This window comes from Vitis riparia, chromosome 18, assembly GCF_004353265.1.
Source record: "Vitis riparia cultivar Riparia Gloire de Montpellier isolate 1030 chromosome 18, EGFV_Vit.rip_1.0, whole genome shotgun sequence".
NCBI lineage: Eukaryota > Viridiplantae > Streptophyta > Magnoliopsida > Vitales > Vitaceae > Vitis > Vitis riparia.
This window is the reverse complement of record NC_048448.1, coordinates 2,642,466-2,786,644: the sequence shown is the minus strand read 5'-3', so window position 1 is coordinate 2,786,644 and position 144,179 is coordinate 2,642,466. Positions and strand designations below refer to the sequence as shown.

At 35.8% G+C, this 144,179-nt stretch overlaps 8 protein-coding genes and 1 pseudogene across 16 annotated transcripts; 5 read left to right on the top strand and 4 right to left on the bottom strand.

Moving 5' to 3' along the window:
- Positions 1 to 3,933: 3,933 nt before the first annotated feature.
- On the top strand, positions 3,934 to 13,567 carry LOC117907091 (annotated as a pseudogene).
- A 1,170-nt stretch (positions 13,568 to 14,737) lies between these two features.
- Positions 14,738 to 15,517, top strand: LOC117907083 (BTB/POZ domain-containing protein At3g56230-like). The gene has a single exon (XM_034820452.1). The coding sequence runs from the start codon at positions 14,738 to 14,740 to the stop codon at positions 15,515 to 15,517; it is 780 nt and encodes a 259-aa protein (XP_034676343.1).
- A 1,965-nt stretch (positions 15,518 to 17,482) lies between these two features.
- LOC117907511 (protein ALTERED PHOSPHATE STARVATION RESPONSE 1-like) lies at positions 17,483 to 25,195 on the bottom strand. The gene is made up of 4 exons (XM_034821059.1): positions 23,267 to 25,195; positions 21,759 to 21,973; positions 19,795 to 20,018; positions 17,483 to 18,825 (listed from the first exon to the last, which is right to left on the bottom strand). Exons 1-4 carry the CDS (start codon positions 24,576 to 24,578, stop codon positions 18,021 to 18,023), a joined length of 2,556 nt encoding a protein of 851 aa, XP_034676950.1. The 5' UTR covers positions 24,579 to 25,195; the 3' UTR covers positions 17,483 to 18,020.
- Positions 25,196 to 30,068: 4,873 nt separating this feature from the next.
- On the bottom strand, positions 30,069 to 47,912 carry LOC117906785 (probable L-ascorbate peroxidase 6, chloroplastic/mitochondrial). Of its 3 annotated transcripts, none has more exons than XM_034819980.1 (12): positions 47,595 to 47,912; positions 47,354 to 47,503; positions 35,273 to 35,393; positions 35,103 to 35,203; positions 34,924 to 35,010; positions 33,986 to 34,054; positions 33,811 to 33,897; positions 32,571 to 32,645; positions 32,379 to 32,456; positions 32,166 to 32,270; positions 30,650 to 30,724; positions 30,069 to 30,359 (listed from the first exon to the last, which is right to left on the bottom strand). In XM_034819980.1, exons 1-12 carry the CDS (start codon positions 47,796 to 47,798, stop codon positions 30,207 to 30,209), a joined length of 1,305 nt encoding a protein of 434 aa, XP_034675871.1. In that variant the 5' UTR covers positions 47,799 to 47,912; the 3' UTR covers positions 30,069 to 30,206. The 3 variants fall into 3 exon arrangements, with proteins under 3 accessions (XP_034675871.1, XP_034675870.1, XP_034675872.1); XM_034819979.1 differs by having other exon boundaries at positions 33,986 to 34,047; positions 34,917 to 35,010; positions 47,595 to 47,908; XM_034819981.1 differs by lacking the exon at positions 30,069 to 30,359 and adding an exon at positions 30,405 to 30,510 and having other exon boundaries at positions 33,986 to 34,047; positions 34,917 to 35,010; positions 47,595 to 47,902.
- A 7,130-nt stretch (positions 47,913 to 55,042) lies between these two features.
- LOC117907850 (aldehyde dehydrogenase family 3 member H1-like) lies at positions 55,043 to 63,729 on the top strand. Of its 3 annotated transcripts, none has more exons than XM_034821511.1 (11): positions 55,043 to 55,141; positions 55,287 to 55,536; positions 57,440 to 57,508; positions 57,613 to 57,709; positions 58,787 to 58,993; positions 60,350 to 60,465; positions 60,598 to 60,702; positions 60,792 to 60,964; positions 61,066 to 61,156; positions 62,080 to 62,229; positions 63,357 to 63,729. In XM_034821511.1, exons 2-11 carry the CDS (start codon positions 55,312 to 55,314, stop codon positions 63,588 to 63,590), a joined length of 1,467 nt encoding a protein of 488 aa, XP_034677402.1. In that variant the 5' UTR covers positions 55,043 to 55,141; positions 55,287 to 55,311; the 3' UTR covers positions 63,591 to 63,729. The 3 variants fall into 3 exon arrangements, with proteins under 3 accessions (XP_034677402.1, XP_034677401.1, XP_034677403.1); XM_034821510.1 differs by having other exon boundaries at positions 55,049 to 55,141; positions 55,290 to 55,536; XM_034821512.1 differs by lacking the exon at positions 55,043 to 55,141 and adding an exon at positions 55,176 to 55,196 and having other exon boundaries at positions 55,290 to 55,536.
- Positions 63,730 to 71,717: 7,988 nt separating this feature from the next.
- Positions 71,718 to 74,753, top strand: LOC117906496 (aspartic proteinase Asp1-like). Of its 2 annotated transcripts, none has more exons than XM_034819524.1 (9): positions 71,718 to 71,982; positions 72,544 to 72,661; positions 72,861 to 73,087; positions 73,228 to 73,461; positions 73,567 to 73,705; positions 73,791 to 73,979; positions 74,059 to 74,131; positions 74,236 to 74,323; positions 74,422 to 74,753. In XM_034819524.1, exons 1-9 carry the CDS (start codon positions 71,786 to 71,788, stop codon positions 74,516 to 74,518), a joined length of 1,362 nt encoding a protein of 453 aa, XP_034675415.1. In that variant the 5' UTR covers positions 71,718 to 71,785; the 3' UTR covers positions 74,519 to 74,753. The 2 variants fall into 2 exon arrangements, with proteins under 2 accessions (XP_034675415.1, XP_034675416.1); XM_034819525.1 differs by having other exon boundaries at positions 74,236 to 74,345; positions 74,422 to 74,510.
- On the bottom strand, positions 74,557 to 115,382 carry LOC117906495 (kinesin-like protein KIN-7C, mitochondrial). Of its 3 annotated transcripts, XM_034819520.1 has the most exons (26): positions 115,025 to 115,381; positions 114,795 to 114,892; positions 112,935 to 113,024; positions 104,770 to 104,822; positions 102,535 to 102,600; positions 102,398 to 102,451; positions 94,672 to 94,731; positions 93,905 to 93,983; positions 93,502 to 93,569; positions 90,817 to 90,879; positions 90,579 to 90,683; positions 90,020 to 90,124; positions 89,697 to 89,804; positions 89,462 to 89,611; positions 88,627 to 88,809; positions 88,313 to 88,480; positions 87,891 to 88,130; positions 81,446 to 81,586; positions 81,231 to 81,353; positions 80,110 to 80,160; positions 79,960 to 80,007; positions 79,595 to 79,882; positions 78,691 to 79,434; positions 77,920 to 78,009; positions 76,101 to 76,179; positions 74,557 to 74,880 (listed from the first exon to the last, which is right to left on the bottom strand). In XM_034819520.1, exons 1-25 carry the CDS (start codon positions 115,276 to 115,278, stop codon positions 76,159 to 76,161), a joined length of 3,450 nt encoding a protein of 1,149 aa, XP_034675411.1. In that variant the 5' UTR covers positions 115,279 to 115,381; the 3' UTR covers positions 74,557 to 74,880; positions 76,101 to 76,158. The 3 variants fall into 3 exon arrangements, with proteins under 3 accessions (XP_034675411.1, XP_034675412.1, XP_034675414.1); XM_034819521.1 differs by lacking the exon at positions 79,595 to 79,882 and having other exon boundaries at positions 115,025 to 115,382; XM_034819523.1 differs by lacking the exons at positions 102,398 to 102,451; positions 102,535 to 102,600; positions 104,770 to 104,822; ... (1 more) ...; positions 114,795 to 114,892; positions 115,025 to 115,381 and adding an exon at positions 102,081 to 102,139.
- Positions 115,383 to 119,476: 4,094 nt separating this feature from the next.
- LOC117905892 (replication factor C subunit 3) lies at positions 119,477 to 127,246 on the top strand. The gene is made up of 9 exons (XM_034818759.1): positions 119,477 to 119,703; positions 119,953 to 120,169; positions 121,711 to 121,790; positions 121,859 to 122,018; positions 122,782 to 122,863; positions 123,927 to 124,056; positions 124,158 to 124,221; positions 124,302 to 124,370; positions 126,851 to 127,246. Exons 1-9 carry the CDS (start codon positions 119,523 to 119,525, stop codon positions 126,948 to 126,950), a joined length of 1,083 nt encoding a protein of 360 aa, XP_034674650.1. The 5' UTR covers positions 119,477 to 119,522; the 3' UTR covers positions 126,951 to 127,246.
- A 795-nt stretch (positions 127,247 to 128,041) lies between these two features.
- Positions 128,042 to 141,186, bottom strand: LOC117905958 (protein CELLULOSE SYNTHASE INTERACTIVE 3). 2 transcript variants are annotated; one of them, XM_034818853.1, is made up of 8 exons: positions 141,009 to 141,186; positions 140,565 to 140,754; positions 139,950 to 140,049; positions 136,529 to 139,598; positions 132,888 to 135,435; positions 130,022 to 130,476; positions 129,281 to 129,397; positions 128,042 to 129,013 (listed from the first exon to the last, which is right to left on the bottom strand). In XM_034818853.1, exons 3-8 carry the CDS (start codon positions 140,015 to 140,017, stop codon positions 128,852 to 128,854), a joined length of 6,420 nt encoding a protein of 2,139 aa, XP_034674744.1. In that variant the 5' UTR covers positions 140,018 to 140,049; positions 140,565 to 140,754; positions 141,009 to 141,186; the 3' UTR covers positions 128,042 to 128,851. The 2 variants fall into 2 exon arrangements, with proteins under 2 accessions (XP_034674744.1, XP_034674746.1); XM_034818855.1 differs by having other exon boundaries at positions 141,055 to 141,186.
- Positions 141,187 to 144,179: the final 2,993 nt, after the last annotated feature.

Here is a 144,179-nt window from a genome sequence, read left to right as displayed (position 1 = left end):
AGCATGTTTTCTCCCTAGGGCTTTCGTTCTCATTTCTTGGCTCGACACACCTCTTCACTTTGTTGTCACTCACTCGATACTTTGGGATATGTTCATGATCATCTGTTTACACTGTACACCTATCACGGGCTTAGTGCTTCATTCTTTGTTTGATCCTTGGTTCGATTTTCGACTCGATGCTCATATTTTCATTACCAGAAAGGTGAAAGGCATATTTTCATATTCACACATTTTTCGAGGGATTCGCCTTGATCACCTTATCGTTTTTTTTCTTTATGGAGCTCGAGTTGAAGATTGAATCAAAGGATATTTTGGTCTATATTGAGTATCGATCTCGTGATAGTGTTGTTCTTCACACCCCATTCACTTTCTTCACACCTCGATCATTTTCTGGATCATCAATAGAAATTCTTTAGTCATATTTGTAGTCGTCTCATGTTGGACACTCCTATGACTTTAGAGTTTCTATCATACATCCAAATTTTGATTGTCACCATATGTTTGTGTATCACACCTTGTCATGTATTGGGTTGTATTGTATCATGCATTGGTCATTGTTCGTTGCATCCCGTGTCGTTGCATGAGTCGTGTTTGAGTCGTTTTGTTTGGGTTTTTTGTAGGGGTCTATTTGTAGTCCCAGTCTTAGTTCAGTGCCCTGGGTTGAGTGGGAGAGAGGTTGATTCATATCACTGAGCTGCTATAGACGGATTCACAGTCAGTTTCGATTGATTAGTTTATTGCTTCTGTGGTTCCGATTCAGGAGGCATTGACCAGTTTGAGTTAGAGGATGGATACTCAGCAGAGTAGACATGTAGTGCTCGAGGACACGCCATTTGATTTAGTGACACCACCTATTCTACCTGTTCAGATGCCAGCTACACCGACTTTGCATACTACTTCATATGATCAGGCTGTTATCGTTCCACCCATTGTCACACTTGTTACCATTATTGAGGATCCTCGTTCTCGTATGGACAGACTCGAGCGGAGGATTGGACAGATGAGAGATCTTGATGAGGTGATTTCGTGGGATGACACTGACGATGTGCCAGTGGCCACTTTGCCAGTCGGTTTCAGGATGCCTGATATAGAGAGATATGCGGGAGTTGGATGTCCTCGTATTCATCTCAGACTTTATAGCACAGTTATGAGGGCACTTGGTTTAGATGAGGCACAGTTGCTCACTTTGTTCCCATTGTCATTGAGCGGCATGACACAGAGATGGTACGCTTCATTAGAGTCATATCGTCGGAGGACTTGGGAGGACTTAGCACGGGAGTTTCTAAGACAGTATTCATTCAGTGGTGATACGAGCGTTACACGTAGAGAGCTTGAGTTCCTTAGACAGGGATCGGATGAGTCTGTTTCTTCTTTTATCTCCCGCTGGAGGGAGAAGGCCGTGGGGATGATTGAGCGACCTACCGAGAGAGATCAGATGAGCATGTTTTTGAGGAGTTTACATCCTAGGTTTGCTCGGCATCTGACAGGAGTCCCATTCCAGGATTTCAGATCATTGGTTCAGGCTTTGTTCGATGTAGAGGATGGCATATCTAGAGGATTATGGTCAGATATTATTCCTTCCCCAGATACTGAGGGGAAGGGAGTTGTTGGATCATCTGAGAGCTATGGAGGCGTATGTTCTGCAGACTTTCAGCATCGTCAACCTGGTTATCATCCCTATACGAGATCACTGCAGATACCTAGGAGTGATTTCACACCTTTACAGCATCATCATCCTCATTCAGTTCAGCAGTACCCTTTTATGCATCCTCATACTGTCACAGTGCGACCTCCATTTCAGTTTCAGCATCCACAGACTAGTATCCCACGACATGAGCAGTCTCGTCCCCATCGGCGACGTCAGAGGACTTATTCTGATTTAGGGATGCCTTTGGATAGAGCTTTTGAGCAACTCAGAGCTACTGGTTTTTTAGCACCATTGGCCCCTAGGCCACTCCCGAGTACCTTGCCTCCACGTTTTCGTGCTCATGAGTTCTGTGCATTTCACCAGATGGCAGGCCACCGTACTGATTACTGTGCTTCTCTACGTCATACCATACAGGATCTTATTGACAGTGGTGCGGTTAGCTTTCCCATATCGACTACGGATACTGATCTTGGTCCAAATATGATTGTTGATTTCTCTCTAGCCTAGGCCACACATGCAGTTCCTCCTTCGGGCTTATACCATCATGTTTGAGATACCCAGGGCACTGATATTCACCAGACACTTTGATGTCGCATACCTTGTTGGTGTATTTTGGGACTACATTGTTAGTTGGTCGTTTGAGTTTTTGTTCTCTTTTACTTTGTATTTGAGTTTTGTTTTATAGATAGTGAGTCGAGTTCGTACCCTATGTTTTGAGAGTAGACTTTATTGTCTTATTATTTTGCATGATGTACTCTCATTTCACTTAGTGATATTGTTGCTTTCTTGGGTATGTGTTTCCATTTTCTTTTTATTATTATCATTGTTTCGTATCATGTGTTTTATGTGTTGTTATTTTGAGTAGCATCGTATGTTGCTTTGTTTTGTCTCTTGCATGTGTCTGTTTTAGAGTCTTGGACAGTTTTATTGTCGTGACTGGTCCTCGAGCAGAGATTGATGGCATGATGGTTATGATATTTACAGAGCACATTGAGATTAGACTTCTTCAGTTGAGGTTCACCATGTCGGACGAGATCGCACCCATTACTCTTACTACTCTTTACGGGATGATGGTGGATTTGACACGGAGAGTTGAGAGGATTGAGCTTATTCTGTCAGAGTATCCATCGTCATCGAGAGGAGTTCCAGGAGTAGCGACGCCTTCATTGCCATACTCGACTTCACCGGCACCTGTTGCTTTGGGTGCCTCACATCCACGACCTCGCCCACATTCAGTGCTCCAGCAGCATTCCTCATCCATTTCATTGGCTACGTCGACACGACCTCCATCCCGGGTTCGCGGCCCTCTGGTCGTTACAGTTCCTCAGGGCGACCTCACCCTCATCGACGATGTCGGAGACACTTTTCAGATCTGAGTATACCCCTGAGTAGAGCTTTTGAGACGTTCCAGGCCATGGGATTTTGGCTCCTTTAGCTCCTAGGGCACTTCCGGATCCTGTGCCTTCGCAGTTTCGGCTTGATTTATATTGTATGTACCATCAGTCAGTAGGACATCACACTGATCGTTGCACTGCCCTACGACATGCCATACAGGACATTATTGATTCTGGGACGTTTGGGCATCCTCAGTCTGACATGTTTCCTATTCTTACCTCAGCTCAGGCTATGCATGCAGACACCCCTTCACCAACAGTCCCTGATCTTATTGATTTGGGCGATTGACTCATGATTGGCTTACCTTGGTACAGTGGTGCTCAGATTTTGTTCCTTCTATGGCCAGAGATGTGACGACAGGACCAGTCACTGTTTTTGTTTTTGTTTTCGTTTTTTTTAGTCTTGTTTTGTTTACACTTTTAGAGACTATAACTCGATTCTTGAGTATTGTCTTTATTATCCTTCTTTTGCATGATGTACTCATCGGATTATCCCATTGGATGCATTCTCCTTTATGGACATGTGTTTGTGTTTTGTGATATGTGTTGTACTTTTGACTTGAGACATCTCTTCACTTGCACATTATGGTCTTGAGGCTTGACCTATCATGGAGGATATTGAGCCTATTAGCCTAGGATCAGAGATTTGACCTAGAGAGTTCGAGATTGTGGTCCATCTTCTTATGATCAGAGCAGTACCTTGCTCACTTCCCACACCTTGACTTTGCTTTGACCTACATCCATCCATTGTGAGCTTTGCACAACATCACCCTTGATACCATTATATGACCTTTCCATCCTCAGCTTTTCTAGCTTTGCACATCCCTTCTATGATCCGACCAGGTAGAGTGCGAGGAGTTTGAGCCTAGGGTTGATCTCGAGTGACGATGGATGGCTTATGATCTTTCGGTGGCTTACGATGTGAGGATTGGTCGATTGCTTGATGAGACTGTCACTTATTTTGCTGTGAGTATAGAGATTGATCTTGTATGATGAGAGTTGGCTTGTGATGGGCGGTTGTGCCTGATGAGATCGTCGTTTACTTTGCTTTGAGAGGATTGTCTTTGAGATTATTATGGAGCATTTGGAGTACGATTGGTGCATGATTCTAGAGGGTTGACGTGGTTATATCAGATGGACATCGATCTCTAGTATTAATCATTTGAGGGCTTGAGAGCACGATGTTTGAGACCGTGGTCGCAGGATGGGTGGCTTTCATTTCGGTTAGCTCACACCCTATTACCTTCATTGACATCTAGACCATTGCTAGCCCTTTGAGCCTCGCATGAGCATCATATCCTTTTATTTCTTATAGCCTTGCTCACCTTCTACACCGGGATAGGGGCCCTTCAGTGTACACATGCATTGTTTAGGGGTTTCATGAGCCTTGGACCTAGGGGCGCATTCTTCTCATTATCTGTTCTCATCACTGCATCATTGGATTTCATCTCATCTTACTGTTCGTGTTATTCATTTCATCCTCCTCATTCTATCCACTATTCATTTCACATCATCTTCTTTCATCCCGAGGGGTGATCATCTTCAGTTCATTACATGAGGGGTAGTCATGTCATTTCCACTATTTATCCCACGGACACTGATCCAGGGATCCTTAGCTTGAGAGGGTCACCTCATCAGAGAGAGTTTATGGTACATTGACATTTGAGAGTATGTTTATTCGTTTTGATCCCATATTTGGGTCTTCTTTGTATGCGTTCAGAGCATGTACAGTTTATATATATGTAAAAAAAAAAAAAAAGCAAGCCAGGTGTGTATTGTTATCCATCACTGAGTGTATGTATTGATATTCGAGGGTCACTTGATCGAGTATGTTTGTTGACGGGAGTTCGTATGTGAGCTTCCCGGGATCCCTCTGGCTTTGTATTCATTTTGTCGTATATCTTGTGAGCGAGATGAGTGACTTTCTCTTAGGAGCTCTGGGTCATTGTCCATTCCATCATCATGTTCGTAGTTGATGTGACTTCACTCCATGTCTGATCTGAGTCGATCATTACTCCTTTTGGTATTATTTGCTTCATTATTATCATCCTCATTTTCACTTCTGATTCATCATTTTTATCTCACCTCTTATTTCGTTCTTTCAGTGACCTCATTTTCAGGTTTGATACCCTTTTCGCACCATCATTATACATCTTGTCATCAGTTCGGTTTTTCTTCATTGCATCATCATTGTTACCATGTTCACATAGGCATCTTCAGGTCCATGGCTCACGATATTTTCTATACATGTTGCATTTTATACATGAGGGCATGGGTTTTGATCATTGGGTATTTGGGCCTAGTTTCCCTTCATTTCTATCACCCTATCACCCTAGCCTTCGTTACGTCCTGCGTCTTAAGACCACCCTGAGGCCATGACATCACACATTGTGTTTGATAGCTCTTATGTGAGCGATACTTGGGATTGATTCGAGAGCATTCTGATTGTGATGGATCGGGAGTTATGGTATGACCCTACACTGGGGCATAGCCATCTCAGAGAGTTTTATTATCGGATGACCATTATGTCGAGGCATACTCTTCTCAGTCGATGACAGATTTTTGAGCCATGTTCATTCCTCGGAGGATATCAGATGTCCTTTTTCACATTGGAGCATGAGACAGGATTGACGCATTTCATCTGGTGTACTCTACACAGGGGCATACCCCTTTTCGGTCCATGATGGTTTTTAGGCATAGTTGTTCCTTGGAGGCGATTAGATTCATTTCACATTGGAGTACGAGATATGATTGGATGATTTCTTTGATGTGATCACGAGAGCATAACCTTCTCATCATTGTTGGCAGATTTCTCAGATGATTGGATCAGGACACAGACACTTATGAGAGCATGCAGCGGAGTTTAGTCATTTCAGGGTTTGCCCTATACTGGGGCATAACCCTTTCATTGGAGGTTGATCTTAGAGACACCAGTTCACATTGGGACATGCTCTTTCTTTAGAGGAGGTCAGATACGCTCTTCACATGACCATGATGACTTTGAGGAGCAGAGGTTCATTTTGATCAGATGATGTATGATTGGTTGCACTCCTCTCATCGACATTTGATTTGGAGATGTTTGCACTGGGGCATAGTCCACTCATCGATGATGATTTTGTGAGATGACAGTTTATGCCAGATGCATACTTCCCAGAGTTTATCTTGCACTGAGGGCTTACCCATTTTGAGATGATGCATTCATACTGGGGCATACCCACCTTGCTGATTTTGACTTTGAGATTCCAACTCCTGTTTACGATTGCTGCTTTTCGATGGATCATAGGGTCATTGACACCCTGGGCTCAGTCTTCTCAGCATACCTAGTTTGATTTGGATATTCACTTATCTTTGTTACACACCCATACATCCTACATTGGACCCTGTTATACCTGCACCCATCTTATCAGAGTCTTACATCTTTTGAGCCCATATATTTCATCGTCTGGCATGACCTTATCCCTTTCTCTTGTGATCAGAGGAGGATGCAGACCAGTCTCGGGTTTTCTGGTCGAGTTTTCACATGTTTTGGGCATCAGGTTTGACATTTTCCATGATGGTAGGGCTTGTTAGATTGTTGATGCATTTGGGATGATGTACTCATTATTGATAGTTGACATGCCGTGACTTGTTTTGCTTACATTTCAGACCTAGAGTTTTGGTCAACATTTGTTTGATCCATTATTTTAGCTTTGCTTTGTCAGCATAGTTTCGATGATGTTGGGACTTGTTTTAGCATTTGTTCATTGAGGCTCTGTATATGTTTTTTCATTGCATCATCATCGAGCATATCCCGGAGTGTCTTGTATGGTGAGATTCCGTGTCTTATGCTGAGTTACTATCTTACACTGGGGCATACCCCCATCTTTGAGTTCATCGGATGTTTTGCAGATTTTTTCTCACTACTTGATCTATTTCTTGATCTTTATGGGTCGTCACACTGGGGCATCCCCCCATCCTTGAGTTTATCAGATCTTTTGTGTGCTTTCTCACTACTAGATCTATTTCTTGATCTTTGCGAGTCGTCACACTGGGGCATACCCCCTTTAGCGCTTTTCTACTAGGGCATACCCCCATCTTTGAGTTCATCGGATGTTTTGCAGATTTTTTCTCACTACTTGATCTATTTCTTGATCTTTATGGGTCGTCACACTGGGGCATCTCCCCATCCTTGAGTTTATCAGATCTTTTGTGTGCTTTCTCACTACTAGATCTATTTCTTGATCTTTGCGAGTCGTCACACTGGGGCATACCCCCTTTAGCGCCTTTCTACTGGGGCATACCCCCTCTCTTTGGGTTTGCCATGTCTCGTGTTGATTTCATGATTGTCAGACCCATTTGCCGATCTTTGTGAGTTATCACCTAGGGCATCCCCCTACCATCAGCTTGTTTAGGGCATCCCCCTACCGTCAGTTTATTTAGGGCATCCCCTCTGTTTCAGATTCACCATCATAGATTTTCATCTATGAGCATTTGTTTCAGATTCACCACCATGGATTTTCATCCTTGGGCTTTGTTTCATATTTCACCACCATAGATCGGACATCTATGGGCTTTGATAAGTTTTTCACCATCATAGATTTTCATCTATGAGCATTTGCTTCAGATTCACCACCATAGATCGGACATCTATGGGCTTTGATCAGTTTTTCACCATCATAGATTTTCATCTATGAGCATTTGTTTCAGTTTTCACCACCATAGATCGGACATCTATGGGCATTTCAGATTCACCACCATGGATTTTCATCCTTGGGTTTTCGAGATTATCACCACCATGGATTTTCGTCCTTGGGCTTTCGAGATTATCACCACCATGGATTTTCATCCTTGGGCTTTTGAGATTATCACCACCATAGATCGGGCATCTATGGGCATTTCAGTTTTATCACCACCAGGGATTTTCATCCTTGGGCTTTCGAGATTATCACCACCATAGATCGGGCATCTATGGGCATTTCAGTTATTTCACCACCATGGATTTTCATCCTTGGGCTTTCGAGATTATCACCACCATAGATTTTTATCTGTGGGCATTTGAGAGTTTCACCACCATAGATCAGGCATCTATGGGCATTTTTATTGTATCACCACCGTAGGTCTTCACCTATGGGCCTTCTCAGTTTAGTGTTTAGGTTTAGTTTTTTTGGTTTGGCTTCCAGAGCCATTATTTTTCTTAGTTTAGCGTTTAGAGTCCGTCTTGTCATTCAGAGTCACAGCTCCTGACGTTCATATTCACTGGGATTGCACATCTCACCTTCACGGTTTTGCATTCGTCCTCAGTTTTCTTCACTTCGTTACCCTGTGCTTATCGCATATTCATCTCGTAGTCCACATAGGACAATCTCCTTTAGACGCGTTCTTGTCCGTACTCCAGGGTGGTTCGACCGTTACTCATCTTTGACATCGATTTTCGAGTCACTTTTTGGAGACATCTTAGAGGGAGCTTGGATCCTTAGTGTGACTTCAGAGACATTTTGTGACATCCTTCTCTTTTAGGATTAGAGCCTTTGTCTTCGTCTGCTAGCCTGAGCGAGTTCGTGTTTTGCTAGTGTCCCTATGGGGGTCTCTTTGGTTCTTCGGTAGAGTTCACTTCGTTCCACTCACTATTCACACTTGTTTTTCACTCCAGTGTTCATATTCCTTACACTCATGAACTCTACCAAAGAGGGGCATATTTGTAGACCCCCATGAGGGGCACGGTTTTTTTCTCTCATTTTGTGCAGCTCACTTGCCAGCTGGAGGGCTCCTTGAAAGCCAAGTGCTGCCTCCTGGTTGGTGGCTATGGAATCAGCTTAGTGGAATTGATGGACCAATCAGAGATTGACACCTGGAGGGGAGCTGCAGAAGAGGTACGTTTCTGTTATGAGGAGCGTATGAGAGAGAGAGAGGTAGCTGGCAGCTGCAGGATCCGTGGTTGCTTTTGGAGGTGCTTTTGGAGGCTGCCGTGGGAGATTTTTAGGGAGGATGAGAGAGCTGCAAGAGGAGGTTCCAGAGGAGCCTTGTGGGGGGTGGACTTTGGAGAGAGATATTTTGAGAGAGGGAGAGAGTGAGGGGAGGCGAGGGGTAATGTGTTTTTCTGGTTGCTGAGAGGAGCTTTTTGGGAATACCTTGAGAAGCAAGACAGAGAGCAAGGGCTTAAAAAAAAGAGATAACAGAGGAAGAGAGGAGCTGCAGAGTAAGTTTTCCATTATGTTTTTTTTGCTTCTTTCTTTTTCTCTTCATATATTATTATCGAGATGCATTGATGTTGATTTTTGGACCATTTATGCTCTGTTCTTCATGGTTGACTGCTCCTCTTTTGCTCCTGTTTATGACTGAAAATTGATTTAACTTTGTTTTACCTCCTCTGTGACATTTTAAAGAAAAAAAAGACCTTTTAATTCACTCATTTGCAAGCCCACTAACTAAGAGGTGAAGCATTGTTCTTAATGATTCATTTCATTCTTCCCCTCCATTGCTCTGTTTTTGCTACTTTTTGTCTTTGCTCTGCGTGTTTGGACTTTCTTGAATATGAAGCCGTAATGGGGAGTGGGCTATGGGATGACGAGACTGTGAGGGATTGGGACTCCTTGAATCTGCTTATCCTGAAGAGGTTACTAAGATCTTGGTAGATCAGTGTTTGAGCATATGAACAGAGAGCGGTCCGCACTGTGGATACCATTGTTGTCAGCGATCTGTATGGCAGAGGTGACTATTCTACCAATACTCCTATGGTTTTATGGGGATGTATTAGGCTTGCAGAATTGGTTCTTTGAAGGCTGGTGGTTTGCCTAGTATGCGGGAGAGTTTAAAGCTATAGAATACGCAATTGCCTCGGATACATGGTCGGCAGGCTGCCTTGTGGTTGGATAGCTACTGTTTCTGGTGAAAAATGGTGTTGATCAGTTGGTGGAAATCATTAATTTCTGGGTACACCCACCATGGAAGAAACTAAGTGCATGAATCCAGATGCGTTGCACTATCGCTTCAGGATACAAATGGGTATGAAGGTGGAGCCCTTTAAGCAAAGTTTCTGCATGCAAGAAGTCAGGGACGAGAGTGAGAAGGATGCTAAATAGTTGATCCGCAAGCCCATGATTACAACACTGACGTTAAGGAATCAGCATTTGGATCAAGAACCAATGTGTCTGACTCTGTAGATTCTGTTGTTGAAGTTGAGAAATTGAAGTTGGAGATGAAGATGCTGGAAACTGCACTCCAGGGGGCTGCAAGGCAAGCTCAGGCAATAGTAAATGAAGGAATGAGCCAAAGAGCAGTCCACCAGGCTATGTTCGAATCTGTAGCATTAATGGGAGCTAATCTCCTCCAAATCTCCTCCACACGCACCAGAAAATTTATCACCTCCAGTGGGTAGTGTCTCATCTGGGAGAGTTTGACAAGGCCTAAACTGTTAGAAACAATGACTTGGGTCTGTTTTGGTGAATTTGTTGAAATTCAATTTGGCAGAGAAGGGCAGAGTGTGTGTGACAAGTGCAGGTGGGTATATTGCTTCATGGGTCGTTGAGTTTTCTTCTATCCAAGGGCTACATTGTCCGTGGAATTGTTAGAGATCCCAGTGATGGAAATGATGCTCATTTGAAGAAACTTGAGAAAGCATCTGAGAACCTGAAACTCTTTTAAGGCAGACTTGCTGTAGAACAGAACTCTTTATCCTGCCTTTGAAGGATCTGATGGAGTGTTCCATACTGCCAGTCCCGTCCCTCCTACAACTGTAGCGAACCCAAGGTGGAATTAACGAAGCCTCTTGCAGCAATCCTGATGTGATACATCTGGTGGTGTTCTGGAAGCTTATAATGAGCAAATATGAGATTTGCTAGTTACATGAATTTAACTTGGGGTTATCAGAAGTGAACTTGAAATAAGGCAAGTGGGTGAAGAGACACGTCATGAGCTTGGTCAGGTTGAGGCATATGTGAACCATATGAGTGGGGTCAGAGAGGTTTTACAATCTGGCAGTAATGTAAGGGTTGTCATCTCACCGGATGTTAGTGGGCATGGCATCACATACCCAAATACACCTACCCGCATGCATGGATACCACGTATACAAGGTCCTTCTCCATATCTCTATGCAGTCACTCTTCTCTAATACCTGATTCACCCATTTTTCTTGCTACCCACGACTCCATTCATCACCTTTCGTCACCCAATCTGTCACCTCAACCTTTACACGCATCAAACTCATCCCCATGCTCTTCATTTTCATCCCATATACACCACCTCACCCGACATCATCATTATCTTCAAGTGTTGGACGAAGAATCTTGAGTTTGTTTCAATGGAACATCATTTTCGGGTTTGGCCATGGGAGGAGTACAAGAATAAACCTTAGCTTTTGGAGGATGAAACAGGTCAATATCAGTATCATGGTCAGCTTAAGGGTTTACAATCAGCAACTTACTACCTACTAATGATGCAAGGAAAGGAATTTGTTGCAATTCCAGCTGGATCTTGGTACGACTTTGACAAAGTTGCTCAATATAAATAAAAACCTCACCTTGGAGGAAGCAGAAAAGAAGGTGAAGAATAGGAGAAGGATTGCAGATAAATACCAAGGACGAGATGATGAAATTCGGCGTTGCATCCAGATATTATCTAGGAGAACAAAGAACAACCATGTCATTATTGGTGAGCCTGGTGTGGGAAAGACTGCAGTTGCTGAAGGCTTAGCTCAAAGGATTGTGCGCGGGGGGCGTTCCTGAACCTTTGATGAACAGAAAGTGGGTGCAGGGGCTGTGAGTGGGGCAATGGAGTGCTGGGGCATTGACAACAACAAAGAACTGCTACGGTGAGACTGCACCAATGCGTGGAATGACTTATTCAGGAGCAATCATAATTTAACAAGAAGCAGTGTGTCACTTACATGAACACATGCCTCAAATTGTTGACATTTGAGCTCAGTGGAGAGGTTGGGGTCGACTAGCTGGCTGCAATCAACAAGGTTTTGGGCATTTCAACAAGAGAGGAGATGAAATGCATGGAACCCATCTATACAGGATTGTTCGGGTTTTCTGAAAGTGGCAGTGATGAACATGGAAGACCCGCATGAATGATTCCTGAATTCTTAGAAAGTGTGAACAGGCTTGGGTTATTCACATCGGACGATCTCCAGCGAGTATTTGGATGTATGAGGATGCAGATATGTCGCCATTCCCAGTTTGGTCAGTATGTTATGAGAAGGAAAGATCCATTACTGCCGTTACTTCAATTAATATCCAAGCGCCAAAAGCTGTGGCCTATGATGCTGCTATACAGGCCGCGATCTTGAGCGGTGGGGGCGATAATGCCTTCAACACCTTTTTCAGCGAAACTGGTGCTGGAAAGCATATCCTTCGTGCTGTGTTTGTTGACCTTGAGCCCATTGTCCCAGCTTTTCCATCCAGAAGCACTTGAAGCGGTTGAATGAGCCTGCTGTCAAAACCATTAAGAGCTCAGATGGGGATTTAATAGACTGTGTTCACATTTCTCATCAACCAGCCTTTGATCATCCATTCCTGAAAAATCACACAATTCAGATGAAGCCCAATTACCACCTGGAAGGGCTTTATAATGAAAGCAAAGTGTCTACAAAGCCTAAACAGAGGACAAATCCAATCACTTAGCTGTGGCATGTGAATGGTAAATGCCCTGAAGGCACCATACCCATCAGAAGAACAAAACAGGATGATATTCTTAGAGCAAGTTCAATGAAAAGATATGGAAGAAAGAAGCACAGAACCATTCCTCTGCCAAGGTCTGCAGATCCTGATCTCATCAATGAGAGCGGCCATCAGCATGCAATTGCTTATGTTGAAGGAGATATATACTATGGAGTTAAAGCCACCATTAATGTCTGGGAACCCAGAACACAGCAGCCAAACGAGTTCAGTTTGTCTCAGCTTTGGATATTGGGAGGTTCCTTTGGTGAAGACCTTAACAGCGTTGAAGCTGGTTGGCAGGTCAGTCCAGATCTATATGGTGACAACAACACAAGACTGTTCATTTACTAGACTAGTGATGCATATCAGGCCACAGGATGCTACAATCTTCTCTGTTCAGGCTTTATCCAAATCAACAGTGAAATAGCAATGGGTGCAAGCATCTCTCCTGTTTCTGCATTTAGAAATTCACCATATGATATTAGTGTACTTGTCTGGAAGGATCCAAAGGAGGGAAACTGGTGGATGCAATTTGGAAATGACTATGTATTGGGTTATTGGCCAGCTTTCCTATTCTCATACTTGGGTGACAGTGCCTCTATGATTGAGTGGGGAGGTGAGGTGGTGAATTCAGAACCAGATGGTCAGCACACCTCAACTCAAATGGGCAGTGGGCGTTTCCCCGAAGAAGGGTTTAGCAAGTCAAGCTACTTCAGGAATATTCAGATAGTTGATTCCTTCAATAACCTCAAGGCCCCTAAGGGCATTGGCACCTTCACTGAGCAGTCAAATTGCTATGATGTTCAGACAGGCAGTAATGGGGACTGGGGCCATTACTTTTACTATGGAGGCCCTGGTGGAAATGCCGATTGCCCATGAAGATAAAAACCACCTTTTCTCTCCCCATATCACCAGTCCGTGCCATATGCATCCATGGCTGCCACCCCATTAAAATCTGCTAGTGTTAGATCAGATGCATAGGCGTGAAACTGGGATTCACCAAAGGCTGCACCTGAGCCATCCTTTGAGAGAGAGGAAATCGTTTTTATGGACTCATGATCAGCAAGGATCCCACATGAAACTGATGCCTATCATACATCAAGTGATGTTAGTTGGTTTTCAAGCTCGTTACCCGTTCTGCCACATGAAAAGTTGCACTTTAATGATTCAGAAGCATCCTAAGGACATCTAAAAAATAAGCATCAATCTGGAATAGAAGAGATTAGTGGCAGTGTGCTAGAAATCAAGCAAGAAAGAGGAGCTATGGGTGTGTCCCAGGGGGAGGATGCCAAGGTTTCGAAGAGGACACAAGCATCTTGGAATCATGGTCATGATGTAGAGGAAAATATAATTCTTCTGTCAGAGTCTATGATGATATGACTGATAAATGTGGTGGCCTAGAATCTGGAAGAAAATTGGTTCAAATGCAGGCAGCTGACATTGTCATTGAATCCTCCAAAATGTGTCATGACAGGAATATTACAACTTTGAACAAATCATTAGGTCCCAAATTCAACAAGCTGGCTAATCCTCCGGAAAATGGATCCTGCTCATTGCAACACATGGGAGAATATAAAGGGCCTCTATGTGAAGATGAAGCATCATGCCGTTTAACTAATCCAAGTCTGGAAGATGAGCAGGGGATGTTTTGTCTGCGTGAAGGGTCCTTGGCTGATATGGATTTGGCACTGGGGCAACTGAAGAAGAATGGAGGAAAGTTATGCATGATCATGGAAACTTCTTGTGTCTTCGATCAGATATACAAAGAGCATCTCAATGGCATGCGCCCCGGTGGTGATAAAATTTACCATGTCTTTGATAACCAACTTCCTGCTGTTCTGAAAAGGTTGCAATTTGATGAAGCAATCATTCTTTCTGATACAATTCAATTGCTCTGGGACTTGACAGCTCAAGTTGAGAAACTGAAAGCTGAAAAGGCATCACTGAATGAAGAATCCCGTGAATTAACTCAGGAGAAGAATGATCTCAGATAAGAGAAGGACACGCCTTATAGCAATAAATATGATATGCCACTCAGCTTGATCCACGTTCCAGCTGATGAGCCTGGTGTTGGTAGTCTTGCATCAAAACAGACAATCTCTTCGCCCAATTCTGCCAGTGCTGGTTCTCAAGGATTCTTTGACTCGTGAACCAGGAATTAAGGTTCATCATACCAATATCCAAGCGTCAAAAGTTGTGGCCTATGGTGCTGCTGTGCAGGCTGCAATCTTGAGCGGTGAGGACAATGAAAAGGTCCAAGACCTATTGTTGTTGGATGTCACCCCTCTCTTCCTTGGTTCGGAGACTGCTGGTGGTGTTATGACTGTCTTGATTCCAAGGAATACAATATGTGCAGCTTGCTATGAGAATGCTAGAAGCATAGTTGCATTCATCAACAAGTTTGAAAATGATAAGGGATTCGATAAATCCAATAACTCCACGGTCTTTCCTGCAAATTCCTCCAAGGGATTTTCAAATGCTTTGAAATGGGTGCAGGAAATGAAAGAGATAGAAGAGGAACTTAACGAGAAATTGAGCTTTCTTGGAGGATTTGCTGCCGCTTTCGAAGACCAAATTCACACTCATGTTGAAGTCAAGCCAGGCCACAATGGACCTTCTCTATGTGCACATAGAACATTATTGGCAACAAGGTCAGAGATCTTCAAGAACATGCTGGACTCAGATGGATGCAAAGCTGCACTCAGTAACACCATAACGCTCCCGGAATTGAACCATGAAGAGCTTGATTCTCTCCTTGAGTTCCTCTATAGTGGAGCCATGACTGCAGGGCAAGATTATGAAGCAGTGAACAATGCTGGGCACATGGATTCTACATGATTGTTATCCTTAACGACCACAGGCGGGTTTCATTACTCACTGCTACTCTAGATGGGCCCATACCACCTGTAGGAGCTTTGAGCAGTGCTCTTAATAGGTTACAATCAAACAGACCTCTTAGAGAATTATGAGAGGTTACCAAGGGCGTTACGAACAGATTGGCGGATCGATGCATGAATTGGCTGCAAAAGTTGATGAATATGCTCGTGGGATGGTCAGTGGTTCTGGATCAACACTTTTTGAAGAGCTTGGACTCTACTATATGGGTCCTGTTGATGGCCATAACATAGATGACCTCGTCACCATTCTCAAGGAGGTTAAGAGTACCAAGACAACAGGTCCAGTTTTGATCCATGTTGTCATAGAGAAAGGCCGCGGATATCCATATGCTGAGAAAGCTGCAGATCAACAACTTCAAAGTAGGGTACCATTCGCACCTCAGGTCCACGTGCATGGCCATCTTTGGGCTATAATGCCATTTCCCATTTCACCATCTCTAATTTGGAAAAATATTCTTTTAAATCACTTTCTTTAAATAATTTTCTAGGTCTTAGTTTGTTTCAAAATAATTTCAAACTCATCCGTTTTTCATCCTTAGTTTTTTTCTTAGATTCCAAAAATCCATTTTTCCAAATAAAATTTTGCTGCCACTCTTCTTCTTGGCAAGCCATTTTCACATCTCTTTTGATTTTTTAAAATGTTTTTAAAATAAGCAAGAATCAAATTTTGTAATTCCTAATGATGGAATTTACGGATTTGGTTCATGCAAAATAAACGGGCTTTGGTGGGGGCCCTACATCAAATAAATTTTCTTCAAAATAAAACCGAAATTGAATGAAATGTCATGCATGATATTGGTGCTTCCTTATTTGGTTTAGTGGCATGTGCGACATATCTCGTGATTGTTATTATGCACTAATCCCATTTTGTGATAGCGCGTTGCCGTTTGCTGATCAGGTACGCATCCACTCTCACTTCAGTTATCCTTTGTTGCATATTCGGATATTCATATGTGCATGATCGATTCGAGTATTCATTGATGTTCTCATTGGTTGCCATGTTAGCTTCATTTTATTAGTAGAGACCCGACTTTAGGGACTTAGAGGGGTGCTACGGTCTTTACCGTACCTTCCCGATAAGTAACCTGACCCCCGAACCCGATCCGGTTTTTTTCGTAGATCACCTTTTCCAAAACAAGGAGTCACACTTAGGGTTTTTCTTTCTTATTTTGTTTACCCTTTTAAAAATAAAACAAAAATAAGTGGCGACTCCAAGTCATTTTCAAAGAATCAATAAAAATCAATTCTTCAAATAAAAATCGAGCTCGCCATCGAGTGGGAAACGCATTGAGCCGAAATGCGGGGTCCACAATAAGTTATCTCATTATTTATATTCAATTAATATGAAAAATAAATCTATCATCTTTTTATCTCGGATATATTAATCCTAAATTAAGGTCGAAAATATATATATCTCATATATTATAAATTTATTTATTCAATCATTTTTTTATATTATAAAATTAAATCTTTGGTTAAAAAAGAATCAAAAAATATTTATAAAATGTATTGTCAAATAATATTAATATATGTATTATTTTTATATATTAAATAATATAATATAAAAAGATTTATAAAGTTTAAATACTTTAATCATAAATATTGTTAAATTATAAGAGAAATTTCAAAATTTTTTATATAAAAAATATTATATTATAATATAATTTTTTATATATATTATTTATTTTATATAAATAAGCAAACGTTAGCTGGCAACCACCAAACGTATCTTAAAGATGTCAATAAAATGTTTAACGCATGAATTCAATTAATTTGGAGGAATTAAAATTCCTTGGAGCAAATGGAGTAATGACCAAAAATAACTTATTTTAGGTAATATTAAGTTTATAAATATTGGAGTAAAAACCGACAATAATTGGGAATAAAATTAAAAGATTTAAAGGGGTGATGAATATGAGGTGATTAATCTAAACCCATAATCCAGTGGGTTGTTACGATGTTCATATGTCAATGGAAACCAACCAAACAGCTTGTAGTTGGAAACTGATGCTACACCAAAATTCAAGGGGGGCATTTTCTATACTACAAGGGTTTGAAATGGAAATCCTGTTTCCATTTTCTGAGGGTTACAGTAACAACCAATACATCCTCCTGAGTCCTGAGCAACCAATCAACCAATCAAAGAATTGCTGTACATTGTCCTACTCCTGCCTACTTTCAGGTTTATTACACAACCACTGTTCAACACAAAAGCCCCTCTTCTTCATTCTCCAAATATCCTTCCCCCATCCCCCATGACGGATCAGCTTCCAGTAATCATTCTGTTCTACAGTACTGATTCTACAACATCAGCTCCAAGTCACTTTCTATAATGCCTAAAATTCTTTCATCTGTGTAATCTTCTTCTTTCCCCTTCTTTTTTTCCTCCAACCATTCTATAAGGGCGTGATTCCACACATTGGTTTCATGCCAAAATTCAAACATTAGTTTCCCTGAGCCTCCCCGGTGTTTTGAAGCCTCACTTGCTCATGAGCTTTCAGTGCCTCTGAAGTGAAATTCTCCAAAGCCTCAAAAATAGGGATCAGACCTGCTTGCAAACTGGCAGAGGCTGCGGCGGGCACCAGTTTAATGGCCCCCTTATGCTCGGTTCTCTCTTCAGCTATTCTCTTTCTCATTGAATCCAAATCCACTCTCAGATCATCCAGTGGTGAAATTCCGCTTTCAGAGGCAACAATTGAGACCGCTGTTTTCTCTGACAATGCATCTTGCTCATGGTCAATTCTCTTCATCTCCATGCGAAGTGTTTTTAGCCTCTTCTGAAAATCCTTTGAAAGGTAATCTACTTTGAGCCTTTGAACTTGCTCCCCGTCCTGCCTGTCCCATAACTGGTGCAATTTCATAGCAAAATCTTGCAAGGCATCTGCTACTGCAGCTTCTGAAATTCTTTCCATGGATTGGTACCAATCATGACACATTACGAAGATTGCTGGAGCTCCAATCCGGCCTGGAGAGAAGGGGAAAATTCCATCATCCGTTTCTTCAGGTACATGAAGAAGGCACCTCAATAGCCACCCATTCAAGGACTCAACATAGCTCTTTTGGATGTTAACCCAATTGTTAAAACGGGTGCACCAATTCAGGAGCTCCATTTCGAGTTCTACAGTTGCTCTCAAGCTCAAATCTCTTCTAAAACCTGTTCGTGCTTTCAGAGTGCGAGTTTTACTCTCTAATATGGCTTGGAACTGCTTTTGATGACACTTGAGCATGGACTTCCACATTCTGATCAATCTACAAAATATAATGTGATTTGTCACTTAAATGTGCTTTCAGAGTACATTTGCTAGTTTAGATCAACGTAGAACAACAATTCTTTTTTCTTGTTTGCCAATCAAAAAGAAACAAAAAAAGAAGGAAAAAACATCAATGTACAACAACAATAATCACTTGTGAGAAAATCAGGGCTTTCAGACTTGGAAAACAACAAAATTTGGGGGCCCAAGGGTCATTCAATTATGAATATGTATTTGCAATCAAATGACTCATTGGTATTAGCAGAAATCCCACATGCTCTTTTCTCCCCTCTCTAAAGAAGCTTTGTGATTCTAATAAATGTTTGGCCTGGCATTTTATGCAAACTATGGTTTCCTTTTAGCACTCTATTATTGATGTTTCCACTAAAATTTTATTCAATTACCACAGAACTTAAGATTCAAACTTTTTCTAGTTATTCACACACAATATGACTAACTATTGTATGGCAGACAGATAATCTTTCATGGAAAGATTACAATTAAGACAGCAGATCACACCCCAAATTGAATACAATTACAAAAGAGAGCCTAAATTTGGCAAGATGACACCAACAGGTATTTTGTAACCAAGAGTTCAATGAAGTCAAATCACAGCACTGCAGCAGTGGGCACACAAATTTCAGTAGTGAAGTTCAGTGAAAAAGAAATCAATCCTCACATTCTTGGCAATGACTGTGAAAGCCACATTTATGCTGATTTGGAAGCAAACTTCAAGGGTGAAACCCATCATAATTTTAATAATTTAAATTTAACTATTAAAATGAAATTTAAAAAAAAAAAACAACAATAAGGGAGGAGAGAGAGAGAGCACAATGGAAAAACATGTCTGGGATTACATCCTATATGGGTTCTAGCACATATATGGATCCATACAATGAAGGCCCATAAACCATGAGAATAACAAATGTAAACTAAACAGAGAAGAGATGAAATTTAGTTACTGTACCCATGAATCAATTCGGTGAGTAGGGGCTGCAATTCTTCATCCCTCAACTTGTGTATCCTGCCTGAGATTGCATCAACAGATCTGATACAAACATTAATTTTTGTCAGCAACTTTCTTATTGAAGCCTGGGTAGCATCAATTTTACTGGACTCAGCTCCTCCGTTATCCAAAGCTCTAAGCCTCCTGCACTTCTTTTCATAGATAATCCGAAGCCTTTCCTCATCCTAAAATCACCAGAACGCATAACAAGTAAAGCAAGATTGCACCAGAACTGCAATAATATTAGCACCTTAATCCAGAAAGCAGAGCAATGTAAACAGAAAAAGATAAAAGAGAACTAACAGATCCACAATTCGTATCACAATACAAGAAGTAACATTGAATTCAAATCTGAGATTACTTTTCTAATTTTTCCCAGCAAACTTTATAACATCATTAGGTTCATTTATGTCAGAACTTCTAAAATTGACACATCATAAGCCCAACAATAAGTTGATTCTAATCACAGAATCACAACTTTGAGCATTGGAATTTTCAAAGATTTATTAAAAGAACCCCTCAAATAAGTACATACTGAACACACAGTGACCAGCTACAGGAGTTTTTATTGTGAGAGTGGAGAAAATAAACAAGGGAAAAGAAGAGAAGATAAAGCTGGAGCACTTTCTTCAGTTATTTTTGTGAGAGTGGAGACTTAGTGAGGAGAAATGGTTGGCCTGATCCAAGTCCTTTGGTAAAACACTTGCACCTTGGCAGAACTGTTGTACACACCTTCCATTCAAAGTTTTATCTCCTAATATCACCCTAACTCACCCCCTTTATGGGCAAACCAAACAGGAAAAAATTGAGAGGTTTATAAATTTTCTCCTCTCTTCACCCCTCTTCACTTCCCTTCTCCTCTCTTTACTATAGGAATGGTCAAGGACAAGTAACCACTGATAGCACCTTTCCTGGCCCTTCCTCTCTAACAGAATTAAAGAGTTATCCAATCGACAGGTGACAACATGGAGATTTATTTTTCTAGGAAGTGCGGTACACCAATGGTGATCCATCACAGAGTGAAGGACCATGATACCATAAGATCATAATGATCCTAAAGCAGCAGACTATCCCCTAAAAAGCCACTGTCGAAGCAACTTAAGGACTGCATACAATTTGGTCAAGAAAGTAACCTGACAACTAGCAATCAATTGGAGGTTGATAACACTAAGAAGAAATTGGTCTTCAGAAGCTTCCAGCTCCCCAGTGTTCACATAAGCTAATCAAAGTTAACTGCACTAACAATTCCTTTGCTGGAAAAGCAATATGTATACATGTATGTGTGTGTATCAAATTCACATAAGCTAATCAAAGTTACTGCATGAAAAATTCCTTTGCAGGAAAAGCAATATGCATACATGCATGCGTGTGCATCAAATTCAAATTTTCCAAATATCTGATTATTTCAGGACATGATTTGAGTTGGATTGGGTCGTAAATCAATTCCAATTACAGAAATCGACAATCGCTTGTTTACTAGAAAGATATGGGCTTCATCCTGTCCTTGATAATCAGAGCCCAAAGAAGATAAACAATTTTTTTCTCTTTTTGAACCATGCACTCATTTTGGAAATGACAATTAGTCTCACCTACTTCTTTCCTATATTTCCCTCCTCTAATTAACTATGTTACTCATGTCCATGCATTTGTAGCAGTGTCCTTAAATTCCTAGTCATATTCATACATTGTAAATACATGCCTGCCATAGGAAAAGACATCACAAACATGATAATAGACGGAGTACCATCCTTAGAAGAGTTTGAATTTGGCAAAATATCAAGAGAAAAAACTGAAATAAATAAATAAATAAATAATGTGTCATCTGAAGGGCCAAGTATTTGAATAAAAAATGTGTCGCTTTTATACAATTTTTTTTTCTCTTTTTTTCCCCCTTTTTTGGTAGGTTCATGTCCACACACACATACCTTAACTTCCTTATATAGTTTCTTCTCCCATGCATACAACTTGTCCAAAGTTGATGAAAGTTTGTTTGGCTTCGTATAGATATCCTTCCAGGAATCCCCATAGTAGGCTTTTGCCATTTTCATTGTGCTGTAAGCCATTTGTACAGACTGACTGGATGGAAGGTGTGAAGATGAGGTTGAAGGGGCTATAAGATACAAGATCCTGGACAAGATCACTGCATGAAAACATGCAAACTCCAGTAAGCACCCAGCCAAATGCCTGTTTGTGGGATATAATCTTCATTTCTTCAATGAAGTAAATCTATCAGCTCAAAGAAAAATTCTTCATGAAACATTAAAGGAAAATATAACAGAGATTATTGGGGATGGACTAACATTCAACTTAAGAAGGTCATGTTTTACTTCCAACTCTTGTTTGTATCTCCATGAAGTAATCATGGATATTCCACTTTACAACTTCTTGTAAATGAGTAATTTTATATGATGCGCTTAAAAGATGAGTAATTTTGTAAATATAGGCTCAAGCAGGAGGGAATATCTTATAGTGTTAATTTTAAATATTTTACCCTAGTATATGTTTCTGTACATCAACACATCATAACTTCCAGAGAACAGACTAGAGCAGGAAATAGTATGGAAAACAGTTCACTGCACCGGGCGGGGGGGAAGAAAAAGAAAGAAAGAAACTTCCAGAGATCAGAATTGAATAAAAGAAGCAAATAACATCAGAAAAGAAGGTAGAAAAGAAAGTAAGGAATACTCATTAAAATGTTAATATTTAACACTCAAGCTGCTGATGTGTTTCCCCATCATTTTTGTGAGAATCTTCATGTGTTTTATTATGCATCCCCATTTGCAATCTCTTCTATGAAAAAAAAATACATTGTTCCTGTTTCCTCTGGAAAAATGTTGAACTCTTCAATGATAACCATTCATACAACTACAATCTCTAGGAGACATTAAAGATGTATTGGTTAGTATATCAGAGCTGTCCAATAAAAGACAATAATCAACGCAATTGATAGGAAGCATAAAAATAAAATTGAACTCAAAGCTATATCTAGGATTACAGATGGCAATAGCAAAACCTTAAGCAATAGAATAACAAAAAAGAGATGCAAGAAATACAGAGGCAGCTGCTCTGGAACTGGTTATGAAAGGTGCTACAAACATTTTTTCGGGAACAGAGAGTATACATGCAAATAAATTTTAATAGTAACTCTATCTATTTCTCATTCTAAATTTCGGAAGAACGGTTATTTTCAGTTCACCTTTTCACAGGATCTTTCCACTCAGAAGGCCATAAGGCTCAGAGACAAAAATGTTTTTCAAAATCCCTTTCATCATGATCATACTGGTGAAAACATTAGTAGCAGCATGTAATTCAATACGTCTTTAAATTGACGGTGCATTGGAGATAGTGTCACAACACAAAATTAATAAGCAATGAAAATAACCACTCAGGCAATTTATGATAAAGAAATAAACTGCAATAATCGAAATCCAACCTTTAAATACAGTGCCTCTAGGCTGATAAGGCAACTTGCCCACCTCGAGCAACATTGAAACCTCTTTCCCATAACCAGATGCTGTCTCAAATTCATCCCTGATTTCCTTGACAACCTCCTGAAGGTCTCGTGTGCCATGGGCAGACAATGTCGTCATGCTACTCTGTTTGGAGGATTCAATATCATGCACTGATGCCTCTTCAAAACTGACCGATTTTTTCTTTGTCGACCCCTCTTCAGAGCTCATCGATACAATGGTATCAGGGCTGCTCTTTATCTCTTTTCCTTCTCTTCCTTGGGCTGATTGCGTGTTCTCACTCTTTTTTGATGGCACTGTCCATGAATTGTCTTCACCACGCTTCACTGGTACTGCCCTTGAAGTACCTTCGCCTGAATTTCTATTTACATAATCATTCAATTTCTTTTCTTTTTGGTGAACCGCTTTCGTCACTTCTTGCTCTGTTTCATCTTCCAAATCGGGAATTCCCTCTCTCTCCCTCACTTCCTTCGAATCAGGACTACTACCTGCAGCTGATCCGTGTCTACTCTGTGAATAATAACTTGGGTAAACACTATCATATGAATCAAATGGATTCAAAAAGTCCCAGGCAGAGACCTTGGGTGAAGGAGGGGATGGTGGAGCAGCTCGAGGACTCGGTTGTGAATTATAATGAGGATCCCCATAGTACCCTCCATTCGCGTATGGATAGCCTGGATAAGCGTAACCAGAGTTCCCCCATTGCTCATTCTCCGTTGGAGATCTTTGCACCTCCTCGTACACCACATTTGGTGGGGCAGGAGAGGACTTCATGTAATATGAATATGAATTCATTCCAGGTGGGCTCCAACCCATTGGAGGAGACGAATTATACCGCCTCTCCAATTCTGGAGAGTCCTCGATATGAATGTGACCAGATGAAGAACCCAATTCAGATTCCGACCCAGATGATAAATGCAGGTGAGACCCTTCCCCTGCGTCCTCTTCCGGCGTATGAGGCGAAACTGTATGTGGAATCGAAGTTGACGAAGACGAACCTTTATTATTACCACTATTATTCCTGTTTTTCCTCTTTCCTTCCTGTGAGGGCAACGTGAGAACCGGCGAATCCAACGGCGAAGTGGCACCAATCACGAGCTCTTCGTCGACGAATCGGCGAAGAGCATCACCAACATCCTTCAAGGATCGGAAGTAAGAAATGTGAGCGGAAGCGAGAGCGTAACGGTGCTCCGCGGCGGCCCTGATCAACTCCTTACGCTCTCTGCAAAGAGTTACCAACGGATAATCATCAACCTTGGAGCCTCCGCAGCCCATATCAAGCACCACCTCCACCACCACCACCGACAAAACCCTAATCCAAACCCTAGATCATCTCCACCAGCACCACTCGCACACATCATCGCCTTCCCTCCCGTCCATACAAATGCACAATACAAACACAACCACCAAGCATGCCGAACCCCAGCGCCTGTACACCGGATCCGAACAAGATCTATATAAACAGAAACCGAGTTCCAGAGACACACACAAACCCTAGAAGAAACACAGAAAAGTAGACGACGAAGAAATATATGCTGCAACAGAGGAGAAAGTAGACTGAAATCTGACCGTTTAGATTGATGAAATGGACTCGTTACCGTCCATGCGAGAGAGAATGAGAAAGAATGGTGTGAATCGATGAAAGAGAGAGAAAGAAAGGAAGAGCGATTTGATTGTTTTTATTGAAGTAGTAGTTACAGTGAATTGTGGGGAAAATAAAAAATGGAAAATGCATGGAGATGTGTGAAGCAGGAGAGAAGTTTTGGGTGAATTGAAAAATGGTTTGGGTTTCAGAGATGCGCAGAGTTGCAGAAGTGTCGTGGAACCCGCCATTGGTAATGGTAGTTGTCATTATTATTGAAACCCACTGTCTCTTTCTTTCTTCCTCCCTCCCCCTTCTCCCCCTCTCCCTCCTTCTCTCTCTGCGGTTATTCCAACTGGAATGATTCCACGCGCCTCCTTCTTTTTCCTCTTCTTTGACCAAACTACCCTCCCGTGTTTACATTGAATCGGAAATTAATTCATTTTAGAGCCGTTGCCAATAAAATCGTTCTTATGTCGTTTATTTCAAACAAGGTAGGTCTTGATATATTTTATTACTAACAATACGACAAAATATGTAGTATATGTTGTTTATGTTTGTAACCATTTTGGAAACTGTCTTTAAAATTTATTTCTTAAAAATAGTTTTCAAAAATTAATTTTGTTAAGGAATTTGGAATTTGAAATTTGACATTTTTATATAATTTTATTTATGATATTTTATTTTTAATTATTCTTCATATTTATTTCATTATTATTTAAAACAATCCTTAAAAATATAATTGAAAGTTATTATATTTCTCAAAAATAATTTTTTTTTGTTTTGAAAAATATGAATTATTTTCTATTTTTTTCTTTCCTAAAAATAGAAAACTATTCTTAAAAATACTTAAAGTTGATTTGATCATATAATTTAAAAATAGTTTTCTATTTTTTAAAATAGAAAATACTCATTATTGTTTGAAAATAAATTTTAAAAATAAATTAAAATATAACAATTAAAAAAAAAAGTAATAGTTTCACTAACTTTTAATTTTTAAATTTTAAAATAAATTTTAAAAATAAGTTTAAAAAAAATATGATCAAATCGATATTCTTTTTTTTTTTTGTTTTTAAAAGCTTGTAAAAACAACTCTTAACTATTTTTTAAAAATGATTTTTATTTGATTTTGTTTTTAGATAACAAAATTAAATAGGATTATAAATTTTTAAAAACAATTTTCTGTTTTAAAAATCAAAATATTGTTTTTAAATTATCGGATGAAACCGACACTTATAAACTCTTAAATTTTTAAATTAAAAGCACAGTTTTAGAAATTACAAAGAATAATAATCAGAATTATTTTAATTTTCAGGGATTACAAAAGAATGACGTAATTTACTTTCCAGATACGGCTTTCTGGAATACAATTCTTTTCAAAATGCAAAGTTTTGAAACTTTGAATCTCTTTATTAAAGAGACCACAAATATTATTCCATTGAAACGTGTGATAATGTTTTGACTTACCAGAACATTGCGGAATTACCAAACTGCCCTCCACGTGGAAAAAAATATATATCACATATATTAAAATAGAGATTAGTTGTTTCATGAAAGAGACGTGGACGTATTTATAAAAGGGGGTTGTTGTAGTTAAGTGAAGATCTGATAGACTGCCCACTTTCCACCAATCAGGAAAGCTCTTTTTAAATGGGTTGGGCTGATTCCGACCAACCGGTTGGACCCGCTGGGCCATGGGCCCACAAACCTTACCAAAATCAACTTTTCATTGGATCTTTTGGGATCTTCAACTGGATTCCGTTGTTGTTTTATTGTTTGCAAATTATTTGGACAAAAGGGTAGTTTTGTAATTTGGTATGATTGTGAGAGATTAAATGTGGTAGATTATTTATTATTATTTTTTTGTTTAAACAATAAAAAATTGTTAATTTTAAAGTGGTCGAAGGGGGGCAAAGCAAATTCAATATATTCCCATTGTCGCATGCCCTTTTTTTTAGTGGACAAATTTGATTTGATGAGTGTTGATCTGTTTCCTAATGTTTTAAATAAATACATGTCAAAAAATGCATTCTAAGAAGTTTGACGTGGATAATAAAAATAATATCCCGTTGGGTAATTATTTTTAAAAATTAATTTTTACAACAATTTTTTAAAATTATTAGTATTATTTGAAAACTTAAAATATTTTTAATCTATTTTTAATAATTGTAAAATTAATTTTTATATCCAAAATTTTATTTTTAATCATTATATATATTTATATAATTATAAAAAACTTAAAATAACTAAAATATATTATCTAAAAATATTTTATTTTTTATTTTGAAAACAAAAAAATAAAAAACAAAACAAACTATTCACCAATTCACACATCTATTTTCCTCCTTTATTTTTATTTTTGGAGGCCTTATTTTAGAATAATAATAATTAATATTATTTCCACTTTTATTTATTTTTTAAGTAATTAAGGTAAAATGTTTAGTACAAAATTATAATTTTAGGCTCAAATTAAAATTTTAATAAAAAATAGAGGAGGATAAGTTTGAAGGCAGAAGGGCGCTCTACTCTATACATAGAATGGGGGGCTATGAGCCGGAGTTTGACCGCAGCCGTGGCTGTGATGTATATCCAAAATAATTATAAAAAAATCAGACCATTTGTCAGTCAGTGGGCGTCATCATATCATCGTGCCCGTTCATATCCTTCTTTTCTTTTTCCCGACACTTTGACTTTTGCCTGCTTGTCAAATTTTATAACCTTCCTTTTTCATTTTTTAATATTTTCTTTTATATATATATATATATATATATATATATATAAATTCTTTTCTTTTCTTTTCTTTTCCCTTAAGTTACATGGCAATTTTGCTCCGTTGTTTTCCCATGTATATAAGATTGTGATAATGACATGTGTAGTTCAAACTACATGTGATGGATTCATTCATGGTGCTTTCGCATGCATCCCACGTGGCTGTCCAACGACGCGTTGAAATGCAAATTTTAGAATTCAAAGATTTCGTGGAGAAAGCTAGAAGCTACCACCAAACGCGGCGACATTCGGTGGAAATTTTTTGTTTTTGACATTTGGGACGTAACAAAAAGGAAGTTGGATTTTAATTTAATAAAAAAACTTTTATTAAACTTCATTTTAATTTATATTTCCATAATTAATCTAAATGAGTACACAAAATCAATGAGCTAGTTGTGGCTATGATTGATGATTTGTACATAAAGAGATTAGAGATCACATCATTTGATCACTGTTAAATTTTTTACCCCCATGCAGATGATGGTGGGTGCCCCATTCTCAACCAATGGTGAAAAGCACATTATGAACGAATGAGAGAACTCCTCCTAAAAAATAAGCACAATCACAAGACATGTAGAAAACCATCTCATAAAGGTTTGAAGTTTATTTTTGAATGGGTTTTTGATCTTAAATCAACTTGGACCCGGTTCTTGTATAGAAAGGTCTCAAATTGTGAAATTTTAACCTATTAAAGAAAAGAATACCAGCTTGTATATTGCCTTTAAAAGGCTCCTAAATGCTAAAAGAGAAAAAGATGAGTAAGATGGCATCTGCGAAAATAGAATAGGGGTAGGGAGAGTCGAAGTTGAGAAAAAGGCCTTTTCATAGCTCTAATGATGGAAACCAAGCAAGGCATGGCATGAGTAGTATTTGACCCCACAAAGAGGGTAAAAATAATGAACTTTATCAACAAAAAAATGATGATAATGAAATGGGAGACCTGAGGAAAAAGAAGAGAAGGAAAGGAAAGGTGGGGTAAAGGCTTCCGCAGGAATGATGAATTCATGAGGCTTATTTTAAGAAAACAGCCCATGTGTTACTTCATTGGGAGCACACCATAATTTCTTTCTTCATTTTCACCTTTCTTTTTATGGGGGGAAATGCAGAAAGCGAGACAGCTTTGTTTGCTTCCTAGTCTTTTGAGTCAAAGCTGAAGAACATGTCCCAAACAATTTTTCAAGGATTCCAAAAGCCAAAACCATAACTTGGGAACCTCACAGAGTTCCAACTTTCCCCCCTCCTTTTCATCTTTTACTAATCACTTTTCCCCAAATCCAAATTAAAGAATGCATTTTAGATGGAGCAACTTTTTCTCACAGGAAAATTTTTTTCCCTTTTTGGGTAGATATACAAGAAAAAGCTTCTACAAGTTCTACTGAACTGAGTCTCGAAATCTTCAAACCCAAAACTTAAAAGAAAATTCTACCTTCAAATAAAAACCTTTAAAATGAAAATTCAATTTTCAGCCAAACAATCTATTATATTTTTCCGACAAAGATTGTTCTATAGAATGGACGAGGCTTTTAAGAATTTCAATGCAGATGAAGCTAGTCAATGCTAGGATGTCTGTGATTTTTAGTTTGGGTATAGAAGTGGTTTAGCAAGCCTCTAGACATATCCATTAGATTTGAGTTTGTATTTAATTCATGTCCTGGGTACTCCAGAGGAATCTGTTTTTATGAGCCCAGATCAGATAAGTTAGCAAGGTTGTGGCCAGTATCAGTAATCTGCCCCAGAAGTGCAGAAGCAGATGGGCTTAATGAGAAGAAAACCATTAGATGATGCCGCCTAAGGTAACAATTAAAGGCGCTACTAATTGAAGCTCATAGGATAATGAAATTCAACACTTTAGTATAAAATTCGGCTTAATAAAATGGTCTATAAGTGATAGTTCATTATTGAAAACCTGCAAAGAGATTATCTTTATGGAGGTATTTTCCACACACATGAAAAGCAGAGGGGCAGTACATGTTGAACTTGGGCATTCCACATGCCATTGAAATTGGAATAGGACCATTGGTAGACACATAAAAGGCAACATGAGTCCTCATTTACTCTGCAATTTTCCAAAGGTTACCCACATCTATTATCTATGTATTGAGATAAACAGAACCATGTTCGACGAATGCAAGGGAACAGCAAATGACACCATTTTAATGGTGTCCATGTAAGCAACTTGATGCACATTGCTCATGAATCAAAGGTGAAATCAAGGTTTTGAATTTCAATTTCATGTTCTTCTTTGATGAACTAGGTGCTAATCTAAGAGGAGCTAGTTTGCATGAACTAAAAATGTCTACAGCCAGAAAAGATAATGCAAAAAAATTTGCTCTTTCCTTCCAAACCCAATCTCCTACCACGTTAGTCCATGGAAACATGAACCCTAGGGTTTGGGTTTGAGACATTTCAACTAATCAGAGTAACCCTGATGATATGGGTTTCTTTACCATATAATGATGTATATCATGTATTGATGCAGTGCCACTTACTATACATAGGAAAGGCCTTGATTAATAAGCCGAAGTCAATTTCCATTAAATAACTCAGCAAACCTAGTTTCCAAACAGAGTTGTCAACAATGCCAAAACAGCAATCACAATCATGATATTTAGAAAATAGTTGGACTGGAGAGGCTTATCTGGGCTTCCACCAACCGCTTCATACTCTGCACGAATCTTCTGCTTCATAGCCTCTGACAGCTCTCTCTGCAATTCAAATAGGCAACACTATTGAATCTTATTCCTTTCTCCTTCATTTAGACTTCCAAGTTTTAGATGTGTGTTCACAGAATTTGAAAATAGCTTCATCTTGTGTTATTAAAGATACGGCAAAAGAAACATGACACTTGTTTTAATCCTGCACCAAACCATGTGAACCAGAAGAGATGAACAATTTGCACACATACAAGTTCCTTCATTAGAGTCTTTAAATCAGGAAAATGCAATATATTCTTGACAACCATTAACTAAAACAAAATTAGGAGAAAAGAACTAACCTTCCCGGATGAATACTTGGCTGCCACAAATTTCTCTGGTGCAGCTTCTGCAGGACCATCATCTATCACAATACCCTGTTCAGCAAATTCCATAACAGTTTCTTAAATAAACCACCAAATTCAGGTTCTATAATAACAGTTTCTATCACAATATCCAATTTCTTAGATTCTATTCCTGTCTACCCTACTAATTTTTGTGGAAGCCAAAAGTTCCTTTTAAAGTCAAGGTCTTTGCTTGGTTAGTGGCACATAAGAAGATAAATACCAATGACATGCTACAGTTGAGGAAGCCTTTCAAAGCCTTTAGTCATGATTGGTGCATCCTCAGCAGGGGTAGTGAGACGATTGATCATCTCTTGCACTGTCCGATCACTTTAGGTTTGTAGCATAGGATCTTTTCTCAAGCGGGGATGGATTGAGTTCAGTCAGGCAGTATTCATGATATGATGGTGATCTCCTTCAAGTGTTTTGGGAATTCTAATAGAGGCAAGACTCTCTAGAGAATAGTGTGTCTCTCTTTATTGTGGATTGTGTGGAGAGATGGGAACGCTAAAATTTTTTAGGATACTTGGAGGACGCTAGAGTTGGAAGTGGGATTTTCTTCAGTTTTATGTTTCTTTTTGGGGTTACTATACAAACATTTTTAAACTCTATCCTTTGAGTGTAATTCAGCTTAACTGGCCTTCGATTTGCACACCTTAGGGTTGGGTCTATATGTTCTAGGTTCATTATACGTGTATAGGCCTTTTGTCTTTTTGTATGACACTCCTTGTTTAGAGGAGGTTTTCTCAGTTTCTTGATCAAGTTTGTACATCTTGGGGAGGACTTCTCTTAGATATTTGGTAATCCTTCTCATGTTTTTCTATTTTAATACAATTGTTCATTTCTGATCAAAAAAATAAATAAATAAACCACCAAATTCCTCGTTTTCCTTTTTCCTTTTTCAATATTCAAGATTGAATTTACTGATGTTGAAGAAATTTTTAAGAAAACAGGATGGTTAATAATTGTTCAGGGAGTTGGGGTTGCATGCTTTAGTGTCTCCTGAGAAGGCTGGGATGAGAAACTGGGATGGGGAAAGAAACTTTTAACATACCATAAAGCAAACAGAACAAATCACTTCGATTATTTTCAGCATAGGTGCAAAATTGGTATCGAGGAGTTATTTTGGCATAAAAAATGTCTTTAAATTCCGAAATTCATTGAGAAGAAGTTATGAAAACAAAAGATGCCAGTTCAAACAAGCAGCATTTGGCCAGATATTTGGGAATAATTTCAAAAAAGAATAAGATCAAGAAATGATTTGAACTCAGATGGACCATACATGCCAGAAAAATAACAAGGGTAATGCTTCCCTGGAAACGCATATGGCATAAGGGCCTCAGAAATTGGTCTATATTTAGAATAATCTGTGATGGGCAGTTGATCAAAATTTGTCTATATTTAGAATCTGCTAAAGTTTTTGAAGAATGCTGTGAATAGAAACAAATTGCACAAGCACCAAAGGCTAACAAACCTCAGGAGGATCAAATTTAGCTCCAAGGTTACTGAGTTTTGCATGGGCTTCAGCATAATCTTTGAAAAATGCTTCTTGATCTACCGCATATTTCTCAGCATATACCTGCCAAGTATGCAACATTTCATTAAAAAAATAAAAAATAAAAAATAAAATAAAATAAATGATGATGCACACCATAACTGGCTTCCCCAGAACATCAATCTGTTTTACCTTGAAAGATGGATCTTCGAAAAGAATAGCATCAGTTGGCAACACAAGTAGTTCTTCATCTATTTTTTCTTTGATGTCCTATATAAGATCACACACAATCAGCAAAATGAAGTTCTATATTTCCCCACAATCCACCTAAACACCCAGGTCTTCTTTCCTTAAATAATAATACAGGTTGTTCTGGTTCCACACCTTGAAGTAAGAATTATCAAACTTCAGCCATTGCACTGTCCAGGACTGTCCTCCTGGTGCCCCTGGTCCATCTTTCTGTCAAATAACAACAGTTGAATTAAATTCCTCAGAGTTCATTATTATCATTACTAGACTAGTTCATTAATTGATTGTCAACCAATTTTCAACTCACGTCCCATTGGAAGTAAGCAATGTTTGCAATTGTTTATTGTATACATTCTAATAGAAGCAAAATCATTAACATAAAACAACCAATAAACATGCAGACTGCAGAGTTCAAGGAGCACAATAGAGGAATGTCTGGAGGATTGGAAAGGTCTTGCATGAAGCTGAAAGATATGGTTCTCAAGTCATTATTTTGGTGGTCAGGCAGGGATAAGGGACTTTATCTGTTGCCTTTCTTGGGCTTTGTAGACAGTGGGAGGATTGGTTAGATTAGTAGTGTTGTAAGCAAGTTTTTTGAGCACTTCTTATATACATCATCTGTCCATGGGCCACACCCCTTCTTTTTGTTAGGCACCTTTTAAAACATTCTGATCTTTTTTTTTTTGATAAGTTTTAAAACATTCTGATCTATTGCCCATCCAAAAACAAGTATCACAAGGAACAAACAAAGGAAAAGTAGTGAATTGTGATGCCCAAGTGGGATAGTATAAAATGTGCAGAGCATAGCATAGCAACCCTGCATCACTAAATATCCTGGATCATATGATGATAAGAGCATACAACTAATATCAGTGGGTGGTCACTGAAAACCACTAGTTCAGTTACCTAAACTGCATGTAATTAAGCAAAGCTATTTCCACACTAGATTATAGTGGATTAACTCTATCAATGATTAGCCACATAGAAATGATCCTAAGACAACGCCTCTTCCCCTAAATGATTAGCAAATCTCCTTTTCAGGGTAGATAAGGGAAGACGAACGAGTGAATCTTTACCTTTAGTAGGTTTAAAGAAGAGAATGTTTTAATTGCTCTTCACAATGACTACAGAAATCATTTCAAAACGAGTGAATCTTTACCTTTAGTAGGTTTAAAGAAGAGAATGTTTTAATAGCTCTTAACAATGACTATAAAGAAATCATTTCAAATCTTCTATGATGGCTAATTAGCAGATTTTTCATACTAACACTTCAGTAGAAAAAGCTCAAATGAGAATACAGTTGAGGAATTCCAAACTTGAGTTGCCCTTAAAACTGCATTACTTAGCATCATTTAATAAAAATGCTGACAAATACCGTATACTTAGTCTCCGGCTTTCCCCAACCACTGCGTTCCGGTCTGGACCTTCCTAGCGTGTGTGCACCCGATAATGCAACTATTTCCTAAAGATCAAAAAGTTCAACAGTAAACATCATATATCAATAGAGATAACACTTAAGAATAAAGTAATGTGAACTTGATGAATATAACCTTGTCATTTAGCCCCATTCTGTAGAAAACATCACGTAGATGATCAGCAGGTGAAGGGGGGCCAGCAGCTAAACATCAAATCGATACTTCAAAAGTTAGTTGGTACAAATGACGATGAATTAAATCATAAATACAAAAAAACAGAAGTTCACCTAAATTTATGATTCAACAATACACTTCAAGCAAACTAATTTGCAACAGAAAAGAAAAATTAAAGCTCAAATAGAATTTGTTTACAGAATACTATACTGATTAAATCTTCCCAAAATAGGTTGAACAAGGGAAGATCCCATGCCTGTAGGTATGAAATATCAAAACTTGGTCAAAAGAGCAAGAGAAGAAGGATGGATCGTCCCCACAAAATATAAGAATCTGATCAGAAATGTGACTTAAGCTCCTCCACTATATAAGGAAACCTATACAAAAACTAGTCCAATTATGGCTATTTATCAAAACTGATCAAAGCTCCTCTCACTGTTGTCCACTTTTTTTTTTTATTTACAAGCCAAACGCCAATTAAGTTGAATAACATTGAGGGGAGTGCCTTTAAATGTAGTAGTACAAGAAGCCCATAAAGAGGAATAGAAATGAAGTAGATCTCACAATGTCTCTACCATCCTCCACTTGTCCTTAAAGATCCTATCATTTCTCTCTCACCACACAATCCAAGGAAAAATAAGGCAAACAATTTGCCAAAGGGTCTTGCCTCTAACGGAACTCCCCAAACCTCTAAAAGAGATGGTCATTATGTTGCATATGCTCCTGGGCAAAACCCAATCCATCTTGGCTAGACTAAATAACTTGTGCCATTATGTCGCATTTATTTCCACCCTGATCCTTTTGAACCCCACATATATATCAGAGAGGCATCAAGCTTTGCCAAATACACTATTGAATTCATACATGCTCCACTTAGTCACAGTTATCTTACCAGCAGCAGGAAGCCTCCCTTCTTCTGGGCACTGTTCAGGTCCTGAGGCATCCACCCTTCCATACTTCATGGGGATTTTGGGTCCGCCAGCCTCCTGAAATTTTGAAGGACTTGGTCAATATATATTTTTTTAAATAGCTCAGCAATTTCAATTAACATTGACTCCAATGGAAGATTAAGCAAGACCTCCACGGCAGTAGCACTGGCCAATTGGAATAAGTCTGCATATGTCACACCAGAATACTTGTCTTTGATAGGCTGAAGAAGTTTCACTGCATTAACAAGACCTGAGATGCCAGATTGTGAGGACAATGTCTGTCAACCAAACTAAATTATAAACAATGTCAAACCATTACCTGCATTGGCCCCATGTTTCAGCTCAATTTCAAATCTCAGACTTCCATTTGCTCCACCTCTTAGAGGCCACTCCTCAATGTTCTTGTTATAAGTACCTGCATCATGCCATCCTAGGCGAACCTGTTTCAATGAAAAAAAGGTATAATATATATATGTACCAAGAGAAACCATTTTTACTTATCTTTCTACTTTGTCTTAGCATCTAAATAAACATATCCAAAGGTCGTTTTTTTAAAAAGACCATCTCCTTGATGCCTAGTTAACATTTTGTTACAGCTAAATTAAAATCTATAGTTATTATATTTATGTTATTTTTTAATTATATATACATATGTATGTGTATATATATATATATATATAGACGCACACACATATATTTTAATCACATAATTTTATTATTTTGTTAATTTTATTTTACCTTTTGTGAATGTTCTAGGTGGGGGAGATTTTTTAAGAGAATTAGGGATTTTGATGTATCAAACCAAGCTTTTTATATTAGATATTTGGTAATATAAAAACTCTACTATGATATGTTCTATTGTTTTAATTGGTTTGCAACAGGTGAAATTTGGTTCGTGGAGTCAAATCTCTACAACAATTTGAGTTTAAAGATTGTTGTATATTGGGGAAGAGAGTCAATCAACTTTGTTTAGAAGAGGCAAAATTTCTCTCAAGAGAAGCGCATCTGGATGTCTTTATCAGATTTTTTTAATCCCTATCCTTTTCCAATTAATATAATAGTTTATTCTTACTATTGATTGTTGGAATTTAGATGAAGTACTTTTCTGATTTATATAATATTTTATTATTATTAGTGATTGTTAGAATTTGGATGAATTACTTTTCCATTGATTGCTTCCTAAATTAATATTGTTTCTAATATACTTATCTTTGTACCAATGAGAAAGCCTTTATGCTTATATCTCTCTTTGTCTTTGCATCTAAACAAGCAAACCAGACACATCCAAAGATCCTTTTTAAAAAGACTATTTCCTTGATGCCTAGTTAACATTATGTCAAACTACTTAAAAAATCATAGACCTATGCCATCCAACAAGCACAACAGCATAAAGCTCAGATAGGGAATACCTGATGGGAGACTAACAAAAACTGAAGATTTGTAAGATTACACATGAAAACATGAATAAGTATCAATGTGAGATGAAAAAAATTAACACTAGTTTTCTAGATCTGTTGATTTTATAACCTCTTCTCTAGTGTGCTGGTCCTTCATCTTCCTTTAGTTTTGCTTTTATTTTTGACATGTCAACATGAGAAAAGAATTAAGACTCATCATCCAAATTTAATATAAAATGATTTAAACAGATAAATATAAATATATTATTTATAAACGTTTTTTTCTACTAAACAATGTCAAAAGTTTCCCAACATACAAATTAAAAGTAATAGCTAGTCACATATATTCCCAATCCTTCTATTACACTAATCACTAAGGTTATGTTTGGTTAGTCAAACAAAATAGGATAGAATTTACATATCCTAAGATATCGTTTGAAATGATTTAAACAGATAAATATAACTATATTATTTTTAAACTTTTTTTTCTAATAAACAATGTCAAAAGTTTCCCAACATACAAATTAAAAGTAATAGCTAGTCTCATATATTCCCAATCCTTCTATTACACTAATCACTAAGATTATGTTTGGTTAGTCAAATAAAATAGGATAGAATTTACATATCCTAAGATATCATTTTCAAATAGGATAAGATATCCTAGGATATTATATCTAATAATATATGTTATATCATCCTCATGTTTGATTTGTAAAATGAATAAGAAATGGAATGTAAACTATATTGCATTTCAATCAAAAGTATAAATCTCTCATGTTTAGTATTATTTGAAAATCATTCTATAATTAATAATTTAGCTAGTGTTTGGACACACTATTTTTTCTTTAAAAATAAAAAGTCCAATTCAAAAAAGTAAAAAATTTTCCTTGTATTCTTAAAAACTCTTTTCAATTTTTAAAAATTTGAGGAAGTGAAATTTTTTTATGTTCTTAAGTTTTAAAATTTTTTAAAGTGTTTTCAAATATATAGTATCTACCTAACTTTTGTTAAAGAATTCCTATATTTTATATAAGACTTTCTATTTAAAAAAAAAAAGAAAAAAGAAAGAAATGTATCGAAACATCCACCAATAAGTAATTTTTTATTTCTTTATTAATAATATTCATGATTAAAATATTTAAAATTTATAAATAAAACACATTACATTATATTATTAAATATATAGAAGCATTTTGAATCTATTAAATATTATATTAAATGATACTACATATTTTAGGTTGTACTAATACATTTTTTTTTTAATTCTTTTATTTTTTGGACTAAAAAATTTAAATTCATAGTCAAAAGCCTTTTTATAAATGGGTAATAAAAAAAAATTTAAAGAAAAAAATAGAGGAAAGGAATAAATATATGATCCATAGGATATGCATATCTCATATCTCAACTTAAAATTATTGTATTCCATGTAGAAGGGATATAGAAAAGGGAAAAATTATCTAAAAAGGTAGGTTGAGAATGATAAGGATCTTAAAGGGTTGCTTAGTTTGTTTCAATCCATTGGAGGATAGCAAAAATGAAAAAAAAAAAAAAAAAGGTCCTCCAAAGGCAAAAATCCTGAAAATATCCTTCAACTAAAACCCCAAAATACAGCTTTTTGTCATGCTGTGTACTTGTGCTGCACTCCAATTTACCTTTCCTAAGAAGTAATTTCCATACCACAGGTTATCAAAATTAATACCTTTTCTATTTTCTGTGATCCATCCCAAACCCAACCTAATTATCGATATGCAGATTGGCATCAGAACAACTACAACCCATGAATGGGCTGCACAAGTTGTGCAAATGGGTTGAAGAACAGGGCTTGAGACGAGCTGCCGTGACAAGTGCTCCAAGATTAGGGCAGGAAAAAAGAATGGGAGAGAGAGAGCGAGAGAGAGAGAGTGAGCGCGGTAGCGAGCGAGCTCGTGAGGTCGGAAAAAGGCGAGATTACGCCGACGAGGGAGATGAAGATAAGGAGGGGTCTCGAAGAAGGCGAAGGGGGAGCAGGTTCGCAGTAGAATCCAAGGTGTTTGAGCTGGAGCTTTTAGAGAGAAGAGGAAAATCCCAAATATTTATAGAGGAAAGTAAAGGGGGAGTCTCGTCTTGGGTCAGAATGGGAGTGGAGAGTTTAGGGTTCCTAATGGAGGGACTAAACTACTGTATAAGGGACGAGAAGGAAGACAGATGGGTGAAGGAATGGAAGGAACAGGGGAGATCCTTCTCTCTGCTGCGAAGTGCAAATAAAGCGGGATGCTTCCTCCGGCTAGGGGTAACTGATTTGGAACGAAAACAATACTGTATCTTCATCCCAAAAGGCAGAGGAGGAAAAAAGGGATGGGCTGCAATGGCGGAAAATCTACAGATTCTGTGCAGGTCAGTCGATAGAAGAACAATATGCAAGAAGAAAAGGTAGGGGGAAACATGGATGTGAAGAGAACGTTCGCGGAAGTGGTGAAGAGACCGATCTGTAGAGTTGCAGTGAAGGTGAAAAGGGAGGAAACCATAGGACTTTTACAGAAATTGGATCATTGTGATGTGGCGAGTTGGAAAGATAGGTCAGGGGGAGAAGATGACCTTGCGAAGGTGGGGCAAATCTGGGCAAAGTCGTGGAACCTCAAGGGTAATTTAGCGCTGGCTAAGCTGGATAAGGAAAGAGTGTTGCTGGAATTTGAAAAATTGGAGGAGGCCAGACGCGTTGTCTCCTCTGGGAATCACGCGATGAAAGGAAGCCAGGTAAGGCTGGAATACTGGAGTCCAAGGAGTGGATGTTGGGCAGAGGAGGAAGAGAGAAAGGAAGCCTGGGTGAGGATAGTTGGGCTTCCAATCTCATTTTGGAGTCCAGAAATATTGAAGAAAGTGGGGGACGAATGTGGAGGGTTCATCGCAATCGATGAACAGACGAAGTTGATGGGTGAACTCCAATGGGCCAGAATCTTGGTGAGATTGAGAGGAGAACTTAGACCGAGCATTCTGGAAATTGAAGCGGAGGAGGAGATTTACGTGGTGTCCTTATGGTGGGAGTGTTGGCCGGTGATGAAGAGAAAACGCAGAAACGAAGGTAGCCGTCGGAGCAGTGAGGTTAGGGGTGAGGAGATGTCACGCGCGGGGCAGCGAGTGACGAAGGAGTGGGTGAGCGTGAGGCCCGAGGCGCAGAACCCGTCAGGTGATGGGATGGATGTGCAGGGGGCGGGGCCGGGTCGGGTTGAGGTCAGCCCTGATCTAAGCCCGACATCACGGACCTAGGCTTCAAATGACAAGATTCATTCTTTAAGTCCATGTCCGGGCCCAAAGTTGAGCGGGCCCATGGACTTGAAAAAAAAAGGGGTGGATGTAAGTGATTATGGCCCAGATGCAGGCCCGTCATTTAGAATGGAAATTGTGGGCTGCTACGCTAATGGCCCAGCTTCGTCTTTAATCCGTCCGTCAAACGAAGGCCCAAGTGGGTCAAAGGGCTGCTCCCAACAGCCCGATCCTGGTGGTAATCAAAGGGAGGACCCAAAATCGTCAGTAGCCCAAGAGGAGATGGGCTCCCTGTTGCAATGTCTCGTCCCCAGTCATCTTCCTGCACCAGAGCCGTTCGTTGCGAGGGAGTCTGACGACACAAGGAAGATCCAAGGTGAGGTCAGGCTGACAGAGACGGATAGGGCGCTCGAAGAGGAAGCAATGAGATATGGAATGGGGTCTAGTTCTTGGGGGAAAAGGGATTTAGGGGATCCTCATCTCAATTCTTTTCTTTTTGATCGGACTCCGGAGGGGGAGTTTTTCGATCATTCTGGGGATTTGGGTGAGGCAATTCGGGCTGATAATTCATTGTGGCTTACAGTGTATGAGGCTAGTAATGAAAGGATGAATGGCTGCAAGGAATTGGGACTATCCAAAAGCAGTAGTGATAAAGGCAGGGGAATGAATGGGGTTGGGGACATATATGATGCTCAAGTTGAAAGAAGGGAACTGGAGGGCAAATGGGAAGAGAGTGGGTTGGCGAGGTTCAGCCAGTTCCTGGGATTCCCCACGGAGGGGTTAGAGAAGGAAATACTGAATCTTTTTACCAAAATCAGAAAAAGACGGGAGAAAATTCATAGCAAAGAGCTATTGGAAAAGTCTAAATTTGAAAGGGAGCTAAGAAGGTTGGAATGCTCCATAAATTATGAGGGGGAGATGAAACAGAAAGGCTCGGTACAGGGCAAAGGGCGCCAAATTGTGATTGTCCAATGAAGGTGAAAATTCTAAGCTGGAATGTAAGGGGAGCAAATGATAGCTCCAAAAGAAAAGTGATTAAGACGTTTATAAGAAATCAGAGGGTGGACCTAATTTGTATTCAGGAGACAAAAATGCAAGTTATGACGGATAGCATAGCGAGAAGTTTAGGCTCTGGGAGATTCCTAGATTGGAAAGCTGTGAATGCGGAGGGGGCTTCGGGAGGAATTTTTATATGTTGGGATAAGAGGACTTTGGACATTATAGATTGGGAGGAGGGACAGTTCACATTATCTTGCAGATTCCGGAACGTTGAAAATGGGATTGTCTGGGTGTTTACGGGAGTATATGGCCCGTTCTCTAAAGTGGAAAGGGATGCGTTATGGGAAGAGTTTGGGGCAATTAGATGGCTGTGGGAAGACCCCTGGTGTGTAGGGGGGGATTTTAACATTACTTTGTTTCCGAGGGAAAGGAGTAGACAAAGGAGAATTAGCTCAGCAATGAGGAAATTTGTTGAAACTGTGAATGATCTTGGGCTGGTGGATCTTCCTCTTCAGGGGGGAGAATGTACTTGGAATGGGGGCCAGAATAATCAGAACTGGGCTCGTTTGGACAGATTTCTGGTGACTCCTTGCTGGATAGACCAATTCAGTGGGATTAATCAATGTAGACTGCCCCGTCCGGTATCTGATCATTTCCCAATAATGTTAGTGGGGGGTGGGATAAGACGTGGGCCGATTCCATTCAGATTTGAAAACATGTGGCTTAAGGCTGAGGGTTTCAAAGAGCTGATGCGCAGCTGGTGGCAAGGAATTGATGTAAGGGGCAGTGCTAGTTACAAGTTGGCTACCAAGATGAAGGAAATAAAAAAGAAGCTAAAAGTCTGGAATAGGGAAGTCTTCAGCAAGCTGGAGAGCAATAAATTCGAAGTCTTGCAGCAGGTGGAATTCTGAGATAGGGAGGAAGACGAGAGAGTTCTGACTGTGGAGGAAACAGAGTTGAAGAAAGAGGCAAAAGAAAATTACAGAAAATGGGTGATGATGGAGGAAACTCACTGGAGACAGCTCTCAATGGAAATATGGCTAAAGGAGAGGGATAGAAACACGGGGTTCTTTCATCGTATGGCAAGTGCTCACCGTAGAAATAATTCTCTGGAGAGAATTAAGATCAATGGGGAATGGCTTCTAGAGGAGCAGGAAATTAGGGAAGGAATTGCTAATGCGTTTAAAAATTTTCTATCAGAAGATACGGGGTGGAAGGCGGATATTAGGAGAATTCAGCTTGAACAGATCAGCCATCAAGAGGCTGAGAATCTGGAGAGGCCCTTTTCAGAAAGAAGAAATCCATGCGGCCCTGATGAAGATGAATGGGGATAAAGCCCCTGGCCCGGATGGCTTTACTCTGGCCTTTTGGCAAAGCTGTTGGGAGTTTATCAAGGAGGAGATTCTAGAAATGTTCAAGGAATTCTACGAACATAGCTCTTTCCTCAAGAGCCTCAACAATACTTTCTTGGTGTTGATTCCCAAGAAAAGTGGGGCTGAGGACCTAGGAGACTTTAGACCCATTAGTCTACTTGGGGGGTTGTACAAGTTATTGGCTAAAGTGCTAGCTAACAAACTGAAGACAGTGGTTGGAAAGGTGGTCTCTACTTCTCAGAATGCCTTTGTGAGGGGAAGACAAATTCTTGACGCCTCCTTAATTGCAAATGAAGTGATAGACTCGTGGCAGAAACGAAAAGAAAAGGGTCTTATATGTAAGCTGGATATAGAAAAAGCTTATGATAGTATCAACTGGAAGTTTCTGTTGAAGGTGTTGCAAAAAATGGGTTTTGGGCCAAAGTGGGTGGGGTGGATGTGGAGCTGCTTATCCTCAGCCAAATTTTCAGTGTTGGTTAACGGTGTGCCTGCAGGTTTCTTTCCTAGCACTAAAGGTCTTAGACAAGGAGATCCCCTGTCTCCTTATCTCTTTGTTATAGGGATGGAAGTGTTAGATGTTCTTATTAGGAGAGCCGTGGAAGGGGGCTTCTTATCAGGGTGTAATATAAGGGGTGGCAGTGAACCCTCTATGATCATATCTCACTTGTTTTTTGCTGACGATACAATTATATTCTGTGAGGCCAGAAAGGAGCATTTAACCCATTTAAGTTGGATTTTATTCTGGTTTGAAGCGGCATCAGGCCTAAGGATTAATTTAGCCAAGAGTGAAATCATTCCAGTTGGAGAAGTGGTGGAGATGGAGGAGTTGGCTGTTGAGCTAGGTTGCAGGGTGGGGTCCTTACCTTCTCAGTACTTGGGTCTTCCCTTAGGGGCTCCTAATAAAGCGCCCTATATGTGGGATGGGGTGGAAGAGAGAGTCAGGAGGAGACTAGCTCTTTGGAAAAGGCAATATATTTCTAAAAGGGGAAGAGTCACTTTAATAAAGAGTACTTTGGCTAGCATGCCAATCTACCAAATGTCTATCTTCAGAATGCCCAAGATTGTTGCTAGAAGACTTGAGAAAGTGCAAAGGGATTTCTTGTGGGGAGGGGGAAATATGGAGGGGAAAATTCATTTGGTAAATTGGGAGGTGGTATGCACGACAAGGATAAAGGTGGGCTAGGCCTTAGAAGCTAGCCATGTTGAACAAAGCTCTGCTTGGTAAGTGGATATGGAGATTTGCTTGTGACAAAGATAATCTTTGGAAATAAGTGATCAAGGTGAAGTATGGGCAGGAGGATTTTGGGTGGAGGCCAAAGAAGGCTAATGGGGCAGTGGGAGTAGGGGTTTGGAAAGAGATTTGGAAAGAATCAGATTGGTGTTGGAATAACATGACTTTCAGGGTAGGGAAGGGCAACATGATCAGATTTTGGACAGATGTGTGGTGTACAGAGTCAGCGCTGTCCCATTGTTTCCCTCATCTCTTTGGTATGACGGTCCAAAGGAATGCAACGGTTGAGGAAATGTGGGATCAAAACTCGGGGCAAGGAAATTGGAATCTAAATTTTTTGAGGGATTTCAATGATTGGGAGATGGAGTTGGTTGGGGATTTTCTATATATATTGAGGGGTCACAAGCCCTCTCTGGAGGAAGATTCAATCCTATGGAGGAAAGGAAAAAGAGGTCAGTTCAGGGTCAAGGAAGCGTATAGTTTGTTGGCGAGGTCTGCTGATACAGGTTTTCCTTCTAGGAGCATTTGGGTGGCAAGGGTGCCAACTAAAGTTGTTTTTTTTTGCGTGGGAGGCGACTTGGGGGAAGGTGCTCACTTTGGATAGACTTCAAAGAAGAGGGCTTCAACTTCCAAATCGCTGCTTCCTGTGTGGTTGTGAGGAAGAAAGTGTAAATCATATCCTTATTCATTGTACAGTGGTTAGAGCTCTATGGGATATTGTTTTTGGTTTAGTTGATGTGAAATGAGTTTTTCCAGAAAGTGTAAAGGAGGTCTTAGCTAGTTGGAGGGGCTCGTTTGTGGGAAAAAAAAGGAAAAAGATTTGGGACGCCATTCCGTTGTGTATTTTTTGGACGGTGTGGAAGGAGAAGAATAGATTAGCTTTTAGGGGAGGTGTGTTGAATGTGCAGAAGTTAAAGAATTTTTTTGTTTGTAATCTTTGGAGTTGGGCCAAATTGTATGTAGGTGAGGAGGCGTTCTCCCTTATAGGTTTCCTAGAGTGGATAGCTTCCATTTAAAGGGAGGTGATTCTTTTGTTGTTTTTTGAGGCCTTAGCTGCCTTGTATACTCCCTGTATACCTTGTGGCGTTGTGCCTTTTGAATGAATATCCTTTACTTATCAAAAAAAAAAAAAACTAAAACCCCAAAATACATCGGTATGATGTATTGGATGCTAATGAAGATATTTTTTTTTTTCGATCAGAGATGCTAATGAAGATATGAAAAGGAATATATAATACTTTTACTTTTATTATAAAATATATGCACAATACAAATATATGATACTTACAACATAAATATACTAACATTCGAGAGAAAAAACTTAATCTAGTTAGCTAGTCTATTACATGCATATCTAAGAAAAAAGGAAGGCTTGGCATTAGGAAGCCTTTTGCTCTCAATGACTCTTTGTTAGGCAAGTGTAGTTGGAGATTTCCCTTGGAAAGTGAGTATGTGGAAGTGGGCGATAGTTGTGAAGCTTGGGGAGGACGAGTGAGGATGATGTTTTGAGGTGCTAAGAGGGGCATATAAAGTCGGGTTTTAGAAGGCTATTGGTTAAAAATAGGAGGATTTTAAAAGCAAAGTACACTTCATTATAGGGAATGGGAGGATGGTTAAATTTTGGTTAGATAAGTGGTGTGGAAAAGCATTGCTAAAAGACTTTTTTCCTACTTTATTTATCATTGCTAGATCAAAGGAGTCGTGGCTATCCAATATGTGAGAGCAAGATGGGGGAAGGGGGGTCATTGGAATCCCTATTTCTCTATACAATTCCATGATTAGAGTTAAAGGTGGTGGTGGCTTTCTTGCAACTTCAAAAGCAAGTAGTAAGGCAAGACTTAGAGTATAGAATGGTTGGAGCCAAGGAGTGGAAGTTTCTCGATTAAAGATTTCTATTACTTGTTGGTGCCTAGTGGTTCAAAGATTTTCCCAACTAGAGTCATTTCAAACTCGTGGATCCCGATAAGAGTAGGCTTTTTTGCACAGGAAGCAACATGGGGAAGAAGGTTGGCTCTAGATCTCTTGAAAAGAAAAAAGGTGTCTCTACTGAATAAAAGCTATAAGTGTAAAAAGAAAGAGGAATCTATCAATCACATGTTTCTCCATTACTCTACAACAAGGATCCTACAACAATTGGTTTTTTCTTCATTCAAATTGAAATGGGTAATTCACTCCTCAATTAAACCAATGTTACAAAGTTGGAATGGATCTTATGTAGGAAGAAGGTTGAAGAGAGCTTGGTTGTCTATCCTTTTTTAGACCATTTCGCATGACATAATGGGAGAGCTTTTGATAATGTGGAAATTTTAGAACAATTGCTTAAATCCTCTTTTATGCATCATTTCTTCAAAGGTGTTAGACTTCACTTGGATGGGTATTCTATGTCTATGATAAATTTTGTTCATTTTTTAAGGGAAAATTAGCTTGGAAAAATTGTTGTACTCTTCTTTCGTCTCTCTTTTTGCTTGTCGCCTTTAGTACACTCCACGTGTACTTTAGTGTGCCTTAACTTCATTTTTTCATGTATTTTCTCTTTTTGTTTTTTAATATTATTTTTCGTTTGTCTATCAAATAAATAAATATACTAATATTATGATATATTGCGACATTACCTAATTTGGAAATTTTTTAACTTTTTTTACAAAACTAATAAATTTGTGAGATCATACTATACTCCCTAAGCCAAATAAAGTACCAATTTGAATTCATAAGCCTTGTAGGTTTTTTATAAAAATTATTAAGCAATTTTAATGTATCGAATGGATGATGCTAATACACTAGTATGATATGTTAATACCACTACCAATAAGGTATAAATAAACATCTCTAAAACCTTTATTATAAAGGTATAACACAATTGCACTACACTTATTATACAAATACACTAACATTAAGATACATTCCCACAGAACGATACTTAAAAAATTTTAAACTTTTTTACAAAACTAATAATCATTTGTTATCATGCTATACTCTCGAGCAAATATTTGTACATTATTTGGTTGATGGGTGTTTTTTTGAGATAACAAGGTTATGAATTGGTTACTCACGAGCAAATGCAAAGTTTGTTGCAACGTGTACAAAATGGCACAATGACTTTGGGGTTTGGTTTTCATATCAAATATTGGAAATTAACTTTCCTCTTCTACTCATTTTTTATAAAAAGAAATCAAATAAAATAAACAACTAAAGAAATGTATTTCAAAAAACTTAGTTTTTTTTTATAGGTAAAAGCAATTATAGTAAAAAGAAAAGAGTATACACGATGTACACAAACAAAAAGTAAAAAAACTTAGTTTTATAATAAAGTAAGAATATATATATATATATATATATATATATATATATATATATATTTTCCTTCCTTTTTTTTTTGTTTTTCCTTTTTATGAAATTTTTTCTTGATTTTAATTTTATTGATTTATTTTTTCCTATTTTCTCTCTTCCCTGGTTTTTTTCAACTTCATTTAAGCAATCTCATTGCTTTTTTTCTCATATTTGTATGGAGTAATTGACAAGAGGTAAATCATGTAAAATTGTCTTCTCATAAGTTGGGTCCTCCAAAGGAATTTAATAACTAGATAACCCTTTATTTCCTCGTTTTGCAAAAAACACCCTTTTAGATAATTTTTCAATAAAAAAAGTTTGATAAGTTATCACATCTGAATGAAGAGATAATTTATCTCATCTCCACCAACCAACAAACATGGATTGAATATTTGGATTGTAAACCAAACATGCTTTAAAAGTAATGCAAAGGTAACCAACTGCCCAAGTTGCTTCATCGAAAAAACACAATCAATTTTTTTTCTTCCAAAATAAAAGGCATTTATATGTCTCACAATTCCAAACATTGGTTAAGACTTAGGAGAGAATAGCATAACTCTTAAAAGTAAAACCAGAAAATACTATGGGTGAGGACCAGCTATACAGGAATAATGGTTTCAAAAGCAGCGGATTATAAAGAAATTGTTTCACAGCCAGTGTTGGATGGACATTCATGTCGAGAAATGGTAGCAAAAGAAGGAGGAGATTATGCTATAATTTATTTTAAAGCGAAATCATCTAGAAATTCAACAATAGATTTCATTGAATCAGAAAACTGCATCACCCAAAAAAAAAAAAAAATCCAAACAAGAAATTAAAATTGAGCGCATTACCAAAATAGGATGACAAAAATTAGATTTGAGAAGCTCCTTGATGTCTTCTCTAGCACTCTTCAGCTGATCCGGATCGGATGCCGAGCAGTTCGGAGCCGCCACGGAGCTGAAACCCAAACCACCGCTGGATGCACGGACCGAAGTCGTTTTCTGCCAAAAAAAAAAAAGGAAAAAGAAAATGAGGTTCAGAATCAATACAATCGCATAAAAATATAGACATGAAAATAGAGAGAAAGAGAACCTGACGATGGAGGAGGTGAGAGAGCAGAGGAGAGGATCGGAGGCATTTGAGAGAGGAAAGGGAGAGTGAAGAAGGAGAAGGAGTTGAAGACGAAGTTGAAAAACCGAACCGCGCTCTGGGAAGGAGGCGGGAGGAGACCGCGGCGGCGCCACTCAGAGAAGCCATTTGCGGTGGTGTCAAAGAGAGTGAGAAAGCTTCCGCCATTGGATTTCACTTTCCTCTTTTATGTGTGTGGCTGCCTCACTCTTTTTTCGGAATCACCAATTGGAGCCAACTTATAGGTGTCGTTTGGCTGTGGGTTTGCTTTTATCCACTCCCTCTCCTGTTTGGCTGTTTTCCGACTTTATCCTGTATATTTCTCTATTCTCTTCTTCTCACCAAACATTCCTCGGCATGAATCGAAGATCTCACAACCATAATATGTTTTTCGCTCCTTATAATTTTAGTCCACAATAAAAATATTTATATCTTGTATATTATTATATACATTTTCTTTTTTATCCCTCCATATCCGTGTTTGATGAACAAGATTTTTTATTAGTTTCATATACGATGGGCCATGAGTCGTTATAATTTGATTCAAATAATTAAAATAAAAATTATCATTTATTTATTTATATTTTTAAATAATCTAACAAAAAAATTTAAAGTTTTTAAATAAAAACAATATTAGAATGAGTAAAGAAACATATGGTTTGTTTGTTAGTGTTTGAAAATATATATATATATATATATAATAATTTTATTAAAAAATAAAAATAAAAGTAATTATTTTTTGTGGACTTATTCTTCATGAAATTATTTAAAAATTAATTTTTAAGATAAAAAATATATATATTGGTTAACCATTTTCAAAGAGGGCTGTTTGACAGCCCAATAAATTTGACTTCATTGGTCTGTTTGGTGGGCCTGCCTTGATCCTCAAGCAATTGACCCGCCTCCAGAGTGGACTAGTGGAGTGCTCATTATTTTATTTATTTTTAAAATTAAAAAGATATCTTAATCAATCATAGATGCCTTGTTTGAGTATGATCACACTGACATCCTTTATTTTACTTTATGAGGTATAAATTATTTTATACCCTTTATTATACATCGTACCTCGTATTTGGTTCTGTATTCTTTTTTCATTATCTAATTATAATTGTGACATTAATTTTCAATCATTTAAATTACAATTATCGGTGGAGTTTTATTTTCATAATTTAATTTCCTTTATGTTTCTCAATTAATTTTAATAACCGTAATTTGTAATATTTATATAAAACTTTAATTTAATAATTAAACGAGAATGATTAATTATTAATTAATGTCTTAGTTTCAAATTAAAATATTTATTTTCTTTGAATTTTTACCCATTAAATATGCACATTTACAAATCATTTCTTAATTTCTTAATTATAATTTTTTTTTTTTGAAAATAGACTATGAACAGAATATCTACAAATTCTATTAAAAAACGAATCACGATAATCTTTGAAACCAAACTTTATATCATTTTTACTAAATTTTGACTACTAAATAATGAACTTTATATTACAGATACATTTTTTAACTAAACATTATGTTATTTTATTTGTTTCCTTATAAATACGACAACAATCATTTAGATCTTAAAATAATTTCAAATATCATTTATTACTAATATAATAAAACTATGAATATTACTTTTTGTTGTAACAATCTATCATTATTTTTTAATCACCTTCAAATTTTAATTTTAAGAACTCCTTATTTCTAATAGCTAACACGCAATTTCTTAAAGTCATACATTTTGTAATAATTATTAAAATATTACATATATGTTTACTTACAACTATTTTTATAGTTCCATTCAAGTTTTGGTAACTCAATTTGATGCACTCTCACTTATTATTTTTTATAATTGAGTCATTAATCTTAAAGATTTTTTAACTTTAAGATAGTTTTCTCGATAAAAGGAAAAGGATTTGATTTGATCTTCCAAAAAAATACCCGATTTCTATTAATCCATACATTTGATAAGACAACAACAAATTTTTTATAGGAGTATTGCAAATTTTGTAGTTAAGTTTATATTCTATATACACCATTTTAAGCCAAGATAGAAAGTTACCTCCATACAAAAAAAGTGTAGGACAATTAAAAATGAAAATATCAGTTTCCATGTGCATAATGGTAACTTAATTTTACAAATATATCAAAATATATCAAAAAATACAAATGAGAGAAAAATAGATGGGCACTTTGGCATCATAATTGATGTGATGTAAATTATTTTAATTCACAAAAGAAACCAAGGCAATTGGAAGCATATTTTTTGTATTTGATTCATCTTATCTTTATAATGAACTAAATAATTTTTTATATAACGGTGTTCGTTGACTTTCTCAATCAATTTTGGCAATGATGGTAGTTTTTTAGCTAAAGTTTAAGTTAGGAGTCATGAGTCTTGTCAGTATGGACATTCAAGTTATCAGGTGTGGGTATTCAAGTTAGTTAAAATATATATTTAAACTTAATCATAGTCAAGTTATAATTAATGAAGAATTTTTAGTTTTAAGAACCCATTGTTTATAGTAGCTAACACACCATTTCTTAAAGTTATACATTCCGTAATAATTATTAAAGCATTACATATATGTTAACTTACAACTATTTTTATAGTTCCATTAAAGTCTCTAGTAACTCATCTTAATGCACTTTCACTTTTTATTCTATATGATTGAAACATTGAAATTTAATTTAAATATTCCATCAATGGAAGGAATCCAATGAATCACTTTTTCCACCATTTGAGAGACATTGCATCATTCGTATTAAAAATAGGAGTCAATCATATAATCTTAAAGATTTTTTAACTTCAAGGTAGTTTTCTCAATAAGAGGAAAAGGGTTTGATTTGATATTCCAAAAAAAAAAACACTCGGTTTCTATTAATCCATACATTTCATAAGACAATGACAATTTTTTTATAGGATGATTGCAAATTTTGTAGTCAATTTTATACTTTTTATACACCTATTCAAGCCAAAATAGAAAGTTACCTTTTTAAAAAAGAAGTATAGGACAATTAAAAATGAAAATATCAATTTACATGGATATAATGGTAACTTGATTTTACAAATATATCGAGATATATAAGAAAAAACAAATGAGAGAAAAAGAGATAGACATTTTGGCATCCCAATTGATGTAATGTAAATTATTTTAATTCACAAAAGAAATAAATACAATTGGAAGCGTGTTTTTTGTATTGGATTCATCTTATCTTTATAATGAACTGAATAATATTATATATAACAATGTTTGTTGAATTTCTCAGTTAATTTTGGTGGTAATTGCAACTTTTTAGCTAAAATTGAAGTTATGAATCACAAGCCTTGTCGGTATGGACATTTAAGTCATCGAGCATGGATATTCAGAAGTACATATCTGCATATTACCCTGAGGTTGTGCTTTTCTCTAAAGGGTACTTGGTGGGCAAGTACCTATTTTTGGTACCACTGGCAATATATAAACCTAGTAATATGTCCTTTTCTTCCATCTCATATGCATCATTTTAGTCTAGCTCTAATATACTTTTAAATCTTTTAGCTTCTTTATAATTTCAGCTACATTAAGTAAGGGCCCTGAATTGGCCCGAATTTCAGGAGTCTGGCTTAAACCCATAAGTGGTCTAATCACCCTTATAGTTACAATTGTTGGTTTCGATTTTTAAACTTATAGTAGGCTTGAGACTGGGCAAGATTTTTAAACTTTCATGGTCCAGTGCCCAAGCCCATGAACTTACAGTAGGCTTGGAACTGGGCCTATGGCGTTGCATTCATTATTATTATTGTTTTAAAAAATCACTAAAAGGGAATACCCATTTCATTACCAAATATTTGCAGAAAATCTGAATTATTTATTAGAAAATAATGCTGAAAATACCTATTTTATCCTTTAAAATCTTAATTAGTTGCTAAAAAAAGCTTTAAAATTATTTTATTCGTATTTTTTCCATAAAAATCTCAATTACTTTTTAAAATGCTAACAATTTGTTTCTAGGAAAAAAATATTATTAGAAATTATTTTATTCCTAAAATATTCTAAAAAAAATAACTGTAAAAATTATTTCTCACTCGAGCTATTTTTCAAAAAAAGAAAACTTAATATAATGACGATTTTATTCTTAAAATTATTCAGGAAACTTCAAGCTATTTGTTTATTAACTTATTCCTCGGTATTTTTAGAAAAAAAATCCATTAACCATTTACTACTTAAACTTATTCACAAAAATATTTTCAGAAAAAAAAATCTTGGTGGTTTCAGAAACAAATACTACCTTAGTCAATAAATGATATTGTCGTATATTTTAAAATTTTAAAAAAATCAAAATTCAAATTAAAAGAAAAACAATAAAAAGTTATACAAACTATTTAATATATTTTCTAATTATTTTTTCTTATTCTAAATATATATCATATTTTTTTATCCAAAAAATATATTTTTGCCCATTATTTCTGCAAATGATATATAACATATTTTTAAGTAATTAAAAATAAATTTGATTTTTAAAATTTATTTTTTTATTTTTTTAAAATCATAGTATAAAAATACGATCATATAAGACTCTTTTAATAATTATAATTAAAATAAAAATAAAATCGATGCCTTGATCTCAACTCAAGCAGAGGTGGCACATTGCGTGTGATTGGCCCTAGTGTTTGTTGCACCGGTCCCGCCGGCCTCAACGGAAATACCTAACTCCAAGAAAATTATGGAGATCGCCGGTTACGTCAGGGCATCACCGTAATCAATTAGCTAAACCGTGCCCTTCTCAAACAATATTTTCTCCGTTTTCTTTCTTTTCGAACACGTAATCTGTGCCCACAATTCTTGCTCTCCACAAATCAGGGGATTACTATGTCAGACAATGATATAATTGGGACCCACGTGAACATATCCAGCTCCATAATCTCATATATATATTTTAAAATTATAAAATATTTATAATAATAATAATTTATTATTATTATTTTGGGGTTGTGCGAGGCAGATGAAACCTATGGTTTATTGGGTTGTTGCACCTTGTTTTTCAATTTTTTATTTTTAATAATTACAATTAAATTTATTTTACAAATTATTTTCAATATTCAGTATTTTGAACTAAGACATATACGAATAAGACTTTTTAAGGAAGAAATCAACTTTCGATTTATTCTATATATAGAGGGTATGATATCAATATTATTAATTAGTTCAACGACCAGATCCACCCCTTTTAATATTTCCTGTACAGCTGCCCATTTAGGCATTTTCGTCCATTGGACTTCCGCTTCACATATTATTAATTAGTCCAGCGTGGCATCAAAGCAGAAATATTTGTACAAAGGGACACCAAATCCACACTATTCAAAGCAGAAATGCATTTCATTACTAGCATTTTTTTTAAGTAATTAAATATGGAGAAAAATATGTTTTTATACATTCATTAAAAAAAAATCATAAAATAAAAACGTAAATTTATATCTTTTTGACCAACTATATTACATTTTATCATCGTATGTACTATTTTTGATATATAAATATATGAAATTTGAATTACTTTTTAAGGGTTATTATTTTTATATAAATGCATGAAAATTCATTTATTTCAAAATTTTGATGGAATGTATTTTTATTAAAAATTATTGATTCTAACTTTGGATTTTAATATTGTCCCTAATTTATATTATAGTGTTATATAATAAAATACGGATGCATCATACTACTCAAAAACTATCAAATATTTTTATACTTTGTAAAATTTAAAATATAAATGAAAAATAGTGAAAATTTTATTTTTTAAAAATAAAAAAATGAAAGCTTATGTCATCTACACCTCAATTATTTATTTAACTATAAATAATTGATTGCGTAGGTTTGAAAAAGATAAGAAGCACGCACCACTCGCAAAATTTCGTCTGTTGCGAGGGTCCATGTCAAATGGGCCACTATGGGTTGAATATTCCCTCCCACGCTAAAGGGGAGAAGAATAAATAAATAAATAAACGGCGACACATATGGGAGCTATTCCAATTAAAAATAAATAAATTTCTTGTCATTTTAGTTAGTAATGTTTTTATAAAACATATTTAATTTATAATAAAAATAAAGAAAAGGGAAATATATGGTTGACTAATATAGTAGAGTAAAGTATTTAGTGATTTTAGGAAATACTTTTGGTTTAAAAAATATTTTTTAGGAAAAAAAAATGTGTTTGATAAAATTTATAAAACACTTTTTAAAAACATGAAAAATCACTTAAAGCGTGTTTAACAATTATTTTAGAAAATGTTTTCAGTTTTTATAATACTTAAAAATTTATATATTTCAAATATTAAAGATGATCAAAATACTTTTTAAAATTATTGTCAAATACACTCTTATAATGTTTTTATTTGAAGTGTTTTTAATGAAAATGTTTTATTTAAATTTATTTTGAAGATAATAACTTATAAGGTGTTTTTCCATAAAATAATACAAGTGATTTTTTTCATATTTCAAAGTGATTTTTCAAAATTTTAAAAATGTTTTAAGATTTTTTTCCAATATTTAATAATATGTTTGATAGTAATTATATGAAGTGTTTTTAACATTATTAATACTTAAATAATAAAAACTTCAAAGTGCTGTAAATGTTAGAAACACTTCTTAAAATCATTATCAAATACACTCTTATTAAATTAAAAAATATATATTTTTTAGACTAAAAATATATATTTTTTAGACTAAAAATATTTGGTAAAATCTCTTTCAAATCACCTTTTATGTTTGGTAATATTTAAATTCATATTGTTTTTACTTTATTTTTTCTTAAAATACACTATATTTGATTTTTCAATTTTCTAAAACACTTTTTACATTGAAAATATTATCTAAAATAATCGCGGAACAAACTTTAAGTATTTTTATTTGAAAAAACTTTTATTTTTTTATAAAATAATATTTAAAAAATAGGAGTTATTCCTATTAAAGTAGCTTTTTTCCGTGTCATTTTTGTTAATAATGTTATTATAAAAAATATTTCCGAGAAAAATCTATTTAATTTATAATAAAAATAAAGAAAAATGAAATATACAGTTGGCGCATATATTATAGTATAGTATGAAGTATTTATATTTGGAAGCAACTTGGTGTGTAATATTTCCATAAAAACTATTTCAAATATGGGAGTTACTCCAATTAATTAAATTAAATTTCTGTATAATTTTTTTTAATATTATTATTATAAAATATAGTTTGACAAAGAAGATGGAATAGGTAATTAACACATACTATTAGAAATTGAGCATAGATTATGCAACGTTTTTGTAAAAATTTTACAGTCCGATAATCCAGATGGAGAAACTCCGCCGGATAGCATCGGCTAAAAAAACAAAAACATGGAAAAAAATCAAAAATGGCAAAAAGACAGGAAAGGGCAGCCATGGCTGTCTATATATTATAAGAGATTTTGTTGGTTTGTTTAATTTTTCGAAGGGAGGAAAAGAGACTGCTTATCGATCTCATCGTCGTCTTCCCCAGAAGCTCCATATCGAAGAGGTAGTGGTGACGTGGGCTAATCTTCGCCGGCTTTGTTTTCTCCGTACTTTTAATCGTTGAGTTTCTTTCGCTTTATTCTTCTTGATCTGTAGATTTCTTACTCTACATTTTTTCGTGTTTTATCCGTTTATGCTGATTCTGACAGCAGTTGTTGCGGGAGGAAGTCGTCAATGGCGGAAGATAGTGAGACGAAGAAGGTGTTCGACGCTGAAGCAGCGGCTTCGCTAATGAAGGAGCTGAGAGGAACCTACGCTTCTGGAAAAACGAGGAGCTATGAGTGGAGAGTGGCGCAGTTGAAGAATCTGATGAAAATCGTCGATGATCACGAGAAAGATATCCTCGACGCTATTCGTGCTGACCTTTCCAAGCCCGAGCAAGAATCCTACATCGCCGAGGTCTGGGTTTTATGTCTTTTCGAACTGATTCTATATTGAATTAGTGTTTATTGCTCTGGTTAATTGATAATTTTTTTTCCTTTTTCCATGTATTTCTATAAGTCGCCACAGCAGATTCACTTCGTAAGCATTTAACATTTAATTTTGATCGTTGACCTTTTGTGGAGTCCTTATCATGAATCTTGAAGTGAATTAATGATGCCGCCATAAATGTCCAGGGAGCCTACTGGATTCAGTTTTGTCGGTTTAATTTTTGGGAGATTTTAACAGGGCGTTTTCTTTTTCCCCTCTCTTGTTCTGGTGTATGCGTCATGTTAACGTCTCAGTGAGGGGTAACCGGAAGGCAGTCAGGATTAAAAGGGTCCTATTGTGGAATTGTTAGGAAATGGGTCCTCTACAACCGGGCACAAAGAACTTCCCTAGGTAGGTGGTCGGTGGGAGCATTAATGGTACAGCCACTTAGCTATCCATGCCAATGTTTGACCAACTTTAGTGTATGTCTCAAAAATGCTGGTAAGTTGTTTTAAATCTATCTTGACAGGTTATTCTGTTATAAAAGGGGCTTTTTTCTCTGGGGGTTGGGGGTGGGAGAAAGGAAGGGGAGGGGGGATTGTTTTGGGTGCAGTAGAAATTCCTTTTATGAGAACATTATTTTTAATTCTGTTCTCATGGAATAGATGCATTGATAATTTCTGAAAATAGGGTTTTCACTGAAACCCAGTAGCTATTAGAGATACTTTCTGCATTTACTTAAAAAAACCTTATGCCCATCCACTTGTTGGGATACCCTGAAGAATTTGAAAAAAACCAGGGAAACAGTATGTGAGCAGGGAGAAGTAATTCAGCTTAAGAAAAAAAAAAAAACCTTGTCATATGAGAATTATCCTGCATGATATGGGAATTCCACTAGACTCTGAATTAATTTTAGATTTTCAGTTACCTGTGAATAATTTGAGAAACAAAGCATTTTTTCAAGAGAACCCTATGCTTTTTCTGCTGGACAAAAGGTTAGCAAAAAATTCAAAATCTCAGGGATTATCGTAGAGTTTTGTTACAATTCACTAAGCAAACTTTAATCCCAATTTCCCGACTAACTTAGAATCAACTAAACGACTTTAGAAAAAAACATTCTTGGTTAGATCCTTGATAATCATGTTTTCTCTTCCCATATTTACCCATATGTATATATGTCTGTGTTTTCCTCTGTCCTTTTGCCATCCTCAATTTCAGTTGATTCAATTGTTTGTACTCTGCATCAGTTGGTATTTGTTGCATAGGTGGACCATGGAACAATACTGGATGAACATTTGACATTATCATTTTAGCTACACTCCTTTCTTGAACATTTGGTTTCACAAATTTAGAATAGATTGCAAAATGTTTGAAAGCATCACGAACAAAGATCATTTGTGACTATTTGACTTAATGTATATAAGGTTGTTGTTTGGCTTTCTTTAGCAATCTTTTCACCTCTCTATGGTTCACACTATTTAACATTTCCTGTTATCTGAAACCAAATTTAATACTGAAGGCTAATGCTTTAACCATGAATTAATTACAAACCTTTTGTACTGTTGAACATCAATAATCCCTGTTATTGTTTTGTAGCCATTTCGTGGTGATATGCTTGTATAGGTAATGTTACAATATCTGTAGATCTTTGTTTGGATGCTATGAGAAACTTAAATGTATATTTTGAGAGGCACTCGTGTATAAATTAAACTGCATATATGGAGGAAGCCACCAGTTTTTGTTAAGTTGAGCATTTTAGTTTTTAGAGGGTTTTGGTGCAAAACTTGTTTTCTCCTATGAATTCTATAGAGGATATGCTCTGAGTACTTCTGTAATTATTTTGATTTATGTTTCCTTCCTCAAAAAATAAATTTATATGGTCATCTGGCAGATTTCTATAATAAAGTCATCCTGTACGCGTGCACTTGGGGAATTAAATCGATGGATGAAACCAGAAAAGGTAAAATTGTCACAACCTCTCGCCTGATTGGAAGCTGTTATGATGCATCATGTTGCCTTGAAAGTCGAGCATTATTTAATGCAAAATCTTTTCACTCATTGCAGGTTAAAACTTCAATAACAACTTTTCCTTCATCAGCAGAAATAGTGTCAGAACCATTGGGTGTAGTATTGATCATTGGAGCATGGAATTTTCCTTTGTGTATGTTGAGAACCTGGTGCACCAACTGTTTATACCTTTTCTTACTGAACTCAGTTATTATACTTTTCAATCCTAGTTTACAAAAGAGAGGAAATCATGATTGTACTTTTGCATGGGAAGAGTTGCTTTTGTTTTATCTGGCATTTTTTTGAATACTTGCTTCCTCAAAGAAACAATAGCCCTTTAATTTGTATCTATGATTTATTCCCATTCTCTTGATAGATTCAAGACTTGTAATCCATGATTATCAGTTTTACCCATCAATTTCTTTTTCTGTTACCTACCTCATTTTAATTTTCTCACTCTTCCTGCTATGTTTTTCCATTGATTTTATTGCATTCCCTTTCCCTTTGGACTTTGTGGGTTAAAGCCATTAGTATTTTGTTTCCTTCTATTAAATATTGTTGTTTGTTTATATTTAAATCTTCTTCTGTCCTCTTGTTTCCCTGGTTGTATGTTTACATCACAAGTAAACAAGGTTTGTCTTGTCTTGACTATGCTTTAACCCCTTTAAATCAAACTATTTTGAACCAATATTGATCTCTTTGAATTTATCCTTCTTAATAAATGGACAGCAAGTTTTTTATTTATTTTTATTTAATACCGGTATTTTGAGCAAGCTTCTTGGTTCTAGTGTTCCATGTTGCCTTTCGAGTTCCTTCCAAGTTTTGAGTACTACTTGTGGTTTTGAATCTCTTGGGCAATTTATTAAGATATCTAGCAATATTTCTTTCCTTCCGATTTAGGTTTTATTATTTTGATAAAGTTAATAACAATTCAATGTCTATCATAGGAACTTATCAAAAAAATAAAAAAATAAAAAATTCAATGTCTATCATAGGAACATTGATGGACATGATTCCTTTACAAGTTAATTTTTAACTTACCCCAAACTTTTGGCATGGTATCAAATACATTTTTCATTTTCACTCTTTGTATAAAACTTATTTTTCTTTGTTTCTCAATGCCTATGAACTCAAGTTATTATCGTGATTGGCCATTTTGAATCTCTTTAAGTCGTATGGACAGGATTCAATTTTTAGCAATAATTTTATTTGTACAATCTCTCTTTCCCAGTGTTAGCTCTTGATCCAGCTATTGGAGCTATTGCAGCTGGTAATGCTGTGGTTTTGAAACCATCAGAACTTTGTCCTGCCACTTCCTCATTGATTGCCAAACTTGTTGGGAAATATTTGGATAGCTCTTGCATAAAAGTTGTTGAGGGGGCTGTGGCTGAAACATCTGCATTACTGGAGCAAAAGTGGGACAAAATATTCTTTACAGGTTCTTATCCTTTCATTATTTATTTATATTTTCTGGGATGATCTTATGATGTTAAATGGTTTTCTATATAGTTCTATATATGCATCCTTGTGTTTTTTTTTCCTCACAATGGAGACAAAAGGATTGTTCCATTAAGTAAATGATAAAAGAAGTACTTTGGCTCAAGTTATAGTTTACAATGTCTAATGTCTTCTTTTGGTTGAACTCCAGGTTTTACATGGAGTTCATATACTATTTTCACCCTTTTCCCTTCAATATGTATAAATATATTTCATGAAATTCTATATTAAAACATGCATATAGAGTAGGAACATGGATTACAAAGATGCAAGTGGAAAACTGGTGACATCACCATAGTCAACATGGGTTAGCATCGGTTGAAAGTATTTAGTGGGTGAAAAGCAAAGAAAAGGATCTAGAATATTTAGGATGGCATAATGCATATCAGTTGTTTTAGCATTTTACATGGTTGACTTATGGTAGTATGGTAGGAATTCCTATATGAAGGGCCTTCTGGGTGTGGTGTTTTGAGGATGGAAAAAGATTGGGATTGAGTAATGGGGGAGGAGAATATCCGTTTCTTAACATATCTCTAGATGTTAGTCACTAAGGAGGTCATGGGAGTCACCTTGTGGGTTATATGGCTGGACAGGAATGATGTGATCTTGATAATAAAAATAATTAATAACAGAAGTATAGGAGGATATATATTTTCTTACATGTCTCTGGATGTCTTTACCAGGAAAACTCTTCGGAGCCTCCTTGAGCATCATTTTGCAAGATTCGAGTGTGGCCCCTTTCTAGTTAAGAGAGGGGTGGACGTTCAGGCTGAGTGAATCAGTCCTCTAGGCTCTAGATGAATAGCCTGTTTAAGCTGGAAAATTTCTGTTTATTTACTTTTCTGCATGTGATATGCATGAATTGCCTAATCTTGAACCTGTTGCAGTATGTTTAAGGAGAATGTAGAATGGGTAGAGCATCTTTTGATGCATTATTTGGTGACCTGAGGGATTTGGTATAATTTATTTTCCTTTCTGGGATGTGTTTTGAATTGCTTGGGTTTGTCATGGATCTTCTTCATTGGTGAAACATTAAAGATATAAGCCGGTAGTTATGTTTATTTGGAGGACAGCTTTCCATGCTTCAAATGTGGTGTTCTTGGATAGAGAAAAACACGAGGGACAATCATAGTGTTGTTGCATTGATGGATCTTTCAATAATTTAATGAAAGAGAACACTGGTAGTTAAAAGATAGACAATTTGAATGATTTAGCCATCATTTTTAAACTTTATGATTCTTTGTTTTTCATGACTAGGCTTAATTTGCTGTCAAACATGTAACTGTTGAATTTATAGGTAGTGGAAGAGTGGGACGAATTGTGATGGCGGCTGCTGCAAAGCACCTTACACCTGTAGCTTTGGAGCTTGGGGGGAAATGTCCAGTTGTCGTTGATTCAGACATTAATTTACCTGTAAAGAACCTTTCTTAGTCTTGCATACTTATGGTGCTATGGTCATTTAACCCTGTTGCTACCTGTGGCATAATGGGCTACCCTTTTGCCTCTATATGGCTTATGTGCTGACAGTTTTTTTGTGTTTCCAAGGTTGCAATTAGGCGGATAGCAGGGGGCAAGTGGGCAAGCAATAATGGACAAGCCTGCATTGCTCCTGATTATATTATCACAACAAAAGACTTTGCTCCAAAGTTGGTAAGGCTGCTAATATGTATGTAATTAGTTTGGTATTTATTCCTCTGTTTATTTCATTTTCCTCTCCTGTTACTTTTTCTCCAAAGTTGATAGATGCTCTGAAACATGAATTGGAGGCGTGGTACGGAAAGGATCCATTGGAATCAAAAGACTTGGCCCACATTGTGAATTCTAATCACTTTGCTCGCTTGGCGAAGCTCTTGGATGATGATAAGGTTTCGGGTAAGATTATCCATGGAGGTCAAAGGGACAAAGCCAACCTGTGAGTTCTACAATGTTCTGGTTCACAGTCTTCTTGGTTTATTAGTTGACTAATTGGGACGGGCCTTTCTTACCATTAATGCATGCTTCTATCCATGGCAGGAAGTTTGCTCCCACCATCTTGCTGGATGTCCCAGAAGACTCTCTGGTCATGAATGAGGAGATATTCGGTCCTTTACTTCCCATTCTCACGGTAAGGATCTGTTGTTTCTCAGGAATTCATGTTTCTTGACAAGATGCCAGTTCTTCTCTTCATGTTGGATAAAAATTACAAAAACAATTTCCACCGGAATTTTGTCTTTAAAAATGTTGTTCTAAACACAAGTCAACATGATATTTATTTGGGGGAGAAATTAGGTAGTTCAAGTTGCCTTTGTGATTAATAAGAGAGGGGTCCTAATATGGGCTTAACGTCTGATGGTAAGGCCTATCTATATGCTTAATAAAAATCCCAGAACAAAGCAAGAGCCTCATAAAGGTTATCCTCTCTATATAGCAATTTAACTAGGACCCATGTTCCATTCCTAAAAGCCTCACAATTTTAAAAAATAAAAAATGGAAAATTTAAATATATAACTGCTATATTTGAAAAACAAAAAAAAAAAATCCACAAAGTAGATCTTCAAACATTATAATTTCTAAACTAGTCCATCTTAGCACCTAGGCATCCATGTTGCCTCAGAATTTATTTATTTATTTTTAGTCACAAAACCATATTTAATGATTACAGTTTTAAAGATAAATTTTTAAAAAATTCAAAATTGTAGTTGGTAACTATGGTTTTGTGACGCGGATGAGATGAGAATTATTTTAGGAGGTTACTTTGTGGGATTTTTTTTTTTGCTCACAACTAAAACTTATCGGCCATCATCTTATGGGTCCAGCATCAAATAAGTCTGTAAAGATTTGTTCTGACGGTAGGTTCCCTTCATTGTGCAATGACATTGGATGCCAAAGGGGCCATTTCAAACAGGGAAATCTTTTCAGGAACATGACCTCTGTAAGAACAAGCAGAACAACAATTTTATGTTAATGTTGGTTATGTATTTTCTTCCTTTTAATGCCATTTTATTCATGAATCAATCGCGATTTTATCCTTCTTTTGTTTTGCAATAGGTTGACAAATTGGAAGACAGCTTTGACATGATAACCTCAAGAGGGAAGCCACTTGCAGCATATCTATTTACCAACAACAAGAAGCTCAAGGAGAAGTTTGTGAAAACAGTCTCTGCAGGGGGTTTGGTCATCAATGACACTGTTTTACATGTGATTACCCTTCCTTTTAACTCCTACGGAAAGCTATACTGCATGCATATATATATATATATATATAGATTCATAGATAGATATATAGATATAGATATATAGATAGGTAGTCTTCCATGCTTGCACACACAAAAAGTCGTTAAAAAACTATTTTCACATTTTGAGTAATTAAAGTGACTTAATAACTTAATTTAAGTCATTAAGTAAATTAAATATATTTAATAAAATAACTTAATGATATGACTTAAAGTAAAAAATAACTTTAATTAATAAGTAAAAATGATTAATTTATTCTTAAATCCACCACTTCATTTTACATTTTTATCATCATTTGTCTTAGTTATTTATATGATATTTTTTGCTATTCCACGACCTCTTTTATTGCTTGACTTTTTTTTTTGTTCTAATTATAATTTATGGAGATAAATATATTAATTTAATGATTTATAATAGATTTTAAGTTAATTTTATCGTATAATCTTAATATTTAAAATAACAATTAAGTAATAAGTTTTAAGCCAATGACTTGAGTGTAATTTAACTTAAAATTAACTTAAATCATTATGTAATAAGTATTAAATTTTACCAAACATCCCCTAAGACATGCTTTATAAATTAGTTTAATGATTTAATATGACTTGATGATTTAATTTAAATTATTAAGTAGATTAAGCTTGTTTGATAAAATAATTTAATATCAAAACTTAAAAAATAAAAAATAATTTGAAGTTTTAAGTCAAAATAGTTAATGAATTTTTAATCTTAAATCTCTTTAATCTCATTTACCGATGTTTATGAAATTTATATTTTATAATTACAATTTTATATTCATAATTCATCTTTTATTAGAATTATTTTTGTAGTTATTTTATGTACCTATAATACTTCAAATACAAATGTTCAACAAATAAATTTATGATTGAAAATAGTCAAAATATAAATATTAGTTAAAATTAATAAAAATAAAAATATTAACTTGATGATTTAAAATAAAATTTAAATTAACTTCATCAAATAACCTTAAAACTTAAAGTAAAAAATCAATAATAAATTTTAAGTAAAAAAAAATTAACTTAAAATCGATTAAATAGTAAGAATTAAATTATAATATGAAATTGATGGTGCAGTTTGCAGAGAAGACTCTCCCTTTTGGAGGAGTTGGAGAGAGTGGAATGGGTTCATACCATGGGAAGTTCTCTTATGAGGCTTTCAGCCATAGAAAGTCAGTTCTTTACAGAGGTTTTGCTGGGGATGCATCTGCAAGGTATCCCCCATACTCGGATCGGAAGCTAAAGTTACTCAAGGCTCTGCTCAGTGGGAGTGTCGTTGGTGTAATCCTTGCTCTGATTGGATGGTCTTAGGTTTGAAATATCTTTAAAATGTGCCATCTTCCAGTATTACTTCTCTTTGTTTATTTGTATTCTACATTACTCAATCCAGCATGCCTTGGATCCTCTTATTAATTATATATATAATACATGCAGGTGAGATAATAAAATATAATTTTTAATATTTTATAAAATATGATAAAAATAAATTTTAAATAAAAGAGCTTATGTTTAATGAATAACTTCGTATTAATCAAATCATATTTATGTATCCTTCAATGATTTCTTATAATAGTGAAATGTTAAAAGTTTTATTTTACATTTATGATTCAATTTGTTTATATATTATCACACCTTGGATTTTGGACTTACTAATTAATACTTAAATACAAATAAGTGTTACCATAACTTAGGAGACAAAAAATGAATGCTAAGTGAGTTTCAAGTAGATTTTAGTTCAAAATCAGAATGTGGAAACCTGTTAGAAGAAAACATGTAACTTGTGATAAAACCTTTGAAACCATTAATTAATAAAATATAATATGTTTCACATAAAAAAGAAAAACTTGTATAATATTACTTTGTACATATCAAAAACCCGTGGTTCACTAAGGTTAGCTCATACTATAAGTGTAAAAAAACGAACATAAATTGCATCTACTTAAAATGATTTAGTTTTCTTATAATACAAAAATAAAAGCCTCAAAACACTCAAGATGAACAAAACAACATCCAATCAATAGCATATGCAAAGCTCAAACATTAATCCCAACAAATGTTTTTTTACCTGCATTTGAAAGTGGAAGGGAAAAGGTGAATTCACAATTAAAGTTTGTAATCATCTTATACATATCCTTAAAAAAACCTTCAATTAAACATATAGTAGTATGCATGATAAACATTTTATAACCTTTAACAAATATGCGATAATGTTAAATATGCATACATGTGGTTAATGGTTTCATCTCTGCTTTGCCTCATCCATTTTCTCACACATGACAAATTGCTAATCCCTACTAATATACATATCAACCATCAATGCTCCAAAAGATGTTCATTCATAAATAATAACTATTCTAGGACTACCATCCAACGACAAATCATATTTTGTGTTTTTTGGAACTCATACCCAAGAGTAGAACTAACCTCGTATTTTTAAATACTGAAACCTAGGAGTTGAACCAACCCCATACACCTATATGAGAGTGTCTTCCTCGAGGGTTTTAGGGATTTTCACCCAAAAAACATAAAATCCTACATAAACAATATATCGAAAGATAGTGTTTGCAACTTCTCATGGATACTTCCCATATATTAATCTGTTTTCTAGATATTATCTACCATTGGTCCATATAATTTTTACAATGCAATCATACCATGAACCATTTGCACAACACTGAAGTCGTGAATCATACTAGTATATATCCAAACATCATTGTCACATTTTAAAACAATGAACTAAGAACACCATGACACATTGCAATACTTCATAAAAATCATATTAAAGATATAAATTTCCAATAAACACATCAGGAAAAGAAAACAAATATACATAATAGAATGACATAAAATTACCTACTTCATATTGACTTTTTTTGTGCAATTCTTCTATGTAGACAACTCTTAGTCATTACAAGGATCTGAAGTAAAACAAAACAATTTAGGTTTCCCAACCATAAAAATTACATAATCAAAGCTTATGACATTTTTCCCATATTACTAATTTTAACTTCCATGTTCTCTAATCTATATGCCCACAAGTTTTCAAATCAAATTTAAGGTGAATTAAACAATCTTGCTTGTACATATTGATATTCCCTAATTAATTAGCATACACTAATTATTTTGATTCTCTTTAAATTCAATCTATTAACAAGCTCCAAATGCATAGATAAGCCTAATTAATCACATAATTCATTAATCTATTTTTTAATTAAAGCAAACTAAACAAACAAGTATGTTGATTCTTTCATCAAAAGATATTTAAATCGAAATACTTAAGACCCTAATTAACTTTAATTTATTGTTAAAACATTATTACAACTAATTAATTTTAGTTGTTAAATAAACTTTACTATTAATTTGCTTCACTATACTATTTGGACTCCAAATATACCTTAATTACTAACCTTATCTTCTTACTCACCTTGATTCCTCTACTTTCTCTCTCTAACCTACCAACTTTTTGGGCTAAAAATGAACAATAGCAGCCCTTATAAAGTGGTCCACAAGTAGGCATGAGATGGCAAGCTATAAGGCAGTCACTAACCACAAGTTCCTAATTTTGTACTTTAGTCCCTCTTTTTATAGGTTTTTATGCTTTTATAGCTGCCCATTAGTCCCTTAAAACCTCTTCATTATAATTAACCCCTATGAAGCTAATTCATATGCTTAAACTGTTAATTAATCATACTTAACTTTTTAACTTTAATCAAAGTTTAATTATAATTAAATAAAATTAGCGTTAATATAGTTTTAGCCTCTAATTAAGCATGTTTAAGATTAAGTACTAAGATATTCATTATTATTTATTTAATTTATTACTATTATTTATTATTATCTTATTATATTGATGGCAACTAATTCTAACTAATGCTCTAAATGCAATTATTTATTTACATTATTTAACACTTATTACTTTATCTTATTAATAATAAATAATTCCCAATGTTATCTCATCGTTTATATAAAATTAAGATTAATATTGAATCTAATTGTATTCACGAGTCTTTAATAGTAAATAATTTCATGGATATATTTGAAAAGCTCTTATTTGTTTACATGATATTAGTATTTATAAGATATAAATAAGTTAATAAATTAATATTTATGTATCTTCAATAATAAATTAATTAATAATAAAATTAAACTTAAAATATAATATTTTAAATATTTATAAAGAAAAATTTTGAAAGAAAAAAGTTTATATTAAATGAGTAATTATTTATATTAAGAAATTAATAATAATTTTAGGATGAATATTGAAAGGTTAAAACATATAAGTTTTATTTTAAATTTATGATTCTTATTTGTTTACCTAACATTACACTTACTATTTTATTATATTCATATATGTAATAAATTAATAATATGACTCTTATTACATGATTGAGAAAGATTTGGATTTCAAAAAACAAAATTGCCCATGAAATTCAAAATTTGTAAATATTGACAATGTTAAGTCACTTAATAGACTTTTAAGATAAGAATAAGATTTATGTCCCCATAGATTGCTACATTTCTTAAAACATCCCTAACAATATTAATGCAATGTAATTTTGAAATAATTCTTTTATTGCCTATATTTTATTTAATTCTTCATTTTAGAGTCCACTAGAAGTTCCAATTTTCCAACAACGATTCTCACACAAGCACATATATATGTTTTCTTAGTAAATAAGTTCTAACTTTGCAAACAACATGAAAACATGATCAATCTTTAAGCACCAAAATATTTTTATTTACACCATCCTCAAATAAAATATTGAAGGGCTACTTACATAACCTCCAAGTTAAGTAGATAAAGATACTTCATTTTAAAGGGGTAATGAAATTAATTAATAATTATCGTCCAATATAAAAATGATAGAAATATGTAGAAAAACAATGAGAAATTATGGGTCTGTTTGATTGTTGTTTTTAAGAACTGTTTTCTGTTCTTAAAAACAAAAAACACTAAAAACATGTTTGAAGAAGGGGGTATGTTTTTATTAATGCCAATATAGCTTAAAATAGTAATCCATTTCCAAGGATTCACTAATAGAGCCAAATAGTCATAGACACATAAAATAAAATAAAATAAAAAATATTCTTGAAAATATTTGTTGAGAGCAAATAGTCATAGGCACATAAAATAAAATAAAATAAAAAGTATTCTTGAAAATATTTGTTGAGAGAGAGAGAAGAGTGAAAGAAGAGAGAGAAAAGAGAAAACAACATACAAGCTTTTTTAATGGCATCATTTCAATGGTAATGCTCATATGCTAAAATGTAGAATGTTTCAAACATGCATGTACACCTAGTTGACTTGTTTCAACCATGTTTTCAACATTGAGTAATTAAAAGGGACTTAATAACTTAATTTAAGTCACTAAATAAATTAAATATATTTAATAAGATAACTTAATGATATGATTTAAAATTACAAATAACTTTAAGTAATAATTAAAAATAATTAACTTATTCTTAAATCCATATCTTTGTTTTTCTCTTTTTGTTCATCATTTATTTTAGTTACATCTACGATTTTTTTTATTACTCCACGATCTCCATTGTTATTTGACTTTTTTTGTCTTAGTTATAATTTATAAAGATAAATATATCAATTTAATGATTTAGAATAAATTTTAAGTTAATTTTATCAAATAACCTTAAAGTTAGAACTAAATAACAAGTTTTAAGTTAATGAATTAAGTATAATTTAACTTGAAATCAACTTAAGTTTTTATGTAATAAGTATCAAATTTTACCAAACATCCCCTAAGAGTGTTTCATCAATTTGAAGTATTAAGTCAAAGTTGTTAATTTATTCTTAATCTTAAAGCTCTTTTATCTCATTTATTCATGTTCATTGTTCACAGAGTGTATATTTTATAATTACAACTTTACATTCACGACTGATCTTTTATTATAATTATTTTTATAGTTATCTTATGCACTTATAATAATTCAAATATGAATGTTCAACAAATAAATTTATTATTGAAAATAGTCAAAATATAAATATTAGTTAAAATTAATAAGAGTAAATATGTTAATTTGATGATTTAAAATAAATATTTAATTAACTTTATTAAACAACCTTAAAAGTTAAAATAAAAAATAAAAAATAAATTTTAGGTCAATAATTTAACTTAAAATCAATTAAAACTATTATGTAATAAGTATTAAATTTTACCCTATTTTCTTTTGTGAGTCAAATATAAAATAAAATATTTATATTTATATAAATCTTTAAAAAATGCCAATTACTTCAAAATATCTAATATATTTGTCGTGATTATTAACAATTGTCTCACAATTATTTTATAATACGATATAATGGTACTTGAATTTATATTTACTATAAGATAATTTTAGATCGACTTTACAACCATTATTTTTATTTTGGAAGTTTCAAAGTAACCAAAAGGAAAGTAAGACGATGAACTCGAAAGTAATTAAGCCTACCATTAGAGGGGTTTTGGCTGGAGAAAGCTCTCTAGTTCTTACAAGGACAAATAAATGGTACAAGGAAATTTTCAAATGTGAACCCTTTGACAATGGAATTGCCTCATGGGTTTTAAAATTGATAGTAGAAACTTAGCCACGAAAAACGATACTAGACTTTGGTAGTCGCCTCGTTTATTTATTTGTAATTATAGTGACGTATAACCACCTAACTCCCAAGGATGGAAGTGCGAAGAAATACCCACAAGTTGCAGCCCTTATTATATTACATGACCCCAGCAGAAAATGAAAGCCAAAGCTGAACAACTTTAAGCGATTCAGACAAGTGCTTGTGGTGCACAAGCCAAACATAAGTACCAAACCATGAAAAGAATTTCGCACGAGGCCAGTTTCCACTTTCATGTGTCTGAGCTTTGGGCCAATTTATCCTCTTCTTTAAAAGGGTTTATAAAATTTAATTGATTTTATTATGAAATTAATAATAAATTTTGGTATGAGAAATTATATTTTTCATTCATCACATCCCATATTTTTGGTTCTTCTTAACTTTGTTCTTCTCAGTAACAATCGTGCAGATGATTGGGCTTAGTCTGTCTTGGGAGAGATGGGTAAAAATTTGTGAGACCCAAGGAAGGATATCTACACGGTTTGATCCTTTAAGACTGGAAGCCGGGTAGCCGGGCAATGTTAGACTGACAAATGTCCACAGCTTGTCCTGAAATTTTCAGATGAGGGTGTGGAATCCCCTTGGGGTGGTGGTGATGATTCAAAGCAGTTCAATAAGACCCTCGAAATTGGTTGAGAGGAGGAGAAGAGGATCATCATTCATGATGGAGATGCTGTTTCTCAGCAGCCAATCAGCCCCATAGTTCATCCTCGAGGGTATGTTTTGATTGGTTTTGTTTCATACATCTCTTCTTGTGCTGTTCTTCGCCTGGCCCTTAACTATTTTTTTATATATTCTTTTTAATTTTTTTAATGCTAGTTTTGATATTAATTGTATCATTCTTCACCTAACAACATTGAAACTAAAAGGCCTGAACATTGAAGAAGAAAGTGACATGCCACCACAGCCAATCAAGGAAAAAAATTGAGGGAAAAACCTCAAGAAACTTACAACATTATTCAGCCAAAAGCATTGTGGGGGAGGTTGTCTTCAATGTATTTGGACCCTTTTTGGGAGCTTCCCACAAGCCTAAAGTAGTGTGGGACCCTGTGGCATTAAGTATTTTGTCTTTCTTTCTATTCTACACTACCCAATTGGCCAACACATGTTGGATTTTAGTTATGCAGAGGGAAAAAAAAGTTGTGTAAATTACGACAAAGAATAATGTTAGGGAAAAAAGAATAAAAAAATGAAAAAAATAAAACAAAACATAATATGGTTTGACATTAACCTTATATTTTATGAATGAAAGAGAATCATTTTACTATATAATAAAAAATATTAAAAAAAAAACTAGATATAATTATTAGGTTATCGAAATATTTCATATTTTCTCACTCTTTGATTTTTATACTTTACCACGAGTCATCTTGCTCCATCAGTATCCCCGTTCTTCCTTACATCTTTGTCTACTTCGTATAATCTATACATACCCGTCTCCATCTCATAACATTTTTTACTTAAAATATTTATAGCTTTCTTTATTTTATAAGAAAAATATAATATAACAATAATATATTAATTTGGGACAATTCCCAACAAAAATAAAAATAAATATTGGATGTTTGCTTGGTGTTATGGGCATGATCTAGTTCTTCGGTTCACAATTGGATATGCCCATGGCCCCATGCCTAGCTGTGACTTCCATGTATTCCGAGAAAATATTTTCATCACCAATTTTTTATTTTTTTGCCTTACGCAGTGCAGTACAATTACATTTCTTTATGGGTTCAACTCTACTCACCAGTCTCTTACTTTTCAAGTTCTTTAGACCCCCTTCCCAAAATGCAAGGAGGTACCCAAAAAAAGGACCAACGTCCAAAAATTGGCTTCTAAAGTTGCAACATCTTCTTGTAATCAACATACTTTTCTCCTCATGCTTTCCATTCTGTAAAGTGAACTCCTCCTCTTTACAAATCCTTTGAAAGAACTCAAAATGGGAAAAAGAGAAAAAAAGGAAAAACCTTTGCTTTATTTGTTATTAGAGGCTTATGGTGACATTGTTCAAATAAGCTTTCAGCATTCAAAAGGAAGTTATAGGTTGTGTTTGGTTCTTGAAGAGCACAACCCTCAATATTCATATCACATCACCCCCATAAAAAATTGAAATGGGAAGTCAGAAAAAGTAGAGCTGAAAGTAATGTTGACAAGTGCTTCATCTACAAGTAAGAAAGACTAAGAGTTACAAGAATCCAAAACCTAGGCCATATATATAAAAATCCCTATTTTCATATTTTTAACATTAATCTAACCCCGACATATTTATCCTTTTCTTAAAATGGGAAATTAAGAAAAAAAAAATTGTTTTATAGTAAAATAATAGCCAATATTTAAAAAAACAATTAAAAAAAAACATGTTTTGAAAACTATTTTATGATATTTTATAAAATAAAAATACATTTAAGAATTTAAAATAATTTAAATCTTTTTTTTATATATATTTAAATATTCTTTAAAAATAATTTTATTTATTATTTCTTTTATTTTTAATTATTTTTATTTTTCATAATTATATAATTATTTAAAAAAAAATATTAAAATGTATTATTAAAAAAAAATATTTAAGAATACCAAACATGGTTTCTTTTTTTATAACAATCTTTGAAAACAAGCTTCAAACTTTCCGACAAGTTTCCTAAATTGTTTCTAGAATAGATGAGGATATTTTCGACCGTTTAAATTATCCATCCCGCGTCTGGGACGCGGTTTCTTTGAGTCTCTCTGTTTCTCTCTCTACGAAGACGGACCCGCCAGTCTCCGTCTGTCTTTCTCTCTCTAAAACTAACACGTGGACTGAGCACTATATATATGTGGAGCGAACGAGGGTGGGGTAGACAAGTCAACAGCCACTGCTCAGCTAGATTTCTTTGGGTCTTTAGCTTTCAGGGTTGTGATGATCCAAAGTGATTCAATGGGACCCTCGAGGTTGATCAAGAGGAGGAGCGCAGGATCATTATTCATCGAGGCGATGCGGTTTGTGGTATTGTCTGAAATGTTTCTGGGCTGTTTCTCAGCTTCCAATCAGCCTATTTCCAATAGGATGGGGCACACCGTGGTTTTTCCTCTTCAAGGGAATGTTTATCCTCAAGGGTATGTTTTGGTTGGTTTTGTTTCTCACTCTTAGAGGGTTTCTTCTTCCTTTCATTTTATTCATATCCAGAAATCTCGTTGTTTTTGGTTCTTTGAGTTTTTTTTTCTCTTTGGTGGCTTGATTTCTGATTTGATTCATGGGCTGTTTCTGGGTCCTTGCTTGTTTTCTCCGACGCCTTGTTGTTGAATTTTCTTTGGTCTTTGGTTGCGTCTTCTTGAATATTTCCGAAACCCATTTGGTTTTGAAAGTTCACACCTTGTTTGTTTGTTTGTTTGTTTGGTTTTTTTTCAAGTTTTTCTTGAGTTTGACTTGTTTCCCGGAAAAATTGTCGACGCATTGCTCATAAAGCAACTTTTTTTAAAGCTTGTCTCCAAATTGCAGTTACCCATTTCCCAATCTTTTGTTTCCCATAGATTTTCACCCTTTTCAATGCCAATTTTCCATAATTATGCATTTATCTTTTGCCCATTTCCCAATCTTTTATTTCTCATTAACATTTGGAATTTTCCTGGGAATCAGAATCCCATTTATAGGCCTGTAACATTGTTCCCAATGTGCAGGTTTTATTCTGTGAGTCTGCGCATAGGCAATCCACCTAAACCTTATACACTTGATATTGACTCCGGCAGCGACCTCACTTGGCTACAGTGTGATGCACCTTGTGTCAGTTGCACTAAGGTAATTAATTATTGAGATGTAATTTGGAAAAGGGTGGGTATTAGTCGTGGGATCCACTCAATTTTAATTTGGACAGGTATATGATAATTTGTGGTCCATTCTTTTTATTTTGGCATTAAATTTTTGTGGTTAGTTGGAAAAGCAAAGAGGAAGGGTAAAACTGAAAAGCAAAAATTGACATCTAACTATCTAAGTGCAGGCACCTCACCCTCCCTACAAGCCCAACAAGGGTCCTATAACCTGTAACGACCCAATGTGTTCTGCCCTTCACTGGCCTTCAAAGCCACCATGCAAGGCTTCTCACGAACAATGCGACTATGAGGTTAGCTATGCGGATCATGGTTCATCTCTTGGGGTTCTGGTCCATGACATCTTCAGCTTACAACTCACCAATGGTACTCTTGCTGCCCCCCGCCTGGCTTTTGGGTCCGTTCATTTGCTCTCTCCTTTCCTTAATTGATTTGTCTTGCACGTTAGTCTTGATACTAAATTACTAATCGAACTTGAAATTGGAAATGGAAGGTGGTATTAAGTAAACTAAAATGCTTTGGAGCCTGTTTGTGCAGATGCGGATATGATCAAAGCTATCCCGGACCAAATGCTCCTCCTTTTGTGGATGGAGTGCTGGGTCTTGGCTATGGCAAATCCAGCATTGTTACACAGCTACGCAGCCTGGGTCTGATTCGGAGCATAGTGGGGCACTGTTTAAGTGGTCAAGGAGGAGGGTTTCTGTTCCTTGGAGACGGTCTTTCCACTACTCCAGGAATCATCTGGACTCCAATGTCGAGAAAATCTGGAGAGTAAGCTTCCAAGTTCCCCTGCTCCTCGACTCATACATTGTAACAGTAATAATAATAGTCTGTGGTGGAGGCCCATCGCTAACACACGAAAGAGATTCATTTCAGGAGTGCCTATGCGTTGGGTCCAGCTGATCTTCTTTTCAATGGGCACAATAGTGGAGTGAAGGGCCTTCGCCTGGTGTTTGACAGCGGTAGCTCCTACACCTACTTCAATGCTCAAGCTTACAAAACTACACTTTCACTGGTGAGATCCTGCTTCCTTGAAGCTCTGAAAAACATTTATCCCTACTACCAATTCTTGGAAACTAATCATTAGTACATGTCTTCAGGTGAGAAAATATTTGAATGGCAAGTTAAAGGAAACTGCTGATGAGTCCCTTCCAGTCTGCTGGAGAGGTGCAAAACCTTTCAAATCTATTTTTGAAGTGAAGAACTATTTCAAGCCCTTTGCACTCAGCTTTACAAAAGCCAAGAGTGCTCAACTACAATTGCCACCAGAATCTTATCTTATTATCTCAGTGAGAACCTTGAAGACCATTTCCTCACTTCTAGTTTGGGCTTACAAGATGAGATTCCTAACAGTTTCTTTTCTTTCAGAAACATGGCAACGCATGCTTGGGGATTTTGAATGGTTCTGAAATAGGACTTGGAGACAGCAACGTCATAGGAGGTAAGAGACACATCCTAAAGGAACAAAACCTATGGATGGGCACTTTCAATTTCCCCCCAAAAACCTAATTAAATTCCATTTTTTAATTTGTTTGTTATTGGCAGACATAGCTTTTCAAGATAAAATGGTGATCTATGACAATGAGCGCCAGCAGATTGGTTGGGTTCCTAAAGACTGCAATAAGCTTCCCAAGTCCTGAACTGTTCCCATACAGGTTTCTTCATTTTGTGTGGCTGTACTGAAGGAACTCACCAAGAAGTTTTATTTTTTTCTCTCCTGTTTATTGACAGAGTTGATCGTGATTATAATAAAGGGTTTTCACCAGCTGACCTGGGTATGGTGGTGAAGCAATTTTCTGCAGCTTATGCGTCACGAGAAGACCTATAAGCTGCTGGGTGGCAAATACTGCTCTGAGTGTTAAAAGATCAACAAAAGTAGTTTCATGCTAGTAGATAATAGATGGTGCGAACAATACACTTGTGCTGCATACTAGGTTAGGAAGTCTTTTTTTTTTCATCTGTTTTACAAGGTACAAGGTAGGAAAATGTAATAATAACATAAACAAGGAGACAACAAAAAGTTTTGTTACAAAAGAAATTCATGTGTAAGGCTATTCTTGATTCATTGCTGCTGCATGTTAGGCTATGCAAATTTAAGCGATGAAGTCTGCATCTTCATGGCCATAGCTCCTAAATGAACGAATATGGTTTCGGTTTGATGACTGTACAATAACACATTTCACCTGCAAGCTGTGAAACATGCAAATTCATCAGATGCAAGGACATAGCACCACATCTCATCCAATATCATAAAACAGATGATCCTACCACAATCTCAATGCTTGTATGAATTTCATTTTTTTACAATCAAAAGGCACTAATGAGACTAAAACACAGCATGCTAGGTAGACAGGCTATCCAACCCCTGAAATACCAGGACTGCTTTTATAGAATAAAATGATTACTGGAATAATTTTTTATCAATGCCGATATAGCATGAAATAGTAACCCATTTCCAAGGATTCGCTAATAGAGCCAAATAGTCATAGGCACATTAAAAAAAAGGTATTCTTGAAAATATTTGTTGAGAGGGAGAGAGCGAGAGGAGTGAAAGATGAGATAGACAAGAGAAAACGGCATACAAACTTTTTTCAAGGCATCATTTCAATGGTAATGCTGATATACTAACAGTAGAATGTTTCAAACATGCATGTACACTCGCAGACTCCCAAATATGAGAGTTTTATTCACATGTTCCAACCATGTTTTCAACGTTGCTTTTATCCCCTCTTCCTCAATACAAGAGCATCTTTATCTTCCTTATAATGAGAAAAACACTAGACCAGATGTAGATCAAAACCTTTGTGCGAGTGTTAGACAAGCCGAGTTCTTTTCTTTTGTGTGCATCTGATCAACATTCACTAATAAAAATGCAAAAAGTAATTGAAATTTGAATTCAACGGCTAATTCCCTTACTAAACCAATGTAATATTTATGGCACATGGGTCAAGGTATTCATTTATTCTCATGGAAAGCAAGTCAATTTTCTTATCAGAACATCAACCCATGCCACTATACAGCACATCAAACCCACTGAAACAGTCTTCCATCTATCTATTCAATATATTAGCCAGCACCACAGTGATTCAGCACAAAAAACATTTAGAACTGAGTGGCAAATATTCACTCACTCTAAAAATAATGCCAATTTACACTGTCTTCAATTAAGCATCTTATTGTCTTAAATATAAAGCATACAAGAAAACAAGTATGCTCAAGAAACCAGTCAAACTTAATTACACCAATTTATAGGCAGCCATATTTAAGCTATCTCGATCATGAAAACCAATGCCCTTAAGCTATGAAACATACTGGCAGAAATATCCTCAACTTTTGTGAGTTTGCAATAATTTCTGTAAGAACATCATAATGAACACCCACTTGCCAAAGAATCATAGATTGAGACTAACCTTAGAGGTCATGAACTCCAAGCACTGGAAATTTGAATGATGGATTAATCTTGGCAGGCTATAAGACGTGATTTGCACACTGCATATATAAGACATTGTACATTAGCCAATGGACATAGAAACCACAAAAGATGAAGTCATAGAGCCACAAAAGAAGTTTTAACTGCAATAGCCTTGGATTTGATGATAAATTGAAGTCTACAATCCACAAAACTTGGTTTTTGATAATAATACCCGTTCTTGCAAAACACCTTCGGATTTGACCAATGATTCTTTCAAACCAAGTTGTATTTTTTCCCGAAAGTTCTTTTTAAAAAACTAAAATATCTTTAAAAAAATATATAAAATTAACTATTCCAGCATAAAACCAAAAAAAAAAAAGGGCAATTGATAATCCCAACTACAGGCTGGGAACTTAAATTCCTGTGTTCCTATTTTACCCAAAAATAAAATAAAATTGTGTGATTTCATAAGATCTGGATTAATAGGAATTATAATTCTTGAGACCAAAGCCGAACCTCTAACCTTACAAGCAAATTAAGAATTCCTACCCCAGATTCACTAGTGACAAACAAATTGTAAGAACTAATACTACATGTTCCAGAAGCAGATTTCACTCATTTTGATTGAGTTCCTTGTTTGCATTGGTTTTAGGTTGTGATATTACAAACACCCATAATACATAGTCATGGAAACTCCCAAAACTCGATTTTTCACAATGACTAAAGGTTACTTTTCATCATCAGAAAATGAATTGACAATGATGAGTTATAGATAAACCATGAAATGAAAATTTTATGATAAGAATGAATTATAACCCATAAGAGATTGTTAGCTCCAACAACTTCCAATAACCCCTCACTTGTGTTTGGCTACATGGCTGGATTATACAAGATAAACTGAAAAATCCCCATCACCAAATATTATGACATTGTCAAATCTTATCAATTCTCCATTAAATTTAAAAATTTAGTTTGATCATAGAATGTCTTCATTCTTCATTAATAAAGTGAATCAAGGCTGCAGTGATTGGGTCCAGAAACCACTTCAGTAACAAGGTGAATCCATGTTCTTGGTTACAAACAAAAGCAATATGTAAAATAAATATATGTATCAGGCACCAAATTACAATGAGTAGGAATACATACACATATTAGAGGTTTGTGGAATCCTCAATACATTTGGCAAGTTTCCAGGAATATAAGAGAACGGTTACTTTCGTACTCAATTTTATTCATGAATCACAATCTACATTTCCTCATATTCTTCCCCCCAAGTTTTATGAGTTGGAACAACTACAGAACATGAGGAGTAGATATGAGATATGCTTTAATATGATTTTGTTATTTCCTAGGACATACTCAATATCTGAAAAAAAATCATAGACTCAGATATTAAAAAAAAAAAAAAAAAACTTAGGAAAATATGACACATTTTTTAGCAGTCATGTGAAATCATGTTTTAGAAACTTTCAAGACCAGCTAGAAATGAATTTCAACTCAAATATATAAGCAACAGGCAACAAAGTGGCTAATGGGAAAATCTGTCACATACAATCCAAAATACTATCCAGAATGTAAGAGGATAATTAGTAAATCATAATGTCCACAAATGAAAAAATTTTGAAGAAAAAAGGTAATATTCAAAATGCAGATATGCGATGCATTAAAAAGGAAATAAGACATCAAATAAGTAAAGCAACAAAAGATGCCTTCTCACCGATAAATTTCTTATTCTCCTATACAAAAGCATAAGAAGACAGCAATATCATGAAAACATACAACTTCGCAAGAAATCAAGCAAACCAAATAATTATCACCTTTGCATGGCAAATCTTAGTTATAGCCTGAACATGAAGGTTCTGCAATTCTTCAAGAGCTGTGATATCCAGTCCAATAATATCTTCACCCTGACATGAAATTCAATTGATTTTCAAGTTTTTACTTTTCTCTGATGTGTAATTTTTGTACTTGATAAACTATAGGAATAATGAAGTACACATGGACATCCTCCAACAAAGAGATATATCTTAAACTAACAATCAACCCATAAATTCTAAATCTTCAAATTGTTGTCACATTTTAAATTACAGAGCACAATTACGTAGGGATGACATAGACAGTAATTTGAAGTCGTTGAATTTAATGATTTTGATGGTGTGATATATAACCTGAGCCATAGGCAACAAACATAGTCTCTACAAGTGTGCCTGTATCTGTGTGCATTCTTTTCCTTTTGGTGGGAGGGAACCCCAGACAAGATGAACTAAGAGGAGGTCAATGACAAATGAGGACTGGGGCCCCAAATTCAGGCCACAAATCAACAAATTGCTTCACACAAGAGTAAAACTCCTAATGTAACAGTTGAAAATAATTCATGATTTGGGAACAGTTCAAGAGAAGTGGAGTTATACTGAAAATTGGCTTATATTTTGATGGACAAGACACTACTTATGAAACATTTCCAAATAATTCACAAATGATAGGACATAGATCCATACTTAAAAAAAAAGAAAATTGTGTATTCATAATTGTGATAAAATTTTAAAATATGTAAAACTTGTTCAAAAACTTTTCTAGAAGGTGCTTACCTTCAATCTGGAAACAAGGCTTTCTAGTTCTTTGCACCTTCTCTTTTCTTTCAGATAACTGGTCCTTAATTCTTCAGATGTACTTATCTCATCCATGTTTTCACAAATTTCATCAAATATTTTGTTTGAGTGACCATTAATTGGTGGAAATCCATTTCTCACTCTACTTTGCAAAATGTTGGATTCATGAACTCCTTCAGATGATGTTTCCTCAGAAGTAGTACCAGATTTTCTCATCTTTGCAACTAGCATCCACATATTTGCAAGCTCATTTTCTAAATCTTCTTCACGCTGTTTTGCTTCATCAAGCCTTCCTCGTAACTCACCTTCAATTTGATCTCTCTCAAATAATGCAGTTTCCAGAGAAGATTCTCTTTGGTATCTTGCATTAAGTTCTTTCTGCAACTCCTCAACCAACATGCCATCCCCTGGTTTTCTCAAGCGTGCATCCAGCCGAGCACCATTGCTGTTACTTTGCCTCACATCAAATGACCCAGGCCTCTGACAACAGTTAGATCTACAAGGGGCCTCTTTTGCACTAGCCAGGTCACCAGTCAATTTTGCATTTTGGTAAGAAAGTTTAGTTACTTCTTCAGCCAAGTTTCGGAGCTCAACTGCTGCAGCAGCTGCCAACTCTTTTGCGTATGAAGCTTCTTCTGCCAGTTTTCGGCTGTGAATTTCAAGCCCATCCTTTTCTTCAATCAGTCTTACTTTCTCTTGCTTCAAATTCTCTATTTCAGAGGCCTAAGAAAGAATGCAATCAAAGAGCATCAATAACAACATTTAACAAAAGAATGGTTCAACATCTGTAACTGATAAGAATTAAGATATTCTGGAGTAGAAAAAATAATGTAATGGGTAACTATTTGAACATTCAAAACAGAAAGGGAGAAAATAAAAAAACCTGCATAAGAACTTGGGAGCTTAAAAAGGTGTCACCATTGCACTCTTTGGAATCCTCTTGAGAGAATATTCTATTCAAGCTCATAACACTAGTTGGTGTATTTTCATCAATATAAGTATCTTCTTTTCCTTCATTTTTCTTTTCAAATAACTCCTTAGAAAATTTCTTTAGTGTGCTAGCCCCATTGTCAGGAATTTGTTGTGGACTGCTAGAGCTTTTATCTAATAATGAATTAAGTTGTTGCCTTAGCAGAAGAATTGTTTCTTGCATCTCAGCATTCTCTGACATCTAATAACAATAACAAGTATAGTGAGTACTAAAATTACAAATGTGGAAGAATAGACTTTGCGGTGATAGAGTGTTACCTTCATCTGTAGTTGCTCCTGAAGTATCCTATTGTCTGCTGATGTAATCTTGAATTTTCATCCAACAACAAAGTGATCGATTCAGTAAAATGCTTTTTGGCATTTGATATGAGATATCATTAGAGCAATCAATTAAGCAGGACAACAAACCTCAAGTTCAAAAGTTTTCTCATTTAGCTGAGTAGTGAGCTTGGACAGTGCCTACAAGAGAGTGCAACCAACTACTTATAAAGCCAATTTAATTCAGTAATCCAACAACTTATTTTTTATGGTAATCTAGCATTTTCTGACTTCAAAATCTTAGAAAATGTAGTCAAGTAGGTAACTGACATCATGTTTTATTGAATTCCACACCTCACATAGAATTCAACATCATCTTTCATTTCACATTTTTCTTCCTTTTTCCTAACAAGTTCGAATACAACCTCCCACCATCCATTGTAGCTAACATATTCGCAACAGAAAATTAAGGCCCTATTTGGTCATTGTTTTTAAAAACCATTTTCTATTCTCAAAACAAAAAAATAGGAAAACGTTTTTGATAAGTAGAAAACAAAAAACATGATAATTTTATAAAACATCTTTTAATTGTTCTCACTAATTTTCTGAGAGTTATTTAAAAAAATAATTTTATAAATATAGAGAATTATTAAAAATAAAGCATTACAGATGAAGTTATTTTTAAAACATATTTAAAAATATAAAAAATAGATTAAGAACATTTTACGTTCCTAAGCAGATTTCTGTTCTACAAAACATCAAAGAACAATTTTTGAAACTTGTTCTCAAAAACTGTTTTTTAGAACTGTTTTTGAAAACACTTTCCAAACAAAGCCTAAGATTAAGGAACCTTGACAAAAAGAAACTTCTATTAACACCACTTTTTATAGTAGAAAAACAAGGGTGAAAGAATAATCATTTGTATTTTCAGTTTACTAATGCAGTAAGAAAAAATTTATTCATTTTTTTTATAAGCAAAAAATGTGAATAAGTAAACAAGCACCAAAAAGAGAATGTATCATACTATACAAGACGTATACAATGAAAGCCTAAAGGCTCAATTAAAAAGAGAACACAAAAAACAACTCCCTCTCTTAGTAAGAACCAACCAATCTATAAAATCAAATAAAGACATAAAGTCTATACCTATATACATCTTCACCCACGAAAACCGACTGAATCTTATTTGTTTTTTTTAACTGAATAATTTCACATTCATTAGCATCAGCTTCTACGTCAAAACCTATGTATATCACATGCCACACGGTTACCTGAGACATTTCAATGGTATTTGTATGTGGAGTCATTTCAACTGATCCAATCATACGTTGCTCCAGTACACGCATTTGAAGTTTCTTTTCACTAATTTCATCTTTCAATTTCTGCATGTGTTCCTACATCAATCAAATCATCAAAAGAATACTCTTGAATATCAATCACACTCACATTCTTCTTGCAATGAAGAAAATCTCAAAAGATGGCTTACCTTAAGTTGAGAATCTTCAGGATTGCTTGCTGCTTGCTCTGATAGCCTTTTCAGAGAACTAGTACACAATGCCACTTCACCAGCTAACATCTTCATCTGCTCACGCAAAAGATCCATTTGATCTGTGATGGTGCTACCAGTCTGCAAATAAGTCATTCAGAAATTCTAATTGAAGTTACAACTTAAAATCCATATGCTTTGAAGCACCTATCGCCACTAATTTCTTTGTAACAGCCAGGAAGAAGAAGACACAATATAAGCTAAAAAAAAAAAGAAATTTTATTGAATAATCTTCTCATAATCTCTACCAAAAGAACCAGTCTCTTTATACCTAAGAGTCATTAACTCAGCAGAAAAAAAAGGGAAGCATAAATCACTGAATAAAATCAAATAAAATCAAGCAATTGCCAAGCTTGGCTTATTCAAAAATACCTAAAATAACCAAAATAAAATCAGCAACCCTAATTTAAAATGGGTCGCTGCATTTCCTACCCCTTCAGAAAAGCCTTGTCCTCAAGGCTAAAATAGAGGAAACTTTTGTTGCAACTTAAATGCATGCTCCCACGTTGCAACTTACGGAAAGGAATTTGACCATTGAACCAGCCATTGTGTCACCAGACGAGTGTTCCATTTGACCACTCTCCTATCCAAGACAGAAATGGGCTCTAGTTGCAATTGTCCATCTTCTCGTGTTACTGGTAACTCAATGTAAGGAGTGATTGACTTCCCAATTTTCTTCTTTAAGCAAGAAACATGAAAAATAGGATGGACTTTTTTACTCAGTTGGTAATTCCTATTTTTAGGCAACCTGTTCAACCCATTGAATAATCTTATATGGTTCAAAGAATCAACGAGACAACTTCCTATTCCCTTTTAATGACACAATAGTTTGTTTATGAAGTTGCAAACAAAGGAAGACCATATCTCTTACTTCAAATGTCCTTGTAACTTCTTTTTTGGTTTGCATACATCTTTATCCTAGCTTGGGCTTGAATAAAGTTAGCCTTGAGTGGTCATATCATGATATCCGGATCCCTTAAACTCTAGTCAACAACAGCCACACTAGACTCACCAGGTATACGAGTAGCATACGTAGGGGGTGGTTAGCCATAAATAGCTTCAAAAGGTGTTAGTTGAGTAGATAAATGGTAGGCAGTGTTATACCACCACTCAACCAAAGGAAGCCATTTAGTCCACTCTTTTGGTCTGTCACCTGTTATACACCTTAAGTACTGCTCTAAGCACTTATTAACCACTTCTATTTGACTGTCAGTTTGAGGGTGATAAGCAATGCTCCTCCTTAAACCAACATTCAGTTGAGAAATTAAGCCTTGCCAAAAGTTACTAGTAAAAACAAGATCCCGATCACTTATAATTGACTTTGGTGGGCCATGTAATTTGTAGATATTATCCATGAATGACTGTGCAACATCCAAAGCAGTATAAGGATGGCTCATAGGCATGAAATGGGCATACTTACTCAACCTATCTACCACCACAAATATGACATGCTTACCATGTGACTTGTGTAATCCTTCTATAAAATCCATGGATATGTCCATCCAAACTTGCTCAAGGATGGGTAACAGTTCTAGTAGCCCAGGGTAAGAAACATTTTCATGTTTATTCCTCTGACATATGTCACATTCTACCAGAAATATGCCTATCTCTTTACACATCTTCTTCCATTAAAAACCTCGTCAGACTCTTACCAAGGTCTTCTTTACACCAGAATGTCCTCCTTCTACACCAGTGTGAGCCTCTTTAAGTATAACGGCTTTCAAGTTTGAACTCCTGCCTAACCATAGCCTCCCCTTGTACTTAAGTCATGTTCCCAACTGAACTTGGAATGAGAAGTTGGGTTTGCTTGCATTTCGTGAATTAATTTCTGAATTTCCACATCCTCCTGCCATTCTTGCTTGAGTTGTTCCACCTAATCAACCAACAGAAATGAAATAGCCATCACTATTACTCTTTTAGAGGACTCATTCATTCTAAACAACGAATCAACAACCTTATCCTCTTTCCCACTTCTGAAATATATTTTAAAATCAGAACCAATCAACTTAGAGGACCATTTCTGCTGCATTGGAATAAAGATGCATTGTTCCAACATGTACTTTAAGCTGAAATTATCAGTATACACCTTGAAATGCCTCCCTATAAGATAAGGACATCATTTTTGCACCACATACACGACTGTCATCATCTCTTTTTCATAGACAAACATGCCAAGATGTTTGGGTGACAAACCTTTGCTCGAGTAAGCCACAAGTCATCCTTATTGTGATAGTACAGCTCCAATTCCCCCATCTGCTGCATCGCATTCAATACTGAATTTCATCTGAAAATTAGGCACTGCTAAGACAGGAGTCATACACATGGTTCTCTTCAAGTTCTTGAATGCATCCTTCGCTTCCTTACTCCAAACAAAAAAAAAAAAAAATTATCCTTCCTAAGTAAATCTGTTAAGGGCTGACCGGTCTTCTCATAATCTTTTATAAATCTTTTATAATAACCTATGAGTCCCAAGAATCCTCATAAAGACTTCAAAGAGTTGGGTATAGGCCACTGTTCCACACATTCAATCTTGGTTGGATCAATGTCCACCCCTTGCACGGAAATTAAGTGTCCCAAATATTCTAATTGTTCCTCACCCAAGGAACACTTTCAAGTTCTTAGCATACAATTGGTTTTGAAGCAAGACCTCCAACACAATTTCCAAATGTTCCAAATGCTCAACCCAACCCTTACTAAACACCAAAATATCGTCGAAAAACTTTCTCAAATAAGGCTTGAAATTTTCGTTCATGATGCCTTGGAATGTTGAAGACCAAAACCTTACAGTGCCCTTCGTGAGTCCGGAAAGCCGTTTTGTGGATATCACCAAGGTGTACTCAAATATGGTGGTAACATTATCTCAAATCCAACTTTGAGAAGAACTTTGCCCCATGATATTCATCCAACAACTCATCGATCACTAGGATGGGAAACTTGTCCTTGATTGTGATGTCATTTAGTGCCCAATAATCCACACACATTCACTAACTCATGTCTTTTTTCCTCACAAGTAAAACTGGTGAAGAAAGAGGATTAACGCTTTTTTGGATGCTACTAGCAGCGAGCAACTCATTGACCAATTTTTCGATCTCTCTTTTCTACACAAAAGGATACCGATACGGTCTAATGTTTGGGGGAACACTTCTAGGCAGCAATGGAATGCGGTGATCTTAAGGTCTTGATGGGGGCAAGCCCTTGGGTGCAAGGATTATACCTTCATATTTTTTTAGTAGCCCTTGCAATTCTTCCAACATCTCCTTTACTACGGCCTCCTTAGGTGACTCATAAGTAACTAACTCCAATTGCATCGAGAAAATATGGGTAGCAGTAACTATTGGTGTATGTTTAAGATCCCACTCCATGTGAGTGGCTGAAACAAACTTCAAGGGACCCACTGTAATTCCATGTAACACCATTCCCTTCCCATCCCACCTAAACTCCATCCATAAATTTTTGAAATCCCATAAGATTGGCTCTAATCAAGCTAGCCATTGTATCCCCAACACCATGTCACATCCACCTAAAAGAATTAACCTTATATCTGCTTTAAATTCCTTGCCTTGCATGCTCCAGGCTAATTGCTTGCAAGTAGTCGTACTAACGATTTTGGTTTTATCTGCCACTACTACCATTAGAGGCTTGTCTTGCTATACTACACAACTTGTGCTTAGCCATAGTGACATCAAGAAAATTATGGGTGCTTCTGGAGTCGATCAAAATGACGACAACCATTTTTTTAATATTACCTCTAATTCACATGGTTTGCTGAGAGGTGGCTCCTACAATAGCATGCACTGACATTAGAGGCTCCTCCTATCCTTCGAGCTCATCATTTTCACCAATCATTTCACCATCCTCCTCTTTTTCCAACAAATAAATTTATCTCCTTTTGCACTCATGCCCCGACTCATATTTTTCATTACAATGGCAACATAGCTTCTTTTCCCTCCTGTCCTGTATCTCGGCTTGAGATATTTTCCTAATTAGGGGAATTTGTCCAGGGGTTCCTCTTCCTACTTCTTGTGTGCATGGTACCAAGCTAGCAATGATTCATGATGAGGACTTGGTTTCCTTAATCATTGCCTCCGTGGTATTCTCATGTAGTAAAGCCAACCCTATAGCTTCAATCAAAGTAGTAGGTTGAAACATCATGACTTGATTCTTAATCGTATCTCTCAAACCACTTATGAAGCATTGCACAAAAAATTCTTCTATTAAGCCTCTAGTCCTTGCCATTAACGCTCCAAACTGCTCCTGATAAATTCACACCAACGAGGTTTGCCTCAATTTAATAACCTAGCCCATCGGGTTGTCATATGTTCCTGATCCAAATTGCACAATTATATTTACAACAAATGTCTTTCAATTTAATTCCTTAACAAAGGCCTCATTACCTTGGAACCATTCCAAAGACATACCCTCCAAATGAATAGAGGCAATCCCAACCTTCTCTTATTCCAACACTTCATTGTATTTGAAAAACCCCTTGCACTTGAACGCCCAACCCACAAGATTTTCCCCCTCAAAAGTTGGAAAATTCAATTTAGAAAATTTGGTTGGTGTATGATTCATGACAGAAGCAGAACCCGTTCTTGGCTTGGTTGAAATTAAACCACCAACCTCCATGGAAATCGCCAAAACCAACAATTTTTCTGTTAGTTGATCAATTTTGAGGTTCATCGCTATCATCATACAGGCTAACTCCTTCAATCGCTTCACGGAATCCTTCAACCAACGAACTTCTTGTGTTCTACTCCTATCCGTCATCCCTTGGTGTCAGGTCGCCGCTCGGATACCAAGGTAACAGCATGGAAGAAAAAGACATGGTATAGACTAAAAAATAGAACTTTTATTAAATAATCTTCTCATAATCCCTACCAAGAGAACCAGTCTCTTTATACCTAAGAGTCATTAACACAACAAAAATAAAAGGAAAGTATAAATCACAGAATAAAATCAAACAATTGCCAAATTTGGCTTATTCAGAAATACCTAAAATAACCAAAATAAAATCAGCAACCCTAATTTAAAATGGGTCATTGCAACTTACAAGTTCATGTCATTAAAAAGTGTTCCAGACTTTTTTTAGATGAAAAATTAAAATGGTCAACTAACTAAAGAAGCAAAGTTCTAAAGTATAAATTTAGAAGAGTTGAATAGGAATTTTTGTAGATTGGAAACATCCATAACAAATTTGCATGCTGAAAATTACAAAACATCTTGATTCTATGATGGAGCAAAAAAATCTCAGGGGCTGTGGGAGCACTCAAAAAAAAAGAGAGAGTAACATCAAGGAACATAAAGCTGCCAGCTGCAATGAAGAAGCTTACACTGGATGGACAACAGATTCCTAAGTAACTCCAAAACCTCCTACACATCACAGATCCACTCAATAGAGAACAAAAAGAGAAGAAAAGAACCTCATCCCCTTGAGATTCCAGAATGTTCACACACTTACCACTTAGGAATAAATAAAATCCAAAACCGTAGCCAAGGAAAAGAGCTTATGATATTTTCAGTATGTCCTGAATATGCAACACCACACAACAATATCCACCCCCTCCTTATCACCTCCAATCTCTCTAATCATGAAAGCCTTTCATTTAAGCATTGTGTAAAGGTTCATGAGAAAGGGACAATGTGGAAAATCCTTCCCCTGATGCACAAAACCTCAAAAAACTTCATGCCATCTCCAGATTTGACCTAAACACTTAAAGCATAGCGTATGATAGACAGGTTTTTTTTTCCTTTTTGGAGTGGGGAGCCAACGAGAAAATATGATCAGGTAAAGATTAATGTTTTTCTTAGCACATTTTTTTAAAATACTTATAAAACAACACGGCTCCAAAATCATGCTTAGGAGCAACTAAACTATAATAAACTTTGCATTTGAAAGACATAATGCAAAATATACAAACTCAGAGGAAAGAAGAATACACAACTGAAAATGGCAGTTATGCTGAAGGGAAACAAGTAGGAATATTGTGGAACTCTTTCAGTTGTTGGTCTGATTTCTGGGAGATTTACAGGTATAAATTAATTAGCCACAGTTGTAAATTAATCAGCTTTGTTTGGTATTTTCCATAGTAAGGAGATTCTGATAGCATGTTACCCAGTCTCATAATTATTTTGTTTCCCAAAATTATTCATCCCATGAATAATGAGATGGTATTTTCAGCCACTCCATTACTTATAGTAGTGTATTTTCTTCTCTATTCAAGAAATGAAAAATAGAATCATTTTTTCTTTCTCATATTTCATCAAATATAATATTTACCAATACTCTTAAATAATTGTGCCACAAAAGAAGAATATGCTCCTCTCCTCTAGCATGTTTATCCACAAATGGAAGCATCATAAAACTAGTGCTCAGAGTTTCTCTTACCGAAGGCAGACGCCGGCCTCCAACGGCAGCACAGAACAAGTCACCTGCTTGGGTCCTTTCTGAAAATGAGTTGACAACCGAAGAATCATCACCCCTTCTACTGGTTGATTTTCTCCGTGCATCTTTTTTATCATTAAACATGACTCTGTTTTGCAATGACTTTGAACTGGATGAAGGTGACGCACTTGTCGAGCTCTCAGTATCAGCATTTGGCGAAAATCCACCCTGGTTCTCAGGTTTCTGCACAAGAAAGGTTTTGAAGCTTAGTTGCCTTGAATCAAGTATTTTGAGAAAATAAATCAACTTCTGGAAAGAGAAAAAAATTACTATTCTTTATATTTCTTATCCGTTTCTAATAACCTAACATAAATGAATCAGCTTCATTTAAAAGAAAAGGAAAGGGTAGTAAGAAAAGAATTTACTTTCAGTTTAAACCATCCAAGCATTCCACGCCTCCTGTTCCTTTTGTAGTCTTTAACCAAATCATCTAGATAAGTGATGTCACTCCTTCCTTCCAAAAGCTCAGAATCAAAGCTTCCAGTATCATCACCAATCATGTATTCCCTTTTTCTATCAGGCAAGTATGCTAGCTGCATCAAGAACAGGGCAAAATGGTCATTTGACAAAAGAAGACATACACTCTTTTAATCCAATACATTGGAATACGATCCTATTATGTAAACCACCAAGAAACTGTTTACAATGTGGACTAATCTTAAAATGCAAAATCAAGCACCTCATCTTCTCCAAAAGAATGCCTTCGCCTATGGCCAGCCGTATCAGGAAGGCTTGATGGCATACTATTTTTTGTAGAAACCAAGATAAGTTTAGTTAAACGCTGAATTCTTCCCATCAAAGCAGCCTTGGCTTGTTCCTCCTCCTCCAATCTTGATTGTAATTTAACCTGACCAGCTTCCAACTTTGACAACATAAAACAATACATTAGTAACAAACATTTCAACAATAGATTCTTTAATGGTGATTAGGAATATGATCTTTACAGAGCCAAGCAAACTTTGTTTTCTGCAGCCACGTAAAGCACACAAAAAAAAAATGCATGGCACAATTAGGTGAACTTGCAAAACTAAATGTCTCTTACAAAAAAAATTAATAACAAAATCATAGTCAGTAAGAACAGCAATTAGCTTAAGCTAAACAGGTCGCAAATAAACACAAGAAAACAAAATCAAGACATCTTAGTTCAGGCTCAAAACCGAAATAAACATGAATCAACCCCATGAATAGGAAGTTAAATATCCATAAGTAGGGCTGAAGAGAGGATTTAAGAGAAAAAACTTTTCATGTTTTAGCTTACAACAATTTTCCCAAGCATCACTCATCTTTTTGCTAAGTAATGCATTCATCGTTAGCTGATCTTTGAATCCATTGGAAAAAGGCCATTAAGAGAGAGGCAATACAAAAAAAAATTATAGTAAGACATAAAGAGAAAAATAGTGATCTCTGCATTATTAAGCTGAGTATTGTAGATCAAATAAGAAATCATTTGATTAATTATTTCAACGAAAGCAAGTCAATCATTATGGTTAATGTCCAAAGAGAACAGCACAAACCTGAAGCTTCAAGTTAACCAAATCTTCTTGGGTAGACCCAGTCATCATATATGGGTTCTCCATCATTCCACGTTTTAACTGCTGAAGCTCTTGTTTTAAACTGGAAATTTCCTTTTGGTACTTTTTTATGAGAGACTTCTCATCCATAATCTGGAAGAGGAAATATTAGGGATATTACGTGAAGTGGCAACTCTCAGACAATTTCTCGTATTCATAACACTGCATCTAAACTAACCTTATTTTGAGAAGCCTTGATTTCAACACGCTTGCTTCGATGCGCAAACTTTAGTGTATTGTGTGTCTCTTCAGTATTGCTAGATGCAGGTGTTACAGTGCAAATAAGCTACAAAGAAAGGAAAAAATATAAGTAAAGAAAATGCATCAGAATACAATTCCAATGATAATGTCTTGAAAAGTGAATAAATATCTTACCAAAAACTGAGAATGAATGCATAAAAATGTGACAAACAGTTATATATGACCAGTAATTCAATAGTTGTATAAAAAAGTGCTAATCACATGGACAATGAGTAATTAGGACTACTGTATCAAACTCACAGAAACACGTCCATGGCCACTTAGGGATGACTGCAACAAACGGGTGAGTTTTGAATCTCGATAGGGAATATGAGTTGCCTTGTCATCCGTTAGTTTGGAAATCACCTACAATCAAATGCATTTAATAAGGTAAAAATTAGAAGACTTATACTGATTAGAAAAGAGAACAGGATAATGATTACGGACAGATTAACTGGAATTATAGATGCATATTACATGAATGCATACTCAAACAATGCTAAGAATCAAGTTCATCCCTTAAAGAGTATTATGGTTGGATCAAATCAATTTAGCTTCCATATTGTCTGAATCATTATAAGATATTTAACTTACAGATTACATGCATAAGCACAATGCACAGAAGAAATATGCACCTTATTACTGAGAAACTAAAATATGTATCCATAAAAAATTCTAGCAATATGTGAATCAAAAAAAGTCTACATATATAGTGCGTTGAACAAAAGAACAAAGGGACAAACCATGTGAGTGGGGTTAACAGATGTATAAGAGCATTCAAAGAAGAAAGATAGAAGGAACAAAAGAAGCAATATCTTACAGTGCCAAGAGTAAGTAAGCTTTTATTAATGTATGAACCCTCTTTTCTCCGCAATCCAGTAGTTTCAGTTTTAGAACTTTCAGATCCCGCAAGATCAATTAAATTCTGCAGAAGAAAATTGAGTTATATCTAGGGTTGCATACATGATTTAAATAAAGAAAATAAATATTCAAATACATTATCAAACTACAATCCTCTTGTTGAAGCAAATAAAATAAGATGGCTGAGCAAGATTTACCAACTGGGACAAGGTCACATCTTCTTCTCCTTCAATTTCCCCATGAGGACTGCTTTCAATGGTCTGATATACAAAACATATCCATTAGCAGAATAAAAATAATTATATGAATAAAGAATAATATGCTCAAAGTAGGCCCAATTCGTCAAAAGGCATAATGTCATAGCTTAACAGGGAAATGTCCAAATTACTAAATGCATAGCACTTGGCAACATTGCCATATAAATACCTTTATTTACAAGTACCCTGAAGAGTCAGATTCCCACTTTTACTAAGGCAGTCAACATAATCTATTACGAAAGGCTCAACTTCATTAGGTTGCACACCCAAGAAGAATGGAGATACAACTGTTTGTCTATCATATTCATAAAGAACGTATAATAGAAATTCAAAAGCCTCCTTTTCCTTTCATATATATTATCACAATCAAGGTTTTAGTTAGGCCATTGTGGAAAAAGTTTGAGAAAAAACCTTAAACAAGCTTAAAAAGAACTGCCCCTTTTTCTGAGTTATAACGTTACAATTTAATAATTAACCAAGCAAGCCTTTGTTGGAATGCTAGGAGGGGAATTTGCCCTCTACCTATTTGGGCATCCTTTTTGGAGTTTTCACAAGGTTAAAGCTGCATGGGACCCTGTGGTAGAGATGTTTGAGAAAAAAAATTGACCAGGGGATGTCTGGAAAGGGTTTGTGCAAGAGCAGAAGGAGACAAAGGACCCTGCTTGGAAAAGGTTGGTGGAAGAACATTAAGAGGTGAGGGCAATTTTTTGCAACACATTGTCTGTACGGTGGGGAATAGGAGAGAATGAGATTTAGGTTAGATGTATAGAAGTTAAGACCAAATGTTAAAAATCACAAAGATAAAGGCCCTATGGTAGCAGTTGTTGGTGCTGGTAAGAGATGAGGATATTGGTCCAAGATTCACCAGGAAGTTCTATGATTGGAGCTGGATATGGTTCATTCCTTCATGAAAAGTGAACATAGATTGGAAGTAAGGGAGAGAACAGTTGCAACAAAAACAGAAATGGACCAAAGAACGTCTGGTTTACTGGAATTTGATGTTAATGCCCCGGTCATAGAGGCTTCAAATAGTCAGGCCATTCTAAAGAGTTCTCTGTCTGGTAGCAGTATATGAAAGGAACTTAACCACAGACCAGCTGGAGAGGAGAGGAAGGCCCACTGGTGAAGCATGCTGCATGTGCAACAGGGATGAGGTGAATGTCTATCCATTTGCTCCAATGCTTGGTAGTTCAAGATTTATGGTCCTTGATGTTTGTGAAGTTTGGTGCCATTGAGTGCGCCTGAACACAATGATGGAAGTGTTCTGCAGTGCATGTTTCATGGTCTACTTGATTGTGGTTATTAGATATTCTTCATGAATTTCATTAATAAAGGTTATTCTTTAGACTGACTAACAGCTGTAATTCCTCATTCTCCTTTATTATTTGTTGCTTCTCCCTGATTTGTCTTTTGGTGTAACTTGTGTACTTCCTGTGCACATGGATTGACCCCTGTTTGACATTCTTTTGATCTAATTTATGTATTTTTGCTTATAAAAATATATAACTGACTAAAGCTGAAGCTATCAACACATTAATAAATATTGAACCAAGGGTGACTCTGCAAAAGGATTTTGATGTTTAATTATGTAATAGTCTAAAAGGGAATCTCTTTAATTTCACAAACAAATTTTTTTTGAAAGATTCTGATCCTTCTTTATTTGTATAAATTTTTTTTACCTCATACAATGTAAGTGTAGTTTCTTGTTAAAAAGAGTGTTTTATGTTTTTTTAAATCCCTATATATTTAGAAGAATTCCAATTTCTCTCACTTTGAGGAGTGTCCTAAATGATCACAGCCCTCGCACAAGGATGACATACACAAGTAGAGAAAGGTCCAAAAATTTTATCCATCAAAAGAGTATCTGATGTAGGACAACCCTGCGATGGTTCCCTACAATCAAATAGGTGGGCTAGAGTTTTTACTTTTTTAGGGTTCAAGGAAAGGAACAAGGTATGTAGTTTAGGGTAGCAAAATAAAGTAAAAAAATTATATAAAGAAAGAAAATAAGAAGACACTAAGGTCTTCTAGGAATCTCACCTAGAAGAAAATTAATGGAGTCTCATCATTGAAAATTGCAGAGTGTGCAATAAAACATGATATTATTAATCATCAATCCATCACTTTGGTTTACATCAATTACCCTTATTTATAGGCTTCTCTAAAAAATCCAAAGCCTATTAGGATTCTAATTCTAATTTTCTTATAACTTAATTAGCTACTCCTAATTTGACTCTAATAAATATTAATCCTAATTTAATTCCAACTAGTACTAATCTCAATTTAATTCCAACTAATACTAATTCTCTTTCTTGATGTATATCTGGAGATTCATCCTCATTAATATCTATCTTAGAATTGGAAGCCACCATCTCAAATGCATTGATTGATCCCCATGCTCCAGCTATATCCCTTCTAATTTGTCAAAGAACTGCATAGTTCTTACTATCTAGGGTCCATGTTGAATAATTCCATCAGCGCCTCTAATTTCCTAATGAACACATGGTGTTTCGTTCATGGTTGGCACAACAACTAAGCATATAGAACATAGAATTATAGCAATGTCAAAATAGGCAGAACTAGGCATGTTTGAAAAGTAATTGCCTGAAAATCAGAAATAATTACCAAGGTGAAAATAGTGTGGCTGCGACTGCTAAATAAATTGAAATTATTAGAACCCACATGCCTATGCTCTGCAAAAAAAAAAAAAAAAATCAAATAAGTGTTTAATTGCACAAGTAACAAGAATCCTAAAAAATCTCAGAAGTGTGAAAAAACACAAGAGTGCATCAGTTCTCGTGAAATCATGATGTCTGGTGCAAAAAGAATTATTGGGTAGGGAAAGAAGTTTCTCTACAAGATAAGCGCATAAATATAGAAGAAATCTAAAGGATTGTTTTCCAGGATGACATCAAAAAGAGCATATATTGGTGAAGCTGCATATACATAAATGGCTACTAAATGTGTAGAATAAATAAAATATGGTAGATATTTGAATGAGAAAATAGTGTGATATAAGTTCCAATACCTTCACCAGCTGCTATTAAGGAAAGAGCATGAGCAGGGGATAGAACAACTTCCTCTTTGATTCCCTCAACATAAGTTCCCTGTCAACAAAACATATCACTCAAATAACAAGATGTTTTAAATAATGGCCCATGTAAAGTTTGCAAGGAATAATTTTAAATTTACAGGTATTCTGATCATAAAGAAGATAGAGTTGAGTAAAGCATATATGGAAGATGAAAAAGGAACCTATCCTTAAACTTTAAAAAAGAGCCATTCTTGAACTTAGCAGAGAACTGAATATCAAAGAAGAGAAAGCTTATTCAGCAAAGGACAGAAGAGTATAAATAGACAGTAAATAAGACTATAGGAGCACAGGAAGCTCTTTTAGTAGAATATATTTCTCATTGGCATAAAATTTAGGTTGAATTAGCTTGAAGAAGCTTGAAAAATGAGACAGAAACACAAAATACATCTGATAGTTGCTACTGTAATACATGGAAGAAATTTTATCACACATCCTGAATGCAGTTGACTGCATATCAGACAAAGCTTTAAGCTCTGGGCTATGCCCCATTTTCCAAAGAAGAAGTATCACTCACTTGCATCCATATACTACCATATTTTAGATGCCTTATCAGGAAAACAAACATTTAGAGTGAGGGAAAAGAGGGACAAAAATATGGGTTCTAGAAATATAGATCATGTTATCCAGTGAAAGTGATATAAAAAATGGAGAATATTGAATTGACAATCGTGATGTTTAACTTCCTTAATCAAAATAAGCACCTGACTATCCTCTCGTATTCTTAAGTTCTGCCCTGTTGGATCGAGCAAATCATTGATGACCTGGAAAAAACAAGGGAAATAAAGATATTTAAAACAGAACATCAGGTGGTAGTCATGATGAAACAGAACAATTTAAATCCATTATGTAAAAGTTTCTAAATACAAACTTTACAATTGCCTCAATTAAAGATTCTATTGTAATAACATTCAACAAATGGAACCGTCTTAAACCTAAACTACAACAAAATCAAGGGTGGAACCAGCCACACAAATTTGCTGCAAAGCTAGACAAACAATACAAGTACAGTTAAACCTCAATAAATTAATAGCCTTGAGACTCAAGAAAATCTATTAATTAAGTGAATATTAATTATTATTTTTTTTTTTATAACCGTGGATGTTCGGGCCAGCTCATGCGCACCTCGACTAATCCCACGGGGCCCTGAAGTTAACGACCGGGTAAACCTCTAGTGGCCCTGAGGGGACTCGAACTGATGACCATTGGGGAGCAAACCCAAGGTCGGACCAACTGAGCTACCCCTCAGGGTTAAGTGAATATTAATTAATTGATAAATTAATAAATCATTATCAAGGTATTCCTTATTTTTCCAAAATATTATATCTAATATCTCAGTTGACATCAATGTCAAGAAAAAAAAGCAACACTCGACATTGTTTTTTTAAATAACCAAGAAACCTTCCATGGTCAAGCCCTTCAGGCTCTACATGGGGACCCAAACTTCAAGGTGCTGACCACGCCCACTGCAATCAGCACTAAGTAATCCAGGACATTCAACCAACAGATTTAGTTTTGTATTAAGAAATTATTAATTTATGTGATAAGTGGGTCCTATATGAAACTACATAGATTTTTCTATAACGTATAATCTTATAAATTTATCGAATCATTAATTTAACACATTGACACTAAGTTGAGACTAGCAAAAAAATTATTTATTTGAGGTTATTTTTTTGATAGGTAAAGATAATTCATTAAGAGCCAAGAGGCTAGAGAAAGGGTATACACGTATACCAAGATACAAAGAGGTAAAAAAACAAAAAGATAAACAAGCTGACCCTTACTTGGTGGCCAACCAGTCTACAAAATCTATCAAAGAGAGAGTGTATTCCTCTATATACACCCTAGCCCAATTCACAAAAGTGTACAAAAAAATGGATTTAATATCTTGGTCGTTCCTCTCAATATCGTCGAAGGCCCTCCTATTCCTTTCTTTCCAAATGGTCCACATTAGACAAAGAGGGGCAGCTCTCCAAGCTTTCTCCCTTTTCTTGCCCACAAAAGAACCATGCCATCCGAGGAGGTTCCTTTTCACAGAGGAGTGCATCACCCATTGCACCCCAAAAAGGGAGAAAATCAGAAGCCATAACATTCTGGCCTTCTCACAAAACAAGAGAAGGTGATCTGTGGTTTCCTCCTCATATTTGCATAAAAAGCACCTGTTAGGGATGCTCCAACCGAATCTCTTCAGGCGGTCAATGGTGAGGAGCCTGCACCAGGCCGCCTCCCATCCAAAGAAGCTAGTCCTAATTGGAACCCAAGGCGTCCAAATAGTTCTAGCCGGGAAGGGGGGCTTGATGGCCCTTGAGAAAGAACTATAGTAAGACTTGACAGAAAAGGTCTCATTCTTGTTCTCTTTCCACTAGAGCGAGTCATTCACACCTCTTCTAATGGTCAAAGGATGAAGCTTACTTAATAAGCTTTCTACTTCTCCCACCTCCTAATCATTAAGATGTCTAGTGAAACGAAACCCCCAATTGCCCCCAACTTCATTTTCCTCCCAAGCCTTAGCAACCCATCCTTCTTTGTTGGTAGAGAGATTAAACAAGAAGGGGAAAGCTTCTTCCAGATATTGGTTTTCACACCATAAGTCCTTCTAAAACTTCACTCTAGTGCCATCCCCTACGATGAAGCGGGAGTGAGAGCGAAAGTTCTCCCAACCATTTCTGATGGCCTTCCAAACCCCCACCCCATGCCGGTCTCTAGCTTCTTTGGAGCACCATCCCCCCTCTTGAAGGTCATACTTGCTAGAGATGATTTGCTTCCATAGAGACTCATTCTCATTAGCAAATCTCCATAACCACTTCCCAAGAAGGGCTTTGTTAAAAGTGGCTAGACTGCGGATACCTAAGCCTCCATCCTTTTTAGCGGCGCAAATGACCTTCCAACTCACCAAGTGAGGTTTATTCTCTAAGGCTCCACCGCCCCATAAGAAATCCCTTTGGATTTTTTCAAGCCTTGCACAGACCCTCTTGGGAATCACAAAGAGAGAAAGAAAGTAGGTTGGGAGGCTAGAGAGGGTGCTTTTTAGTAAGGTAAGACGGCCCCTTTAGAGAGGTATTGCCTTTTCCAGAGAGATAACCTTTTCCTGAATCTTTCCTCCACTGTATCCCACACCCTAGTGGCTTTATAAGGGGCTCCAAGAGGAAGACCCAAGTAGGAGGTAGGTAAACTCCCTATCTTACATCCTAAAACCGAGGCGAGAGTCTCCATAGGAATGCCTTCCCCCACTAGGATGGCTTCAGTTTTGCTCAGATTGACTTTTAAACCTGAAATCGCCTCAAACCACATGAAGGTCCAGTTAAGATATTACAACTGATCTGCATCGGTGTCACAGAAAATCAGGGTGTCATCGGCAAACAAGAGGTAGGACACGATCAGCCCCTCTCTTCCTCTTCCTCCCACTCTGAACCCAGAAATAAAGCCCCCATTTCTTGCACAAGAAAGCAATTGGCTAAGAGCTTCCATGGCAAAAAGGAAGAGATAGGGGGAGAGAGGGTCACCTTGTCTCAATCCCCTAGAGCTCTAAAAGAAACCCGAAGGGCTCCCATTGATGAAGATCAAGAAGGTAGCCGTAGAGCAGCACCATTTCATCCACTTAATCCACCTATGCCTGAATCCCATCTTAGACATCACCTCCATTAGAAAGTCCCAATTAACGTGGTCAAAAGCCTTCTCAATGTCCATCTTAAGAAGGAGGCCTGGGATGTTGTCTTTTAATCTAGAATCAAGGGCTTCATTAGCAATAAGAATAGCGTCCAGAATAATTTATTTATTTGAGGTTATCAATTTATCAAATATTAATTTATCAAGGTCATATTGTAGCTACTTTTCTTCAAGCAACAACGCCAATTGCCACCAATTAGAAAAACAATTCATGATAGTTCCAAGCAAATTATTTTCCATTTGCAGGATTTCAATATAGAGTCAAGGCAAAACTTGATAGTGTCCTAATTGGTGGGTAAAACTTATTGGAAAGTTAAATCAGTAACTTCTCCAATTTCAAGTAGGACCTGCTTGCAGCAAGCCAATAAAGAAACAAAAAAACTCGCATGCGATGTAAGTGCAAGCAAGACCTGCTCTATGTCCATTGATGGGGGATGACAAAGAATATTGTTAGAGAGCATGATATACATTGTGAACCCAAATCCTACAAACTTAAGATTTTATGAAAGTTGATAGTTTAATATGGTATCAAAGCTACATTTGATGGGATGTATGTTCTGAGCCTCACCGCATGTTTATTACCCAAACTTATTAAACCCACATGTAAACCCAAAAAAGGTTAATAATGGTTGTTTGCCTATAGGCTTGTGTCTCTCCACATATGGATTGCACACAAGGAAGGGTGTTAGAGAGCATGATATACATTGTGGATCCAAATTTTACAAACTTAAGCTTTAAACTTAAGTTTTTAGGAAAGTTAATAGTTCAACAAACATAATGTCCCAGAGAAATTTCTGATAGAAATTGGAAAATGATTTACAGCATTATATACAATGTGGTTGAAAAATGATTTAAATTGCTGATAAAAGATTGCCATTATGAAATTATTTTTGAAAAAACATTTTCAGGATGAGGTATGGTATGAGGTTGTCCTATGCCTCAAAACCACAATCTTCCTCCAGAAGTTTTTGAGTGTTTGAATGATCTTCAGTTAGCTGTTTTAGTTGTTTTTTTTTTTTTTTTGGAAAGGTCCCCTTTTCCTTTGTATCCTTTCAAATTTTTTTATTTTTTGTGAAATGTGTTGGGTTTTTTCTTTTCCATCAAAAAGGACAAAAGAAGAAACAAAAAGGAAAAAAAAAAGAATGCGGTGGATTTAAATCCTTCTTTCCTCAATGCTTTAGGCTTCTAGAAGGAAAAGAAACAAGGACATACAATAAAATGCAATGTCATAATTTTCATCCTAGACAAAATCAAAATGAAATACTCATTGTTAAAGACTCAAAATTTTGCACATGTAATCTTAGGGAGAGATAGGAAGAGGTTGCGGAAGGTTGTTCCTCTCTGTTTAATGTGGTCTATTTGGCAAAAGCATAACAAAATGCTTTGAGGGAGAGGAGAAGTCAGGGGTCTTGAGGAAATATTGCTTTGTAAATACTCTTAATTCATAGTCAAATTCTGTTTGGATTTGCAGTTATAGCTCCTTGTCTAGGTAGGGGCTAAGGTGTTAGTTTTTATTGCCTTTGTTACATGTTGTATATCTCCTATATATGAAGGTAATGGCATCTTTATTGTTAGATTCTTCTAATAAAATTTAGTTGGCCTATAAAAAATAAATAAATAAAGAATGAAATGCATCAAAACTTTAAAATGTCAAATATTTTAAATTGATCAAAATCACAATAAATCTTATTAATAAATGAACTGAGACAAAATGGATATTCTAGCTTTCCTATCATTCCCTATCCTTTCTCAATTCACCAAACCCATTGTTCCTACATGTGCAACCATGCACAAACTCAGCATTGCATGCCAATATTTTAATAAAATCTCCTTGGTAAATGATGATGGAGATCGGTGGAGAAGATCGACTAATGGAAGCAAGTGTTCGACCACAAGTAAGGGAGTAAGGAAGGACCAAGTAAGGGAGTAAGCAATTTTTAAAGATATAAGAAGTCCATACTTTGTGTACAAGAGTTTCTACCTTTCATATAGAAAATTCTATTTTTAAAAACAAAAAATAGAAAGCGTATCCAAACGAAGCCTAATTAAACTTATTCCTGCAATAAATATTGGAAACTCATCATGTGAATGATTTGAATGTTGATATTGCAAATGTTAGTCATTGGTGAATAAAAACTACTTAATAAATATATTCAGTTTTTTCTTAAATACTTTTTTTGATGAGGAGGGAATGATGACAAACGTGAAAAATCGAATCTTTAAAGATAACACATAAAGACATACACATTGACAACACTTACAAGTATATTTCTCTAGTTAGAATTTGAAACTAAAAATCATAGCTAAAAAATTCAAAAGTTCATTTTTGTGGAGCTTTTTATGAACCTATACATGAAACTTATATTTTGTTATATTAAACTTGTCAAAACTCCAATATTCAATGTTTTCACATGGTATGACATAGTTTTTTTAAAATCCTACGTTCTTGAAATTGGTTATATATTACCCTACACTTCATGTTTCCAATACACACACATATTTTTCTATTTATTTATCATTATATAAAAAACCTTATGATACACAATACATTAGATGATATAAAAAAAGAGAAAATGATACTAAACAAGTTCATGAATAAACAACTATCAGTAGGGACTAGCATGGAGTAGAAATTCAGAAAAATATCAAGAAGGCTTACAACATATTATCCAGGTGAAAGTATTTCACCGTAGAAGATGTAGTAATGTGATTTTTTGCCATAAGTGTTATGCAAAGAGATGGCAATCATGCATAGATTTCCACATCTATTTCCTCTTGCAGAAGAACAAAGAGCTTTTGGTACAAGATTACTCATACTAATCACAAGGAGATCAGAATTTCTGGACTCCTATACTTGGGATCCTCAAGTTTGGGAGATAGAGCAAAAGGAAAATTTGTTTATGTCATATCTGGAAGGGAAATCCAAAGCGAGATGGAGGAACCAATTAAATGAAGGGCTACAGAGGGAGGTTTTTCAAAATAAGACTCTGTACTTCTAGCCATCAAGGAAGAAGGTGGTAGTAGTTTCCTGGGAAAAGAGATTTAGTACTCTATACAATGTTTTTAGAACCAGACCGGTTATTAAACTGGAAAAGTTATCAGTTCACAGTTCACTGGTCGAACTGGTGGTCAAACCGATGATATCATAAATATATAATTTATATTTTATTAAATTAAAAATTTATTTTAAGAAATATATATATATATATATATATAATATTAAAATTATAGCATTTCATTTTTTTATATTTGATATGTCAATTAAATGATAAACATAAATATAAATGTATTAATATATCAAATTTTATTAAATAGAATACGTATAATATTTACATATGAGAAGAAAATTATAACATTTAATTTTATCTACATATCTATGCATTTTATTATTTTAAAATTTTAAAAATATTATATTAATTAATTCATATTATTTTCATATTTATTGTTAATAATTATTATAAAAATAAGCATGAATATAAATATTTATATTTGTTTAAATGTTTTATTTTATAAAAATTTGCAAAGAGCATTAATATAACATATTGTTACTTATATCTATCAAAGGAATTGTGTAGCATAATGGTTGGCTCCTTTTTTTGGCAACCTTAAATCCGAGGTTCAAATCCTCACAATGCAATAGACTAGCATTTCTTTTTCTTTATAACCAAATCCCACATCGAAAACTCACAATTTTAATGAGTTGTATAAATAACCTGCACATGAAGGAACAGGCAAGCAACTCAATGGGCCACCTGGTGGGTGGGAAAGCAAGAAGATCTCAGGCCCAATGCGGGCAAAGCCCAATAACATTTTGGTCAACCCACATGTTGATCGGTTCACATAAAATCAGACGGTTTGTTCAGTTTGGTAGTTCAACCGCTGGTCCGTCTGGTTCAATGCCTATCCAAAGCCCCTCCGGCTCAAAGGCTCAACCGGACCCTGTCCGATTTTTAAAACATTGGTTCTATGGTTCCCTGAAAAATTGTTGTCCTTGCATGGGTATTGACACAAGGGACGACGATCAATAATCACCATTGACCAATAGGTAAGGAGAGGTGTTGACCCCTCCTAACATTGTTTGACCAAGAAGAGTGAAGAAACAATTAAACATCTATTATTGCATCTTATGATAGAAATACTCCGCATTGTGTACTTTGGTGAATTTGGGGGGAGGATTTGAAGAGTCCTCACCATCTAACATTAAATTTTTTTGTATTGAACGACTATTTCCCTAGGACTAATGAATATAGGAAACATCCTCTTTTGGATTTCGTAAATAAGTCGAGTAGCGGGTGATTCTTCTTTTCTTTTTTGTTTAGAGCACCATTTTCAAGGAAGCTCCCTTTTCCCGAATACATTGCACATACTTGGGTTATGCCCTTTTTTAGGCGTTATTTTAGTGGAATTATTTAACTACAAAAAGAGTTGTTCCTTTGGTCCTTACCTCACATACTTCCATGATGGTGTTTGACATCCATGCTCAACACTCTACTTTATTTCCCTGAAATTGAGGACATGAATGAACATCCTAATAACCTCATGGACTACCACAAATTAAGTGGAGCTTTAGATGCACATGAAAGTGATTTACTCTCAGTTCCTCTCATGCACAAAAAAGTGGCAAATACTTAACTCTTGACTCCAAAGGTATTGTGGATCCATTACATTTTAGACATTCTATTTCTAATATAGAAGTTCATTACATCAACAATGTATAGAAGATCATAATAACCATAAAACCAAAAATGATATGAAGCTAACCTCATTGTAAATTTCTAAATAAGAAACACGAAGAAGAAACTCCCGCCCAGGTGTCTGAGATATACTAAATCAAAGTTAGTCACGAGCAAAAAAATTGTTTGGAATATTATTACTTAACTAATAGAATTATTCTTTACCTCTTGTATAATTCCAAATACGTCCTTCACTGCCAATGGAATAATTCCAGGTGATTTTTGCTCCCCCTAAGACACAAAAGAAGTAAAGAACAAAACAAGTAGATACATTAATAGTTTGTAAGCCTTCAAAAAATAAAAACAAATGTTATATATATATATATATATATATATATATATATACATGCGTGCGTGTGAGTAGGGGGAGGCCCTTAATGCCTTAAGCAGAAAAAAAACAGCCATCAAAGGAACTAATCTTATATGATTTTTTCTTTTTTAAACAAGTGCATACCTATCTTAATTGTATCTTATAATACATATACAACATATAAAAAGTTGTAGACAAGCACCTTTGACCATCTTTAATAGTTTTAAGAGAAATCAAATTCGAAAAAAAAAAATTAAAAAACTATTATATTAATTGCTTAAAATGCATTTTTAAGATTAGAAATTGAAACGAAAAGAAAAGGTGAAGTAGTGCTACATGAGAACGCTACACATGATACTTATGTAAATTTATTCTTGTAATAAATACTGAGAATTGTATTTGAATGATTTAAATGTTGACCTTGAAAATGATAATGACGAAAGAAAACTTTTATTGGATGTATATATTTTCTTTTCCCCATATTTTCCCCCCTTTGAGTAGGTGGATGATAATGAGCTTGGAAAGCTAGAATTTTAAATATGACACATAAACACGCAGATATCAACAATATATACAAGTCTTTTTTTATCAGTTCCAACAATATATTCAAGTGTACATGAATAGTTGAAACTCAGAACTAAAATTATGGTTAAAAAGTTTTAAAAGTTTATCTTACAGATTTTATGATCAACAAATGCATTAAGTGTCATAATTTATGAAGTTGAACAAGGAAAAACTCAGGTTTTCAATGTTTTTATGTATATGATATTGATTAACGTTCACATTTTAACTCTTAATCTTATTATCTTTCATTAAGTTGTATGTATATATCAATCTAATTCATTTATTCCAATATACACATGGCTCGTATATGTATGCATCTTTCTTTTTTTATCTATATTATGTAAAAATACCTATGATATAGAATGTGACATGATACACAATACAGAAAAGCAGAAATCAGATACACCATTTAGGAGTTAATAACTATGGCAATTACCATTGCATTATAATGTTACCATGCGTCTCTTTAGTCCTAAATAACAAAAGAAAGTATATTGCATCTTTCTCTCTACAGGGATCTTTCTGGTAAAACAATCTATTAGCACAACACACACACACACACGTTATATACATATCTTGTTTGGCAATGAATATCTATCAAGTAGTTCTTTTGAAAGCCTTTTTATAAGCCTGTTAAGTTACAGGTATCTGGCATCCCAAGAAATCAGTCAAATGTGATTCCTAACAATTAACTGAATCCAAAAGTGAGAAAATTGCATGCATTTAATTCTAGATCATTAGAAGCCATTCTCCTTTCTGGTAACCCAATGTCATATTTGCATCAGTAGATAGATATATATAGAGCTTAAACTACAAACCATTTCACAAACTCAAAAACTCTAGGTTTAAAAAGATTTATAGGCTCCTTCACTAATTTTCTGAGACAACTAATATCAACGATAATATTTAAATCATGACCCTTGAGGACTGGCCCATGTGACAAAGGGTTGGGGTAGGGATGTGGGAGGTTCAAGATTGAAGTTTTGGCAAAGACTTAAAAATAAATAAATAAGCAATTTAACTACTAAAAAATATCTAATATTTAAATCGTTAAAATACTAAAGGAAAATCCAGCAAGCATAGGATCAAACCAACCAGTACCTCTTGTTTGGCTTATAATTCATTTCTAGATCTTCAAAAGGGGCCAAGGAATTTAGAGTTGGAGAGAGAATGCTGTAGTTGGAACTGATGAGAGAAATCTCTACACTTTCTCATCTCATTCTCTTTGTTTCCTTTTTGCCTTCCTCTCTTTCTTTTCTTTGTTTTCTTTCATCAATTAAACTTACAATCTAGGGTTTGCTTGATTTGCACCAATTGGGAAAAACAAAGTTAAAAGGGTAACTTTAACAGCAAAGCCACAGTTTTGATGGTGTTTTCATTTCTGTCTTCATGCAGCTATTGATCAACATTGGTAAGACCAACAATGACCAATGGCAGTCATGAGGCCCACTGCACAAAGCAACCTGCAAGCCCTGGGCATATACAGTGACACAAATTTCAGAATGATTGTAGATTCAACAACTTACATGCATTGTGTGTGTTTTCCCACTGCTAGTAACACCATAAGCAAATACAGTACCTGCATAAAAGCAAAAACTTCATCAGTTAATCACCAAGTAACTTCGCATAGTGGGAAGGCCTTCACAATTCACATCTTCCCATCCATCAAAGAAAGTAAGGGTCACAATATGGAAAAAAACAAAAAAAAAATGTTCAGAAAGCAAACCATAAAACTAGATCTTCAAATGAGTAATTGCGTAGCAGCATTCACTATGTACAGCACTAACATCTAAGCTATGAAATAGCAGAGTCTATAACAAATAAAGAAATAAGTAGGACATGAGGAGAGATTAAATTTCCCAGAACAAGAAAAGCATTGAAAAACAATAATTCTAAATAAGTACATTTCCCGTGAAGGAACTAATTAACAAATAAGGACGGTGCGTGCTTTGACGAATACCGCTCAGAATGAGAGAAGAAAGATAGTCATGTCATCTGTTAGATAACTTAGATTAGAAGCAATACAAGCCCCAGGTACATAGAAAGGATAACTCTTTCATGTAAGCAGGAGGTAGAAAATCAAGAAAAGATCATGTATTCTGAGTCCCAAGTTTGCTAAAGCAACAAACAGCAATGAAATCCAACCATAGTAACTAAGTAAGATGTCATGGCCATCCTGTTGTTTCAAACACAATTTGTTCTGCAAGCCATTACCAATGGCTTTTACTTTTTCATACATCACTCAAAGTAGATTGTAGTTTTTCCAGCTTCTTTCTGACCATCACCAGAATGACAAAAGTGACCAAAAGTAAACTGGCAAGCTGCACAAGGTGCTCTTAGTCAGTGTTAATCTCCCTCCTTCTGACATGTACTGCCCCTTACAGGTCAACTGTCTCTCAAACCTCTCAACCACCAAATCCCCACACCTTAGCCCAAACACAGGAGCAAAGTGGGTGGAGGGCATTTCCCCAATTTGCAATCCAAAATACCTGCAATCTTGTCAATATGCTCCACCTGTCCACTAGAATGAATTCCAGAACTAAGACCGCCTTCAAAAACATAAAAATGTAGCAAAGATATCCCAATTTTCTAAATTAGCATCATCACATGCATAAGACAAATACAGCATCATCTCACTAGCTCCTTCTCTTAGCACAATCTAAAATCCCTCCAGAAAACCACCTTCTACCCTTCTACTGTGTTGGATACAAATTCACTAAAAGTGTCCTTTTTTGATAGGCAAAGATAATTCATTAAGAGCCAAAAGGCTAGAAAGAGGGTATACACGGAGTATACCAAGATACAAAGAGGCAAAAAACAAAAAGATAAACAAGCTTGACCCTTACTTGGTGGCTAGCCAGTCTACAAAATCTAACAAAGAGAGAGTGTGTTCCTCTATATACACCCTAGCCCAATTCACAAACGTGTACAAAAAAATGGATTTAATATCTTGGTCATTCCTCTCAATATCATCGAAGACCCTCCTATTCCTTTCTTTCCAAATGGTCCACATTAGGCAGAGGGGGATAGCTCTCCAAGCTTTCTCCTTTTTCTTGCCCACGAAAGATCCATGCCATCCGAGGAGGTTCCTTTTCACAGAGGAGTGCATCACCCATTGCACCCCAAAGAGGGAAAAGATCAGAAGCCACAACATTCTGGCCTTCTCACAAAACAAGAGAAGGTGATCTGTGGTTTCCTCCTCATATTTGCACAAAAAGCACTTGTTGGGGATGCTCTAACCAAATCTCTTCAGGCAGTCAATGGTGAGCAGCCTGCACCAGGCCGCCTCCCACCCAAAGAAGCTAGTCCTAATTGGAATTCAAGGCGTCCAAATAGTTCTAGCTAGGAAGGGGGGCTTGATGCCCCTTGAGAATGAACTATATAAAGACTTGACAAAAAAGGTCCCATTCTTGTTCTCTTTCCACCGGAGCGAGTCATTCACACCTAATGGTCAAAGGATGAAGCTTGCTTAATAAGCTTTCTACTTCTCCCACCTCCCAATCATTAAGATGTCTATTAAAACGAAGCCCCCAGCTACTCCCAACTTCATTTTCCTCCCAAGCCTCAGCAACCCATCCTTCTTTGTTAACGGAGAGATTAAACAAGAAGGGGAAAGCTTCTTCCAGAGATTGGTTTTCACACCACAAGTCCTTCCAAAACTTCACTCTAGTGTCATCCCCTACGATGAAACGGGAGTGAGAGCGAAAGTTCTCCCAACCATTTCTGATGGTCTTCCATACCCCCACCTCATAACTGTCTCTTACCCCTTTGGAGCACCATTTCCCCTCTTGAAGGTCATACTTACTAGAGATAATTTGGTTCCATAGGGGATCATTCTCATTAGCAAATCTCCATAACCACTTCCCATGAAGGGCTTTGTTAAAAGTAGCTAGACTGCGGATGCCTAAGCCTCCATCCTTTTTAGCGGCACAAATAACCTTCCAACTCACCAAGTGAGGTTTGTTCTCCAAGGCTCCACCACCCCATAAGAAATCCCTTTGGATTTTTTCAAGCCTTGCACACACCCTCTTGAGAATCACAAAGAGAGAAAGAAAGTAGGTTGGGAGGCTAGAGAGGGTGTTTTTTAGCAAGGTAAGACAGCCACCTTTGGAGAAGTATTGCCTTTTCCAGAGAGACAACCTTTTCCTGAATCTTTCTTCCACTGCATCCCACACCCTAGTGGCTTTATAGGGGGCTCCAAGAGGAAAACCCAAGTAGGAGGTAGGTAAACTCCCTATCTTACATCCCAAAACCGAGGCAAGAGTTTCCATAGGAATGCCTTCCCCCACTGGGATGGCTTTAGTTTTGCTCAGATTGACTTTTAAACCTGAAATCGCCTCAAACCACATGAAAGTCTAGCTAAGATATTGTAACTAATCTGCATCGGCGTCACAAAAAATCAGAGTGTCATCGGCAAACAAGAGATGGGACATGATCAGCCTCTCTCTTCCTCTTCCTCCCACTCTGAACCTAGAAATAAAGCCCCCATTTCTTGCACAAGATAGCAGCTGGCTAAGAGCTTCCATGGCAAAAAGGAAGAGATAGGGGAAAAGAGGGTCGCCCTGTCTCAATCCCCTAGAGCTACGAAAGAAGCCCGAAGGGATCCCTTTGATGAGAATCAAGAAAGTAACCGTAGAGCAGCACCATTTCATCCGATTAATCCATCTATGCCCAAATCCCATCTTACACATCACATTCATTAGAAAGTCCCAATTGACGTGGTCAAAAGCCTTCTTAATGTCCATCTGAAAAAGGAGGCCTGGGGTGTTGTCTTTTAATCTAGAATCAAGGACTTCATTAGCAATAAGAACAACGTCCAAAATCTGTCTCCCATGGACGAAAACTTGCTGAGAATCAGAAATCACCTCCCCCATCACTAATTTTAGCCTATTGGCAAGGACTTTGGCAAGCAATTTGTACACACTCCCTACCAAGCTGATTGGTCTGAAATCTCTTAGGTCTTCGGCCCCCTCCTTCTTAGGAATGAGCAAGAAGAATGTAGAGTTTAAGCTTCTTTGGAAAGTCCCATGGATGTGAAACTCCCTGAAGAGACCCACAATCTCTGGTTTAACGACGTCCCAACAAAACAACCAAAAGGTCATTGTGAAGTCGTCTGGACCTGGGGCTTTGTCACCACAGCAGTTGCTTAGGGCTGCAAAGATTTCTTCTTCAGAAAACATAACTTCTAGGTTGCTAGCCAAGCCTTCACCCAGCTCCTTGAAGTTAAGGCCATTGATACTAGGCCTCCAATCCCCAGAAACTGAGAGGAGGGACTGGTAGGCACTACAAACACCTTCTTTTATGTCTTCCAAGGAAGAGAGATTCACCCCATTCACTATAATTTTAGACAGGAAGTTCCTCTTTGCCTTAGCATTGGCCATTTTGTGGAAATATTTGGTATTTTTATCGCCTTTTCTTAACCAGATTTCTCGACTTCTGTCTTCAAGAAGTTTCTTCCAGAAGAGCCCATTTCTTATAGTCCTCAAAAGCCAGATTTTTAGCCTCCACATCTCCAAGAGTAAGAGAGATCTCATTCTCCTTGGCCTCCCAACACTGCAGGTGGGAGTAGGCCTTTGCTCTATTGAATGAGACATTGCCTACCACCTCCTTGTTCCATTTCTTCAAGTCTTTCTTAAGCGCTTTGAGCTTCTCAGCGATGCAGTGGCTGCTGTAGCCTTCGACAGAATAGCCATTCCACCAGCTTCTTACTAAGTCTTTGAAACCATCTATTTTTAGCCACATATTTTCAAAACAGAAGGGGCTTTTGCCTGAGGAGAAACCACCAACTTCAAGGACTATAAGGTTGTGATCAGAGACCAAACGAGGAAGAGCAGATTGTGTGATGGCAGAAAAGTGGTCCTCCCATTAATCCAAAATCAGGAAACGGTCCAATCTAGAAGCAGCTTAAGAGTTCAAACCTCCTATCCAAGTGAAAGGACCTCCGGTCAAAGGAAAATCCCTCAACCCCAGCTCCCCAATCACCTCTGAAAATCTCCTCATTTCAGTTGTAAGCCTAGGGGCATTCCTTCTTTCCTCTGGGAATCTTACAACGTTGAAGTCCCCTCTTATGCACCAAGGGTCTTCCCAGAGGCCACGGATGGCTCCAAGCTCCTCCCAGAAATCTTCCTTTTCGTTGCCCATCATTGGCCCGTACACCCCAAAGAAAATCCAAAAGAAGCCATCAGCGCAGTTTCTAAAACGAACAAAGATGGAGTACCCTCCGCTTTCTACCTCTAAATTCTCCAAGCCTCTGTTATCCCAAAAGAGAAGGAGGCCTCCTGCCGCACCCCTAGCATCCACTGAGGCCCAATTAAGGAATCTTCCTATTCCTACACTTTTTACCATTTGCATAGATATATCTTTCACCTTTGTCTCCAAAAGCCAAACCAAGTCTGGTTTTTGATTCCTCACCACTCCCTTGATCAGTTTTCTTTTCTCACAATCATTAAGCCCTCAGACATTCCAACAGAGAATTTTAATTCTCATTAATCAACTAGAATCAAATCCCAAGAGCTCTAACCGGATTTTTTAGTTATCCCTGAAGTCCCCCCATAACTGACAGAGCATTCAAGTCTTTTTAACTCTCTTTCGAAACGGGTAGTGCAAGATTTTTGCTTCTTCCTTCTCTTGCTTAGGGAGTTACTTCCAGTCCTCGGCTTCAATTTCTTAAGCATGGCCAGAATTTCGACTTCATTCCCTTCGACAGGCATTCTCAAGACAATGAACAGAAAGAGCAGGAATACCCCTTTTGCAGTAGATTGTTGGAGGCATCAGAGTTCCATTTTCCAAATTTGAGAACATAACTATTGAATTGCATCCTCTAATCCATCAAGACCACTTCTCCATAAAGCCATCTTAGCCCACATGTGGAGCAAGAACTTCCAATTCAAATCGAAGTCTCTTTTTTTTTTCCTTTTTTTCTTTTTTTTCTTTTTTTGATAGGTACAATTCAAAAAAAATGGAATTGTAGATTACCTCTTTTGCAATTCTAAAAAAAAAAAAGGAACTGTATAAGTTGATTGTTAAGGCTACAATTTTCAATTCAAATGGAAGTATGCCTTTTGCAAATTCCAATATCCAGTTCAGTACATAACCCCTGCTACTTCACTCTTCAATCATGAATCTGCACCATCAGCTACTAGATTGCAACCAAAGTTTGAACTATTCCCCTAAGGCAGAGTAATAACCAGACGCCACTTTCACCATCGGTTATCTGTACCCATAAGAGAAAACCTTAACAATCAACTTATACATGTGCTCCCAACAAGTCAATATGATATAAAAGTTTTCAGCTTTTCACTGCCTTCTTCAGCACCAATACAGAGAAGTGAAATTTAGATTTTTTTTGTTTTTAATTTGTCCTTTTCATCATATTTGCTTTATCACTCCCATTATATACCTTTTTGCATAATCTAATTACAACCAAAAAACCATGGGCATCCAATTCTGAGGACCTTATCCCTACCTAGCTCTATCAGAGCCACCTCAGCTTCCTCCTCAAAGCCCCTCTCTGGCCACTGTATATCATTTTTTTTATGGGAAACAACAATGTCTTAGGCTATTAAAAAGTGTTACAAGGAAGGTCAAATATTCCTGAAAAAGAACGAATAATAAGAAATGAACCGTGCATTATCTTAAAAGCCATTAACACCCAAGAAAAGCCTATCAAGGACCCATTCAAACCTCAGAAATTTGAAAAGGTGGGGGAGGATGGGGGGGCAGAGTCCCCAACAAACATCTTCAACATAATGACTCCTCCCTTTGCCAAATTATTTCTATATGGTCAGCCAACCCAGGGTTCCAAACAATTCAATCCAAACCTCTTAATTGCTGTGATACCAAGACTCTTCAACTTCAACCCACGTACCCATGTCGATAGCCTATATTAGGGATATGTTAATTTGTGGCTTCTAATCGTCCTTCAACTATTTTTTTCCCCTTTGTTATTTCACATCCAAGTACCATTCAAAGATTATTTCTCAGTTGAGTCCCTATCTCCTAAAATTTTATATTTGAAGGATCAAACATCCAAACACACACATGCCCAAACCCATGTAACATAGCTGAAGGCGTCTATTATCCTATGCATCACATAATTATAATTCCATGGTCCTCCTCAACAACGCAAGACCTCCACCAGAAGGCAACTGAGAGTCTGAATGCCAATGTGGCTGCTTCTATCAATTCCTCCAATAAAGCTAGGAACTGATCTTCAATAGTCCAACCTACTCCAACTAGCTTAGAGAAGGCTCCAACCAATTGCATGTATGTCTCAAGATACTCTAATGTTGGGGTAGCTCAATTCAAGGCATACTAATCCCATCTGCTCCAAATTGCCCATTAAACAACCATTAAAATTAATTGTGAGTCCCCATATAGGAGGAAGCACCTGCTCCACCCTAATAGCGCCACTTCTGTAGCAACCGTAAGTTTCCCTCTGATCTAATAAAAATCACACTAGGAACACCAAAGAATCTTTTGGTTAGTAATGCATGAAGTCAAGTGAGATGGTGCACAAAGTCCCATAAAAATAAATAAATAAAAATGATCACCTTTGCTCCTTAAAGATTCCAGCATTCCTCTCTAGTCAAATAACCTATAAAATGAAGTCATCTTTATCATCTAACTTACTAATTCAATAGACTTGAATCCAGTCTTGTATTCACTTCCCAAAACCCATGTAAAGCCTTTACAAAAACAGAATTATCCCATTCTTTTTATTCTCTCCTCTCTTCCATCCTCTCCCAATCTTTAGCGTCCCAAAGTGATTAGCACTTCAATGAACATTTGCTAACCCGTGAAAGAACCAGATGCTCTAGTCCTCATCATTCAAAATTTCAAACCCAAAGCTTTGGATCTCCATCACCAAGGGTTCAAGCCCATCAATCTCTCAAATTCCCCATCTCCATTTATTAACTCTACTTGTACAACTAAAAGACCTGCTCTCTCTTGTCCTATCAACTAATATCATCCAGCCCTCTTTCTTTTTTAACTCATGACTACAGGGTATTCTCCAAGTTCTCCCATTAGGGTTTGCAGCATAAGACTAACTTGACAATCACATGAACTGCCTGCAAGCCACCTGAACAGGTAAACCTGAGCAGAGTCGAATTTGAGACCCCTAGTTCCGAATTCATGGTGCTAACCAGCTAAGAAACCCATTCAGGTCAGCACTTAGCATTTTTACCACTACTTTATCCCATCATTTTAGGTCATTCTTTTGGGACTTCATTTCTTTACCACCTAAAGCTTACCATTAAATATATATCATTATCACAACCACCTCAATCTCTTTCCAAACACTACTCTTTTGGCCATGCCCCAAGTGTTCTTGGACCTGAATTGGCATTTCCCTCTTCTCGAGCCATTGCTATTAAGGAAGTGGATGGATGGCATGATGACACAGAATAGAAGAATGAGAGAAGCAATCCAACTAGACATTTGGCCTATGAAGAGATAAACCGAAGACTGAAGTTTGCGACAACAAGAAGCAACATATGTTTTGGTCAGGGATTGAGTTTTCATCTCCAAATCAAAAAATAGAAGAAATTAGAAAAGAAAGTTTGCAGTAGGTTATCAACAAAAAAACAGACATTAGGATTATCTATTTAGCCTCAATTGTCGAGTCATCCAGTTACAATAACTTCAGAATACTTGTAGAAATTATTTCTAAATGAAGACAAGCAATTACCATTGATCCCTTTCATGGCTCCACCCACAACATGCTGAGCAGCAACATCATAAACATGGCGTGTTGTCGTTGCTGGACCAAACACTCTGTCTGCAGCCAAAGAAGCATCACCATTTATATTAACAACCCAGGAAAACACTCACTCTAAGCTGTCCATAAATCATCACAAACTAAATTTCACAAAGCAAAATTTTCCTTAGAAAGGAGCTGATTCCACAAATATTTGTTATTGTCTAGGAAACATTCAGAATCTTTAAAAAGTTGTTGAGAGAATATATAGTTCAGATGGAAATTGGCAACAAGTCCTCTAACAAAGTCCAGAAAGGGAAAAAAGAAGAGATATGAGCAAACAATCAATGAAAGAAACCAAGTCTAGAGCATTTCCTTCAACATGATCAGGATTCAAACAGAATAAAAGAAGATTAGCTTTTTGAAAATTAACCAAACAAGAAAGTAACAAATGTTATGCTGGTTTGGAACTAGAATAAGATGTTTATAGCAAAGATATTATTTTGGAATGTGGTATGTTAGACATGCACCCATAAAAGTAAAGAGTAATATTTCCTAGAACTGCTATTAAAGCATGCTTACAGAGTGATCATGATTGAAATGAGGGTATTGAAATCAATTAACAGCAAGGCAAGACTACAAGAGAAATTTCTTTTGCACAAAGGAAACTTATTCACCCTGTCAATAGGCCAACCCCCATTACATTTCAAGGATCCAGGAGATACCTTTATGTGATAAAGGCCAGTGCCGTTTCGTGTACTAATACTTTCAAATCTATAAGAAGAAAAAAGATATCGGTTCATAGGCCGCTCAGTTTTTTGTGTCTAATTTACCTACAACACACTTTCATTTTACCAAACCTATATATGAACATTAGAGTTTTGCTTGAATTATGGAAAGTATTAGGGAAAGAAAAAATCATAAGAAGGAATCCAAAATTCTTACTTGCTTTATTGTGAAAAATATAAAAGAAAATAAAATATAACGAAAAGTATTTAGAAACTTATACATTTTCAAATTCTTCATTTTTATATAAGAAATAAAAGAAGATAATAAATTTGGAGAAGTATGAGAAGAAATTTTATTGAGTTTAAACCTATTATTTAATTTCCTTTCCTTCCATTGTTTCCACCTATTATTTCTCTGGTGCATCCCCTCTAACTTTCAAAGATTCAAAGAAAGCATAAAACCATGGAGATGCACAACTAGACCATTTGTTGTCAAGACAAGCATGACTCGGGTACAAGACCCAAAATGCAATCTAGTAGAACTAGAAGTAGAAACTATAAAAAGCTAGTATTAGAAAGTAGAAACAGAAGATTGTATGCAAATGAGAGAGAAACCAATTTCACTATCTTGGTTCAATCATTCGTAGATAAAGAGACAACCATATGATCCATCATATTACGGAAAGATTGACAAGCGATGAGGTGCTTTGGGGGTTGTTTTGTAAATGATGATACCTTTTAAATAAAGAGAAAAGCCCTGAATAGGGTGGCTCATTCAATATACTAAGAATCCCTCCTGTTTCACAAATCTGAGGAAACATATCCTACTATCTGGTAGAGGACCTTCAAGTCCCATATACAAAATATCTCTACAAATTATCATTTGAATTGATCCTACATGTTGATCAAAGCCCAATGTTCAGTGATATTTAACTGTTATTCCAGGATTTGTTCTTTAACAGATAATGTGGAGCCTGGAGTCTGGACATTCTTTGTTGCTGACTCAAAAATCGTTCGCAATAACACTTTGTCCAGTTAAACGATTTCAAAGCCAATTTCGATGCAGTTTTTTTCTTTTCGAATATTTATATAACAGGCAGAAAGAGATGGATATGCTACGAACCAAAACCATACGCGGTGGAGGAATTGTACTCGTTTCGAACAGTATAGTCTCCATCCGCATACCACGCAATCTCATCACCTTTGTTGATCTCCCGAGGACTGCTCAAACCCATGGCCAAAATTAAACCAAACACCAGAAAATCAAACTTCCCTACTGTCACAAAAACTTAGCAACAAACCAATCACCCATTTCCGCCACAAAGGGTAAAAGCAATGGAGGGATTGTGGTACCTGAGAGGACGAAACCTGACAGTGACCGTCACATTTTCTTTGGCTCTACTGACTTCGGGCCGGTCCAGAGACGGTTGTGACGGACCCACCGGAGAAACCGATAACCTGGAGGGGGGCCTTGAAGACGCCGTCGAGGGGGTCGTCGGCCGGCCATTGGACTTAGGCGGGGCCGAAGGAGGCGCCGGCGACTTCCGTGACCGGAAGGGCGAGATGTTGGTGGAGGATCTTTGCGACCTTGAAGAAGCTCCGGACATTGTTGAGAAAAAAAAAAAGAGAGGGAATGGGAGAGAAAACAGAGAGAAATAGAGAGAAAGATGAAGCTAGAGAGAGAAAGTCAGGTGGATGTCACATGCCGGCCACTGCCGCCTTTGGTCCCTCCCTCCAAAACACCCTTTGTTTTTCTATTGCCTCCTTTGAATTGTCATACATGAGGGTGTGAAATGTCGAAAGTGACCTCATATTGAATTACGACAGTTTGGACAAACACCCAAATATCCAAATTTCGAACCATCAGAGTCGAACAGCTCCATTTGTTTTGGCCCGTTTGGGAAGCCAAGATTATTAGCTCCTGTCAAGATAGGCCCGCCCGATTTTTGAGTTTTCAAACTCACCCACACATGTTTTCGGTTGGATTTTTTTTTTTTTTTAAATCGTGTCAGCAAGCATTTCTTCTTTTTTTTTTTCTTTTTTTTTTTCAATTCATCCATTTTTAAAAAAAAAAATTAGCAATTTTATATCTTTTTTTAAATAAAAATAATATATAATATAAAAATTTTCTAAAAAATCTAAAAATAAATATTATTAGTCTACCATAAATTAATTGTTGGAAAAACTTAACTAAAATTCAATTCAAATATAAAAAATAATTGTCTAAATTCATCTAAATGTCGGGTTGAATTCGGGTTTGATTATAACAAACCTTCCAAATTGTACCATTACAAACACAATAATAAGATGACATTTAAAATATAATTTTAGTATATTTAAAATGTTAGATTACATTTGAGGATAATCTGGTAAAGTTCATGATGTAGTTTCATTTGTAATTATTTTCGATCTTGGCAATATAGTTTCAATCATTAATATTTGATTTTCATTAGACCTCCAATTAAATAATACCCCTTAAGCCGTGATGCCGACCTTAGAATAAATTTATTCCAAGTATGGTTAATCATGAATGCTTAATAATAATTATAAGTTTTGATTAAATGTGCATCATGAAGTCATGCCCAAATCTAAAAGCTCATGCGCGTAGATTTTATAATTTTAGGTTGGCCCCGAATTGGTATTTAACTTTTTGATTAAAAATATTGTGGTTTATTTTTAAAAATAAATATTTTTTAATAGAAATAATGTCATGTTGGGATATATTTTCTCTTTTTTTTTTCCTTAAATACAAAAATATTGTGCAAAATATATGAATGTTTACAAAATTTGATCATTACTTTTTTAACTTTTTGTTTTTTTAATTTTGTAATACGAGTTTAATTCACGTCATTAGAATTTCAATATTGACCCATCAATCATCAATTCGTAAATGATAATTTTTATATAAAATGGTATTAATTCCAAATTAAAATTATTAGAAATATGAGACGGAGTGTGTAATTTTTTCTATTCTTTTTATGGATCTTATTAAAAATTGTTGCAATCACAAAATAAAAACAATCAAATGTCTCTTACTTACAAATCTTTTGTTGTGTAATTATGTACCAATCGCGGATGCACAACGCACTAAAATCAGTTCTCAACGAAAACCTATAATTTATGTAGGTTTTTAGTATGTATTTATCATAAGTTATCTTGAACTGTAATGCTTTTACAATCCACTTTATTGGTTGTCATTATAATAAAAGTATTTTCTCACATCCAGGAGAGAAAAACCAATTAGAAAATAATGAAAAATCACTTGGAAATGCATATACTTTGTATCATCTCAATTTGCGTATAAATCAACATGAATCAAAAGTTTAAAAGATCATTTGTTTGTAATATTTTGTAAACCGGTTACTATATGCATTCACTAATACAAAAACAAATGATAAAATCATATATTTTGACTGCAAATACTTCAACATAGATTGATGTATTGGTAAGCCGGTTAAAATAAATAAAAAATACGCCTAAAACATGATAGACCTATCGACTCAAATGATGTAATTCCTCAAAATATGAAAACACAAATAAAACTTTGCACTATAGTGTAATAAAAATAACCCATTAGTGTATAATCGATAAACCCTACTATAGCCCTTGGAAGGCCACAAATAAAACACATCACCCCGAAAAGAAACATATTTAACAAGAAACCTTCAAGGAAGTACAAATTTAATAAAAAAACATGCGAAAAAACATAGTTATAAAAGAATGCCAACACACAAATAATTGCCCAAAAAGGAAATAAGTTATGCAAACATAATTAGAGCCTTTTTGGCAATATTTATCTCTGAGGTGTTTTTAGTGGAAGTGTTTGAAAATTATTTTTAAGAAAACCATTTATCAAATGTTTTTTCAAAAAACACCATTAAGTGATTTTTTTATATTTTTAAAAGTATTTCATAAAATTTGTAAAGCAACAAAATTATTTTCAAAAACATTTTTTATGCTATAAACGCTTTCTAAAATTACTGTCGAATGAACTCTTAAACTCATTTGACAAAATGGAAAAAAAAAATTATCATAGTCAGAGCACATGAAGATGTAAAGTTCAAATAGGTACTTATGCAAAAACATTATGAGAATAACAAGACAATAAGATATAAAGGGTAATTTCATAGCACAAGGTTCATCGCAAAGACTTTGCCTTGACAACCGAGAAACAAACTCTTTTATTGTTGACACGATCACATTTTAGTTTTTAATTAGTTTGGTAGTATCAAAAAGACTGGAATGTGTCTCATATATGTTATTACAACATGGTCATATGATTAATAAATAACAATATATACATGAAAATTCCGGAATGATTTTAAATTGTTTTAAGTAAATAATACAAAATCTTGTAACATGTATTCAATTAAGTTACAATGATACTTGTATAAATTGAAATAATTTGAACGCATGTGGTATAATTAATCTTGGTGAATACCAACTAAAATAAAGGTATGTGAATGGTTCTATATGTTCATACATTTCCATTAAAAATAAAAAACTGGATTTACGTATGTTGATGACCTAAATTTTGTTGGGACTCCTACATAGCTCACGATAAAAAATAAAAAGGAATTTGAGATAAAAAATTTTTGAAAGACAAATTTTTATTTTAGCATATAAGATAAACATTTTCCAAATCAAGTTTTAGTACATCAATCAACACACATTAAGAAAATTTTGAGGTGTTTTCATATGGATAAAACACATTATTTAAGTTTTTTAATGGTTGTTTGATCACTTAAATTTTAAAAAATTTAATTTTATCTATGTGAAAATGACGACAAATTACTTAGCCTTGAAATATTATATATTAGTGTTATTAGTGCATTTATGTATTTTGTCAATTGTACATGGTCATATATTATTATTATTATTTTTTTGTCAATCTATTACCAGGTTACAACTCTACTCAAACTCAAAGACATTGAAACAATATAAACTATATATTGCTTTATTTTGATGGAACTACTAATACGAGTTTGTTTTATTAAATAGAACCAAAGTTATAATTGTTTGAATATGTACATACATGATACCTTTCATACCCATATAAGTTAGGTTACAAACAAGATATGCATTAAACTGTGACGATACTATTATTTCACGAAGATATGTCAAACAAACAATGGTGATCACTTTGTCAAATTATTTAAAAATATTTGCAATTCATGAAGCATGTCGTAAATTTATATTGATTATATTTATGACCCAACATATTCAGGGATTATGTAGATTTTTTTTTATAAACAACAACTTGATAATTTGATATAAAGATAATACTGTATATGTAGATAAACAAATACTATATTAAAAGAGACAAATCAAACACATTTTACTAAATTTTTTTTGCACCCATTAACTTTAAAATAATAACGAAATTAGTTTTTAGCAAATAATTTAAAGTGATAATCTAGTAGATTTGTTTACAAAATTATTGTCAACGTCAACGTTGAAAAGGTTAATACACTAGATTGAAATATGTAAACTCAATGATATTGATACGAGGGAAGTGCATTTATAAAAATTTGCCGTAGTTTTAAAAATTTATTTTACAAATAATTATAAATTTATTGTATTTTATGTCAAATTGGATTTAAATAAAGCTTGTTTTTTCATAAAAGAAGTTTAACCTATCTTTGAACAAAAAACAGAGTTTAATAATATATTTTGAAAGCAATATAAAAATCAGAAAAATCGTCGTCGACTGCGTATCTCCGTTTCCAAACAGTAAAATTGAAAACCCGAACCGTAAAAACGACGAACCGGACTCATAAATACCAACTCCCAAGAGTCTTAAAACGTATTTGGCGCCTTCACAGAACCTAGGGAGAGAGACCCTAAGAGAATGGCGGAGGCAGTCGCAGTAATGGACATCGACGAGGAAGACAACCATTTGCTGAAACCTAACAAGGGCAAGTCTGTCGTTGTCGGAGGTCCGCCGGACCGCAAAGCAACTCCGTGGGTAGAGAAGTACCGGCCACAGTCCCTTGCCGACGTTGCCGCTCATCGCGACATTGTCGATACCAGTATGTACCTTAATCCTTTATTTCTAGGGTTTCATTTTCATTTTTCTATACTGTTCAGTTTGGTTGCCGAGAAACGACAAGAAAAATAACCGAAAATCTGTAATCTTACAATCGAGGTTTCAATCCAAGCCTGTTACTGGATTACGGTTTTTTTTTTTGGTCCTTATAAAAATTCGGATATTTCTCGGCATCCAGACAAATGATTCCTTGCTTATTTTGATTTTTTTTTTCTATTGACTTGTTAAATAGTCGATAGGCTCACGAGTGAGAATAGATTGCCCCATCTACTACTGTATGGACCTCCCGGCACGGGTAAAACCTCAACTATTCTCGCAGTCGCTCGCAAGCTGTACGGAGAACAGTTCCATAATATGATTCTCGAGTTGAATGCTTCCGATGATCGTGGGATAGATGTGGTGCGGCAGCAGATCCAAGATTTTGCTAGCACTCAGAGCTTCTCCTTTGGGTACGCTTTTTTCTATACTGTTATTTGCTTCAGTGTTGTTACATGCTTCCAACATGATGACTTATATTCCCCATATTTATTACGACATGTTTGGCTGCCCATAGGAATTCAAGGGTTCCATGCATAGAATTTTGAGATACAAACCAATTACATAGGATGCGGTCATTAGAGAAAAATATGAGCTCATACTTGTGTGATTTACTTGCATGTGCCTGACTTGTTTACATGCGATTGAAACTGGTTATTATGATTACCTTGGTTAAATTGCCCATGATTTGATTCAGATATTGCATCGAGTAGAGTGGTTTTTAATATGTTAACCTTGTACTGAGAAGGGTAAGTTTCTGTCTAGCTTGCCAAGTTGTTAGGGAAGTAGGAGATTGGGAGTTGCTAGAGAAGTAGGACCTTGTTATTGTTAATCTATGGATTTCCCTAAAAGCTTAAGGCTATGTTCGATTTTTGGAAAGTACCAAGGAAAGAAAAAAAATGATAAGGGAAATTGTTTTTCATGTTTGATTTCACTATGAAACATACGAAAGAAAATCCAATATAATAGAAATTAGTTAGAAATTTATGCATTTTAAAATTATTTAATCTTTATGTGTGCTTGCGAAGCGGAAAGTGTGAATCACATTCTTATTCATTGTACAGTGGCCAGAGTGCTATGGGACTTAGTGTTTGGGTCAAGTGGGTGTTCCCTAATACTGTAAAGGAGGTTTTATATAGTTGGGGGGGGGGGGCGTGTGCTTTTGTGGGGAATTTTTTTGGAATTCCATTCTGTTATATATTTTTTGGATGGTTTGGAAGGAAAGGAATAGACTAGCATTTAGGGGGGGGGGAGTTAGCAATTCAGAGGTTTAAAGATTATCTTGTATGTAATATTTGGGGTTGGGCTAAATTGTACATGGAAGAGGAGCCGCATTCCCTTTTAGGTTTCTTGGAGTGGCTTGCCTCCAGTTAAGGGGTGGTTTGTTTTTGGCCTTTTTGCTTGTGAGGCCTTAGCTGCCTTGTATACGTCCTGTATACTTTGGGGCTCTTTAGCCTTCTTTTAATGAATTTTGTGTTTGCTTATCAAAAAAAAAAAAAAAAAAAAATTTAATCTTTATGTGATGGAGAAAAACAAGGTAAATGAGTTTGAAGAAGTATATAAATTACATTTTCTTATTTACCTTCACTTTTTCTCTCTATTTTCTTTCCCTTACATTTTCTCTCAAATTTTACGAGAACCAAACATAACTTAAGGTATTGGAAAATGAGCCAATAATGTATATTAGGTTGGTCATTGCTTAATATCATGCTCCACTTGCGAGGTCCCTTGGAAACAAGGAACTAATAAGCATCTGTGCTGAAAAGAAATGCTTTCACAGAGGTTTGATTCTAAACCTCTAGAAACCATTGCTTTATTACCATGTACCCTAAAGCCTGAATTAGGGAATGGGTTGACAATGTAAGTCAAGCTTGTTAAGACTTTAAAGTGAATAGTTATCATATTTGACTGCTGTTGGATGTATCACTTTGCATAAGGAATTTGTTATTTACAGTGCAAAGTCGTCCGTGAAGTTGGTTCTATTGGATGAGGCAGATGCTATGACAAAGGATGCACAGTTTGCCTTGCGCCGGGGTAAGAACTTGCCCTTTTTGTTCATCTGTTTTTACAGACACATGTTTACATGCTTGTTTCCATTGCAGTGATTGAGAAGTACACAAAGAACACTAGGTTTGCACTAATTTGTAATCACGTCAACAAGATTATTCCAGCGCTACAGTCAAGGTGTACTCGATTTCGGTTTGCCCCTCTTGATGCAGTTCATGTTACTGAGCGACTTAAACATGTTATAAATGCTGAAAAGTAAGTTCCATTTTTTTTCCCTTTCTTTTAAATAAAGAATTGCATATACAAGGAATAATTGATATTTTCCTAGTCAGAAAATTTGATGAATTGAGACAAAAGTATTTAGGGTTCATTTAAATTATTGAATAGATATCAGAGGACCAATATTTATCAAATAGTACTTTATTCACCGCACTTAGAGCAAGTGTTAGGGATTGCTTAAATTTTGGTATACATACCTGACTGTACATTGTTAGGTTGTTGAGTTGTTCAGTGTAAATGCTTGCATGAATGAGTGTGAGCAAATTCTATACCTACTCCATTGTCATTTATTCTTAAGTTAGTGGAGAGAACTGGGAGTCTACCTGTCATCCCAATGCCTTTAGCAATAATAAATGATATAAATGGAGCCTGTTTAAGCTGGTGGCCTATGATCCTAGTACTAATTTCATCCTATCCTTTACTCTAACAGTGAGGCAATTTGGGACTAGTCTCTCACAGTTTGTAATATTTCATGGCTAGTGCACATAACTGGCTGTCTGTTTGTAAACTGGGGAAAAAAATGAAAGCTTAATTGGAAACAGGCAAAATTATGTTTGCCTTTTTAGGACTTTACTTTGAATAGGTTTGCAGACATCATTGTTGAGGGGATTTTTTAGGAAACATCAAATAAAAATGAATTTCTAGTAATCATGGTATGGTTGTAGCTTCTGTGATTTGGCCTATAGATTGGATTTTCATGGTACATAGCCCTCACAACATTTTTTTTTCTTGAAACCAGACTTGATGTATCTGAGAGTGGCTTAGCAGCACTTGTACGGCTGAGCAGTGGTGACATGAGAAAGGCTTTGAACATTTTGCAGGTTTGAAGTCTCTTACATGTTTGTTGCTTATTGATGTGTGATTATCTTTTAGTTTCTAAGAAATGTGGATTAAATAAATTGTTTATGAATGTGGTAAAAATAAGAAGGGAATGCTAAGTTCAGGGTGATTATAAAACTTCCATTCTTAAATTTTTGGCCCAAAATCTGATGGAATCACTTGAATCTGGAAATAATCTTGTGTCATTGACATTGTTGGACACTCTGTAAGCGATTAGGTCTGTGAATGAATTTTCTGTTGGGTGGGGGAGGAGATGGAGTCTTGGGGATGTTTGTGGTTGTGACTGTCAGTTGTCCAAAATAGAAAAAAAAAGGAAATATTTCATTTGCCCATATTGGGATGAGATGTGCTGAAATCTTGTAGGAACACTGTAAATAATTAAATTTGCTCATCGTTTTGAGTTTAGATTAGTGGTTAACTGTTGTCATTCTGTCAAAACAGTGAAAGAAACAATGAATTTCCTCTTCATATTGTTGTGGTTATGTGCTTATTGTTGCTTGTATCCAATTCTGGAACTATTGATATGTGGTGAACATTTCAAGAGTTTCTAGTTGGTTTAGCATTTGTTGTAATTAACATACCATGGTGTCACAAGAGTGCTTGCATGAATCTAGTCTCTTATCCATGAAGAATGCTTGTGATTGAATGTGCTGTGATTAGAGCCACAACAATGGTTTTTGCCAATCTAAAACAAGTCTAAGGCCTGATACCTATTCTCATTAGGACACTCATAATGAGATTCATCCCCTTCTTTAATCCTTGTTGATTTTCACGGTCCTGTGTTAAGGTTTTGGCTTAATAATGTTTTAGCCAGAGGGCAAGAGAATTAAGAGAAAGCAAACCTAGAATGTGGTCACCCAAGTCCCAACCTTTAGCTTGTATAATTCTGTGCAAAGACCTCTTGAGTATATATATTTTTGTTTTTCTGCCTCAAAAAATTTGATATTCTCTTTCCATGTTCAAGTCTATTTGCCCTGGAACAACCTGTGCACTGGATGAATGGTTTCAAGATTACTTAGCTAATCCCCTTCTTTATATTTGCAGTCAACGCATATGGCTTCTCAGCAGATAACGGAGGAAGCTGTCTATCTGTGCACTGGAAATCCATTGCCTAAAGACATTGAGCAAATTTCTTACTGGCTGCTGAATGAATCATTTGCAGCTAGTTTTGATCGTATCCTTCAACTAGTGTTGTTTGTTAATGCAATTGAAACAACTTATGCTATACAACCCTACAAGAAAGTATGATGGTTTTGTATACTTATCTACCTTTAGGAATATCTGAAGTCAAGATGAGGAAAGGATTAGCCTTAGTAGATGTTGTAAGGGAGGTGACAATGTAAGTGCAATGCATTTCTAGCTGTTTACTTCTTGTCATTTTGTTTGCTTGATCTAATATTTTATCCTTTCTGTTACCAGGTTTGTTTTCAAGATCAAAATGCCATCAGATGTTCGAGTTCAATTAATCAATGATTTAGCTGACATTGAGTATGCGTCTTGCCTCTGTTTCATCTGTTGAACCTTTATTCTTATTTCTAGAATATGACAGCATATCTCAAACTTAATCCTTATTTCAGTTCATGATGTTATGATGCGGGACCATATACACTCTCAAAAGCTTAAGCTAATGGGGGGTAGAGGTTGCCCCACATATAAGTCCCAACCAACATTGGTAATCATCCGATGTGGGACACTGGACTTTCCATCCATCCTACAATAGACACCCTCACTCAATTGCTAACACTTACGTTAGCGAGCACGGGTGAGCTACGCCAAACCTCGCTTTGATAACAAATAATGTAGGACCACATACACTCCCAAAAGTTTAAGTTAATGGGGTTAGAGGTAGCTCACATATAAGGCCCAACCAACATTGGTAATCAGCCAATGTGGAACATTGGACTTCCATCTGTCTTACGTCATGTTATGTGACAACAGATACAAATTTCAATGTTACACTAAATTAATGTAGAGATACATGTACTAACATTGCATCATAAATACTTATAACTTGAGATAGCATGCATGTATCTCATCAATTGCACCAGAAATTAAAAGGCTTGCAAATGTTTACAAAGATATGACAGGAAAACAATCAATAACTTACAATATTTGCACATATTTGATTTTAGTTGCAAAATCATTTCAATGAAGTAAATGCATCAAATCAAGGTGTAGGTCTCAAAGATTGTTTATCCTTAGACTAGCTATTCCCATGCCACCAAGGAGATATGCTTGCTTTATATTCACTAGAACACTCTCTGCACCTCTTACTCCTCTTTATAAGAGATAGATCTTGTCTTCAAGTCCCTCTTAATGCTATGGTCCCCATCTGCTGCCAATGATTTGTCTCTACATAGTATTTGTGATTATGGGCCCAAGTCTAAGTCCTAGCAGCTTAAGCTAGGAAAGTTGGTAGGGCATTAGAGCTAAAGATCTGGAGTTCAAGTCTCTCCTATGGCTACTATCCCCATCTATTTATCTATTGGTGCTGTTGTTTGTCTATGTTTGGGTATGGGTTTGCATGTGTGAGAGGGTGTTAAGCTTGGCATACATTGTGTGCCCTTTATGTCTTTTTTCTGCTCTCCTTTTGCTCATGCTTTTAGCTATACAAGATATGGTCAGTGGCTCAATCCCTTGGGGGCACGTTCTACATGCAGTCACTGCTCCTTGTTAAATCTAGATACAAAAGGGTCATTAAAAGCAACAAAGAGAGAGCAACTCCTTGCACATATTGAAGAATAGCCAAAGTCAAGCAAATTGCCTTAAGTAGCACATCTTATCAGAAAAGGAAAACCAAGGAGTTGGCCCTTACTCTTAGTAACATGAGATCCAGGGGCCACAAGAAATAATAGAACTATCTTTTGAATTTTAGGATTGATACTTGTTCTCCTTCAAAGATTTCCTATTCCTTCCCTTGAGGATTTTCTTAAAATGACATATACTGCCAGATGTGACTTGTTTGCAGTTTGTTGCAGCAGCTGTGACAGTGCTTGCTATCAGCTACTGTAGAATCCTGCTAACTTATATGATGTCGTCCTGTGATGCCATCTGAAAAATAGTTTAGCAATAAAATTTTTATGATGATAAAAATTGTCACCAAATAATGAGATAAACATATTGGAAACCTCAAGTTGAGGTTTTGACTTGGTTAAGTTACTAATCGAACTAGGCTCTGGTTAGGGGTTGGTCCTTCTACACCTTGAAGAAGGTGGCACCCTAATCCCAGTCATGCCAATCTTGAGAATTCTTCCCATTAAACCCCTAACCCAGATTGAGGTTTTATATTGGTCAACCTCAGCCACTTCAGGGCTATCTTGGTACTATGGGGCAGTTCTCATGTTGAAATTGTTCTCAACATCATGAAATTTATCTGTTTAATCAACCTGGCTGCATGAAGAATGAAATCCAGGAAGTAGGCTCCAGAAACAAATTAACAATAAATTGTAGTAGTACTAAATTGGTTTAGTAACTAGAAGTGATATAGTGGGCTTATGTTTCATTTTGTTGTTTTTCATTCTTCTTAACATGTTACAGAGGGTGCATAAAACTTTGATCAGCCAACATGCTTGGCATGTCAAAGTTTTTAGCAGTAGCCTATATGTTCTAGATCATTATAGCCATACAATGTAGCAACAATTTTTTTTTCTTCCCAAAATAACATTCATTTATTTTTATACAACTTTGTTTAATCCTGCTCCTAAGAGTGGGTTATTAGTTATTACATGATGAGTCTCTGAAGGCTTATACTGTGAGAGTGAGTATCTGGATACTTGGCATGATTTCTTTACCATGGGCCAAGGTAGAAGAAGTCTTGTACTTCTTAATAGTTTGTGGTGCTAAAAGAAAGGGAAGAAGGGTGAAGGAAGGCAGTTTAGTTGTTGGTCTAGAATTTTGTTGGACTTTCTGATTGAATGGTTGCTTACCAGGCATCTGATTGCAATGAACTGAATTCTTTTGGTTTGCAGGTACAGGTTGAGTTTTGGTTGCAATGATAAGTTGCAGCTTGGATCACTTATTGCTTCATTTACACGGGCTCGATCAGCGTTGGTTGCTGCTGCAAAGTAGTTATGTTCTTGTTTGTGGACATGTTAAGCTCTCATATCCTCTCACTATTTATGCATGTGGGTTGTTTTGTTAAACACCACCACAAAAGTAAATAGTCTTAATGTTTTTGTCGGCTTGGAGTTAAAAAACTACTAGATCTTGGTTCCATAGTTTGTAATGTAGAGTTGTAAGCTTGCTTCTAGAGAGTATAGACAGTAAAGTTGTTAACTAACCCTTCTATTGCTAGGGTTTCAACTCAATTGCTTGATGGTGTTCCTCCTCCCTGCTCCGTCTTATTCATTCCCTTTTTGCTTAAATTTGTCTATTCCATTTAGTTCCAGCGCGTGGTTTGCCTTATTACAAGCATGTAAAGTTCAAGTGCATCGTTTTAGCATGAGACGGTAGCCTTTAAAATGTCTTGCAAGTATGTAGGTAATAGCTCTTCCTTAGATCTGAGACTTTCTTTTCCCTCTCATAATTGCAGGTTACAGTCACAAAGAGAAGTTGAGAGCATATATCTACGAGGCTTTGTTTGAAAAGTGCTTTAAAAAATCATTTTTGAAAATAGTTTAATTTTTTTTTTAAATATTTTATATATAAAAAATTATTTAAGGATTCGAAATATTTTTAATCTATTTATGCTTTTAAAATTAAATTTTGTATAGTGTTTTATTTTTAATTATTGTTTATATTTATACAATTATTTTTAAAAAAAGTCTTTAAAGGTTACCACTCTTATTACAATATTTAAATGTTATATTAATGCTTATTTATTAAAATATTTAAAATAAATAGTTATACTTATGTCCTATTTATTTAAATTTTAAAAATATTTTATGTTATATAAAAATGTTCAAATTTTCAAAGATTTTTCTTTTATTAAGATATTAAATATATTATATTAAAGGTTTATATATTTAAAATTGTACAATAATATTGATTTATTAATAGTAATTATTATTTTAAGAAATATAAACACATTTATTTTCTTTGTAAGTTCAAATTCAATCGTTTTATAGATGGCTTAGTAAACATTTTAATCAAATTCCTGACTTCCAATTCTGATTTCCTTTCCTAGCAAACGTGGCACGAATATTCAGGTTACAAAAAAATGGAAAAAGGAAAAAATGCACATAAATTTATACTTGTACAACAGTGTTGAAATGCTGTGCAAATCAGAATGAAAAAGATTGGTTTCCCACAGGCAGAAGCTAGGCAAATTTTCAGGCTTTGTTAATCATAAATTTATGGGCAGGGAAGCTCACCAGAATTTGAGGTTTTGTCCGAGAGGGCTAGAGGCACTGTAGAAGCTTCGTTCCAACCGGATTCAAATGGCATGGCATTAAGCGCTAGTTGCTTTGCTTGTACTCCAGTTCGACCAGATATTCCAAAAATGCAAGAAAAGACACCAAAACAAGTGGCACCTCCTCCGACTTATATACAAATCAAATCCCAAATACTGGCTTCTTGTGTATGTATAAATACGTTTCCAGGTAAACACAATAAATAAGCCCACTTCCAGCATTGACTTTCTGTGCAAAAAGCAGAGTTCTATCAATCATATTTTTCCAATGCCATTCCTTTCTCTAAAATATGTCTAGATTTGCTAGTGCCTACGGACTGACTGACCTGTACAACAAACTACTAAACAAGACTTGAAACCCCCTAACACCGTGGGACACTTTTCTGACTCTTCTAGCCTCAGAAAATACCAACATTTTACATTTTATCCCTGAGGCAAAAGCATTAATCTCAGAACTACAAAACTGGACCATCAACAGACATAAATACTTACAAACCAACCCACCGCCAGCATCTCATTGTGGGGCAGAAACATGGCCAATTCACCTTTGCTGCTTGGCTTGCGACCCCCCTGACTTCATTGCACTTTCTTTTATAGATATATATTCTTGCATGACCCTTCACATGCTCTCATTTGATATCCTGTTGGACCAGATAATCTCGATTTCTAGTGTTCGGGAAGACCCATCTTTGTTGCTGTCATGGTTCAGGCTGAACAATCCGCTGTATACACCTTCCGTGACAACTTTGTCGATTTGGATGGTCACTCTCCCAAGATTTGTCTGAGAAAGCCAGCCATATAAAAAACATTATCAGGATGTCATAAAACACCGAATTGAACCATATCATCATTATCACAGTCCCCACTTCATGTTAGGTTTTCAAGGGCATTGTTATTATTCGCAAGAAAAACAAGGGTTTTCAATAATTCATCTGTTTGAGTTGAACAGGAAATGAAGTCCGCGTTAACTAGCAACATGGTGATTAGAATAACTGAACATGTTTGTGAGGGGCATTAAACTAAAAGCAGCAGATTAAAATGTACTTACCTTTCCAAAAGTACTTTTGCTTTTACATAGAATGTGGAGCTTTTGTCCCTTCGGTGGTACATCAAATGCCCATGTAAATCCTTCTTTCCATTCTGGGGATGTACTGTGGCTCACTACCTAGGAAAAGTGAAAGAACATTTTAATATGAAAAGTAGCTCTAACTAATAGTGACAGCTTAATGACAATTTACCATCTGATATGGTGTACAAAGTCAAACTTAGAGCACTTTAAAGAGCATAAAACAAAGATTAAAACTGCACATATCAAACTTCAGATTAATTTATGGTATAAAATTAAAGTTATGCATGATATTCATCATCTGAACCTCCTGAAAAAATACTTCATAGAAATTATTCCACTTCCAATGTTTATAAACTGATATAATCAATATAATTATATTAATATTTCCAATTGCTGTGTACTTCCTAATGTTTCAAAAAGCAAAAACTAAAGTATACGATGCAGAGCCCTGCAACAATGCCTTGAGCAACTAAATGAAGGATCCAGAGACTGCCACATCGTTTATGAAATTAATCTTTACTTGAAATTCGGTTGCAGCTCACTTCCTTGAACCACTAAGCAAAACAATGACTAACAGACAAAATAAACTAATCTCCACCCTCCCCTCCCCCCTTCCCAACATACCCACCCATGAAAAAAGATGTTGATTTTTTTACCAAACTAAATAAACAAGGTAGTGAGCTGATTGCTTTTGCATATAAACCTTTCATTCATGGTTACCTTGGTTTGCCGTGGAGGACCATTGCCTATTGTCAATCGGCAGAAAGCATTTGTTCCCCCCATGGCCTGCTTTAGGTTGTTCCCACGCTTAATGGTAACAGTCAAACACCCTGGTAAACAATGCAAGAGGCTATCTGCTTTATCGTGGAAGCTTGGTGGACAGGTTTTCATAAGCATTTGCAGAATGGGAATGGCTTCAGCTGCAATCATGGCTTGAGATTTGGCAATATCTATTGGCATGGTTGACCATGAATGTTTTAACAAGCATAAGGTGTCCAAGACAGATTCCTGAGCAGCATCACTTCCAGACTTGAGCGCTCCTACCAAATGGGGAATGCACAGGGTAGCTGCTTCAGAAATATGGAGCTTATGAAAATTGGCAAATATCACATTTATGGTTCTCAGGACCTCTTCATTGATGGTTGCTGTGGACCACAACTCCTTCTCTAATGCAGCTGCATGACAACAAAATGGCAGGGACTCAATATCCAAATGGAGAGAGCAAAACAATAAAATAAAAGAAAAAGAGAGCGAGTTTTCAGCACAATGAAGGGATAAACTGGATAAGAAAACAAATTATACTAAGGTAACAAAAAACATTAGCTAAAAGCAACTTGCTTGATATTATGCCAATCCACAATCTTGAGACAAATTACTGGCCATCATGTTCTAAAAAATGGTCAGTATGAATGTATAGCAGACTAAGATCATTCACATATGGCCAGTAACAGTGGAAAACCTCCAAGATTTGACCAATTGCATACAATCAATTTCCTGACAGCAGAAAGCACCAAAATCAAGACAGAAAGGTTTAACCTCTACTAGGGCATCCTTGATTGCTTAGAAGCAAAAAAGCCACTTCAGAGCAGCATTCTAATCAGGCAAATACCAATCTGGTTTTGACCGATCAGTAATCCCCATGAATCTTTATTCCTATTTATAATTTTTCAAAACATGCCCCTTACTATCGATTCAGAGTTAGAATTTCTTAAAAAAAGTCAATGTATCCTTGTTCTTAAAAATTCATAGCCATAAAAGAAAATGGATCAAATGCTTCCTTATCATTTATCATCCTGTTAGGACAAGACTAATGCAAGGTTTGACCTGCCTTGCATTGTTTCCTCTAATAGTGAAATAAAAGGCCCTCAATCTCAAGTTATTCATCTCCTTCAAAATATTACAAAACAAAGACTATGGCAAAATGGTATAGTATCCACCATCCTGTCCTCACAAGAATGGGCCTAGCGATCCAATTGCCCCTATGTTGTCAAGAATTTGTATAGGTCATTGGAAATACATTGCCAATAAATGAATTGATTGACCTAGATCGAATTGTATACATCTTATTTCCATATCAATATAAAACATATTCACATTGTTACCTGCTTTCATTGATCCTTTACCACTATGTGAAAGGGCGAAAGAAGATGACGGAAGATTTCAGAATGGGAATTTGTTGGATCCTAGCTAAGAAACTGGAGAATGCAGCACAAAAAGTTTAATGGCCGGGATTGTCTCCAATACATTATATATGCCTATTTTTGACATCAATTCTACTTCTTAATATAGCACCACCTAGCAGACCCCAAATAATTCTACATAGATCCAATTTTAAATTTCATGCATCAAAATCAAGGTATTTAATATTATTAGCAATGGTAAGCACATATCAATTTTTGAAATGGTTTCTCTCTGAATTTTTAAAACTTCATTAATATTTCAATATAAAATCTCATTTCTTAATGAGCCACAAAAATACTGGTTTTTTCCCATGATAATCACACAGGTTTGCTTTCAAATTTAGACACATGTATCCCCCCTCCTCTCCTCTCTCTCACTTTCTTACACAAGCAAAAACCAAAACAGTTATTTATAAAAATTATACATCTCAACAAATTGTAGCCCCTCTCTCTCTCTCTCCATATGTGTGTGTGTAACAAATTGTAGCCCCTCTCTCTCTCTCTCTCTCTCCATGTGTGTGTGTATATATGCGTCTGAACAGTTTATACCCTCTCTCTCCTCCTATACATATATAGTCAATCTCTAATGCAGTATGACTTCAGAAAATACCCAAGTAAAAACCAACTCCTTCACCTGTAATGACTATATGCATATGAACAACTTGTAGAACAACACAGACATTATACAACCCCAACCCCAACCCCCACCCCCCTCCCCTCTTCTCTCCCTCTTTCTCTCATGCACATGCTCGGACAAAAACCAAAAGCTACATCCGAACTAACCATGCATCCAAATTCAATGCTCTCTCTCTCTCTTTAATACCCAGAAAAAAAACAAAAACCTTTGTCTGTAATAACAATGCACCCAAACAACAATTTGTCGTGTGCTCTGTATGGGTGTTCAATGTAATATGAATTGAGTCTCGCTTTCTTGGGCTCTTCTCGACTTGAACAATAATTAGGCATCTGCCCATCTTGTAGCTAACAACCCAAACATTATATTCTCTCTCTGTTACCCAGGAAAATACTAAAACCTTCAGCTGCAATAATTATGCATCTAAGCCATTTCTAGCTTTCTCTGTGTCTCTCTGTGTGTATGTGCATTCAAGGTAGTATGACTTGAGCAAATGCCCAAGTAAAAACCAAAATCTTGATCTGTAATAAGGCATCCGAGCAAGTTGTAGTGAACAGACCAAGATATTAAATATGTAAAAAACACTTCCTATGAAATATTTATGTGCAATGTGTCAGAGAAACTAATATTGATGCACAAGCTAACAGCTTATGAATGCTTATATCTTTTTGGATATTTAAGTTGAGGCATATAAATTTGAATGTTCAAATTTGTGATACAGAATACCAACAACATGGTAAAAGATGATTGAATTATTTCAGTTGTAACTTACCTGTCAATGATCTGATGAGCTCATTTGACACATATTCTTGAAGCGTGTGATTGGAAAATAAAAATTTGATCAGCAATGCTGCCTGCGCAGCAACATCTGAATTAGGAGAAAGTAGTAGTTCCTGAACTACCAATATGCCACCTGCTTCAGCAACAGCTCGCCTATTAGTTCTACTGCGCATCACAAAGTTCTGCAATGCACAAATTGCCACCATTTTCATTTCTTCTGTTGGTTGATCTTCAAGCAAGCTTATCAGTGCACGGCATGCTGATACAGAATCACTGGCTCTAGCAAGTCCTTCATGCTGGGAGAGGTCACCAAGAGCAAGAGCTGCAAGAAGCCTACCAGATTGTGATCTGGTTTGTGGATCTAACAGATACTGTGATAAAGGTGCTATTGCATACTTGGAGACTTTCATCTCTCGTACTCTCACATTGTTAAATAAAGCCTCAAGTAATCTTCCAGCAGGCTCTTCACACTGATGAGATCTCAGAAGGTCCAGCAAAGCATCAATGGCACCAGCTTCAGTCATCTGTTCAGCATTTGACGCATCACTCCTTTCATGAACAATCAGGGCATTAAGAGCCACCGTAATAGTGCTCTCCAGTGTTGAATGCAGCATTTTCACGAGAACAACAAGAGGAACTTTGAAATAGTACTCAGCATTGAAACGCAGAACATTAGAGAGAACCAGTGCAGCTGATTCCCACAAAGCATGAGGTGGTTGCGGGTCATCTTGAATGATAACTTTTGCAAGCTCAAAAATGCCCCCAGCATCTGCAACTGCCTTTGGCCAGCTTATAGAGATGTTCTCCAATGCCTTGATTGCTGTCTGCTGTAAGTTCAATATTCCAATTCCTGCAAGCTGAACAAGTGGTACAACTGCATTTTTTGTTGTAATATCCTGCTGAAAATGTTCCTGTGCAAGAAGATGAGATAGCAATTCTGTGCCTAGCTGCTGGATTGCTTGAGATGGGGACTCTAAAAATGAAATCAGTGGTTCAATGACTTGGCTAGGAGTAAGTTTTAGTGTTGCAAGGCTTTGTGGTTTCTCCAAAATATTTACAAGAGCTTGCAAAGCACTATGCTGTCCCCACATACTGAAATCTGGACGAAGCAAAACCATGAAAAGGGGTTCCACAATTCTTGCAGCAGCTGAGCCTTTAGAAATTGCACTGCTATTTGTTAAGATGCGGAACAGTTCTGCAATTGAGGAGCATAATGAACTGGGTGCAACAGGGAGTAGCTCAAGACAATTATCAATAATGCCAGCTTTGACCATATCTAACTTGAGGGGAGTTCGGTCCTTCCCCAACTTTGTGAGAGCACAGATGGAAGTCTCAATGAGCTGATGGTTTGATCCAGAAACCAAGCTAACAATGAGATCCACAATATCATAAGCTGCTGCAAGCTCCACTAGTTGTTCATCATCCAACAATCTCTCAAAAGCACAAACGCCGGATTCTACAGCCGCGCTGCTCTCAGATTGCATCAACAATATAAGGGGTTCTATGCATTCAGAGGCCATCGGCAATGCTCGAATTTTTGGAATATTAAACAAAACAAAGCAAAGTTGTGCAGCATTTCCCTTTAGTTCCAAGGATGAAGTAGAAGATGATAAAATTTTGTAAAGACTCTCAAGGGGGTTTCCCTCCACGTCTGTCATCAAAGATGCTTTTGATGAATTTCCCATAGTCAACTTGATTAAGGCAACAAGAGCAGCTTGTTGCTCACTCTCTGATGCAGCATTAAGCATGTCAACCAAGGGCTGAACCGCCTGCCTAGCTAACTCAGAATCTCTGATGTTCTCAGCATCAAAAAGCTCATGCAAAGCTCTAGCAGCACTGAATCTAGCATTTCTTGACCCCAAACGCAGCACAGCTATTAGTTGATTCAAGGAACTGATTGATGCTTCGTAACGAAGAAGATCAGGATTGCTAAATAGTATTCTCAACAGTTCAGACACTGAGGCCTCAGAAGAGTCTTGAGGGCTCAAAGACAAGTACTTGGTTAGAGCATCCAATGCTCCAGCTTCAGCCATTATCAGTTTGTTTGTATCACTTCCATCTGCAATACGAGTCAATAGTTGAACAGCAATTGGAGGGGCACCTGGCCTATCTGGAATTGGTCTCAAAAGATCCACTAATAGAGGTATAGATTTGCGAGCAGTGGAACCAACTCTTATGTCTTCAATTTCAAAAAGATTTTCCAGAACAACTTGATCAGGTTTCCTAACCAGACAAAACTCTTCAGATAAAGCAACAAGGTTTGGCATATCTGATTCTATGTAACCAATTAGGGTTATTAACCCAGCAACTGCACCTGAATTTGCAATTGTAAGATTTATTCCCCTACTTCCATTACAAACAAGACTAGCCATTGCCTGGGCAGCAAAGAATCTGTCAATCACTTCATCAGATTTCATTAAAAGTGCAAGTGACGGTATGATGCGCATGGTTGCAGGGGCCAGAACAACATTTGCATCTTGGAACAAAATAGCCAGGAGCAAAGCACTAATCCATATACCCTCAGTATCCTCAAACTCTGCCTGTCAATGGAAATCATCATTTGGTTTAGCTACTAAACCTACAATATCCACCTTTTAAACCCAAACATGCAAAATGCACAAGGTTGAAAGAGGAAAATTTCCATTAAACATCAGGAACTAATATCCTGAACTTGTGGTACAGAAACTAACATTCGCTCTTCTAAAATTATGTCACTTTTAATAGCATGTTTCAGAGTCCACTAAAAGATAATCACAATTGACCTGACTATCATGTTGAGATTTGATGTCCTTCCTATATCATGTTCTGTTCTTCCTTATTGTTACATTCATTTACTTAATCAATCCAATAGCTACACCCTATGCTACAATCAATAAAATGAATCCAAAGTTCCAAAATAAAAACAAAAGACTTGTCACATAAGATTTAAGTAATATATTTAAACAATTTCCAAAATATATAATTGGGTTCAGGCTAGGCTTGTGTTTCTCAAGCCCTAACCTGCGTCAAACCCATATTTAATTTGGTTTGACATTGTTTTGCCCAAGCCAAACCCAAATTGCAAATTAAGTTGCCTATGCCCATAAAAAAGTCAGGTTGGTTTGAACCTGCCAAGTTGTAGCCCTAGAAATAATAATGAACTAATCAACCATATCCTTCATTGTGGCATAGTGGGAAGTTTATGGCTACTAGTTTTTATGCCCTTTGGAGTCACTTTGAGAATGTCAAGGTTGGTTAGAAAGTTTTTGTGAGGGTGGCTTGGAAGTTTTTGGGTAAAGAAAAGAAAGTATGAAGAATGATTTTGCTTTGTTTGCTTTCAGGAATTTCACAATAGCAGAATTGTAAGGCCTTCAAGAGGATGGAGCTCAAGCTTTGAAAGACACATTGTTCATTCCTTATTTATGTGTTCTAGAGGTTGCTTGGAACTTGATAGTTTCTCTTTCTTTTCCTTTATTGATTGTATAAGATCCAACTCTCTTTTTTGTTTTCTTTGTAGGTTTTTAGCAACACTTGTGTATTCCTGGCATACTAGGGATGCTCTTCCCTCTTCCCTCTTCCCTCCTTTTTGATTGGCTCGTGTCGGTATATACTCACTCTTTGTCTACATATATATAAGGATAGAAAAGACCATACCTGTGGATTGGAAGCATAACTTGTAAGCTTCTCAGAGAGGGCCTCAAGTCCACCAGCTTCCATCACAGTGATTTTGCTCTTTGCATGAAACGAACAAATTATTGATATCAACCACAAAGCAACAGTGCCCCCCAAGACAGTGGCTGGGTCAGGAACCTCAAACTCAATCCCTTCCTGAAACGCAGTTCTTTCCATAAATCCTCTAGGAGTTCTCACTTCAATTTCTAGAGAGGAACAACTAGAATTCTGCTTCATCATATCAACCAAAGCATATATAAGAGGTCTTAAATATCCTGATACATCAAGTGCATCCATTGCAGCCTGTTTATGTTCCTTAGCAGCACAAATGAGTAAGGCAGTTCCTCCAACTCTTACTTCTAAACTGGATGAATTCATTATTCTATTAGCAAGTGAACCAATGGATCTTGATTGTGCAACCAAAAGATCACCAAGCACAACTGGTTGATCCCCACAAAGCCTAGATAGAATTTCTATTGCCTTATCTTGCACCAGAGGAGGTCCCTCAGCCAGGCAGCGCACAAGGGACTCCAAGCTTGAGGGGACTTCAGCAAGAGCAGACCAAGGAGAATAAGTGAAGTTCACACTCTGCTTCATCCTAGCCAAGAGTGCAACCACTTCTAAAGCATCAGCAGCATCAGTCCCATCCAAATCCATTGAATTTAAGGAATCCACAAGTGCGAGAACAGCAAAACGGCACTGAGCATTTCCTGTGAGCACATCACCTACTGGAAAATGCTTCAGTAATTGATGAAGAGCACGTGACGCATTCTTCTTACCTTCTGAAGTGCCTTCTCCCAATACTCTTGTCAAAGCTGAAACAACATCTTCTTCAAGGGCTTCTGCAGCAATCTGGGGATCAGACAGAAGATTAGCCAATGCAGCAACTGCAGTCTCAGCAGCATCAATGGAAGAAGTTTTAGCCAACTTTATTAGAGGCTTGACATCTCCCTCTGCAATATAGGACATCTTGTTTGTAGCCTTAGCCTTGGTTGGACGTGAGAGAGCACCTAAGGCTCTAGCTGATTGAGTTGCAATAACTTGGGTTTTACTGGTCAAAAGCTTCATGCAAGGATGCACAATCTCATCAGTTGCAAGACTATCACAGATATCTTGTCTAGTGCTGAATAGATCGGCCAACACAGAAGCTGCATACTCTTGGGTTTCTTCATTTGAGGAGTTGAGAACCTGGACAAGAGATGTCAGCCCTTTATTGGCAGCAGAACCCTTATGCACTAGATCTTCATGTGATGCCATTGTCAGTACATGACCCAAAACTCTGATTATGTGGGCCTTAGAGCTTGGAGAATCTCCCAGGAGCAATGCTAATAATTGGTTAATGGTGGCAGAATCAGCTGTGCGAACAAGCTTTCCGAGAGCCATAGCTGAGGCTTCTTGTCCTTTCAATCCACCACTTTTTAGGAGCCATAAGAATGCTGGGACAGCTCCTGCACTCTCAACACAGGCACGGATGTCTTCACTGTGACAGCACAAATTCCACAAAACATGTGCTGCATCCTCCCTTGCCTTCTGAGATCCAATCTCTAGTAGCTGCACCAGAGGAGGAATCCCACCAGCAGCAGTGATAGCCCACTTGCTGTCATCAACCTGGTCAGTCAAGATTGCCAGCAACTGAACAGCATACTCTTGATGCTGTTCACTGGATAAGCCCAGTAATGATATGAGTAACTGAATTCCTTCCCTCATTCCAATTGCTTCCCAGAGCCCCACCCCATCACAGCATAAGCTCGTCAAAGCGAGTATGAGATACTCTTGTGCATCAGCAGCAGCCATTGTTATGAGTGCAATGAGCACTTTCTTTGCTTCAGCATGATTGATCCATCTTGAGAGATATTTGTTACTATACAGGCTGGCCAGAGCCTCTAGAACTCGCTCCTGAACCAGCTTATTGTCCCGGGGCTTTAGTAGCATTACTAGAATATCTTCAATCTGAGTCGCATCAAAAGGTTCTTCTTCGACACCAGATTGCTGCTCAAATACCATTAGAGAATAGGCAAGAGCTCCAATTATATCAGCAACTGGTGCGGCTAATCGGGGGGATTGGGAAAGTTCTCCAAGATACATTATTAAAGCAGACATCCCACCACAGATGTTCGCTAGAGCTCGTGTTGCATGCCCCTGTAGAGCTTGGCCACACTCCCCTTGCATGCACTCTTTAGATGGAGCAACTATAGCCCCAATGAGAACTGGCACACCATCTGCATCCACAACAGCTTTCTTAGCTCTGGTTGACTTTGAAGAAAGAGCCTCCAAAGCATCAGCAGCACTGGCACGGACAGAAATATCATTTTCCTGACCCAGGAGTCGAAGCAACGCCTTAACAGCTCCAGAATCTATTACTTTGGGGATGCTATCACTGAAAGCCAGCATCAGACGTGCCAAGAGAGAAGCAGCATTGGATTGTGCAGCAGCATTATCAGAATAAAGAAGCCCCACAATAATATCTACTCCTCCAGCCTCAAGTGTAGCTTTCCAATACCCATTCTTGTCACCACATAGATTCCTCAAAGCCCCAGTAACAAACCCCTCCACTACTTTGTCTTGCTTGTTCTTTGGATTGAGTTGGTCCCATAAGTTGGGTACTACACCTTCTGTAACAAATATTTTCATACCCACATGATCATCTGACAGTCCACCAGAGGAAACTTCATATAAAGCTTCTGCTGCAGCCTTCCTGGCTTCAGTGGATTCAGACTTTAAAAGTGCAAGTAATGGTGGAATGCAACCCCCTAGAAGCACCTTTAGTCGTAGATCTTCATCTTTACACAAAACACTAAGAGTGGCAGCCACATTAACTTTTGCCACAGGAGTGCCACTCCTGAGGACAGATATAAACAATGGCATTGCTTGAACATGGGTACCAATGAGTGTCCTTGCATCCTTTCTTGCTCTTGCAATACCTAGTAAACGGGCTGTAATAAGCTCTTTTTCATGTGGCGATGACATGTTGGCATGTAGCTGCTCAACAAAATGAGCAACTCTTGACATTGTACTCTCTGGATCATCCATTCCCGATATTCCATTGGATTCCCTGAAAGATCACCATTGATATTCATTGGTTTGGAATTAAGCATTTATTTCCAAAAAACAGGTATAAATCTAGATCAATTTGAACATTCTAAAGGAGTCTTGAATCAATTGTAAGTTTATACACTTGACAGATCAATATAAATGGATCCACAAAACGAAGTTTGGAATTCACTTTCAACTTTGATTATTTATTTTTTTGTTTTTTTGTTTGTTTACTATCTTGTCAGGGTTGCAGCATAAATGCATGAAAATGTCTTTGGAAAAAAAGGCAAAAAAAAAAAAAGGGAGATTTATTACCATCAGTAATCAGTTACCACATTTCAAGAAATCAATTAAAGAGAACAACACTTACCTAGGCCGAGAAGGTGATGAGGATATGGGCTCCTGTGGTTCAGGGGAGGGAGACTTTGACATTCGCATCAATACTCCACTTAAGCTTTATTCTTGGAAGCCTATAAACCAAAGTAATTGATCAATTCTAGCATTTGCATCTATAAAAGATCTACACCAGAATCCAATCAGTTTTCTTGGAACCCTGACAAACCCCGTTTTCAAGTTTCACTTAAATAAGCTTGTCAAATTCTGAATGTCAAACCCTGATTCCTTGAATCCAAATTTCCCAAAATTAGTATTGGAAATCCAAAATACACATTCAATTTGCGCTTAGAAATAAAAAATGGTAATCAACAAATTTCCACTCTTCATTTTTAATATGCTTCTCCACCACAACTCCTAGAAATAAAATTACCCAAACCACAAGGAGACTCCAGAAGACTACCCAAACTGCAGATTTCTAATTTACAAACCACTATATTTACAAACCCAATTCTAGACGATGCCCAAATTGCAAGCCAATCAATTTAAACAAAGCATATAAAATAAGCAACAATTCTACCATTAAAATACAAAATATTCACAATGAACCCGTGATTAAAAAAAATGATCAAATTAAATGAAAAACTCATACCTCAGCCAGCAATGCAAATGCCCGAGAACTCCCTCCTCAGAATTAACCCAAAATCCACTTCCGCGGCCCGAGAAACATCACACCCTCAGTTCCACCGCATCCAATCCAATTATCCAAAGAATTTTATGAAACCAATCGGCGATACACCACAAGCTGACACACTAACGTTCCCAACTATTAAAGCCACACCCTGTACATACAACGAAGAGATCAAAATTGTACAAACCAGATCTCCATATACACATAAAAATAAAGAAACAAAATAAAATTACATAAAATCTAACCGTTAAGATGAGAGTAATTTCCAAATAAATCAAATATAACAAAAATGAACAGAGTATGAGGATCAGATCAGAACGGCATTACAGAAACTAGGGCTAGAGAAACGTCATTTTCTTAACTGCCTCTGAAATTATACCCAACAAAAAACACACCCACACATACCCAAAAGTAATCAAAAGAGAACTCCGGCAAATGAAAAATGCGACACCTGAAAACAGAGTGCCGTACACGAACTCCAGATCGGAGGTCTGTCAATGGAGGAGAGAGAAAGTAGAGAGAGAGTCCGCGTCTTTTCGTTTCCTTTCTACGTGTGAGAGTTTTCTCTCTCCTTCTCCCCTCTCTCTTCTGTCTTTTCTATTTTTTGATTTGATTTTCGTTTTATTTTTTATTTATTTATTTAGTATATTAATAATTAATAATATTAAAAAAAAAAAAAAAAAAAAACTGTCAATCGTGGGTGTCGAAGAGCAGTGGCGCGTAATTCGGAGTGAGTGCGGAGGACAACTTCTCCGATTGGCCGATGCGTTTTTTAACTACTTTTCTTGGTACTCGGGCATATCTTTCTATTCTCCCTCCCTTTTTCCCTTCTTCCACTCCCCTCCCCGATAACCTAACTTACCAAACAACTCATTTCTGTCGTTTTTAGGAGTGGAGAAGAACAAGAGATGGAGTGGAAGATGGAAATCTGATCTCTGAAATCGGCTTTAAATGTAATGCGTAAAAATCATAACTGCTCTCGCTCTTCTAGATATGGAATTCCCCATCCACTTCACTCTCTCACCTTCCCGCCTCCGGTAAAACCTGCCCAAGCCAATCGGGCCAATCCAAGATCATGGGAAAAATATAAAAATAATAAAATAAAATAAAATAACTGAAAACAGTTTTTTTTTTTTATAAAAACAGAAAATTAAATTAAATTTTTTATTAACCGAAAAAAAGGATATTTAAGGAAACTGTGGATATTTTATTATGTTTGTTGAGATTTTTTTGTGATATAATTGGATGTAAAGGTTTGACACGGTAAATATGATAATACTATAATTATGTGTTCACGTGATATAGTGGTAAAGATATAATGTGGTAAAAAGAAAAAATAGTGGAAAATAAAAAATATATTTTCTTTTAACATTATTATCTTTAAAATAATAATAATTATTATATTTTTCTTATTTGTATAATTAAAATAAAATATTTAAGAATTGATCGTAAAATAAAACCTAAACCAACCAAAAAAAGATTGAGGTAATAAGCCTTTTACATATTTTTATAGTAAAATTAATTAAATACTTAAAAAGGCTACTTTTTAAAGGAAAGTCGTCAGACAAATAAACTTTACATGGAAAAGTTATTAGAATAAGGTTTATTTCATATTTCGTCTTTTTTTTAACTATTATTATTATTATGGCTCCTAACTCATAAAAGAAAGAAGAGCTCATCTTGTTTCTTGGTTGAATACCTTCCCTTTTGATTACTTTCCCTCTATGTATAACCCTGAAACCATTGGATTTCTAAAAAAGGATTATTGATCTTTAATTTTTTTTTAGGAATCCTTAATGAATGCCTGCGAATGATTGATTTTAAAAAAAATTTAATCCTTGGTTTTGTATGAGCAAATGAGAAATAGAACCATTTTATTTAATTCATTTTCAATTAGGGATGACAATGAGATGAGTTTTTTCAGATATCCGCCCCGTTCTTAATAGGACAAGTTTTAGATTTTTTTAAAGCCCGATATGGGTTTGGGTATTACTTTGTCTTACCCCGTCCCACTTCAAATATTATAATTAGTTTGAATAAACGGGACAAAGTTATGATGAGGGTGACCAGTCCTAAACTCATCCCGTTGTCATCTTTATTCTCAATAGTCATGAGATGATCATTTTAGGATGATTATTTTGACCAAAATAATGTGCTTACATGCATTCATATGAAAATAATTATAAAATAGCAATCCTCTAAAAATAATTTAAATATCATACACTCACTAATTCAATGTAATACATAGAATAGTCAATAGTAGTATTTATGTTGTTAAAATATGGTACCTAAATAATTAAATGTACTACTTTTAATATAAAAAAATACATGAAAATGCTCATTATTTTTAGATAATTACTTGAATTTTTATTTTATGATTTTTTTCATATAAGTGTATAGAAAATACTTTTCCGTAGTTTTCTTTTCATAATTTAATCATTTGTAATATATTGAAAATTTGACGAATTAAACACTAAAAATAAATAAATAAAAAATATTGGGGAGAAAAAAATTAAAAATCCCCACCATGTCACGGAGCTAGTGGATGCAATTAAGATAATTGTCTTTCTCACCATAAACACAAAAGAGACACACTCATATGCAGCACCTGACATTATTTTGTTTTATTATTCTTGAGATTTATTTTATTATTCTGTATTTGACTGAAAAAATATATAAATAAATCCCAATAGACTTATGTCTGTCAATTATATAATATGCTATCATCATTATTATAATCCGATTTCATTAAATTGCTAAATTATAAGATTTTATCACTAAACTATAGTCTATACCCATTAAAAAATAAATATATAGATCTGGAGTCGGTCCACTGTAGTCAAAGTTTTGAGAGTGGGTCCACTGCGGGACATCATCATAAAAATCAGTCCATATTCCACCATGAAAAGTCTTGATATTCCACTGCTGTGGGTCAGATTTATTTATAGAATATAGGGTATGATCTGTAGATTTGGATGAAGATTGGGCATTTAATAATGAGACGTGGATTGAAAGATGGTAGATTATAAAAGTTTTTTTTTTTTTTTAATTTGGCAACAAATATTTTTTAAAACAAAATTTTTTATCTGATTGGCGGATTTGTATCCAACTGCCACATTGAGATGGAGGCAGAGGTGGATGGAAAAATATTTACTCCTGTTGCAGGGCACCAACCACCTCAAGTTGAAAATTTCAATTGCTTTTAGGCTTTTAGCGGTATTTCTAATCCAAGTGTTTTAAGGAGACTTGTTGACTGTTTTTTAAAAGTGTTTATAGCTCTAAAAATACATTTCTAACAATATTTTGAAAAATAATTTAAAAAATTTATAAAAATAATTGAAGTGTTTTTTTAGAGAAGCAGTTGTAGGTGATTTTCTAATATTACAAAGTGATTTTTCAAAATTTAAAAAGTGTTTCCAAAATTTTATCAAATACTAATAGTTTGTTTCATAATTATTTTAGAAAGTGTTTTTAATTTTTATAATACTTAAAATTTTATACAATTGGGGTATTATAAAGATTATAAATATTTTATAAAATTAATGTCAAACATACTTTTTAAATATATTTGACAAT

Bases quoted from the DNA above. Each gene is read 5' to 3' on its own strand.
- LOC117907083 (XM_034820452.1), top strand. From the start codon at position 14,738: ATGAGCCTGGTGTTGGTAGTCTTGCATCAAAACAGACAATCTCTTCGC.
- LOC117907511 (XM_034821059.1), bottom strand. From the start codon at position 24,578: ATGGGCTGCGGAGGCTCCAAGGTTGATGATTATCCGTTGGTAACTCTT. The intron at 21,974-23,266 runs GTTGGATTTCGA...GTTTTCATGCAG, and splicing joins TAGAGGCACTGTATTTAAAG to TGATCTTGTCCAGGATCTTG. The intron at 18,826-19,794 runs GTACAGTAACTA...TATATTTTGTAG, and splicing joins CTCACCGAATTGATTCATGG to ATTGATCAGAATGTGGAAGT.
- LOC117906785 (XM_034819980.1), bottom strand. From the start codon at position 47,798: ATGGCGGAAGCTTTCTCACTCTCTTTGACACCACCGCAAATGGCTTCT. The intron at 47,504-47,594 runs GTTCTCTTTCTC...TTTTTTTGGCAG, and splicing joins CTCACCTCCTCCATCGTCAG to AAAACGACTTCGGTCCGTGC. The intron at 35,011-35,102 runs GTCTTGCTTAAT...TCAAAATTTCAG, and splicing joins CCAGTGCTACTGCCGTGGAG to GAGGCTGGCGGACCCAAAAT.
- LOC117907850 (XM_034821511.1), top strand. From the start codon at position 55,312: ATGGCGGAAGATAGTGAGACGAAGAAGGTGTTCGACGCTGAAGCAGCG. The intron at 57,509-57,612 runs GTAAAATTGTCA...CACTCATTGCAG, and splicing joins GATGGATGAAACCAGAAAAG to GTTAAAACTTCAATAACAAC. The intron at 62,230-63,356 runs GTGATTACCCTT...TTGATGGTGCAG, and splicing joins TCAATGACACTGTTTTACAT to TTTGCAGAGAAGACTCTCCC.
- LOC117906496 (XM_034819524.1), top strand. From the start codon at position 71,786: ATGATCCAAAGTGATTCAATGGGACCCTCGAGGTTGATCAAGAGGAGG. The intron at 72,662-72,860 runs GTAATTAATTAT...ATCTAAGTGCAG, and splicing joins CTTGTGTCAGTTGCACTAAG to GCACCTCACCCTCCCTACAA. The intron at 73,980-74,058 runs GTGAGAACCTTG...CTTTTCTTTCAG, and splicing joins AATCTTATCTTATTATCTCA to AAACATGGCAACGCATGCTT.
- LOC117906495 (XM_034819520.1), bottom strand. From the start codon at position 115,278: ATGTCCGGAGCTTCTTCAAGGTCGCAAAGATCCTCCACCAACATCTCG. The intron at 90,684-90,816 runs GTAAATCTTGCT...TTTCTTCTGCAG, and splicing joins ATGTGACCTTGTCCCAGTTG to AATTTAATTGATCTTGCGGG. The intron at 78,010-78,690 runs GTAAGCACCTTC...ATTTCATGTCAG, and splicing joins GCCTTGTTTCCAGATTGAAG to GGTGAAGATATTATTGGACT.
- LOC117905892 (XM_034818759.1), top strand. From the start codon at position 119,523: ATGGCGGAGGCAGTCGCAGTAATGGACATCGACGAGGAAGACAACCAT. The intron at 122,019-122,781 runs GTAAGTTCCATT...TCTTGAAACCAG, and splicing joins CATGTTATAAATGCTGAAAA to ACTTGATGTATCTGAGAGTG. The intron at 122,864-123,926 runs GTTTGAAGTCTC...TTATATTTGCAG, and splicing joins AGGCTTTGAACATTTTGCAG to TCAACGCATATGGCTTCTCA.
- LOC117905958 (XM_034818853.1), bottom strand. From the start codon at position 140,017: ATGCGAATGTCAAAGTCTCCCTCCCCTGAACCACAGGAGCCCATATCC. The intron at 130,477-132,887 runs GTAAGTTACAAC...GTTGTCATGCAG, and splicing joins GCTCATCAGATCATTGACAG to CTGCATTAGAGAAGGAGTTG. The intron at 129,014-129,280 runs GTAAGTACATTT...TGGCTTTCTCAG, and splicing joins GCAAAAGTACTTTTGGAAAG to ACAAATCTTGGGAGAGTGAC.